Source organism: Salminus brasiliensis, chromosome 16 (genome assembly GCF_030463535.1).
Source record: "Salminus brasiliensis chromosome 16, fSalBra1.hap2, whole genome shotgun sequence".
Taxonomy (NCBI): Eukaryota; Metazoa; Chordata; class Actinopteri; order Characiformes; family Bryconidae; genus Salminus; species Salminus brasiliensis.
This window is the reverse complement of record NC_132893.1, coordinates 20,988,444-21,092,724: the sequence shown is the minus strand read 5'-3', so window position 1 is coordinate 21,092,724 and position 104,281 is coordinate 20,988,444. Positions and strand designations below refer to the sequence as shown.

General features: G+C 41.0%; 2 protein-coding genes across 2 annotated transcripts; one reads left to right on the top strand and one right to left on the bottom strand.

Annotated features, from left to right (window-relative positions):
* Positions 1–5,818: 5,818 nt before the first annotated feature.
* kcnj6 (potassium inwardly rectifying channel subfamily J member 6) lies at positions 5,819–67,930 on the bottom strand. The gene is made up of 3 exons (XM_072658131.1): positions 67,735–67,930; positions 30,916–31,840; positions 5,819–16,187 (listed from the first exon to the last, which is right to left on the bottom strand). The coding sequence occupies exons 2-3, from the start codon at positions 31,814–31,816 to the stop codon at positions 15,844–15,846; spliced, it is 1,245 nt and encodes a 414-aa protein (XP_072514232.1). The 5' UTR covers positions 31,817–31,840; positions 67,735–67,930; the 3' UTR covers positions 5,819–15,843.
* Positions 67,931–101,114: 33,184 nt separating this feature from the next.
* On the top strand, positions 101,115–103,551 carry kcnj15 (potassium inwardly rectifying channel subfamily J member 15). The gene is made up of 2 exons (XM_072658234.1): positions 101,115–101,257; positions 101,930–103,551. Exon 2 carries the CDS (start codon positions 102,005–102,007, stop codon positions 103,019–103,021), a length of 1,017 nt encoding a protein of 338 aa, XP_072514335.1. The 5' UTR covers positions 101,115–101,257; positions 101,930–102,004; the 3' UTR covers positions 103,022–103,551.
* The last annotated feature ends 730 nt before the right edge of the window (positions 103,552–104,281 follow it).

The window sequence follows — 104,281 nt, the reverse complement described above, 5'->3', positions numbered from 1 at the left end:
CTCCTCAGGCAGCCGCAGCAATGGCTGCCCACCACTCCGGGCATGTGTTCTCACAGTCACTGTGTGTGTTTCACTGATGTGTATGTGCGTGTTCACTGCACATACAAGCCAAATTCCATTTGTGTCCAACACTAATGGTGAATATGGTTGTCTTGTCTTGTTCCTGTAATGCTCAGATGCAGTTTTACAACCCTGTTTTTTTCCCTACGACAGAATTAAACACCCTGAACCTGTGAAAAAAAGGAAGTGAACGAAAAAAAAGCTGAGATGATTACAGAACAGCACTGACTGCAGAATACCCCAGAAATGGCACTTAACTCAAGGTCTAAGTCGTTTAAGCCGGATATATGTGAATAAACTGGTTCTGGCCTCAACGGGTTGTCATTGAATATGTGGAGTGCTGTGGGTTGTATAAACTGGAGGAGTAAAAGGTGAGTTTTTGGTAGCTAAATTACATTAAATATCTCATTATTTAATTCCCATAAAGATGAGGTTTTGGTAGGTTTGTACCTTTGAGTGTTTTCAGTTATATTTGTGAGGAGAGCTTCTTATCTATCTTCTTATCTAAGTTATTTATTAGCTAATTCCCTTTACGTCCAGTCTCATGATGTCATATGCATTTTATTAGACCAGACGTCCAAAGAAGAACAGCTCTGAATAATCTTCTGTCCATCATTCTGATAGAAACTGGAGGTTCTCCTGCAGTTCTGTGCAGTTCTCAGTGTTTAGGTGCCTTACTTACCTGCTATTTCTGTGCTTCCACTTGATGTAATTATTCTTATTCTTAGTCTTTATTGTGGCGTTTTGATGTAGGCTTTTCTACCCATCTTTATTTACAAAGAAATGTGTCTACTATGTGTACCTCTGCTGACAAGGCCGTTTATTCATGCCTGGAAAAATAAGGTTCATATTAAAATGGAGCACTAGGTGGCGACCTTGTCCACAGAGTAAAGTCACCCCAGCCCCCATATGACTGACTGTGTGCATGTGCAATATTGAAGAGTTCACATAAATAAATGGAATCATTATAAGATGCAGTAAATTACACGTTTTTTTAGCTTGAACATGTCAGCTGTGTTTGCCTGAAACCGTTTCACTGGTGTTTATTTTACGCAAGTTGAGGTTCTTGTTTGTTTAATTCAAGTGCATCTAACTGCATTGTTGCACAAGGTGAAACACGCTGCTGTGAGAGTGACAGACTGACTGAGAGATAGTGAACTCTTCATGGTAAAATTCACATATGAGCAGATCCCTGTATATCCCTGTGTTCCGGAGGCTGAGCTGGAGCAGGACATTGTTCTTTATTAGGAAAGAATAGCCACTCTATTGTTGGGATAATTTTAGACTTTTTACAGGATCAAAGCTGTGGATGTAGATTTATGCAGGACTGTTTGTGTGTGTGTGTGTGTGTGTGAGTGCACTGTTGTCTGCTTGGTGTCTCTGAATGTGACATGTGACGTCTAAAACATTGTAGAAGAGCCTTCTTCCGTTTTTCTGTCTCTTTCTTTTATCTTTCTTTCTTTCTTTCTTTCTTTCTTCCTTTTTCTTTCTTTATTTCTCTTTTTTTGTCTTTCTTTATTTCTCTTTCTTTCTTTCTCTTTCTTTTATCTTTCTTTCTTTCTTTTTTCTCTTTCTTTTGTCTTTCTATATTTCTTTCTTTTATCTTTCTTTTTTCTTTTTTGTCTTTCTTTATTTCTTTTTCTTTTATCTTTCTTTTTCTTTCTTTTTTCTCTTTCTTTATTTCTCGTTTATCTTTCTTTCTTTCTTTTTCTTTCTTTTTTCTCTTTCTTTATTTCTCTTTCCTTTGTCTTTCTTTATTTCTCTTTCTTTTCTCTTTCTTTCTTTATTTCTCTTTCTTTTATCTTTCTTTCTTTCTTTTTTCTTTTGTCTTTCTTTATTTCTCGTTCTTTTGTCTTTCTTTATTTCTTTCTTTTATCTTTCTTTCTTTATTTCTCTTTCTTTTATCTTTCTTTCTTTATTTATTTTTATCTTTCTTTCTTTCTTTCTTTTTTCTTTTTCTTTCTTTCTTTCTCTTTCTTTTGTCTTTCTGTATATCTCTTTCTTTTCTCTTTCTTTCTTTATTTCTTTCTTTTATCTTTCTTTCTTTCTTTATCTTTTATCTTTCTTTCTTTCTTTCTTTTTTATCTTTCTTTATTTCTCTTTTATCTTTCTTTCTTTCTTTCTTCCTTTTTCTTTCTTTTTATCTTTCTTTATTTCTCTTTCTTTTTTTTATTATTATAAGTAAAAGCTAAAAATACAACAGTATCAATGAAATATAGTAGTTCCAAATGGGTTCACTTTCAAGACATTACCATACAGTCTGCTGTAACTTCATTTATTCTGGGTGCAAAAATGTTCTCTTTTGCACAGATTTAGAGGGATTTTCCACTTTCAGTGTTTTTTTTAAGTACAGGTACTCTGAGGCACCCCATGCTGTTGATATAGTTGCATAATTAAGCAGCTCATTCTAATTGCTGAGTGAGAGGATATTCCGACTCTCTGCCCCAGGCCTAATTATAATCAGCTCTCTGCTGTTAAAGTGTCCGAGCACTAATGAATGGAGGTATCAGCACCATCCTGCAGCTCCCCTCTGCTCAGGTACAGAAACCCCTCGCCTCTGCTGGCGCCTTGTACTGTTACAGCCAGCCAAAGCCGTAATGACTGGTCAGACACCATGAAGCAGTCAGTGAAATAAGTTTGGGTCTAACTTAGAGCAAAAGTCAGAAACTTAAAGTAACGTACTATTAGACCATCATGCTCTTTCCTCAAATCATGTTGAGTTGTTCAGTTTAATCATGTTGAGTTGCTCAGTTCAATTATGTTCAGTTGTTCAATTTAATTGTGTAGAGTTCAGTTCAACTATTGAGTTGTTCAGATCTGTCTTTGTTGAGTTGTTCAGTTCCGTCTTGTTCAGTTGAATCATGTCCAGTTGTTCAGTTTATTAATGTTGAGTTGCTCAGTTGAATCATAATGAGTTGTTCAGTTCAATTTTTTTGACTTATTCAGTTCAGTCATGTTGAGTTGTTCAATTGAATCATATTTAGTTGTTTAGTTCAATCATGTTGAGTTGTTCAATTTAATCTTGCTGAGTTGTTCAGTTCAATTTTTTTGAGTTATTCAGTTCAGTCATGTTGATTTGTTCAATTTAATCTTGTTGAGTTGTTTAATTCAATCATGTTGAGTTGTTCAATTTAATCTTGTTGAGTTGTTTAATTCAATCATGTTGAGTTGTTCAATTTAATCTTGTTGAGTTGTTCAGTTCAATTATTTTGAGTTATTCAGTTCAATCATGTTGAGTTGTTCATGGAGTGTTTTCGCTATTATAACTTTAAGCAAGTGTACTGGGAATTTGGCCTCATTGCAGAGGACATCAATACAGTAGCAATAGAGCAAAAAGACTCTATTGAAAGACTGACGCACTGATATTGCAAATATTTGCGGACATCAGGGAGCCGCTTCCACTATGCGTGAGGCTCCTGCATTTTCCTGAAAAGGCAATGTTGGGCAATGTGAGATATTTTTGTCCATTTTATGTGATGAAGTGTTATTACAAATTTCTAGTACCAAAGAAGCACCAGCAGTTTGTACAGAAGCCCCTGTAGTTACTGAATAATACATCTTAGTGTGTAATTAGCCTTGGAGTGTTAAGGGGTTAACATATGACTTACGTTTTAAATGAGGAGGTATCTTCAGAGATGAACAGCTCCTATTTCAGCAGATCAGGGGGACATGATGTTAGATTAATTCTATTTGGTCTAAGTAAGGCTATTTGCAGACCTAAAACTAGCTAAATGAACTAGCAGACTATCAGAGTCTAGATGTACTGTACCTGATTCTCCTTTGTCAGCTACTCCAGGTGGGTGGATCTCTCAGCCCTGGTGAGGTTGGTGATTGTAATATCACATTTTTTTACAGACTGTACATATTACTTTGTTTTTCAAAGTTTCAAAGTAAAATACAGCTGGAATACTGATGTGCATGTTGTAGATGAAAGCGATTTTCAGACAGACTGTCTAGACAGTGACAGCAGAATCTCTCACACTGCGTGTGGCGCGTGGATGTGGGCACGCTTGAACGTCCTGCCTCCCAAATGCCTGGAATCAGAGATGTGACTTTCTTTGGACTCAACTTCCAGGCCTACATTTCAGGGCCTGAATTGACAACAGTCCTTAAAACAGTTGTAATCCAGGGTTGGATTTGCCAAGCTCTTTCCAGATTTCATCACTATGTAGTAAAAAGTCAAACTGATCCAGAAACTGTGTGATATTTTGAGTCTAAATAAATATCAAGGCTTCCATGAGCTAAGTTGTGTTTTACAGGTTTATTAAACCTTTATTTCATGAAAAAAAAAGATCTTTAAACTTCAGAAACGGTTCTTCACACGCGCAGGTCATTTACATCAGTTTCAGGCAGCTCTGCAGCTGTTCACATAATGCTCACATAATGGCAAGATCACATAATGTCTGATCTCTAGCCTACTTCAATAATCTCTCTCTCCCTTTCAGGAAGGTTGCGGCATAGAGATAATTATATAAGTGGCCTATTTTTATTTGGGAGCGAGATAATGCTATATGTTTGCCTTATTCAGTTAGCTAATCTCTTCCCATGGGGAAATTAAAAAGAATGGTGCACATCTGTTCGTTTAAGATCTAGAGCTTAGTCCTACCAGCTTATTCGAAATTTTGCGTGTTCAGTGTGGGAGGAGACCGTAGGAGGGAGGGAACTCATGGAACTTTGAATGTTTGTTAAAAAGGACCTAAAACGATTTAATGATATACACACTCATCATAGACAGGTGGCATCTACGGTGGCATCAGTCAAGGGGTGGGATATATTAATACTTAGTATTAGGCAGGTGGTGCTAATATTATGGCTGATAGTGTATAATATTAGAATATGTGTGTTTGTAAATATATCAGCTGCACTAATGTTTATCCTCTTCTCAGAGAATGAGAGCCATGGGAATCACATGCTTCTTTCCTGGAAAATTCCAGTGAGAGAAGGCAGGGCCTTGGGAATATAGCTGTTGACATTTCACTGAACAAATTAAGGGCTTTGAAAACTTTAGTGATGACCCCTTTTATGAACCATATTTCAGAGTTTTTTGTGGAAATAAAATATTTAATGAAACCACTCTGGTTTTATCTGGCACGTTTACTTTTAAGAGCGCAGAACAGGGAAAACACTAACTGCAAGCCTCCAAACCTGGCATGCAAAACCAAGGTCATTGGTGTGTGACAGCATGACGATGAAATCTTCTGAATATGGCCTGGAAGAAAAAGCTTGATCTTTTGATCTGCTCTGTTTATCGGGCCCTCTTCCATAGACATGACAACAAAACTGAAGACTCTTCAAAACATGAGTCACCATATTTCCCACATCATGGAAATGCAAAGAAGAGAAACATGAATGAAAATCATAAATTGGAAATGCCAACCAGGACCCATCTCTTCGGAATGGTGAAATATATGCATCAGGTGTGTCTACTTAACCAATCATTAAGTGCTTATTTGCATATTTACTCTGTTTGCTGTATGCAGAGACTGGTCTATACTTAAATTTGTCGGTCCAGAATTTGTCGGCAGCCCAAAGTATAAGATGTTGAGAACGATTTCGCCTGCAAGGACATTATTCTAACCTTACCTCCTCATCCAATGAGAAAACTGAATTAATTAGGACAAATAATTTTCTTTTATATTTGCATTTTGAAATATAATATGTTTTGGCACACCAGGTCTGTATTGCTGTGAATAACAGCTAAGTGCATAGAAGGCCAACTGATCTCCAAAAGGCATGAAGTTAAAGATGAAACACTCAATTTAACAATTTAAGACGGATTAGTGTATTTTTGTTCTGTACAAGTTTAGAGTAGAAAAGAAAGAAAGGAAGGAGCACCAGACAAAAGTTTGTGCACCCCGAAGACATTTCACTCAGCTCCCCGATCACTTTTACCAAGGCCTCGGACCTTAATTAGGTTTTTCTGGGCTGTGGCTTGTTTAGAATTCACACCATTGGTAAAATAAAAGCTGAAGAGGAAAAGAGAATAGCTTTTACAGCAGGGTGAATGCCATGGCCCTCAGAGTCATCTGACCTAAACACCATCATAAATCTGTGGATAGACCTAGCATACAGGACAGCCTGATAATCACTCAGAACTAGGTCATTTGGCAAGGAAAATAGGCAAAATAAAGAACACAAGCAGCAACCATGAACTTGTAGTGTAGTGTAAATGTAGTGTAACTTTAAAAAACACTTATTTCAAAGCTCAGTTTTAGTGTTTTATATATTTGGTCCTTGGCCTCCACAGACGTTGCCTTTTAGCCCTCCAAGGCTAAGTTTTGCTTCCTTTGATTCACATAAATACATTTCAGAACCTGATTAAAAATGTGCTTATTGACCTTTAACTCAAAGTCAAAGAATTAAATGCACATAGCTGCTGAACATCAACAAAGATACACAAGTCTACACATCTAAAGAATATAAAGAAAAGAGAAGCCATCTAGCCTCATTTTAATTTGTACAAACATAACATGCAAAGAATGATGTTCTTTTAATTTAACAAATTGTTCCCGCAGTTTGATCAGTCATTTGAACAGTTGAACAGTTTGTTTTCTCAATTTGGTAAATAGTTCCCTCAATTTATCAAATGATTTTGTGAATTTAATTAATTGTTTCCTCAATTTATTAAATTGTTTCCTCAATATAACATCATTCCATTGATTTGATTAATCATTCCTTCAATTTGATAAATAGTTTCCTTAGTCTAACAAATTGTTCACTTAATTTAATAAATCACTTCCTCAACTGAATAAATTGTTCCCTTGATTTAGCAATTTGTTCCATCAGTTGGAAAAAAATCATTCCCTCAATTTAATAAAACTTTCCCTCAATTTCATAATCTCCTTGATTTTAGCTATCCATTCCCTCAATTTACCAAACTGTTCTCTCAGTTTAATCAATTGTTCCCTCAATTTAATAAATTGTCCCCTCTAGTAAAAAGGTCATTCTTTCAATTTGATAAATAATTCCCTTGATTTAACAATTTGTTCCTTCAATTCACAAAATCTTTCTCTCAATTTAATATATCACTCCCTCAATTTCATAAATCATTCCCCTAGTTTAATAAAACATTCCCTTACTTTCATAATTCTCTCAAATTAACATTAAATTCCCCCAATTGACCAAATTGTTCTCTCAATTTAATCAACTGTTCCCTCAATTTACCAAACTGTTCTCTCAATTTAATCAACTGTTCCCTCAATTTACCAAATTGTTCTCTCAATTTAATCAACTGTTCCCTCAATTTACCAAAGTATCCCCTTAAGGTAATAAATCGTTCCCTCAATTTACAAAATTATTCACTCAATTGAATAAGTCATTTCCTCAATTTGATAAATCATTCCCTTGATTAAACAATCCATTCCCTCAGTTTAATAAATTGTTCTCTTAGTGTAGAGGTGACATTTTAGTTAAACTGAGGGAACAAGTTATTGAATTGAGGGAATGGATTGATAAATTCAGAGACTGTATTATTAATAAATTAAGGAAACAATTTATAACATCAAGGGAATCATTTCCCTACATGTTATTTTTCTTTAGGGGCTCTGTAGATTTGAATGTTTTCATCACCTTTTTTCATAAAGAAAGACAGAATGCTATAATCTTTAACAAACTGAAAGGAATATTTAGATATGGTTTATTTCATGAGTCTCTTGTGACACAGAGCATTTATAAATCAACAACAACAAAATCAGGATGAAATACCTCTTTAAACACTAAATATGAATATCGTACCATATTATGGCTTCTTAGTTAAGAGTTTAAAAATCAGTATCTAAAGGAAAAACGTAGTGAATGAACTAAAGGTAAAAGTATGCTCAATGTTCCTGACGTAGCACTTCTCCCTAACAGAGAAACGGAGGAGCCAGTGTGTGCATGTGTGTGAGAGAGAGAAGATGAGAGGAGAACCTGATGGAGAACCTCAGTGGCTGGGCTCAGTGGATTGGGGGCTGTAGGTGTATATGTGTGTGTGTGTCTATGTAGGGCTGCTCTCTTCCTCTGAATGGCTTGTGTGAAAGGAGAGGAGGGGTTCCTCGGTGCGTGGAGGAGCAGGTTTAAAGGGCACTTCAGCAAATATTAGGTACGCTGCTGGAGCTACAGCGCACAACACCTCTCTACACACTCTAAGAGGAAGGACAGGGAGAAGCTTAACTTACTCACGGCCACAAACTCATTTTTCCAAACTGGTCAACCACACTCCCATTCTCTCTCTCTCTTTTTTTTTTCTCGCCTCTCTACCTCTACCTCTCTACCAACCACACTGCTGTTAAACATTTGGGGACAACTAGCTACCTTTGTTTTGAAATTGTCAGAGTAATGATTTATGTACCGCTTCGTAAAGGTGCCATAAAATGTGGTTTTTAGTCTTTTAAGTAAAGCTAAGGTGACTTTGGTTGGGGCGAAAATGCCTAGACGCAGGTTTTACACCCATATTCACCCTATGCGAGACACAGCACTGGCTCACACAGAAGCAACATAGCATATCTTTGTTTTAGCACTGTACCTGTAAGAATATCATAGCATCAGATAGTGCTACTATCCTGGCAGTGCAGTGTGCAATTAGCTAGTCGAAGAGATGGTAAAGCCGGTCGGCCAGGGTTAGCTTTTAGCCTAGCATGGATACCCCCTCGCTTCCCTGGCTTTCACTTCCTTGCTTTTGCCTCACTCTGGATCAGAGACAGAGACAGTATCTCCAAAAATGAATGAGCAGATGTCCCAATACTTTTGTCCATATAGTGTAGTGATATGCTGAAATCCAGTGTTGAGGGAATTGTGGGAATGAATGTCTTAAAAAACTGGCTAGAAAACAGAAGTAACAGAAGCACCTTAATCTTATGCCACCGTGCCGCCATCTTTCACTATGGCGAGAATGCTGGTGTGTGTGAATTTTGGGGTGTAAATATAACGAGTCGAGACTGTTAAGAATCAGTTTGGAGTTTTGAAACTGGTCAGTTTTTACGTGGTTTGTTACACTGGACTTGCATTTGAAAGAAGACACTTCTATGTATTATTTAAATATGCCAAGATAAATATAATTTTCCATTTTAGGGCACCTTTAACATAAATCTAAATAAGCAGTATGTTTCAATTAAATAACAACTTGACAGTTTTCTGTTGAACATTATGGTTAAAAGCACATAGTGAAGCTCAACAAATGTCAGAGTTGATTAATGCTAAATTCACAAGACAACCAAAGGTGTATAAAACCTTACATTATTGCAAAACAACAGAACAGTATGTTCATTTGTAGTAAAGACAACTCCAAGAGCTAGATGTCCCCAAACGATTGGCAGACAATGAATACGCTTGCAGGATCATTACTGTCAATATATTTTAAAGGGGAATTCCACACATTTTTGATGTCAGTGTAATTAAATGGTTTGGATGTGAACAAAGTCACTGAGAGCGGTTTAGTGTTTAATGCTCTATTCTGGATAAACAATCTAGATTGTGACAGGAACCAGGTGCCTAGTGTTTCGAAAAGTTACCTCATTGAAAGCCAAGAATGTTGGGTAAAAAATAGTTTTTAAAAGTCTTTAAAAGTAACCACTACTGTACCTTCATCAACAGTACAAATAAAACTCTAGTTGTTATAGAGAGGAAATAAAATGGCTGTAGTTGCAAACTAGAACCCCTGGTTCTTGTCACCATCACTGTAAATAAATTTTCTGTGACCCCTTTTGTACCTGGTCAATTAATGCGTCTTGAGTATCAGGATTATATCTGGATAAGGCCAAGCCAAATAGAAATGCGAGTGTAAAAACTTCAGGAGGTGATCTGAGATGCATTTGAGCCACATTTTAGACACAGTTTACACCCGATCACTTCATCCGTCTGGAGCATCAGCATTATATCTGGATAAAACCAAAACCACACCACATAAAAATGCAGGTGAAAATGCACCCAAGACACATTTAAACCAGATGCAAATCCAATCACTCAAATGTGGTTTAAATCTTGTCAGGATACAGTCCAAAAAATTAGTCACATGAAATGCCCAGGTGTATCAGGGTTATAGCGTTGTGAACACATCCGTCTCTACAAGAAACATCCTAGTACAACTGAAACTCATTCCATTACATTTACAGCATTTAGCTGGCGCTCTTATCCAGAGCAACGTACAAGGTTACTCATATTACAGAGGTGGGCCAATGTAGTGTTGCCCAAAGTCACCCAGACCAGGAATCGAACCCCATTCTCATAAAATGTTGGGGTAGTTAACTGGCTTTTAGCGGCGTTATCTGTTGTGCCACACCAACTAACTCCCCCCAAGGTTGTACAACATTGCTGAGTTAATCAGTCTAAATAATTTGTTATCTCATTAGCTCGGACTGCTGAAGCCATTGCCTTCTCGTACGTTTGAAACACTGCATGTACTGCATGTAAAACAGCGGATTTCGAGGTAGCGACCATCTTAAGCAGGAATAGGCTGAACGGATCAAAAAGGGAATTTGCATATTTCGTCCCACACAGCAATCCGATTTCACTCCAACTAACCGGAGAGGCATTTGACCACCAAGTGTCAATGCATGTGGTTAAAATCTTAGGATACAATCCAGACACTCCAGATAGATGTAAACAGGGTCTGTTCGACAATAAACCATTTCACCCCGGCCCACTCAGAATGACTTTGTTTACATCGCAAACCCTGAATTCTACACAGATCAGTAGAAACTTGCTAACAATGCTAGCAGCATTTTGTGATGCTGCCCAATTTTCCTAAAAAGGTCAGTATGCATCTAAAAAGTATTGAAATGCTAAAGATACAACACTTCATCTGTATGTTACAGGTATCGAACTACCTTCTAATACTTGAATTTACCTCTCAGTGGCCTTCGTAATGTTCTGCGGCCTGCTAAATTGATCTATTTTCTTTAAGGTTTATAGCAAAATCAGCCACTGTTTTAGTGGCGGCTGTTCTGTCTGTTCCGTTTGAGCCAGTACATGCAGGTATACTTGTCCAGTAACATGATTCTGAAGAAGACGGTGTAACACTAGTTTCATCCATTACAGATTTATTCATTGTTCTATTAAAAAAAGCGGGAAAAGGGTTCAGATGTGCGGTCTGTAGCTTAAACTTCAACGACTCGGTGAACGAAACAATGCTTCCACTCGATCCTACTCCGATTGCTTTAGAGATCAGGGGTCGGTCTCTTTGGTTTCTTGCGTCCAGTGGGTTCGAGAGGGAAGTGAACGTTCGAAAAAGACCTAAAGTCTGTCTGTCTGTCAGAGATTGAGGTATGATTTCCAAAATATAAAGGAAAGTGTTGCGTTTGCTTAGGAATATACTGCAAATGTCTGGCAATATGTAGTGTTTTTTTTTGTTTCTTTTTCGTACAGCATCTATCGAGGCGCGAGAGAGCCTAGAAGAGGGCCGACTCAAGCTCGGCCCCGCCGTTAGTGAAGGGGAAAACGTTTTCCTCGTATGGCTGCGTCTGCCAGATGACAAAAATGACAATTAAAATAGAAAATATTCCTCAGTCTTCAGGGAGAACATGTGCAAACAGCACACCATGAGTCATCTGGGAGATCCACACTCGCACAGCACCTGAGGCCGAGGGCACATACACTCGCATGCACACACACACACACACGCGTACACACACACACAGCAAACTCTCTCCAGCCTTCTGTTCAAAAGTTAAAGGTGCGAAGTATCAAGAGTCTGCCAAAAGGGGGTAAACTATGGTCGCAAAGTAAACAAGTCTAAAAGGGGCGCTTAAAGGAATAGTTTGGTGACAGATCAGATGTACTTGACTCTTCTGTACTTGATGCTTTTACCCCAAATGTAATCAAGCAACCAAGACATATATGATGACAGGACTTTGCATTGAAGCTTGGAAGCTAATGTAGGCAAGAGGTAATGGAAGCATACAGTACAGCTCTAGTAAAACACTACACAAAGCGCACACCTACCTACTCACATGCCGAATTCTTACGTGATCTTAAATAGACCTGCTTATGTGGTTTCTGACACTGTCAACTGTCGACACACTGCTAAAAAATGGACAAAAGTACAGACAAAATTCAAGCTAAAGATAGCTGCTACGACTGTTATGCTATGAAACGTATTTGAACATTTTCTTATAGACGACAGTGCGTCATACGGCGTCGGAAATCACAGGCAAGCCTGTTAAAGATTACTGACCATTAGATACCTAGACGGTATTTAAATGAGAACAGGTTATCATGCTAATTAGCTTACGCAAGAGGTGTCTACTGGTAGCTGATAACATTACAATTATGGCAATGAACATTTTTTGCGGTTATATACACTGATCAGTCATAACATTAGTACCACCTGCCTAATATTGAGTGGGTCCCTCAATCAGATAAGACCATTCGAGGCATGGACTCCATGAGGCCTTTGAAGCCGTCCTGTGGTATCCAGCACCAAGACGTTAGCAACAGATCCTTTAAGTCCTTTTCAGTTATATATAAGTTATATAGAGGGGCTTCAATGGGCCTTAGTCCTTTTCTTGGACCACTTTTGGCAGGTAATGACCACTGGATAACAGAAATGCTCTGACTCTGTTGTCTAGCCATCACAATTTGGCCCTTGTTAAAGTGACTCAGATCCTTATGCTTTCCAGTGCTTGACAGATGCCACTGTAGATGAAGATAATCAATGCTTTTCACTGCACCAGTCAGTGTGGCTAATGTTATGGCTTTTCGTAATGTTCCCACCTATTGGAAATCGGGAATGTGATTGGTAGACCACACCAGAGGAGACAGTTCAGAAATTAATGAGCTGTTCATGCCAATGATGTCACACTCTGTGCTTTTCAGTAAAAACTGTTTACTGTATTGATGCTAATAGATGCTAATATTTGGTCAAGAACTTCCATTACCTGTTAGTGACATTAGCCTAAAGAACTGAAGAAGCTTCAGACACCAAGCTTGTCTCGGACACTGACAGCATTTGGGTTAAGGTGGAAACTGCACATTTGATTTTTCACCAAACTGTTGCTTTAAGGTTGTGCGGTGTTTTGGAGCAGACATGCACAGTCGGGGCCAAACAGTTCCCCGTCGCTAACCACCCCCACACCCAAGTAGCAACCTCATGCTGAGGAAGGCCCCAGAGCACGGGCTAAAGCTTTTGCATCCATTATAAGATCAGCCGTGCCTCGCCTACAGCTACCTACCATCCTTTTTTTTTTTATGTACATCATACAGAGTAATCAACTAGAGTTCATTTTGTACATGCGTGTGTATATATATGTATATATATATATTTATATACATATATATTCATATATATTTCTGAAAACCCAAAAGGTAAAGAAATTCTCATTCAAAAGGCAGAATATACAGACCTGGTCCAAATCAGTGTAGTATCAAACAACCTCCTGTCAAATATTCACTCATCTCGAAACAAAAGCAATTATTGAAATATATGTACAAAAAATACAAATGCAAATGCCCTAGAATATATCTATATATATTCATATACATATATAGTTTTTTTGTAATCTTTCAATTAAAAATCTGAAAATAATATTATTGTTTTATCTTTAAGAAAACAATTATTCGAAACCATGCAGTTTCCCAAGCCTCCGAGTCCGTCTGATGTCAAGTCTCTTTGGGGCAGGGGAGGGAGAAAGAGGGAGGGAGAGAGAGAAAGAGAGGGGGGTGGGAGGGCCATGTGCTCCGCCCGACTTTTTTTGGGGCTCTTTCCTGAGCTGGTCTCAGACCTGTGTCCGGCTACGCAGAGCAGAGGCAGACAGAGAGAAGTGTGTATGTGTGTGTGTGTCTGTTTATGTGTGTCTGAGATTGTAGGGGTGTGTAGGGGTCTTTAGCTCCTCTCCTGGAGGGCTTTAGTTCCAGCACAGTTTGGCTAATAACAGGTAATCATCCACAGAGCTGCGCAATGTATCATTTGTTGACTGCTGTCGCAATACCAGGCTTTGCGATCCAATCTCTGATATTGCAGAGATTATGTAATATGCAAGTAAGCTTTTAACCAATCACCCAATGTTTTATTGTGTCATCAGTAACTGGCGATCTAGATGGTAAATGTTGGGTGTCTCTATGGATCAGTTTATCTGTGTGTATGTATTTAAGAAATGGGATTAAAATAGAGCAGGCCAATATTTAACCGTACAACGTCTACAACAGGGCCCACATTTCAGTTCCTGACTGTCATGGCTGTATAACCTTATTAGTTTCATACTAAGTAGCAAATTATTTATAGTCACTTGATATTAAGAATGAATTAATATCCTGCAGTTTAAGGCAAAATTCAATAGAAGCTAACTGGACAAAATTGAGCTGCATGCACCATTGTAATACGATTTTGTGTCTCCTCACGTTAATAAAACACTCAGTCCTGGCGGGCAAGGGTTACACCAGTCAGTTTTTTCTGTCCATTTTAGCCCACTTGTCAATGAAATGTGTGCACATTTTTGTTATACATAACAACAGTGGAGCAGACCCTTTCTGCTGCAATAGAATCTTTTTAAAAACAGCCTTATGCAGCAAATTACCTTAAAATAGCAGCTTCAGGACCATGTGGATGCTCCACTGTCTTGTAATAGGTCATGGCCACTCCAGGCTGGATTACTGCTACTGGCTCTCACAAGAACTGCGCAATCCAAATCATATTTTTGTAAAATTCTGTAATATTGTTTTACCATCTCGGCCCACATGATTCTTTCACATCAGATGGCGGTTTCTATATCTCTCAGCTTGCCAACAAATGCATGTGTACCATGAGCGATCAGAGCACCTGCATTTGTGCTGTGCTTTGGTGTCACTTAATCATTTTAAACTTCTAGTTTCTAACCACCTTCAGACAGCAAGTAACTATTTTAATGATCTTTTTAGTTACTTTTATTATGATGATGATTATTATGATTATTATTGTTATTATTCATTTTTATATTCCTTTTATTTGACTTTTTAGCATGTCCACTTGTTTCAATCTGTTTAACTTTTCAATCGATTTAACTTGTAAATGGAAATGAGGTCAAAAGGTTGATTGATTGACTGTATTTACTGCAGTGGAGTAAAATTCAATTACACTCCCCACCTGCAGGGGAATGCAAGAGCAAAAAAAAAATTCTCACACTATTCTGCGTTAAGAGCGGCTCTTTTAGTTGTCATGGTTCTGTATAGAACCATTGCCTAGAACCCTGAGTTCAGAGTTTGTGTGCCCCTTTTTTAGCATTTTCCCTGCTGTTCCAGATTGAAGTCTGGTGATTTTGCTAGTCAGTCAAATCGTTCTGGTGAGCCATGTCTATGGAAGCACTTGCACACAGATTTGAACCTCTAACCCCTACATTCATTCTGGGATGTGGGAGTGGCAGCTTTGTGTTCTGGTTTGCTATGAAAAGTTAGCAGAGAAGAGTGGGCTTAAAAAAGGCTGGAATTTCTAAAGTATGTCAGAGTAAAGACGAACTGAGCGTTCTCTCTACCAGTGAAGATGATCTTAACAGCTTTTTTGTTGCTGTTGAGAAACTGGGCCATGGACAGGAATGCGCTGAAGAGACTGGTGTAATCCTTACACAGACAGGTACCTGATCTGCACACTGTTGTAATGACCTTGTATAACAAGTTCAACCTTTATTAAGGTACTTTGTACAGTTGTATTGTTTCATGTGTAAATCTTTGAACACCTAGAATTCTCACCAAACTGTGCTGGACTCAGACTTGAGTACCCCTGAGAGAAATAGAGAGAGCGAGAGAAGCTGAGTGTGTGTTAAAGGAGAGAGCGAGGGACAGATAGAGTGTTTGAGAGAGACTAAGGAGAGGCCCTCTGCTCGGCCCGTATGCTCCTCGGCTCTACACTTTGGACTCGTTCTCCATGTTGGCGATGTCCCCGTTGCGCTCGGCTTGCTCCTGGCCCTCTCCACTCTTCTCCTTCTCCTGCTCCTCATCACGCGAGTCCAACAGGCCCTGCTGGCTCAGTCTGCTGGCCACGCTCCAGGTGAGTGGCAGACGGGCGCGGGCGCTCATCTCGGCCAGCTCGCGCGCACTGCAGCTCGGCGTGTTGGTCTCGTAGATTTCGTGGAAGCTGTTGTAGTCCACCTCGTAGAAGCCGTCCTCCAGCGTCAGCACAGGCGTGAAGCGGTAGCCCCACTTGATCTCACTGGCCACGTACGAACTGCGCGCCTGGCACGTCATCCCTGAGGAGAAAGCAAGCGCACACAAGAAACGTTTAGAACCTACGTTTAACCCCGGATCTTAACACTGATCCATTTTAATGACCATATCAAGGCATCTCTTAAGCACTAGCTGTAGTCACGTTATACATATATAGTATTTTTATGGTGCCTATCAATGCTTATCAGCCGATCGTGATGCCTCAGTCACCCATTGGACATTGGACAAGAAAGCTTAACTGACTTTGCTGTCTTTTTGGGTGGCATGGTTGACTCACCACTCAACACAATGTTAGCCAGCACAGGTTTTTAATGACTGGCAAAAAGGAGTGATTGCATTTGGGCGTGCTAAAGACCATAGTGTAAAGGAAGTAGCTGAATTTGCAGGTGTGTCGTTGCATATGGCCATATGGGTCTACCAGCAGTGGCAAAGATCACAGTCTACAAAAAATTCTCATCATTCTTTAGCAGAAGTGAGCAAAGGCCACTTGTGTGCCACTCTGCTCCATATGTTCAATGTATGCAGTTCCCTGTGGAGTGTTCTTTCAGAAATGGGTTGTGGACTTCTAGAAACAGTTTTGCCTGGAAGCAAAGCAGTGCATTCACAAACAGTGAAACACGCTGGCAGTCCCTGTCTGTCATTTTCGCGTTTAAGCCACAATTCTGATGAGAATTTCCTGTAGACTGTGATTTTTGCCACTGCTGGTAGACCTGTACGGCTGCACTGTACCACACTGCACGGCATTGTACCACCTCTTCTCAATCTATGAAACCCATTGCACACCCCACAGGTATTCATTGTCTGATCATCTTTATGGATCAACTACCTGAAGTTACTACCACCTTTAACATACAAGATGACTCTTTTTCAAGGGAGCTTATTAAGCTAAGATGGTCTATATATAAAAAAATATTATTATTATGTCATAGACATCCAGCATTATCCAAATATATTCTTTCAGGATTATAAACATGAAGGCACAGTTGATCTGAGGGACGCCTGATATGTTACATTTATGAGATAACTAGATGTCAGTAATGTCAAATTCACTTGAATTAAGTAAAAAAGTAAACATCTCACTTTCGGAAGCTCATTTCTCTACTTCTGGCTTTTAGTGTACTTCTGGCATCTAATTATTGCCACCACAGTAATCAGAATGCAAATGAAAGATCAACCTCTTTCTTTCCATTTCCTCTGAATGCGTAATGCATACTCGACTATAAAACAGGTACAGTGTATGTATGGTTTCCTTACAGTTCTGAGGCAGAATTACTGCTATCAGACAGGCCGGAGCACAGTAGCACCAGCTATAAATACTGAGACAATGTAAAAAGCAGATGCGTATGAACATCGATCTGTTAGTCTCTACATTTACGACAGGGTTATTAACTGAAATTACAGCATTCTGATTGAAATATTACTCTTATCACAGTCCGCCAGGGTGGACGAAGTGATGCCACTGGGAGATGAATATATGTGTGTGTGTAATCGGATTCCTCCTGGTAGACAGGCAGATGAACAGAAGAGCGATGGAAGGATGAGCAGGGTTGGAGCGTGCGTGTTTGCGGACAAACCGAACGGTCATTTATCTCAATGGTAGGCGAGGACAATTATTCAGTGCGAAGGTGCGTTTGTCAGTGCAGGGTTCAGCATAACACTGATCTGCAGTCAGTGGTGATTTACTCTGGAGGTGAGAGAGTCAGCTAACTGTCTTTATTACCGGGTCTCTCAGCGGTTCATACTGAGACTGACTCTGTCTGCTATTTCTTTGCACTAGGTGCTTCACTACAGGCAAATACGCAACACACACACTTATGTAACACTTATGTTTGGCAAAGAACACCCCCTCCCCAACGTCTGCTGTGAATCTCTCTCTCTCTTCCTCCTTCTCTCTCTCTTTCTCCTGCTCACACAAACACACACAGACACAGCAATGTCCACCAACCTCCATTGCATTCACTGCTTTCAGCAAAATTACAGTATCATTACCCTGAACTACCTTCAACACAATTACACTAATCCCAGTGCCAGAGTTAGAAATAGTGGGGGTACTAATTACAAGTACCTGTAGTGTAAAGTGTTTAACTCATGCCTATTTAACATGCACAACCATGTAATTTCAAACCTAGTGTTCTTTTACACCAAATACTACCTTTCTTAAAGGTACTTGTAATGTTACATACTGTTTTTTTTTTTGTAAAATTGTAACATTGTAAATAGATTTTGTGTTTTACTCATATCATATGGCTTGAATAAACAATGTGAAAACCTACAGTAGCCGTACAACTGGATTCCACACTATTGTGGTTAGTCTTTGGCAGGTAATCCTTGGTTCACATGCGTAGCGATCCATACCTGACGCAGTCCACTCTGTGGGTATAAAGGCGGCAATGCTATATCAGTATTGGTCTCTGTGTGCATTGGACCCTTTTTTCCAAATGACAGAACATTGCGACTGGCTAAAATGAACGGCTCTGCTAAAATACACACAAGTAAACACAACAGGAAATACTGAGGTCAGCAAAAATGGCTCTCTAACACAACCAAGTGAAAAACTTCACAGCAAGACAATAACATTACAAAGCGCACATACATTACTGCTTATCTGTATGCTTATCCTCCCTCCACCACCCACCATCACCACACACACATACCCCACCTCCAGCTTCCAACATGGCTAACTTAAAAATAGTTAAATCCTTGAGGATTATAATCCCTAACTACTACACACACCACCAGGGACAGTAAAGTTCTGAGTTGTTTTATTCAACCATTGTTTGTTCACTTTAAATCCAAAGTCCTTTCTAGCTCCCGCTCCGGCTACTGCACGTATGGAAACTTCTTAAACTCAAGCTCGCTGATGCTGGAGTGTTGTTGTTTTTTTCCCCCTTGAATCCTAATGCATATGATTATAAGGACGGTGGGAGCTGATCCTAGATCAGCAGGCCCACTCCGTTAAGCTGGGTAAACGAGGGCCCGGGATTAGCGTTCTGCTTGCGCCGCGCCAACTGAAAGGAACTTGGCAGGTAATGGTGAGAGACGGGTCGTGTGAGGGCCCAATCGACGCACCCCTGTGTTATCAGCGGCCAGCAGACTCTCCGCATGAAGAATCCCCCCGCCGGCTAATGCGGTCAGAGAGAAAAGAGGCAGCAACAACGGCCTGGCGCCATCGAAGCACAGTGCCGCCTTTCTTCCTTAGAGATGAGCAAAGCAGACGCACAAAAGCTTAGTGCGGAAAGCATACATCTGGATAGCAGCACAATGGAAGAGTGTTGTGTATACACACACACACAGGAATGATGGGTACTGGTTGTTCTCATATGAGTTAGATCTTTAATCTGACCCGCGATTTTAACCCAAACATGAACACGGCCAGAACATTTAGCTAGATGGGAAACAAGCAACAGCACCTAGTTATGAATCCAAACTGTACCATCTTAGAAGTTCCAAAACAGTTATTCGGAATGTTCTAGGTAAAAAAAAACTTCAGCTTTAGAGAGTTCTTTCGGACCGTGTTTCTCAACCCTGGTCCTGGAGGCACCCTCTTCTGCATATGTTAGTGGACTCCCTGCTTTAACACACCCCCTGCAACTCTGAAAGGGCTTGTGCAGGGCAGGGTGCCTTCAGGACCAGTGTTAAAAACAGGGCTCTTGGGGACCAGAGGTGGTTTGTCCACAGACTGGTGTACACTGGAAGTGTCACACAGCGTCCAACAGTTTGAAAACATATTTGGTCCTGCCAACTAAAACTACAAGCCCAAACATTTGGTTTAGAATTTGCAGCTAGAAAGGCATTAGTTTAAGAGAAACAGGTAAGACATTTATTTCACCTCAGCTATGTTCTTATTTCACCTTACATCTTCACGTGGAAAACTGTGAGTGCGTGAAGAGTTGAGCTGATATTAACTGTAAGAGGTTCACCATGTGATGCTGAGAGGATCATTCCATTAAATCTTTATGCGTTTTCACATCATCTGTGGCTTGGCTGTGCATTGGTATCACCACATATGACATTCAGTGCCCTTATGGAATCAATGCACCCAGTGTACTGAACCAGGGGTGGCACCACAAACTCCAAAAATGGCAATTCTGTACTGTCATGGATGCTGACCTGGGTTAAAATACTGTGAAAATGGTATTTTATGACCACTTAGGACCATTTCTTGGGCGGTTATGACTTGGCCTTAAACTGGCTATCAGTGATGTACTGTCAACCCAGACATTCTGCCCTTACTGTCACAGTATACACCTATCTGTTTTTAGGTTACCAGAAATTGAACCCCAGAATCAGTATTCATTCATTTATTTATAAGATAATCCCTTTTATTTGTACTGTCTGAAATCCCCATTTTCATACTACCCCAATTGGCAGGAAAAAGCAAATCTGGCAACCCCTTGGGGTTCCAGGGTGAAACGTGCATGATAAAAACAGCTTCAGTGTCAGTGCTGCTTTCAGATCGTCCTAACAGTCTTACAACCTTGACTTTTCTCATGTTTGGCGATTGGGCATTGCCCCTCTTCTTTGGTTTTGGGGCGTTTTCACACTAATTTTTTTTTTCAGGACCTGAGAGTGCATGTTTGGAGAGTTCGGTACATTTGGTAAAATGTGAAAGCTGTTTTCGAGCCCGGGACGGATCCAGACCCTGGTCAAACGGAAGTGGGTAGAGTCTGCTCTGAGTCGTGTGTGGGGTTGCGTGATTGGTTCATTTTGTCATGTGACTGCTTCAACTTATCACCTTGTATTGCTAAACCTTCTCCTACAAGAATGGCTTCTTGATTTGCAGGTGTTTCTGTGTGGTGAAATGCCTGACTTCAGAAAGCACTGTTCTTCGCCATCCAAGTGTGACTGAGTGAGACGAGTGTGAAAACGCCCAGGAAAGGCAAACTTGAAGACTGCTAAAGTGACATAACCATGCCATAAACATGTTACAACAGATTTAATAGAATCCTAGCATTTATTTACATTACATTTACTGTAGAACCTTCTGTACTGTAGAGTTTTTTTTCTGTGGAGGAACCTTTTTCTTCTAAAAATCCTTAAAGCAACTTAAGACGAACTTAAGAAGTATAGATTATGTATAAAGTAAGTATAGTGCATATATAGTGTAAGTACAGAGTATGTATAGTGTATGTATAAAGTATGTATAGTGTCTGTATAAAGTAAGTATATTCTGTGTGTATACTGAATGTATAGTGTATGTATAGAGTATGTATAGTGTATGTATAGAGTATGTATAGTGGATTTATAGAGTATGTATAGAGTAAGTATAGAGTTCTCCTAACTCACTTTTTTTAGTTCTGAATCTTTTTAAAGTTTTTTTAAAAGAAATTTAAGTTTGGTTAATTATACATATTGAGTTAAGGCTCTAACACATTAGTAAATGAGCTGCAGCTGAAACTGATTAAATATTGTGTAGGATGTTTAGTCTGTCCCAGCCTCCCCTATTGCATGATGTCCCAACACTGGAGCGCTGAGCCCTTGCTGGTATTTGATTTTCTGGGATCTCCTTACACTTAATGAGCAGCATTTTGACCGTTGCGCCACTCTAGAGCTGTCAAATTACACAACATAAACACACAGTTCTGAGTAAATGTACCTTTACCTTCTAGGACACCAATATGTACATGGTTTCACAACTCCTGAGTGGCACAACTGTCTAACTGCCTGCTTGTCAAGAGAAAGGAGATCATAAGTTTAAATCTCTTCAACATCACAGCCTTCCATGGTCAGATGTCTGAGAATAGAAAGGCCTTAAATGCTCTGTGATCAGTTACTTTATATGCCTGCTTTTACAATTCTGTTAAAATGAGGGTATACTCCTTAAATAGTGAACATGGACCTAATGCAGATTAATGTGAAAATTAGTTTTGTACATATGCTTCTGATTATGAATAGTGATTAGGAATTCATTTTGAACTCTGTGTGTGTTTGTGTCTGTGTTTGTGCTTGGCAGAGAGAACAGCAGGCAGGTGTCAGGAGGCCTTTGGCTTTGAGGTGAAGGTGATGAGCAGATGAATAATGCGGTGGAGAGCGTCTGCTGTTGCTGCCCGTTCCTCCTCAAGGTTCTTGTCTGGGCTCCCGGCACGTGCAGTTGCTTTAAGATGACACGTATGCACACATTGTGTTCTCTCATCGCCGTGGCAACAGGTCAGCCGTGAAGACGCCACCAGCTGTTCTCGCTTTCCCATTGTGCCGTTTATGTATTTATTTTTTTATGAACTTAGTCCAGGTCGTCATAGATGCCACGTGACATAGTTTGCTGGACATATAAATAAACGAGCAAACCAGTCAGTTGTAGCAGAGTGCAAAACGATCATGGGCAAAGGGCATGCTAACAGGGTACCGGGCAAAGGGTGGTAGCATCTTGGACACTGCTAACTTTGTGTTGTGTCCTAGAACCACTGTAGTGAAGGTGTACTGAGAATGGACTTTATTGATGCCTGGCCATTGATGCCAGATGGGAACGACCACTTCAGTGGATGGTACAGAGCAATCGACGCACCACTGTGGGCCGATAACGAACACCTTCCGTCACCCAATACAGTCCATGCCATATTCATGTCTCACTGGAGTCAAATGTGTTCAGTCCCACGATCTTCAGCAGTCAATCTTATACAGCCCCACCTATATACAGTGTGTGCAGAATTATTAGGCACGTATTTGAGAGGATTCTTTTTATTATTAAACAACAACTATGTTCTCAATCAACCCAAAAGACTCATAAATATCAAAGCTTAATATTTTTGGAAGTTGGAGTGTTTTTTTTTTTAGATTTGGCTATCTTAGGAGGATATCTGTTCATGCAGGTAACTATTACTGTGCAGAATTATTAGGCAACTTAATAAAAACAAATATATACCCATCTCACTTGTTTATTTTCACCAGGTAAACCAATATAAAAAAACAAAACCAAAAACAAATCAGTGATCAATATAGCCACCTTTCTTTACGATGACACTCAAAAGCCTTCCATCCATAGATTCTGTCAGTTGCTTGATATGTTTATGATCAATATTGCGTGCAGCAGACACCACAGCCTCCCAGACACTGTTTAGAGAGGTGTACTGTTTTCCCTCCCTGTAGATCTCACATTTTATGAGGGACCACAGGTTCTCTATGGGGTTCAGATCAGGTGAACAAGGGGGCCATGTCATCATTTTTTCTTCTTTAAGACCCTTACTGGCCAGCTCCACGCTGTGGAGTATTTGGATGCATGTGATGGAGTATTGTCCTGCATGAAAATCATTTTTTCTTGAACGATACAGACTTATTTCTGTACCACTGCTTGAAGAAGGTGTCTTCCAGAAACTGGCAGTAGGTCTGGGAGTTGAGCTTCACTCCATCCTCAACCTGAAAAAGTCCCACAAGTTCATCTTTGATGATATCAGCCCATACCAGTACCCCACCTCCACCTTGCTGGCGTCTGAGTCGGAGTGGAGATCTCTGCCCTTTACTGATCCAGCCTTGGGCCCATCCATTTGGCCCATCAAGAGACACTCGCATTTCATCAGTCCATAAAACCTTAGAAAAATCAGTCTTAAGATATTTCTTGACCCAGTCTTGATGTTTTATCTTATGTTTCTTGTTCAAAGGTGGTCATTTTTCAGCCTTCCTTACCTTGGCCATGTCCTTGAGTATTGCACACCTTCTGCTTTTTGATACTCCAGTAACGTTGCAGCTCTGAAATATGGCAAAACTGGTGGCAAATGGCATCTTGGCAGCTTCACGCTTGATTTTCCTCAATTCATGGGCAGTTATTTTGCGCCTTTTTTCAACACGTTTCTTGCGACCCTGTTAGCTATTTGCCATGAAACGCTTGATTGTTCGGTGATCACGCTTCAAAAGTTTGGCAATTTCAAGACTGCTGCATCCCTCTGCAAGACATCTCACAATTTTTTACTTTTCAGAGTCCGTCAAATCTCTCTTCTGACCCATTTTGCCAAAGGAAAGGAAGTTGCCTAATAATTAAGCACACCTTATATAGGGTGTTGATGTCATTAGACCACACCCCTTCTCATTACAGAGATGCACATCACCTGATTTACTTGATTGGTAGTTGGCTTTAGAGCTTGGAGCCTATAGAGCTTGGAGTAGGACAACATGTATAAAAAGGATGATGTGATCAAAATGCTCATTTGCCTAATAATTCTGCACACAGTGTATATATATATATATATATATATATATATATATATATATATATATTATTTTTTATTTATTTTTTTTTTTCTATTTAAAATTCACATTTATTCAATATTTTAAGTAAAATTGTAGTTTTACATTATTTTCATTTATCCGACTTCCACGCTTAACAGTTGGAACTTCTTTCCAAAATACACCAGGCTTGTTCAGATGCCCCTTTGAAAAATTCAGACGCTGAATTTTGTGGTGATGATGCAGGACAAGTTGTAGTTTGATGACTCTGTTATGTGTTCTGCACAGTAGAATAGAGTACCACCTCCAGACTAAGAGAGCTAAATCCTTGTAAAGGTCTTTTGCAGTTAAATGGGCTGGGGGAGGTTTTAAATAGCCTTTCTAGCTATCCTACAAACAGTTCCCTCGGAAGGTTCTCTTCCAGTATTAACTTGCCCTCCACCATTCTGCTTAACTACCATTTCTTAATTACATTATGAACTGAGAAAACGGCTTTCTGAAAACACTTTGCTGTCTTTTTATAGCCTTCTTCTGTTTTGTGAGCATCAATTATGCAAATTTTCAGAATGGTAGGCAGCTGCTTAGAGGAACCCATGGCTGCTGATTGTTCGAACACGGTTTCAGGAGTATTCATAAAACCTTTGCAACACATGATCTTTCTTAACTGCGAGTTTAAACAAACCATAGCCCTAACAACCTAATTAAGGTCTGAGGTCTTGTTTAAAAGATATCTGAGAGCCTTAAAAAATCTCTTGCAATTCACCAAACCTATACATGGTGCTCCTTTGGTCTTTAAAGCACGGTACAAAAAACAGGGGATGGAAAATGAGCATTGTACAAATACATAAAAGACTTCTGTTTTCAGTCTATTAAACCCACAGGAATGCTGCAGATCTCAGGAACATCCATAAAACACAAGGAAAGTGTAGGATTATGGGCCCCTTAATCTAATGTGGTATTCCACTGGGATAGATCAATGGTCTGAGATATTGTCTCTCTCTCTCGGAAATGTGTCTGTGAACTAGCTGCTGACATGGCGTGATCTCACAGCTCTTTTAGAGCCGTTTCAGCTGCTGTGGGAGATGCCTGTCTGAAGAAGCGTTTTGATTTCTGTCCTCGACCGTCACAAATTACAATCCAGCATCGTCTATGACTGCGTTTGCTCTTTTGAGGCCCAACAGCTGAGTTGGGGTAGAGATGTGTTTCATTCTGCAGTACCTGCGGCGCTACATGGCCCAGCACTCACAGGCTGCTTAATCTTTTATAAGTAAAGACACGCTGCTTTAAGAGCGAACGATACCTACAAGCGTACAGCATGCCTTAAACTCAGCGCCTTCTTTATCCCAGGGAAAGAAAATGAGAGAGAAAGAGAGAGAGAGAGAGGGGAAAACAATCAGTATTTGCATATATCTTATGTTAATTAGTAGTGCATAATAATAATAATAATAATGATGATGATGATGATAATGATCATAATAATAGTATGCCTGGTGCTGGACCCTTTAGATAACAGAGTTGTGTAACATCAGTGGGTTTTCCTGCTGCTCACACTCTCCCTCTCTCTCTCTCTCTCTCTCTCTTTCTCACTCTCCACACTGTCTCTATGGCAACCACTCTCACAAACCACTCAAAATAGAATCACAGTTGCTGGAAAAGCAGAATTTTCTACTGATCGTTCCACCCAAGATGCAAAAATCCACAGTTTTCAGGCTTTATTTAGTTACCCAGTGAAGTGCCTGTGATGATCGCAACGCTGAATCAAAGCTCTGAAGACAAAGAGGCTGATCTTTTGTTCTTGACTGATGAGCGCATTGGTTGAGGGTTATTGTTTTTTTTTTTGTTTTTTTTTATTCAAGCAGCGTTTACACTCTCTCTGCACTAAAAATACATAAGGAAGAAATGTGTTATTTTTCCCACCATCTAAAAAAGAACAGCGTTCGCCCTTGCTGCCCTCTGGCATGCATGTTTCTCACTGCAGTCAATATGGGCAGCATTTTTCACAAAATAGTGAGTGAAACTGTGTGATTGTATGTGCGTGTGGGGAGAGAGAGAGAGAGAGAGAGAGAGAGAGAGAGAGAGAGAGAGAGAGAACAGCGAGTGAGAGTTTGGGAGTAGAATGATTTCTGCCAGAGACAAAAGCGGAGGACTGACTCAGACATGACAGCTGTCCGTGAAATCTAAAAACAGCTGCAAGAACACATTAGAGCAGAAGCTCGGCCTCCAAAATGCAGGAGTGCCAGCGCACACACACACCCAACACTCACGCACCCAGCTGATCGATCTAATCTAGCACAATTGCATTTAGTACTCATTCTCCCTTACATCATTACAGAATGCTAGACTTATTCTCCTTGAACCAACTGCAGCTAAAGGATATATATAGTGTATATTGAGTGTATATTGTTCCTGTCCAATATGTACCTCCGAAATGTTAACTTTACAGAAGAAGTACAAATGTTCATTATTCAACTTTAAATAATAGTTAAAATAGGAGTTTATTCCAAGAAATTTAGAGCATTTCTATTGGCACAGCAGCCATATACTATATGTCCAATTGAAAGTATATATATGCCTTTCTCCATGTGTATATGGGTTAGACTTTTATAATCTCAAACATGCTGGAAAAGCAAACAGGACAGGGGTTTGTCTGAGTGTGTTCCCTGTGGACTAGTGGCTCTGTGTGTACTTGTGTTGAATGTTGTTAAATCCTCTGAGAGTGACTCACTTGCATTATGCTTGCCTCACTGACTTCACACGAACAACCACAGCCTCAAATTCTCCCCCCATCCAAGAGCCACACACACACACACACACACACACACATACCCTACAGTGCATAACCACAAATCTTCCACCCAAACAATCTCTATTAACCAACAACCTCAAACTCCACCAAACAACCTCAGTCTATCACACATCACTCTCAAGTGCTCAACAACCTTAAAAGCTACTACCCAAGCGCATCAAACCCTGCTGCCCAAAAAAGCGAGACCCAATAAAACCCAATGAAATAAGGCCCACTTAAAGACTTTAACCTCCCAACAGCCAACTAAGTGACAACCTCAAATCATACCCCCGAACCTCTAACTCTATCCCTCAACATGCTCAAACTCTGCCGCCCAACAACGTTAAATTCTACTATTGACTACCAACATTGTCACCAAACAACCTTATCACAAGCCACCCAAAAACCTTAAACTGTATCCTAAATTGACCCACCTAACTACTTCAAACTGTCCCACCCAACTGTCTTAAACTCTGCCATCCAGCAAAACACAGGCGCAGAAGCCTTGCTTTTGAAGAGTAAGAATGAACATACCCTCACACATGGCCTTAAACTCAATAACGTCAAAAAACTCTACTAACCAAAAACTTCAAACAGGGCCTCCACAATGTCTACCAGCTAGAAACATCAAAACTGTCCCTTAGAACCTCAAACACCATCACCACCTCAACCTCAAACATGCAAACTCTGCTCCACCCAACTTTAAACATGTAATCCCACAGGTCCAAAAACTCAAAATCTGCTTCTTCCCTCACTACCTCAAACTCTTCTCAACTTCTCCAACCACATGGCCTTAAAACTCTACTACCACTCCAGCCTCAAACTTGAACCGCACAATCTTTTCATCACTCACGGTAAGTTTCTTGCTCTATAGCTCATTTACTTGGCCTCTGCATAAGGCACATTAAAACCACCATTCTCATGGGAGCGTGCGATTTCTCCCTCGGCTGCAGATCATTCTGTATTCTTTCATTTACTCCCGGAGGGAACACTTCGTCTCACCTGCGGTTCACAGCTTGGGCAGCTGTGGCCTCAGATCTGTGGCTAATGAAGGATCATCTGCATTCTGAGCGCCAGCACAGCCTGGTTGGCTAAAGGCCTCATAAAATAGTAATCTGCAACAATTACCCTGGAAATCCGAGGTGGGCAAAAGCGCTCGCTTCCAATTAGCCTGGCCACTGATGCCCAGAGAATAACCTGTGTTAGATATGGAACATGACGCATTCTATGTTGAATGAGATCTATTGTGTCCGTGAGCTGAACTGAGCGCATGGAAGAGAGCTGAAGAGCGTTCTGCAGTTCTGCCTGTAGACGTGGTGAGACTCCTAAGAGGCTCCGAGGAATATGACCACATTATTCCAGTTCTGTGCTCAATTCACCTGGCTCCCAGTTATTTCGCTCTCATTACAAAGTACCATTGCTTTTATATGGTCATGCTTCAAAGCACTTCCTTTCTAGTCTGCTTGCTTACTTTTCCAAATCAAAAGAATCCAAATGACTGATTTTCTTCTTAGTCTTGTTCATCAGTTTCTCACATTCTTTGCTTGCCAATAGCGAAGACTAGTTCACCACCCTTTGCAAAGGTTTGAGGCATAGCGTACAGCAGTAGACCCCCCCCCCACTGTCTACTGTCTATTTTAGTGTTCACACCTGATTTAACTAATCAGCTTGAAACCAAGCCAATTCCTGGGTGAAGTGGGCATGGTAGAGCAGAAACACACTCAAGTGTCCAAGACAGAGGGTACTCCACGACCAGGGCTTCAGGTATTCTCTGCCATCAGCATCATAACATCACAGCACCATAGGCATGATAATTTGCTATTGAGCTGGATCAAGGATATTCTCACAGGGAACAGTTGCGCTATGTATGAGAGCGTTGTCCCCAGGAGTAAACTCATAAACCACTGGTCTACAGAACTGCTCTAAAACTGCATTTTGAGCCATCAGTCAAACATTAACCACACTTAAAATGCCACTGTGTGTATGACTAAATGATCACTATGTTTTTCAGTGACATGGAGGAACCCCAGTCATCTAATGGCAATGGGACAGATGTACATAGCACTTTTTAAACTCAACTTGATCTGCAGGGTAAACCTCTGGACAGCATATATTTTTTAATTGTTGTGGAAATGGATTTAGGAGATTATGAGCTTGATCCCATCCTCTGATGACAGAGTGATACTCGGGAAGTACAGTTTCTGCAGCTGTTAAATATAAATAAGTTGCTTTCACTATTAAAAACCTACACATAGGCCTACACTTCAGTTTCTTGCCCTCATAATTAACATCATTTTCATATGCCCTAAAATAGAATCCTGTGGGACTCCACCAAATTTGCTGAACTATTACCAAATAATTCATAGTTGTTTCTGCATTAATAGCAGGATTAGCAAAAAAATAAAAATAGGGTTCAAAAGGTTAAACAACCTCAAACCCTGCCACCCAAACAACCTCTACTTACCAACAACTGCAATCTCTTCAAACTTCAAAATTTCAAATACTGGTAACCAACAACCCTTACACCCACCAAGCAACCTCAAAAATCAGTCTTAAGTTCTATTACCAGTTCTATCACAAAGTCTACTATACCACAGCCTTAACTTCTTACTACCCAAAAGCCTCCAACTCTGCTACCCAAAACCCAGACTAACACCCAACCCAATAGCCTCAACATCTTCTACAAAGCAACTTTAAACTTACATTTCTGTCATTCTTCTTTAAACCTTTAAACTCTACAATTCCACTACCTCAACCCCTACCCCATTACAACTTCATACCATGCCAAGCAACTTCAAAATCTGCCACCCACAAACCTCAAAATCCATTACTCACAAACACACTCTTTAAACCTCTGGGAACCTTGATTTTTGTCATGAAAACTGATTCAGTAGATCATGAGTTTGATCCAATCTCAGATGCAGCCGTTAAATATACGTTGCTTTAAGGAATAACATTGGATAAATGCTTTTATGTTAAGTGTTCTGTTGTATTTCCTGTGCATACAGGAAAAACGTCACTGGCCTTGTCACCTTTTCCTTGCTATATTTTTCACTTAGGCATTAAACGTGGGTTGTGAGCAGATGCGAAGAGTAAACCTGATTTGATTTACAGCACAGAACCCAATACACCCACTGCTGAAGGCTTTGAGTGAGTGTATGTTTTTATCTCCACTGTAGCGTGTGTGTGGTCTGTAGGCCGTAGATGCAGCCTGATGTCTGTCCTCCACTCAAATGACACTGTTTTTCCTCTCCATCTAATCAGCGGAATCTCTTTCTGCAGAGAGCTTTTTTTTCTAGCTCACCATTTCACCCAGCCAGATGCACTTTATTCTGCTGCTAATGAAAGATCATCTCATTTGCTCTCCCACCATACACCTCTTAGACATGTCTGACCTCATGCAGGCCTTCGAGTGCCCCCACACAAATGGCTGACAGAAGCATGACACACAGTTGGCAATAAAACACAGAAGGAGCACAAACCTAATTTCACAAAGAGACACACATAATTTCTATGTCTTCCTAACACCATGTCAACACATGATAGCTCTCATATTCCTTTTCTAGTCCTGGAGCACCCCTGCCCTGCACATTTTAGTGATTTCTATGCTCTAAAGCACTCACTAAACTCAAGTCAGGCCTTTTGTAATTAGCTAATTAGTTAGCTCAGGTGTTTTAGAGCAAGAGAACCCTCTAAACATGAAGGCCAGGGGGTTATGGGGCCAGAGATCTAGAGCCAAACCTAGTCAGCGAACTGCACTGTATCACTTGCATTCCCTGTTTTGCATGCCCTGAAAATATGTGCATTCCTACCTGTGGCCTCAACCATGCCTTCCAGGATCACCACAATCTCCAGCTCCTCCTTAGACAAGTTGGCTTTGGAGATCTCCCAGAAAGGGCTGTGCTGATTGATCTCGTGGCAGATGATGAGCGGGGACACCAGGAAGAGGCGGTCGTCGCCTGTGTCGTAACCCACGTTCATGTCCGTTTGGTTGAGGGGGATAAACTCCCCCTCCTTGGTCTGTTTGGACTTGATCAGTTTGGCTCGAATGGAGGCCTCCACGATGTGCGAGTTCCTCAGGTCCCCCACACGGAACATTAGGCACAGGCGCCCGTCACGCATGGAGATCACGGCGTTGGTGGAGAACACCAGCGTCTCTGCTCGTTTCTTGGGCTGTGAAATCTTCACAAACATGCAGCCCACCATGAAGGCATTCACGATGGAGCCCAGCACCGACTGCACCAGCAGGAGCACAATGCCCTCGGGACACTTGTCTGTGATCACCCTGTAGCCATAGCCGATGGTGGTCTCTGTCTCTATGGAGAACAAAAATGCAGAGACGAAGCCCTCCAGGTTGTTGACGCACGGCGTCCACTTGTCATCCCCTAAGTGGTCCAGGTCCCCCCGCGCGTACGCGATCAGCCACCACATAAGGCCAAAGAACAGCCACGTGACCGTGTATACCAGTACAAAAATGAAGAGGTTGAACCTCCACTTCAGGTCCACCAGAGTGGTGAAGATGTCCGTAAAGTACCGGTAGGTCTCCCGGACGTTGCCGTGGTGCACGTTGCACTTGCCGTCCTTGCGGACATAGCGCTGGATCTTGCGCTTGGCTCTCTCAGGGTCCTGAAGCTGCTTGGGGAGGTCGTCTCGGGCCTGCTTGGGCAGCCGGGGCTGTCTGACCGTGATGGGGCTCTCCACATCCTGCTCCATTGGGCCTTCGGGAAGGATCTGAGCCTGGAGGCAAGACACATGAGATGAGATAAGCCCATATTGTTGTACAGTTTGAATCACTGGCTTGGTTACTCACTCACAAAGCATCTAATGATACAGCAACAAATACCAGTAGAATCTGATGGAAACGTCATCCTGTATCAGCTCCTATTATGACATTTTTTCTATCAAGTGGTGTTTTCCAGAGCTTTTTCATATGTTGAAAAATGTGGACCACAATCTATACCATATAAGATCAACACTAATATTTCTTATACTATTATTGTGGGTTAAATATCTGTCCATCGTAGGTGTGAGTGTTCCAAACAACTCCTGTCTGAGCTACTGTCACAGCAAGTTCTTCGCTAAACAGCAACTTAATAATCCTGAGCCCCGATTCTGCTCCTCAGGAGGTCGCACACAGGAAGGAATATTAAAAAAACTGTCTTTTTGTTTTGTAATGAAGAAGAACACAGCAAACGCTCTGCAGTGCTGCACACAAAAAGACATTTTCTTGCAGATCTAAGGTGCTGCATGCAGAAAGCAGTGCTTGGCGATGCAGAGATGAGCCCTGCCAAGGTTCAGGTTCGAATACCAGCTGTTAAATGCCACCCGTTGATCAGGATTCTTAAGAAAGCAACTGGCAGAATTTTGTATTTTGTGACTATTTCTGAATGTGCCGGGTGTTTCTCTTTTTTTCCACTGATAAGTCAGTGTGACCTCGTTCTGTCGTTCTGTGATTAGCACGGCTGCAGTAGAATTTTTTTAATGACAAATTGGTCAAAGAAAATTCAGCTTGCCCTGCAAGAGATGACTTGTACTTCAACACCATACAATTCAATTCATGGTGCTTTTTACCATGCAAATTTTCTTCAGTAGAAATTGCCCTTTTTTGAGGAAAACTGTCTTGATAAAGAAGAATGACATTCATCCTCACCAAGGCAGCTTTTCAGAAATTCAGTTCCAAACTTCTAATGAGGAGGCCTATGGCAAAAGTGGCAAGAAAAACTCCCTAAGAGAATGACAGTGACAATGACAGTGACAGAGAGTAACAAAGAGCCAAAAGGGGAACTCATGTTTCTCTGGGCCTGCACAAACTAGTAGAGTTCAAATTAAAAACACACAGAAGATTAATCTCGTAAAAATGCAGATTTTAACCTCAGCATTTAACCCATCCGAGGATGTGAACACACATCCAGAGCAGTGGACGGCCACCTCAGTGCCTGGAGGAAGCAATTTGGGGCACCTGAACTGTGATGGTTCAGGAAGGTGAAAAAAGCCCTGTTCCTTTTCTGTCCCTACTCCTACCCCTGCTTCCTGCCAGTCTAGGGGTTTAAACGGATGACCAAATCCTGCTTCTCTAGGCCATGAACTCCCCTGAGTTACAGTGCCACTGCAGTTATGGATGTGGCACAGTGGCACTTCAATTATACAATGTTAAAAATCTGTCAGAAATCCCCCACAAAACATGTGTTGCACTATCAACGTAAAGGAGCTGGCATGCAAATATAATGTATATTATATGGACAAAAGTATTGAGATGTCTGCTCATTCTTTATTTTGAAGGGAATTAAAAATACTTTATTCTGCCAGGATGTTCAGGATGTTGGATGATCACCATCCTCACCTCATCCCCAACTCTCAAACTCAGTTTGAACACAGTTCTACTGCTCTACAGCTCAATGCTGGATTTTGACGTTGATTTTACGTCAGAAAGACATTGGACTGTAACGTCAGACAGAAGTTGAATTTTGGTTGGAAATCAAAAGCACATATCCGTCAAATACGACATTGGGTTGGCATCAAGCTCCAACTCTAGACAGCTTTTGTTTACTTAGCACCATGACTTACACCCCAGCAACATTTTCACAATGTGTGGAAGTTTACATTCTGAGGTTTAGCAGATGTTGGGTTTTGGTCCCCATACCTTAAAACAAAATGTTGGCATGTGATGTTTGGAAGACATTGGATTTTGGCTACTATACATCACAACGTAATAAAATATCAACATCAGCTGTTGTCATTGTACCATGCCAAATGGGGGTCTGAATTATATGTTGTCCTGACATTGAATTTTGGTCACCCGACATCACAACCTACAATATATGTCCAAATGTTTGTGGACACCCCTTTTAATGAATGCATTCAGCTTCTTTATGTTGCAAGCCATTGCTGACACACATGTGCAAATGCACACACAAACACAGCTAGTCCCTGTAGAAAAGTACCGCCAATAGAATAGGACTCTCTGGAGCAGATAAACATGAATCTATTGGAATCATTCCTAATGCTTATTAGCTTATAGGATTAGAGGGGTATAACTGTGTTCTCTGGAATGATGGTTGGTGCTCCACCCAGTACTTTTGGGATGAGTTGGGGAGTTGGGAACAAGGTGGGGTGGGGATCATTCATTATTATATCATGACCTCACTAACACTTGCTGAATGCAATTACATTCACATCACAGCAATGCTCCATAATCTAGTAGGAAACCTTCCCTGGACAGTAGAGAGAGTTTTTTCATAACCTTTTTCATAACAAAGAATGAGCAGGTGTCCAAATACTTTTGTCTACTTTTGAAAGCTTGTTCCTTGATTTGTTAGAGCAAGAACAAAACTGATTAAAGCAGTGAACACGTGCAAGATTTTCATGCTGATATTTCATTTGGCGGAGCGAGTGCAGCGACATGCATGTCTTCGAAGGTAGAGAAGCTACTTCATAAAGTAAGTAATTAAACTGTAAATGGCTTTCCTGTGATGCCACTGCACAGGTATTTAGCCACAAAGATGCACAATTAAGGCCTCGGTTAGCATTAAAGTGACTATCTTAATCAATACTTTGGGACCCAGAGAATCACATGCAATTAGTGCTTCCCTCATTTAGAACTAATATCTTTTTCATGACTATAATTGAACCGGAGATGGCATGATTAGCCATGGTCGTGCATGACCTGCAATTTCAAGCCCATTCCTGTGTCTGCAACTGAGTATCTAAGGAGGGGACAGAGCCAGAATCAAAGCTTACATCACGGACATTCAGAGTCAATTCAGACTCTCCCTTCGTCCATCCGTCCCCGATCTTCCCCCTGCCCCCTCTCACTCTATTCCACGGAGCTGTCAGAACTCATTGTGCTCCGGCCGAAATGAACGCTGCACTCTTTCTTGCTCCGGCTTACAGCTACGCGGTGGCACACAGAGGCTAGCATTGGCATAAGAACAGCTGAAAATGGACCAATAGTGTAAATGTCATAGAAAGTACCTTTTTAACGAGAGAAAAAGAGAACCGACTCTCCAAACCTCTCCAAGTCACTCCTTTAATGTCTTTGTTGTATTGACTTGTCCTGGCAGGGCTAAAATGCCCACACGTACTAGCTCCTGTCTTCTTCAGAGCAGAGGAGAAGAAGGCAAGAAGGCAATTTTTACAGTCCGGCCAGGACAAGTCAATACTATAGACATTTTAGTTTAAGGAGTGTCTTGCTTTGGAGAGTCCTTTTCTCTGTTTTTCTTCACTGATTTTTTCCCCCTTCACACCAAAGAGATCCCGATTTAAACAGTATTTAAAGCAAAGATTTTTCAACATAGGACGGCATGGTTGTGCCGCAGGCTGGGGCCTGGAGTTGGTGGTTCGACCCTTATTTAGGTTATTGTCTGTGAGGAGTTTGGTGTGTTCTCCCTTTGGAAAACAGCAGGTGTTTGGGGTGTTTTCCTGCTGGTTTCCTCAGATGCTGGCAAAGAACATCCAGGCAAAAAAACAGGCAAACAACATCCATGTAGGTTGAGCACACATCCTCTACGGTCCCAGACATGTCCTCTTTTAGGATCTAAAAATGCATCCAGAGGGGATTTTTAAATGTCCGTGATTTCACATGAGTGTTTGCTTCTGTTTAAATCCTGCCTACTAGCCAACTAGTGCATATGTACCTGCATCTACATGCAACCATTGGTCAAACTGCTTCCCATACAGAGAGAGAGAAAGAGAGAGGGACAGTAGAGCTCAGGACCATAATAAAATGTAACGGGGTGGTATGTGACATGGTGGTAAATTGCTTTTTATTATTTTTCCTTTATAAATAAACAGTATAAAGGAACACCAGAACTTGCCTTTTTTGTTCCTGGCTGTTTTAAAGGCACAAATGATGTAATTTGCTACGTCATTACTAGCACTGTCTATTACTATCAAACAAGTTAGTGTGGCGGGGTGGTAAGTCAATCTGAGGAGTGCACACAAATCATAACATGTTTATTATGAATAAATATATCTTAATAAATAAACAGGGACACACATATAATCCTAAGATCAGTTTGGATAAAATAAAGAACATTTATTCAGTGATTTTCTTTTATAAAAATGTTTTAATCACTTTGGCACATTTTTTTTGAGCTTTGAACTCATCTCATCAAACGTTGTTTGTGCAAATGGCTCCCGTTTGGTAGAACGACTTTTCCCACACCATATCCCAGCATTGGCTGTTTACAGCTGCCCCCCACACCCACTGATGCATTGCATTTCGAGCGTACGAGAAAGTGTCGAGCTTGCAGATTTCTTCACGTGGTAAATGCACAGGGGCTCGAAGAAATGAAAAGCAAGGACGCAAACGTCATCTCTGTTGCACCGGCATATCACTTCAAATGTGCTGTGAGGGAGCGAGGCAGGGAGAGAACGAAAAAGAAGAAGAAAGAAAGAAAGAAATAAAGACACTCTTGTATGACTAATTCCTCTGTCACTAGCTGCCGGCAGCAATGCAGACAACATGCAGGTAATTCAATTAGCAAAGGATTCAGCCTCACACACACACACACACACACACACACACACACACACACACACTCAGACACTCCCACACACATGCACTCAAACGGATGAATGCTGGCAATAAATCATATTCACTGCCCTCCAAAAGACTTGGGCCTTGAAGGTCAAAAGTCAGAATTGATGTTTTGCAGAAAAAGACAAATTTGGAGACCTAAAACTCAAGCCTGAATGTGAAATGAAATGCAAATGTTTCCAGAGTCAGCAAAAATGGCTGAATACTAATTACTAAATGCATTTAATCATACTTCTAAATCTACTACTACTACTACTACTACTACTACTACTACTAAATCGTACTTCTAATTCAGTACTGAGCTGTATATCCACTGTTCTGGATTGGTCTCCCATGATCAGTGGGTGTTAGGGCTATTCTAAGGGCCTGTGACTGACCTAAGATATGTCAGGTATGGTATTAATTAAGGTAAGGTATGTATTAATTAATGTATTAATTAAGTATTTTGGTAGAATTTTTAGAGTTGTGGGGCCCAGTGTAATATATTCTCATGCAGCCCAAAATCTATGGCAGCACCACTTGTTTTTTCTTAGTCATTTATAGTAAACATTATAGCTCACTACATCAGAGTGAGCCCAAATGCTTTGTGAGTGGCATTACTAAGCAAAAGACAGTGGATCAAACTGGAGCCGACTACATTTACTCTGAACTGGAGCCTCTGAACACTTCAAATTTCTTACATTTCGTAGTTCGTTAATGCAAACCTTATGCTTCTAAGCAACATATCGGCCAAATATTTTGCCACAACAACTAATGTTATCTTCTCTAGTGTTATCTTCTCTTGTTGTGTATTGTCTTGAATCTGCTGGTCTAGAACTGCAGCTGGCTCTCAGCTCTGCAGAGGGATGATCTTGGTTATTGGTGCTACTTATATGCTCCCTAAATAGCACAATGCTAATGGGAGAGTAGGTATCCATTTCGGTCTGAACCGCAGACAAATCCCAACATTCTAACGTTTGCTGTTGTTCCTAGAAAGTTCAGAACAAGAACTCGAGTGAACGGCCAGAGAACGTTCTAGATTCTTCCAACAATCAGACACGGGAATGACACACCAACCAAACGTTCCTGTGTGTTCACATTTGTCCAGTCGGTGTTAAACCCTTAAAAATTTTGTTCTCCAGGGGTTCCTCAGTAATGACAACAGAACCATGACTCAAATAACTACCGGAATGCTTAAATAATTCTGCTTTAAATAAAGAACCCTTTTTCAGTACTATACAGAACTCCTGCTAAGAGAGAGGCTTATGGTCTGTCATTTACAGTAGAGTGTTCTACTCATCCACATTGTAAGAGAATGTTCTAACAGTTACACTGTTCTAGAACTTTCTTCACATCTGTTTACACTCTACCAGAATGTGTTGTCTGTCCACTCTGTTCTAGAATGCTCTATTGTTCTAGAATCTTTTAATATGTTTACTCTGTTCTAGAACTATCTCTATATTCCGTTTTCTAAATGGTTCTCCATTATTCACAGTCCTACAATGTTCTAACACAACTGCCCTGTACTAACATTTCATCTACATCCATTAACACTAGAATGTTCACTCTGTTCTAGAACGCTCTACAGTGTTCTCCCTCCCACTGTGTTTAAGAACGTCTTCCCCCTTCAAGTTGTCATAGACTGTGTTCCGGATTGCGTTCTCTCTTTTGTTCTAGAACTATTCTAGAACGTTATTCTCAATCATCCAGTTTAGGAGCATTCAAACAGTTCTGTCACGTTCTCCTTCATACTGTTTCATCTGGTTTGTCAGTTCTCTTTCTACATGTTCTAGAGCAACTGCTGACATTTGTTGCTGCAATGCTGGAACGTTGGTGTTTGTTGGGCCCATGAGTCAAGCTCCTCTGGGTAACAAACAGTAAAAGTAGCTGATCTCAGATCAGCAGACTGACTGTGAGAAAGTTAGACATGTGCCTCCATCTCCTCTGTGTGTGTGTGTGTGTGTGTGTGAATCACTCAGTGCAATCATTTCATTATTACTCTTTTCTAATATAAGAATCCAATAAATGGAGCAGCATAGATGGTTGTACGGAGATTAGCACCAATCCAGGAGTGTATTTCTGTGACAAGCTGGGGTGGCAGTGTGACCTTTAAATGTGTCTGTACGGATGAGACATTACGACGAGGAGTTGGTGGTGGGGTTTGTTGATGCTGGTGGGGTGAGTTTTCTACAGTTCAAAAGTCTTGAAAAGTCCCTGAATTTGGGCTATTTTATCAGCTTCCATTGTTATTAATATTTCAAGGCTACCATGGACTTGCTTGGTGCAGCCAGTTACAAAGTTCAGGACAACTTCCATGATCATTGCCTGTGTTGGATACACTGAGAAGGTTCCTAAGTAGCTACTGACCTGAATGTTTCACAAGAAAAAAAAACATTCATTTGCGTAGAACCATATGAGCAATATTTCTTTAGACTTAAAAAATGGTTCTTTGTAGAAACATCCATCGAAATGTTCTGTAGGTCAGTGCTTCTCACGACAATCTTCAGGGGCACTCCAGACAGTCCTGATTTTTTTAATTAAACAAACTCGTAACACATGATGCAAAAAGAATGAGAGATGATTTATTTCATTTTTTATTTCACAATTTGGTTAAAAAGTGTGAGACCATGGACTTAAACTACTTTTTATTGGGTGACAAAGGCTAATGCTAACACAGTTAAACACTAACTGTTAGCAATGATCTGTTTTTATCTTAACAATATCATGATGCATTGCTGCCGTTGAAGCATAGGCTTCATTTACAGGTACCTTCATCTTTACACTACCTGCTAAGGCTCGTAGGTACAGGACAGCATAAACTGCAAGACACCAGAGAAGCTGCCTGCCATGGTTAAAAAGCATACAAAACACTTTCAAACGAATATCTTCACTTGTTTTAATGTTTCCTACATATTAAAAATAATATCATATTGCAACAAACGTCTGTCACCAGTGATAGCTTCAACTTCTAAAGATGAATAAATGCCTTACAAAGTATTATTAAGGAGAAAACACTTTTCTTACATGCGTACATTTGGTATTATATTATATTATATAGACCTTTAGCACAGTAACTGCGCCGTCAAGTCTATGAATAATAGCATTAACTAACTTCTGCCAGCCCTGTTTACAGAGCGCTTGGAGGATTTCAACCTCAGAAATCTTCATTGGGTCATCCAGCGGAATAAGACCGTGTCAATATGACCAGAGTATCGCTGGTTCGAATCCTGGTCATACTACTAGCCCTCAGCAGCACAATTGGTCTTGCTCTGTCCAGGGTGGGTAGATGGCACTTTCTCCCCACATCACTCCATTGCAATGCTGGCTGGCACAGGCGTCTGCTGGCCGGAAAAAGAGGCAAAGGCTGGCTGAGCATATGTTGGAGGAGGCGTGTGTTGGTCCTCACCCTTCCAGCATCGGGAGCATTGCATGTGATGGGGGAGAATATGCATAGGTTGAGTAATTGCTGATCCAACCCCCCCCCCCCCACCCCCCCCCAAAAAAAACAACAACAACAATCTTCCTTGGATTCCAGCACGGCCAGCATGAGGGCAGTTAACATGTCTGGCCAAAGTGCATTGCTCAAAAATTGCTAAAGCTGCACGTCTGCTGTAGCACGCTGTTTACCTCCGCACGGAGAACTGTGTGGAAAGCAAAGGTGTTCAGACGGGAGAGCATATCAGAGTTGGATCTGCTAGCAATCCGCTTGTGAGGAGTTTAGCAAAGCAGAGAAAGAGCATCAGATCTCTGAATGGACAGACTGAAGACCAACACTCACTGACCTTCATCCTGGAGGAGAAACAATCTGGCACGTTTAACTCCTCCCACTCCGTCCATGGTGTATTTAGGAAAGGGCAATAGTCTCAGCCATTTTTACAACATGACCAGCAATAATAAATGCGGAAGTGTGATCATGGTCTGTTTTATTATTATGTTACCTAAATTCATTTAAGCACATATAAGTTTTATTTTGCACATATAAGTGTCATTTTTGTGCTTCAGTTTTGGTAAGCTCTGCTCCAATCACTCAAGGTCCATTTATGACTCCAATCATAAGTATTAGGGGTGTGTTTATTCTTGTCAGCTTTGGTTCGATTAAAATGTAGCCTGCTGTGATTGCTCTGTTAGTGTGGTTCAGTAGAGTAAGTGTAAACACTGCCTTTCGAACTGTGATGTGCATCAAACAAGGGGGGCCGAGACCCATCTGTTCTGACGGCCTCGGCCTGCTTCTAAACAAACTCTGGAGCAGTTTGTCTGTAGTATGAACACAATACAAACCAAAGGCATCTAAACAAACCAAATGTGTGTGAGTTGTGTGCAGGCACAGGTTCACTCCTGCCCGCAAAACATGTAAATGACCTCACAACACATTTCCTCCCAGTAAGGGTCAGGCCAATCTCAGAGTCAGCAAGTGTCTCCGCACTGTGTATGAAGGAGCTGTACAAGGACAGGAGATCACAGACACACAAACACACACACACACACACACACACTCACACAAACAGATGCACACCACATAGCAGTGACAGCCACTAAAAACAATGTCCCTCTAAAGGTCGCGCCATTTCACATAGTGATCAAATTGTATTAGAGTGCCACTGTTTCCTGCTGAGAGACCTTATGATCTCTCTTTTGTCATCCATCTCCGTGCTACAGGCCCACACACAGACCACAGCATACACACACACGCACACACACACACAAACATGCGCACACACACACAGTTAATCATCCACTGATCACTGTTTCCTTCACAACTGCAATTTCCAGCGCAAGGACGCAGTCAGCACTCTCCGAGAGTGCTACCAATTCCCACTCCTTCAAATCCACGGCCAGCTTACTGAACACTTTTTCCGCAAACTTGCATCCCCTGTAAAAAGTGTCAGAATGAGTAAGCACATTCTGCATATCATCACCACTGCAACAAAAGCTCATCCAAACGGAAACGTTATAGGAGAGCCCAGATAGAGTTTTTTTTTTTTTTTGGGGGGGGGGCAATTTTCTCCCTAATTTAGCCATGTGCAATTTCCAACCGCAAGGTAGATCTCCTGCTATCACATATTGTCACCAATGCTGGGAGGGCGAAGGCTAAGTAACTAGAGGTTTCAGACACTAGGGCCTGTTTACAGCTGGCATTAACATGCGCTTCGTATCTGGATAGTATCTGGATCTACTTTGTCCGGATTCTGTTTACACTTGTCATTACAATGCGTCCCCAGTGTCACCAGAACGAGGCGGAACAATAGATGGCTCCCACATTCCCGTAACGGAACAAACTCTGTAATACTGCTCTCATCTAACACTGAATATGCACTAACAAAGGCACACACACACAGTGAAAGAGAGAGAGAGATAGCGAGGGAGATCCACAGTAATTATTACTCATATAGACGTATCTTTCCACAGACATATTTCCACTTACCTGACGGAACACACAGTTTACACTTACACTTAATTAAATGTGGACGAGATCCGTCTCTGACCAATCCGAATGTAATCCGATCACCAAAAACGCATGTTAATGGCAGGTGTAAAAAGACCCTTGAAGTACAACTTCTTACTATGTCACTGAACAGCTCCTCACTTACTGCCATTTCTGTTATGTAAGTTAATAGACGCCCATACCGGCTTTGGTGAAGAGCCTTTGCGGTAGGCAGCAGTGGTGGTCTTCCTACCCACACAGAGGAGAGTAAGGTCAATTAAACTCACAATCTCCTGCTGATAAGACCAACAGCATTCATCACAAAATGTTCCTGCAATGAAAAGGTACAAAATATGTGTACAGAAGTATTCAGACACTCCTTCAAATGAGTGAGTTCAGCTCCTTTACGGTGCACCCATTACTGACACATGCACAGCTTGTCTAGTTGCCATAGACAAGCACTGACAATATAACAGGAACAGCGATGCATGAGTATAAAGTGACCATGCCCAATGCATGGTCCGGTAGACAGAGGAGTGTAAAGTCCCCCAGCACTGGGCTGTAGAGGACTGGCTTAACACGAAACTCTAGAAACTGGAGCTCCAGCCTGTACCTGTGGGATAAGTTTGAGTTACCCTTGATTTTAAAAGCAATTTTGGAAGAACAGGTGTCTGCAAACATTTGGTCGTTTAATGAAGGCATCAAGATGTTGCGAAATCTAGGTATCACTTAGATACCTAGGTGCATCAGTGCTACAGCATCTTACCAAATGCCTCGATTTTAAAAAGGTCTTCCCTTTCCCTCTCGTGGGAGCCCTGGATGCCATCTTAAGGACTGCATTAGCTCAAGTGAAGTTTATTAGCGAGTAGCGAAGGAGGATCTTGGGAGGCTGAGGGATCAAGTGAACATAAGTGTCGACTTCAGCAGAAGAACTTCCCCAGAAAGGTTTAAAATCAAAGCTTACAGCCAGATAAAGGCTTGGGCACTGTGGCGGGTCCTTAACCTAACCTTAGGTTGGGGGGTAAAGTTAAGATTAGGTTAGGTGTAGATTAAGGTGTAGGTTATGGTTAGGTTTAGTTGTAGATTAAGATGTAGGTTATGGTCATTTTAAGATTAGGTTCATGAGCAGATTACGATTAGGTTGAGATTAAGTTTAGTTGTAGAATAAGGAGTAGGTTAAGATTAGATTAGGATTAGGTTTAGTTGTAGACTGAGATGTAGGTAAGGATTAGGTTTTGTTGGACATTGAGATGTAGGTTAAAATTAGATTAGGATTAGGTTTAGTTGTAGATTGAGATGTAGGTTAAGATTAGGTTGGGATTAGGTTTAGTTGTAGATTGAGATGTAGGTTAAGAATAGGTTTAGTTGTAGATTGAGATGTAGGTTATGATTAGGTTTAGTTGTAGATTGAGATGTAGGTTATGATTAGGTTTAGTTGGACATTGTGATGTAGGTAAGGATTAGGTTTAGTTGGACACCCAGATGTAGGTAAGGATTAGGTTTAGTTGTAGATTGAGATGTAGGTAAGGATTAGGTTTATTTGCAGATTGAGGTGTAGGTTAAGATTAAGTTAGGATTAGGTTTAGTTGTAGATTGAGATGTAGGTTAAGATTAAGTTAGGATTAGGTTTAGTTGTAGATTGAGATGTAGGTTAAGATGAAGTTAGGATTAGGTTTAGTTGTAGATTGAGATGTAGGTAAGGATTAGGTTAGGTTGTACATTAAGATGTAGGTAAGAATTAGGTTTATTTGCAGATTGAGATGTAGGTTAGGATTAGGTTTAGTTTAGGTTTGTAATAATAATGCACACAAATTGTTTCCCCACTGTGGGACTAATAAAGGACTCTAAGAGCATTCGCCTGTACTCTTTTCTTCACCTCTAGCGGTCATGTTTCCTCTAAATGTAGCAATAGGTCATTTTTACAAGACGATAACAAGCGGCCTATATGGACGTTTTCACTTGGAGATCAAGCTGACATCAACACAAATGGAAAACGTCTGGAAGTGAAGACTCAATCTTATTAACACAGAATATTAACTGAATACAAGTGTAATTTATTGAAACTCATTATGAAATGAGACATCCTCATGTAATTATGTTTGATCAGAATAACAATAAGTAATACCTTTTGATGTTTGAAAGTTGGTGGTGAGAAGTGATGTTCCTGTATTTGTAACGTTTTAAAAAAAATTCCAGTTGTGGGATCATTCCTTCTCCCCCTCCCTCTTGCTATTGTATCCATATTGTGTTGTCCTGTTAGTTCTGATGTTTCATTGGTTTTTTTTATGCCTTTCCTTTACTATTTTCATTTAAACACACAGTATACATCCATCTGCCTTAAGTGCCTCTTTCTTACGACTGCATGCGTAGAGCATCTTAAGATGTTCTAAACAGCACATTTTCTTTGAATATCAAATGCTATAACAAACAAATCCCTAGGCCAAAAAGAAAGAAGAAAAAAAATGGACAGCAGCAGTGTCATATTTAATAACCCAATAAGCGGATGAGCGAGCTGCCTAATAGAACAGCTTGAAAATGGCTAGGTGTGCTCACTTCACTTGGACGAAGAGAAATGCAATTTCTCGAGCAAGACAGCTGCTAAACGAGAACAAATCTCATTGAAAGCAATATGGCAATTGTCTTGTCTACAGCTAAGTAGATTTCCATATGGTAGCTGCTCGCTCTGTTTCAGCAGAAATGCAGCAAGGATCACAGCAGTCATCCTTTACACTTCTGTGGCAATGCACCAACCCGGACTGCTGCAGTCCAGAGTCTGTGTCCATTCTAGCAATTCTAATCCTGTCTCTGAGACCTAGCTTCCTCCCCCCCGTGATGTAGATGCCCTGAAATGCCCCATATGGCATTTTTACTTGTCTATTTCTCACTTGTGGCTCATTGGCTGTATTTGGGTTTGTAGATTCAGTCTTACTGCACAAAAATTCAAATGATGTCGTTTTTTTACATAAAAAAAACAGAAAAAAAAAACGTCTCAGAAGTACAGACCTGAAGCTGTCAATTAATAATGTACATAAAACTAGGAGTCATTTTGTAACTATGTAATTACATATTAATAGCCAGGTGTAGCAAAATTGCAATAATAATAATAGCACCTAATGGCAGAGACTCATTCCAGAGAACTCAGCTCCACAGCTTCACCTCTCACTGATGGGGGCAATATACCCCTCTAGCCCATGCCTGGCATTAAGCATGGTATCTATAAGTTCATGTTTATCTGATCCAGAGATTCCTATTCTATTGGCAGGAACTAGGCAAGCTGTGTGTGTGTGTGTGTGCATTTGCACGTCTGTGTCAGCGATGGGTGCAACTTAATACCTGAATGCACTAATTAAATGGTGTCCACAAACACTGGATGTGCTTTGGCCAGGTTCTCTCCAAGCGTGATCGGATCTCTTAAGACCAATGTTGATCCAAGGTGTAAACAGCCTGGAATCGAATCGGTTCATTTATTGATCAGCTGATCAGGATCTGGCCCACAAACAAATCAGAGCTCATGAACAAACACCCATCCACACACTTGTACATGTATGTACTCGCACACAGGCATGGACTGGCTCCTTAGTGGTCAGTGCATATGGCTGCAGTGTGTCAGGTTGTGTGTTCAGCATCTGGAAGTCTTCATACAGCTGCTCTCTGATCCCTCCTGACAGCATGTTTACTGGAGAGGCAAAAAAGGAGGCTTTTAAAGGGATGTTATCTGTCAGGTCGGATGTCACATCACGTCGCATGGCTTGCCATGAGGGAAAACACACCGGCCCCGTCTGTCCAATCACTGTCTCTCAAAGTGAAATGAAAGTGGAAAGCACTCTTCAAGATCAGTTGTCAGAGACAGTCAATGCAGCTAATCTAATTAATACCTGAATGGAATGAGTAGTTCATTGAAACCTCGCTGTGTAAAGGTGAGTGCGGCGCCACCTGCAGAATATTAAATATAGAACTGACAGTGCCAGGAAAAAAAAATAGTGTATGAAGTGTAGTGCATAATATATGTCCAGTCCCTGCCCACTTTATGTAAGTAAGTCCACCTACCTGACTGGATCTTTCTCAAAACTGCAGTGACACAGTACCGCCACGGTCACTTGGATGAGTGTATCAGGTTTGTACAGACATCAGTGTCACTGCTTCATTGAGAGTGGTCCACCACCCAAAAATATCCAGCTAGGAGCAGCTAAGGGCTAAAACTACACTAGCACCAGTGTCACAAATATACATATATATAGAAATGAAAAAAACAAACACATTAGAAAAAGGTAAAGAAATGATGATTATTGTAACACATAGGTTTTGCTTCTTGGTTCATGTTTCTGGAAGCTGTTAATAGAGTGAAAACACTACTAACACGCACATTTCAAGAAATAAAGTGATTAATCTTTGTGTTCAGCTTGTTTTGGCAATGTTCACTACTTCATTAAGTCAGTATGGATCAGCTGACATGCTTATTGAACTTTGAAAGGGCACCCTGGACAAAATTACTACCTTAAAGCATCATGTAATATTACGTCCTGTAATATTACGCTACCGGCACACTCAACATAGTTCTTCCATTTTCAGTGACAGTATTGTCTCTCAGCTTGTCCAGAAATGCATAAAACATGTCCTTTAGTGGTGGCTCAAAGCACATCCTGACTGCAGGGGGAGCCAGAGAGCAAGCAAAACTGCTTCAACCATTGCTATATCTGTAGTAAATATGACTGTTCACCTCCTGTAGGGCTAAACAAAGTCTAAAGAGTGAGAGTTTATAGTTTTTAGGAAAAGAGACTAGAAAATTTCTGATGGTGCAGTATCAGGTTCAAGTGTTTGGACAGTGACTTTGAACTTTTGTAATTTTGCCTCTGTACACCACCTCATTAGATTTGAAGTTAAGTCATTAACTAGACTTTAATTCACTTCAACTCAATTTGGGTTGAATAAAAATATTGCATTGACCATTCAGAATTACAGCCATTTTTAACATAGTCCACAGTCCTGATTGCCTTCTTGTAAGTAAGAAGCTGCTCAATTGGGTCCAGATTAGCTGACTGACTCAGCCATTTAAATGATTCTTGAATTGCTTTTACTGTATCCATCATTATCTATTCACGCTGTGAAGCACCATCCTATTAGGTTTGGAGCATTTAACCATTTATACTGGCAACTATACATGCCTATACCATTATAGTGCCTCCGCCATGTTTGACAGTTTGCTCAAACCTTCTTTTTCTTCACTCAAATTAATCTTGCTTTCTTTTGTCCATATGCTCTCCTTATATATTATATATATTAAATATCCTTCACTAGAATGTTCTTGACTTGACTTGATGAAACTTCTTATGCATCAATTATCCAATTACGTTTTTCAACCTTTTGTTAAACCCCTTTAAAGCCTATTATCTGCATTTCAAACATCTCAATTGGTTCATTTACATTCAATTGAGATGGTGTACAGAAGCCACATTTGTACTTACGGACCTAACTGTATCTTAAAGGTGGGATAAACTTTTGAAAAGCTGGCATTATATTTGATGGCAAGCTTCTTAAAATGTTACTTTTTCCCATCAGCTGGCTAATGCAACAATTACTGCTAGAATATCATGTCTGTATTTATTAGCCTCATTAGCCAGTAGTCAGGATTTCTTTATCACTGTAGAGAGGTAATTCCCAATGATTTGAAGATCAAGTATTTAAATAATGCAAGCATGGGATTACATAGTTGGGGGCAAGCATTGAGTGGTCTACCAATGAGTAAAAACACAAAAAATCATGAACTTATGAGTTTGGTCTAAGCAGTCAGGCTCAGGGATGCTATGCTGCACTACAGTGTTAAAAGTGTCCCTGAAGAACGTAGAGTTTAGGTTTAGAAGAAAAAGGTTCCCTGAAGGTTCCTCAAAACACCTTAAGTTTCCTCCACAGTTCACAGTCTTTTTTTTACTAAAGAACCTCCAAAGGTTCCTCAAAGATCTTATACTTTTAACAGTGTACAGAATGTTAGATAGGCTGGAATGCCCCTTCAAGCTCAAATCTGCACTAGAGGACACATTCAATGAGCATTCTCCATTGCAAATCCCTCTTTGTGTACGACTAGGCTTAATCTGCGCTTGGAAACAAAACCCATGATTAATTAGAGAAATCTCCTCTCAGCAGGCTAAAAGCAACTCAGCTGCCATTAAACTGGTGGAATGAGTTCATTATGAGAGACTAAATTAGCTGAAGAAACTTCAACAAAGACATCTATCTAATTCCATGTACTTATATACTACTTATATGCAATTACTGTACAATTGCTGCTGTGCTATTAAAGACAAGCTGCTAAACTGTGGTTGAAAATTGACTAAAAGGTGATGTATTTCATATGCATTCATATGAACAGCTCTTCATTTATTTAATTACCAGTCAAAACCTGTATATTAAGTACATTTTAAGAATATTGAATATATTTTATTTTATTTTATGATATTTAATCAAAACCTTTTGCATAAGAATGGTTGGAAGAAAATTTCATTTAACATATAACTAAAGGATACTACTAAAGAACCTAACCATGCAAGACCTTGTTGACCACCATAACTGCCCACCCCCCATCTACAATGCTTTAAAGTTTTCCTCTTTGAGAGAAAGGACAAAATCAAGCTCCTCTTGCTCCGGATCTGGTGTTTCTGTCCATTCATGCCTTGTAAGGAGACTGCGCAACACTGTGTGTCTAAAAAGACATGAAGCTGCTGGTGTCCTCAGAACAATGGACTGACTACCCCAGAGTCCAGACCTCAACATCTGACATGGATGCTCCCACTTCTAAGATTGAACTTTGAAGGTGTTTCAAAATCTCTGAGTATTCTTTCACATCACATACATCATACCACTGCATGCTATATACCATGGATGATATTCTATGTATGCTTTCTCTCTCTCATCGCTCTCTCTCTCTCTCTCTCTCTCTCTCTCTTTCTCTCTGTCTTTTTAAACTTCAGAGCAGTGCTGCCATACAGTAAAGCCAATGCACAGCTCTGTATCGACCAAAGCAAAGGCTCCAGGGACCTTCACACAGCTACTATCAGCCTAGGAGACACACACACATACACACACATGCACGCAGGTGAGCCCACAGATGTGCGCGAGTGAGATTACACAGTGACTGTGCTGATTACCCCACCTGTGTGTACAGAGAGAGAGAAAGAGAGAGAGAGAGAGAGAGAGAGAGAGAGAGAGAGAGAGAGAGAGATGCAGGCATACAGCATGGCAGCTTGTACTTTATCAATGTATCTGAATCACACTAGTCAAACACACTATTACTAACATTCGTCTGCTAGTATAAATACATTATGATGATGAAAGCCACCGCCACAGCTTCTGGCCTTTGATAGAGAACGTTCCAGAAGCCCTTAAAGACACCTGCTTCAGGCTGCGACATTTTATTAGCTACAGGGGATGTCCACACTAACAGAAACACCACATTGCCACACTAAACACATTTGCAAAAGAAAGAAAAAGTATATATAAAATATATATTGATATACATCAAATACAATTGCACTGTGTAACTGGATCTTCATTTAATAATATTGTTTTTTCTTCAGATGACCAGCTTCTTCAGAAAGCAGATCTGCAAATCAACCAGCCAGTTGACTTGCCCAGTTAGGGTAAATCCAGGTATGAACTAACAAGAATTACAGAACAATCCCTATAAAACAACAGAACTAGTAGAATAGAATATATGTTCATCCCTTTATTTACAGCCTCATATACGTGTTACAGTAAAGTACCTATGTAGATCTAGCTCAGCTATATGCATAGTGTTCTTCAATGACGCTCAGCTATGATGGCTGTGCCAGAAACAATTAGTACTACTACATAATACAACGTTAGGGTCCAATTCTGCTTACCCTAACTGGGCAACACTAAAGCACGATCTTACACGATTTTTGGGGAGATATATTTTTGGGGAGTCATGTTTCTGCCATTCAACAAAATATATAATCATTAAAAAATATGTAAAACATGAAGCACAGAGAGTTATTCTTTTTTTTAACATTCCATGTAGCTCAAAGTAAATGTCTGAAGAGCTGTGTCACGCCAATAAACTTTTTTTTTCGATTTCAGACAAATATTTAAAAATCATTTTTGTAGTGGCATGATAGTGTGCGTTGTCCTAATACAAGTGTATGCCCGGCACTATGGTGTTTCTGGTGGGTAGTTCATGCATTTCAATGCAACTGCTAGGTTGGGAATAGTACATTTTTCTTCCGATAACGCATTCAGGAAGCAGATATGTAAGTCAACCAGCCTGTTCACTTGCCCAGTTAGGGTAAATCCAAGCCTCAACTAACTAAAACATTTAGAAAACACTAGACACTGAAACTGACTACTGATGATGGGCTGGAGGACATTCCTTCCAATGAAATGACACGTGTTTCCCTCTGCTCCATCCATCAATAGAAAAAAACACCATAGGACCATCCCTGACCAGATATTACTTGAGCAGGGAAACGTGCACAGCACAGTGGCACTGACATGGTAGAGATTACCATTACACAAACGCACCCTCTCTTGCTCTCTCACTCTCTTATTCTTTCTCTCTCTCCTCTGCTCTTTTAAAATAGAGGTTTAATGCTGAGTCACGTCCTAGCTGTATGACTGTGAGGCAAACCATGCATATCCCACAGAGCATAGCTGAGCTGTGAAAAAGTGCACATTGCACTGTAATGCTGTTCTGTAACACTGCACTGTAAAACTGTGCACCAGCTTGGCTGCGTAACACTGCACCATAATGGTGCTATGTAACAGTGCTATGTAACACTCTGCTCTGTAACACACTGCACTGTAACACTGCTCTGTAACACACTGCACTGTAATAGTGTTCAATTACATTGCCCTTAAAAAATGCTGCTCTGTAACATGTCTTGGTAACACTGGACTGTAATAGTGCTCTGTAACACTGCAGGGTAATATTGCTATTCAACAGTGCACTGTAACACTGCTCTGAATAGTGCTCTGTAACATTGCACTGTAATAGTACTCTATTACAATGCTCTGAAATGCTGCTCTGTAACACAACTCTCAGTAACACTGGACTTTAATAGTGCCCTGTATCAAACTGCACTGTTACAATACAAATCTTTTTGCCATTCAGTGGACGTGGACGCAGTAACTGGCGCCACCTGTGATGTTACATGCATACCCTCTGTAGTGCCCGGTAACACTTGCTATTGTAACAATTGTTACAGTACTCTGACACATTGCTCTATGGTGAGCTTTGCTATATTGCGATAACCTTCTTCTCTTCTGAATGAATTAACTAGGTTGTTCAATCGCTCTAAGTAACATTGCTCTGTAAAAGCCCTCTGCAACACTGCTCTGCATCTGCCCTCTGTTCCACTGCAACACTGCTCTGAGCGGCCTAGAACACCTCTCTATAATCTGTAACAAAGTTCTCTCACTCAGTGGAGCTATATCTCTGTAGCCGGCTGCAGTCTCAGGGTATTATCTCTCTTGCGGGGAAGACAAAGGCACCACGCAGCAGACGGAGGGTTGACAGATACAAAAGTCCTCTTCCTGCTTAAGCGGGAAAAGGTGAGAGAGGCTTTAACGGGCTCTGTAATAGCACTCTGGGGGGAAGAAAGACGTAAGGAGATGAGAATATGCAAAACGGGTTCCATATACACCGTGTTGCGTGTGCTTCTGACAAGGCCTGGACCATATGACAGCTAATCTTATAAATCAAGTCCATCTGTACATCAAATCTCCCTTCTCCCAGATCCTTCATCCTTCTCCCCCTTTCTTTTCGTGGCTGAAATGACTTTTCCGCCTATAGCCGGACGATGTGCTGAACGGATGAACACATGAACAAGGCCCAAACACATGCTGCGCTCAAGGCCTCTGTCTAACATTTCGTTTCAAAGCGCTGCAGTGTTTATTCAGAAGGGGACAATATGCTTTGTCTGGGCTGCTCAGTCACTGGGCTGTCCAAATGGACGGCATAATTGTGAGAAAAAAAAAAAAAAGATGTACTAATATTCATGAAGGCACTGAAAAGGCACAGCCAGATGCAGTGAGCAGAGTGAATGAGCACATTACCATAGCTGTTGTCTATGCAGAGACAGACGCACACACACATACACACTAGCACATTGGACACAAGCTGTAATTGCACTACACAGGCAGTCGCCCCAACCACACACACACAAACATGCACCCGACTGAACACAGTGCAAACGGGCTTCTTTCCTGCGGCTCGTGCCTCGACCCTCAATCCTGGTCTCCACTGTTTTACTGCCCTTCTATATAACCAGGCAAGCCCCTATTAAAGGTATCTACATCTGAAGAGTAGTAAAGGCTGAGAGTGAAGATTCTAAATCTGAAGCGACACTCTTACTTCATATAAAAAAGAACCAGAGGTTTAAAGGTAGAGGTAAGCTGACAGCTTTATGGAGGAAATTAAGGCAAAGCCTCGACCCTGTGGTGCCCAGAGAAGTCCAGCTGGTCACAGTCATGAGTGAGCTGTCTGCTATCCTCTTGACTTCTATCTATACTAACTTCTATTACTTCTATCATCATAGTAGGCAGAATGGCTCTTAAAAAGTACCAGGTAGAAGTTCTGTCCTAAATTGTGTTTTTTATCCACCTCATTTTTCAGTACAACAGTTTCAGTGCGACTGTGGATCCACTGATATAGATTGCAACCACAGGAATGACAAAGATACAGTAAGTAGTATAATATATATGCATACATGCGTAAAGAATTGCACAATAATAGGAGGAAGGAGGGGAATCTTACTTGAACAACAATGTTGGAAAGATCACAACACAGAAAGATCAGTGATGTGATGTGGGGCACTATAAAACTACCCACCATTTTTCAAAGGAGAGGACCTGCATTTATGGTTGAATGCTGGGCGATATGGTAAAAATACTATATCACGATATTTAAAGAAAATTTTACAATAACAAAATACATCAGTAGCAACAGACTCTTAAAAACTTTTTTTACTCTTTATCTAATTTAACCAGTCTAATCCAGAGGAGAAATGACTCAGAAATAAGGCTCAGATGAAGCGGAATCGTCAGGTGCTTTTTGAGGCTCTTGGGTTAGCTATTAGGCTAACCTGACAGCCTCACAAAAACCTGACATGTCAGCTTCCCTGGAGCTTCATAACGCAATATGAACATTCTGAATTCTTTGCTAGTCAATCGACTATTAACCATCCTTAAAATTTAGTGTCGAGCTGACCTTTCAGCTGAGCTCCCCAGTGTAATAAATCAGTCTCAATCTGGAGTTAAACACGGAGTATTCTGATTGCCTTGTTTTGAGTGACAGACCCTTAGCCCAAGCTCAGGCCTTTGGTTCTGGCTAGAGCCTGGTCATGTTTGTGATTGGCTAGAAGGCAATGACAGACTTGAAACATCCTGCTGCCTCCCCCACGTGGAGGGCCAATGCCAGTTTTGGTGCCGCTGTGAATCAGAAATCGCGGCAGCCCGCAGGACAGCAATAATTACACTCCCTCCCAGAGATAATGTGTAATTCTCACGTACAGTCGCCCATGGCCATATGTGTGAGAACAGTCAGCAGAGGGAGAGTGAGAAAGAAAGAAAGAGATAGAGAGAGAGAACTCTACGGTCATCTTATTATAGACTCCAGCCGTGAAGTCTGTAAATTTCCTGGACTGATACAGTATTGGATTGGACCAATATGTGATAATGTTGCATAAGACCATTCTAACACAATGCAGCGTGACTTCCAGTATTGTGACACTGCATGTACCTCTTAGGTCCAGGTTCTTTTGATAACATTTAATTGCTTTATGTTGAACTAGTTACAAGACATAAGACTATATAAATGCTATTCTAAAAATTGTGTCAACAGTTTACTGAAGGGCACAGTTGAGGCTACGATATCCTACATAAGCTTTTCATGACTTAAATCAACATAAACATTTATTAAGGCCTATTCCAAGAAGCATCAGTTTGCATAAAGGCTGCTTTAGTCAGTTTGGATGTGTTGACAACTGCCTTTATAAGTGTCAATGTAGATTCATGTCAGTTGTCATAAGAAGTAGTGACGGCAAGCTCAAAACCCGGATTCAAAACTGAATCGATTCATTTCAAAGGCTGCGTTTAAACACACTGCTTCGAAGTCTGTAAATAAATAAATAAATAAATAAATAAAGGGGAAAAAAAAACATGACTGTCCTGAAAACTTTCATAACGTCATAACTGAATTTTTTGAAAGCTTCCCTGCGTTTTAGTAAAAGCTTAAGGAAGTCCAAGGTGCTGATCAGAGTTTTGACCCAAAATGCTTCTAGATGAAAGTCAAAAATATCTTCTCTCTGATCCTAGGACTGTGATTGTTTCATAAGATATGAAAAATCATTGCCACACCCTGACAAACTTAATGAAAGTGATGCAAATAGATGTAACTATTTTCGATTGAAAAAGTTTTATTGTTGAAAAGTCTTTATTGTTGTTGGTGTATATTGGCGTATGATGAAATGGGAGGATCTGGAAAAATACCTGCTGTTGTTGAGGTTGTTGTTTTGACAACTTATTGGTCAACATCTGTCACAGTGGTGCGATAATTCAAACGGGATCAAATCTTTTTACTAATCATTTTTGTATTTATTTACTTCGATCTCTCAAAAGCCCCATTTATGCCATCACTAATAAATGTGATAATAATAATGTCCTGTAACTTTATGAACACTATCCTTCAGTGCTACCATAAACTGTTTATTATATTATTTATTCAAAAAGTGGGCGCACATCTATAAACGTAATAAAGATACAAGAGTAGCATCACTGTTAAGCAAAAAGCTTGTATCTCTAATATAACAACTTCACAGGAGGAAAATACCTTCTTAATTGTCAGTGGAAGTCAAAGTAAAAATCATTTATTCCATATTGGAGCATGTCTATTGGTCAGTTTATTGTGCACGTTTGGCACAGATTCACATTACGTCAAACAGTAAAAAATTGAAAAAATGGAGATACAAGGGTTTTTGTGTGTGTGTGATAGCAACAATGTATTATGTCAACACAGTAACACAGCTCTGAGGATCTATGCATATGCATTCAGCAATAAAAGCGTTAGTGAGGTCAAGATGTTGGTTGACCACCACCCTACCTCACCTCATCCCCATCTCCACAACACAGTTCCACTGCTCTACAGCTCAATGCTGGGGGACTTTATACCCCTCTAGCTCGCGGCAGGCATTACTCATGGTCAGCATGGTCATCTCTATCACCAATGGGTGCAATTTAAAGTAGCTGAATGCTGGACATGTAGTGCATGTGCAACCACATGAGATATTTTAATAATTTCAATTCAATAAACCATTTGTACATTTTATGATAAACTGACCAATAAAAACAGTCCAATAATTAATCTCATCACACTGGCATACATTAAAGTCAATGTTAGGTCCTTCTCCTATAAAGGTACCACATCGGCAACGATATGGGGACTGCATCCTGAATATAGCACTTCTTAGGTTCTTCGTTGCCAAGTTCAGCTGGGCTTCACTGGAGCTTTTTTTCCGTCCTCAATTTAAAAAAAACAAAACAAACAAAGCTTTAATGAGTTGCTTTTTATATAAACACCTCAGAGTCATGCTGTTGATGATATTCTACTTTAAGGGGATATGACAGGTTTAATATCGTCCTAGACCTAACTATCACTAAATGAGAAAGAAAAGCCCTGTGTATATGGAGTGGATAAAGAGATATAAAAGACAGTGAAGCCTCACTGCTCTCTCCACACCTCGAGTGGATCAGTATTCATTTGGCAGCGCATATCGATTTGGTTCAAATGTAGCTGGAGAGAAAGCTCACATGCAGCCGCTCTGTTTCAGGCCTCCTCCGCGGACCACATCTCCATAACTATGGCTGCATTCTCCCCCCATCCTTCCTGCACAGATCTATCCACTGCACAACAAGAACAAGAGCTCTAATCTCAAAACGATACAGCTTTCAGTGGGAGCAGAAGGCGAGAGCTGCATTATGGGATAGGGTTCTTGGTATTTGAAGTCTCTCTTGTAACAGGCCCTGGTGTATTTATTTTGCTGTCTTTACTGCATGAAGATGGCAATTTAGACTGATGGTCTGTATATAGTGTTTGTTTATATATTTTTTTTACATTTCCATAGAATTACAAAGGACACCTCCTTTCCAACTTACAAACATTGATATACATATATTGCTGCTGCCTGAACTTTATATATTTTTATTTATTTATATATTTTTTTCCAGCTATTTGACAATGGCAACAGTCCTTTGTATTATGTCAATTTCATAACGGATAGTTTCAAATGACAGTCAGTTATTATTCAAAATGACCTGTAAATTGTTCACACTGAACTTCCAAACCCTAGACTGTCTTCATACTAAACGTCCAATCTCCACACTAAACTTCTGAAACCACAACCATCTCCATACTGAGTTTCCAAATCCACAACCATCTCCATATTCAATTTCCAAACATACATCTCCAGACTTACAATCATTTTAACACTAACCTTTCGAACCCACAACCATCTCCCTATGCAACTTTTAAACACACAACCATCTCCACACTGAACTTTTAAACACACAACCATCTCCACACTGAACTTTCAAACCTACAATCATCTCCCTACTCAATGTTTAACGCCACAACCATCTTCACACTGAACCTCCAATACCACAAACATCTCCATACTTCACTTTCAAACCTACAACCATCTCCATACTGAACTTTCAAACCCACAACGATCTCCATGCTGAACCTTTACATCCACAAACATCACCATACCTAACTTTCAAACCCACAAACATCCCCATACCTGACTTCCAAACCATCAATCTCCATACTGAACTTTGAAACCCACAACCATATCCACGCTTAACTTTCAAACCCACAACAATCTCCATGCTGAACCTTTAAACTCACAAACAACACCATTCCAAACTTCCAAACCCACAAACATCATCATTCCTAACTTCCAAACCTACAACCACCTCCATGCTCAACTCTCAAACCTACAACCATCTCAATAATCTTTACATTTAACTTTCAAACCAACATCCATCTCTATACTCAGCTTCAAACCTATAATCATCACCATGCTGAACTTCCAAAATCCAAACCATTTCCACACCAAACTTCCAAACTCCATCCCCATACTGAGCTTTCAAACCAACAACCATGTCCATACTCAGCCTCAAGCCCACAACAACCATCATTACATTCAACATATACCTTTTAATTACATTCAGCATCCAAACCTACAACCATGTACACACTGCACCTTCTTAACCCATAACCAACACACTGCAATATCAGAACCCATTACTGCACTCAACTCCCAAACCAACATCCTTTAAAATAAAAGTTCTTAAAGTATGGATCTACCAATGTAATTGGTTCAGAACAAACCTTGCAAATGTTCTTAACACACATCTTAATTCTTCTTTACAGAAAAAAGTGTTTCTTCAAAGGCATCACTCCAAGGAATCTTTTTTTTTTGACACCTTTATTTTGTAACTGCACAATGAGCCCTATTGTGGCGCTGCCAAGCCCACAACAATCCCCATATATTTTATCTCCAATACCCATGCTATTCGTTTCCTCACACCTCCAAAACCCATTGCCATTCCCTTCTTCACACCTTTTTTATCCACTGTCATTACCAGACTACAACTCCCCAACCACAAACCTGTACCTAATCCCTGCACATCTTCTCATGCTCCACTCTCCAGTCACCTTCATTTCCTAGTGTCAAATTTCACATTTTTATCAGCACTACTGTGTGTATGCGTGGGTGTCTGAGTTATCTCAAATGTTAACGTCTATGTTTAATCAGCATCTCTGATGAACAGCACTGGACAGCTCTTCCCTCCTCTGCCTAGAATAGTCTTTAATTCAGGCCTTCACAGGAAGAGGCTGTGATTAATAGCACGGTTCAATCAAAAAGAAGTCATATCTATATTAAATAATCAAGTGCCTCAGTCAAGACCTTTTGTTCTCTGATCTAGGAGCTTAGTGTGTCCCTGCACGTTCGAAATCAATAAACACATGCACATACACACTCATGCAGCTGATGTCACATGAGTAGGGGGGGTGTTACAGCCAGTTAGCTGACTGTCGTGTTCTTATTCTGAGTGTCTTGATCCTCTGATCTTAAGACTAAAGGTGCTGTAAAGGTGCTTTTGGACAAGAACCACTTCCCTGCTTAAAGACAGAATGTGAAGAACATTTTCAAAAATCTTGACATAATGTAAAGCCTCTACACCACTACCACTAGGAGTCTAGAGGGGGAAAAAAGGAACTGTAAAGGTACATTTTGGTTCCCCAGGGTACAGGGATTCATTAACACCACCTGCCTAATATTGTGTAAGTTCCTCCTGTGCCACCAACACAGCTCGGATCTGTCAAGGTATGGCCTCCACAAGACCTCTAAAGGTGTCCTGTGATATGTGATGACAAGATGGTAGCCTTGAGCCTTGAGTATCCCAGGAACAACCCACAAGACTGGTCTGATGTTTTGGAGATGCTCTGACCCAGTCGTCTAGCCAATTACAATTTGGTTGTTGCCAGAGTGTCTCAGATTTGTACATTTTCTCTTATCTCCCTTCTTCCAAGTCATCCACTTCAAGAACTGACTGACTGACTGTCTCACCCCAATTGAACCAGATCATCAGTCTTATTCACTTCACCCGTTAGTGGTATCAATGTTATGGCTGATCGATGTACATGTACCCTCAAAGGTACAACACCCTAGTCCGCAAAGTCCAATTGGGTCCCTTAAAGATACAACACATCCATTTCCCCAGGGGGAAGGGGTATTTATACTGTTTTATAAACAGGACAATAAAAAAAAACAGTATAGACGAGAGCATGGAGGTATCCCTACCTAAAGGTACTAAAGACGTTCCCCTTAAGGGGTGTTCTACCACAGTGACAACCAATGTACCACCCCAGTGACAGTCTGGTACTTTTTTTCTGGGAGTGTAGGAGTCTTTAATTTTTTTAAGAGTGTACTACCAGGAAATGACCAGGGTCATATTCCACATTACTCACAACCCACCTATATCAGCTGCTCCCATCTACATTATAATCTCCACTATTTATTCAAGTAGGCATACTGACACCGACAGCTGTGCACACAACACAACAGTTAAGCTATGACAACGCAAAACAAAAGAAATCCCATTTACATTTGCATTTCGTCGCTTGGCAGATGCTCTAATTCAGATCTGCTTACAGGAAAAGTGCAAACAATGGAAGTCCAAAATAAAACATCACTAAGAATTTTTGAGTCTCAACTTCTCCTGACAATTTATTGCACACATAAATAAGGATAGAGAAGCGTTTCAACACTACAATCAACCAAGAGCCTAGCCCTGTTTACATACACTAAATGTCCAATTATTTGTGGACACCCTTTCTAATGAAATGCATTCAGCTACTTTAAGTACAGACAGTTGTGTCAGATTCGACACACACCTAGGCGACAGCGATCGAGGCAAAGGAGAATCCATGAAACGCTAGCCTTTTCGCATCTCTCCATTGTCTTAGTTCCCTCAAAAACACATCAGAAACTGTAAGGCTAAAAGCTAACTTGGCTGCAATCTTTTCAGCTAGCTAACAGCACATCGCACTGAGAGGACCCACTGAGCGGACAGCAACACTACCCAGGAAGACTAATATGTGGCTCCTGTGAGCTGTCGTGGGGTCATAGGCTTGTTACATCGTATCTGAGCATTTGTCCCCAACCACATGCTAATGAGGTATACCTCCAGAATGAAGGAATCACTGCCGAAGTTCCCTAAATACTCATATATCCAGACGAAAGACATCTTAATGAACTAAATGCTTTAGCCACCTCAATTCAATCAGTTATCCTAAGGCTGGAAAGGCTGTAAACAAGAGACCTGAGTGAGGAGAAGGGTCCTACTTATCAACATGGAAGCCACAAACCCTGCATTGTGATTGTGAAAGGCTCCTTTCAAGCAATTGTTTCTTTGGGTCAAAGTCCAGCAGCTGAAATCACAAGGTTCTTAAAAAAGAGGGGAGGGGTATTTTTTTCTTCTGCTGCTGTCCGAGATGTCTGATTTAAGGTGCTGAACTTTGGCCTGTCAGAGCATGTACGCTCACACCACTCACAGTGCATTTAGCAAGGCACTCTAATAGCAGCACACACACACACACACACACACACACACACTCGCACACACATGGAGGAGGGCTTAAATTGGCTATCTAATAGGAGGACACACATACACACTTAGAGGAGAGCTTAAAGAAGCAGTCAATTAGAAACACAGCCACACATGACACACACACACATACACATGGTCAGATCTCAGAGGAGGGCTTAAAGTATCTAATAGGACTGCTCGCCAGAATGTGTGTTAGCCTGTGTGTGTGTGTGTGTGTGTATGGCCTGTGTGTAGCTCTGTAAATGCTGTACACTACTTCTAATCCCTCTGTAAACATACAGGCTCCTCCTTCAGCACACAGCATGCTGACGGCACATATACACACACTTGCACATGACTACACCTGCCACGTGTCCAACAGGTAGCACATAATCCCCTCCCCGGCTGGGAGAAAACAGGAAAGCTGGTGGAACAGTTTCAGTACAGTATCTCTTCAGGTTAAGGAAACCACGGTCAGCGGTAACCAGGCATATGAGTGCAGCCTATTAGGCCCTATAAGATTCATCAGACCAGGCTATGTTTCTCCAGTCTTAAACAGGCCATTGTCTGTCAATCTCTCTCACTAACACGTCACTTCTATCCACAGAACTGCCACTCGCTGAATGAGTGGCAGAGACTGTTGTCCTGAAAATCCCATCAGATCTGCAGCTATTAAAAAAAAAAACTCAAACCAGCCCTTCTGGCACCAACATTCATGAGATTCAAAATTAGATCACAATTTCCCCTATTATGGCGGTTGATGAGAACATTACCTAAAGCCGCTAGCCAATATCTGCATGATTTTATGCAGTGCCCTGCTGGAACGTGCTTGGATGATCAGATAATTGTATAGAGAACTAGGTGTACAGGTGTCCCTAATAACGTGCTAGTTGACTGTACATCATTATTGAGTCACTACATTTCTATTTTTATTGAATTTGGTGGTATTTATTTCTCATACAGAATCTAGTAAGGTAGTTCGCAACCACGTTTTGATCCACTCTAGCGATGACAGTACAGATATTCTTCTATTCTGTTCACTACTAATGTAATACCCCAGTCTGAGAGAGAGAGAGAGAGAGAGAGAAGCGTTTAATCAACTCCAGCGGCTCCGTGAGGATCTTTGCTCTTTTAAAATCACCCCTTTCCCCTGCTTTCATCCATCAGGCTGTGAAAAACAGCCAGGAGAAAGCAGAGTTATTCAGGCTCGCCCGGCCGCAGCTGCCTGACTCAGCATAAAGAAATTGGAAAAGCTAAGAAAAAACCCAGTGTTGCTGAAACGTACAGGCCAAGAGCTCCACAAATCAGCGCACGAGAGGAGCTCCAATTGACCGCCACGTGGGAGCTCTGACGCTGAGGCTTCCTCTCATTGGCCTTCTTAGGGAGCTGGGAACCGATGGGGTTGGCAGGGTTATATTTTGATAGGCCGATCTGAGGTGGATTTTTTTTTTTTACTTGGATGATTTTTGTAGCCGCCTATGAAGGGTTGCATTCTGACTGGTCAGCTGAACTGGCTCTGATTTATGGTCAGCCACAAGGTCCAAAATTTGACTACGAAAAAATAAATGCTTTAAATAAATAATATGCTGAAAAAATGTGAAATGTGGTACAAGCAATAACAGTTTTTTTTTACAACTGGTTTTAAAACAGTGCTTTTTATGGCTTATACAGAGTATACATTTTTACAATTTATACAGTTTAAGGTGGGAAAAAAGACTCGCTTATGGAAATTTGATGGCTTAATGGATGTGTTAACGCATCTAAAATCACAGCAAACTCTCTATTTTTTGTTCTCTTGCTGTGAGGAGTGCCGTGCTCTCCGTTTACCACTCAAACAAGAAAACTTTGCATTTCTGTACTAAACTGGCCTGGTCTGAGCCTCTCAGTCAGGGACTGAGTGGAATGAGTTCCAATGTATTCCCTTTAGAAACCTGCATGTGGAGTTTAATACCATATTAGAAAATGCTGCTTTTTATGTGGCATAAAATACACCATTGGACAGCATTTCGAAAAAAGCAGTGTTCTTTTAACAGTATCTTTAACACTGTTGTCAAATATTACAACATGCATTACGACCTAAAAGGGCCGCAGAACGCTGCAATTTTCTGCATAATAGGAATAACATTTCCTGGGGGCGAACTTTGAACCTTTTGGCCTGCCATATTGATTGAGCGCCTTGGGAGAGCTGTATTCTAATTCAGGTTGCTTTGGAGTGGCTCTGCCAGCAGTAGTTTGTATGGGGTGCTTATAATGGCAGTGTATCTTTTTATTTCTTTGAATGTAAACTTTTTTTGTGTTCAGAGTGGGTCAGCCTTCTCTTCCTCCCTCTCTCTCTCAGTAGGTCACTGTGAGCTGTGGCTGTGTTGTTAAATATTAAATCATCCTCAGCCTCTTTGTGGTATTCTGCCGGAGAGCAGGACGTGCTGCCCCGCACAGTTCAGCAGCATGGAGAGCTGGAATCTGTTTTTTTTATGGCCAGTGTGTGTGTATGTATGTGTGTGTGTTTGAGCAGTGTGTGTGCTACTCTGAGACACCACGCACACACACATAGCACAGTCTGTTTTCCATGTCAACACAAAGCTGTCATTACTATCTTGCTAGCCAGCTTCAGCGTAGATGATTCTGCATTTTCTGGGTCTCTGCAGTTATCCAGCATTAGTCGGCACACACACATTAGCTGGCATACTGAACCGAGAGACGACCAGCATAAAAATAAAGAGCTAGCTACTTATTTAGGCCCTCAGTGGTTTCTCACCATGTTTTGCTCACCCTGGAAACACGTAGCTAGCTAGCACTAGCTAGCTCATCAGCTAAGGGTCTGTTTCGCACTCGAAAACGCCTCCTTTCATAAGAAAGCTAAAGTCCGTCACGAAAGACGTGTGAAACGGAGAGAAAAAAGGCCACCGGCCCCGAGCACAACCACGTCTCGGTCACCTCCAGTGAACTCTGGCTGGTTTTTATACTCCATCATGTCTCCGGAAAATTCTCTCCTCTGGGGCGCACGATAGCCAGGCAGCCCGCGTCGCCATGGCAACGCACACAGCTCCGTCCGCCAAGCGCTCACCAAGGCACACACACACACACACACACACACACACACACACACACACACACACACACACAGTGCAGTGCAGTGTGAATTAGCTACCCAGAGATAACCTGACTAAAAATTGAAGTAAAAACCGCAGTAGGAGAGCCTGTTTTAGCCCGTGGGGAACAGCCTAGCAGGTCGTTTCCGGATGTGGACCCTCCAAAAATCTAGCTAGTTAGTTTTAATTTAGTGTTTAATGAGAGAACAAAAAAACTCCCGCTTTACTTACCAAAAGTCATTACTGCTGGTGAGAAGTGTACTCTCTCTGTTGTTTGTAAAAAAAAAAAAAAAAAAAACTAAACTAAGCAAACGGCTTTTTCAAGCACCGCGCATGCGCGTTTCGACCATGCGAATTAATCCGTCAGTCAACGGGACCCCAATCTTCTATACATAGCCATAATATTAAAACGACCTGCCTAATACTGTGTAAATCCACCCTTCATATAATCTAAACAGTAAGGTAATAAGGTAATAACTAAGGTAATAATTTTTCCAGCAGTTTGTGCTACAGTAGCTGTACTGCGGGATCAGAACCTCTCTACAGGCAACGATAAGCCTTGGGTGTCCATGACCCTGTTGCAGATCGGTTCTCCTTCCTCAATGCACTTTTGGTAGTGACTAGCTACTGCGTACTGGGAACACCACACAAAATCTACCCTTTCGAAGATGCTCTAGAGATGCTCTGGCGATGCTCTGACGATGCTCTGGAGATGCTCTGACGATGCTCATCTAGCCATCAGAATTTAGCTCCTGTCAAAGTCACTCAGATCTTTACGCTTGCCCATTTTTCCTGTTTCCAACACTTTGACATCAAGAACTGATGTCTAATGTGTACACAATATGAACAAAAATATGTTATCATTTTATCATTCTGTCTCTACTGTACAGGGAAGGCTTTCTACCAGATTTTGGAGCATTGCTGTAATTATTTGGTTGCATTAAGCGACAAGTGCATTAGCAAAGTCAGGATGTTGGATGATCACCACCTCACCTAATCCCAAACTTCCCAGCTCATACCAAAAGTATTGGATTGAGCACCATCATTCCACAGTTCCTCTGTGTCACAGCTCAATGCTTGGGGGGCTTTATACCCCACAATTGGCATTAGGCATGGTGCCAATGGGTTAATGTTGATCTGCTCCAGAGAGTCCTATTCTATTGGCAATGCTTTTCTACAGGGAGCAGACAAGCTGTGTGTGTGTGCATTTGCACATCTGTGTCAGCAACGAGTGCAATGTAAAGTAGCTCAATGCATTATTAGAAGGGGTATCCACAAACATTTGGACATACAGTGTATATTAGTGTAACAAGATAAAACATGTTTTTCATTTCACATCCCCTCGGTCAATGGTATGGCAGATTGGTTTACAGTGCCCTGGAAGGAAAACTATGGGATGGCGTCTACACACAAATATATATACCCAATAGAAAGACATGTGAGATGTCAGACAGTAGTCAGTCAGTGAGGCAAAAGCATCCCTTTCCACGGCTTTCTATATATATCCCAATACATCCAGTCCCTCACCATTTGTCCAATACTGAGCCTGGGTTTGGGGTTCAGTGTCAGTCAGGCTTGACCCTCAGTCAATTAGTACAGTGCATTGCATAGGTCATGAATGAAGGGTTTCTGCACCCAAAAGCTGCATAACAGGGAGTCAATTAGGTATCAGGATTAGCCATAAAAGCCGGGCTATTGACTACTGAATAGTAAACACACACAGTACTCAAAATACCAACCACTATGTAGTTCTGCAAGCCTTACTAGATCAGTCCTCCAGGCCTGGGGGTTTGCCACCCTGCACATTTTTAAATTTTCCAAGATCCCTAAGCCATCTGATAGGATACCCCTACTTGAAGCCCAATGAACTTAAGAAGGAAAGTGTGCAAACACCCCAAAATGTTCTCAAAACACAAGGGAAAGGTAACGAACAAAAAAGAATGTCATGTCCCAGTGAAATCATGTTGATATTAGGAGCAGTGGTCTGCTGACCTTTGTGAGCCATCTGCTCCAGGACTGGAGTTCAGATCATCACCATAGTTCATCCTAGACCTCAGAGCTCAGAGCAAAAGACCCAGTGCTCTGAAAGCCCGGCTATACAGTGGGTGAAAAACACGGCTTCTGCATACCTTACAAACAAGGTCTGTAGAAGAAAAGATCAGCCCTGTCAGTCTGTCTTGTATAGGCCAGTAATATACGATCTCTCATGATTTATTTCAGGTCTAGCCTCACCAGCAGGAGATGTAAGCACTGTGGTTCATATTTCGGGTTCATTTAATTATAAGGAGGTTATGCCCACGGGAAGCCTTTACCAAAATTAAGACCTGCCTGCAAATCCCTTTAGATTTGACAGGAAATCCGGTAATAGAACAGGCTGTGCTGTGTCTAATATCTGGGGGAAAGTCAGGGAACACGGAGGAACTTAAATAAGTGACACAAATACATCAAACTGGCGGTTACAGCAGCTAATGATGGCCCTGTGACAGCAAGCAACACTGTGCCTGTTCAGCCGGCCATTGAACTTTTCTTTTAAAAGGCCACACTCAATCAGATAAGCCACAGAACAGCTGTTAAAGGGGAATCCCAGCATATTTCAAAATTGCTTTATTACATTTTTAGTAGGTAAACAAAGCCAGTCAGAGTGGTTTGATGTAAAATGTCCTAGAGAAGCTCACAGTGGTGGCGATAGGAACCAGAGGTCAAAAGAATTGAATACTTCTATGGTCTAAATCACTGTTAAATATAATGGTTATAAATACACTGCCTACAGTTTAGTGATTTTGAATATAAGCCTACATAAAGGGCATCATTAGCATTATTATTCAATAGTCCCTGATAGTTTTAATACATCCACAGTGTTTATTATCATCACCATATACAAACTCAAGACCTGTGCTTCTACAGTAGTAAACAAAATGTCTATATTTTGGCACAGATATGCCACATATTACCACCACGATGGAACAGAAAATCAGAGACCATAAGTATAATCTGTTCAACAGACCATCTCACAACAAACCTCTCTTAATAATTTATTGTCTGAATAATTTACTGAATTATACAGAAAGTGTAAAAAATCAGGGGGGTTCCGCTTTACCCTTAAAGCACGGAGTTATGGTGTGTTGGGGCGCTCTCCGTGGTGCTGAAGAGGTCCAGCCCGCCGTAACTCTAAAGGCTTCAGGTTTCTCATTGTGTTTACGATGACAGCGCTGGATATTTAAGTGCTGTCAACATCCATTAAGACTGTTATAAAAAAAATACTGACACATACGATGATTTATTTGATGAAGAGGCTTCAGAAAGGCTGCAAAGACGCCCTCGGCGCTTTCAGAGAAGTTAGAGTCAGAGTAGAGTTAGGAGAAGTTAGAGTGAGGAACTGGCTGTGCTGTTCTGATTCTCCTACATTACGCGATTCGTGCGCAGAACTGCTGCTTTAAATCATCGCCAGATCCACAGAGGAGGAGGAGGAGGAGGAGGAGGAGGAGGAGGAGGAGGCGCTGAGCTAAGATGTTCACGTCTGAACTGAATTAAAGAACCTGAGCGCTTTTGGAGACTGCAATTACACCCCCCCCCCCACCCCCCCAGTCCACCCTCATCGGTAACCCCACTGAAGCTCTGGGATGGTTTCTAGCCCCTCCCGCGTGTGACCCTGCACAGTCCTCGAGCGTTGTCCCGACACCGAGGGTCTCGCTCTCTCTCTCGTTCTCTCTCACTCGCTCCCCTTCCACGGTTTTCAATGGGCGATTGCCCGGTCGCCATGGAGACGGAAGGAGCTCATCACAGCCAGAGCAGTGAAGCTGAAGCCTAAACCGGCCAAAACGCCTCGATTCGAAGCTCAGCCGAGGCGTCCTGACCAGAAGAGAGAGCCAGAGGCGAGCACACCGAGTTTGTGCCATTTGGTGAATGTAAGGGCTGGGGGGGGGGGGCTACTGCAGGACCACTGAAACGCACCAGTACGCAGGAGTAAAAGCCGATTTCTATCCATAATAAGCTGCAACAGAATTAATGTGGAGATCCTAACTCTCCCAGAGCTTCACTGCAGTCTCTGTTCTACACAAAGAGGTGCTGATCGGTATCTGGACTGCAGGTTAACGCGCGATAAAGGCAACGAGAGACCACCTAACTATGCCCATATACGGCGCGTTCTCCGCGCGCCCCTCTGCTCTTCCATGCCAAACTCCAGAATTTTCCACTGTTGCTCGCTTCCTTAGACAATGACGACTTCCCAGCTGCTCAGACCAGGCGCCTCGCTGCTTCTTTTTTTCTGCTGCTCGAGTCGACTCGCAGTTTCGGTGAGCCGTGTCAGCCTTATGTAACACACACCCCCACTAACAGCCCCTTCCAGTCCCCCCGTACTGAGAATCCTCGAACGCGCGCGGAGAGAGCCTCGAAATACGTGGACGGAGAGACGCGCGTGCAGGCGGCGTGTGTTGAACGTTACCTGGTTAGTAAAGGCGGCGCTCACGCATGCTTCAGGCCGTCCCGCGCGCTCCCCTCAGGCTCTGCGTTGGTCCTCCCGCATCTCAACATCATCTCAACCGCGCAGCAGCAGCAGCAGCACAGGCCTGCGCTCCCTCAGCCCGTCATCATCATCTCTACTGCTGCTGGAGAGAGAGGAGCGGAGAGAGGGGGGGAGGTGTGTGTGTGTTGGGGGGGGGGGGGTGTATGGGAGAGGAGGAGTATGAGAGGGAGGGAGAGAGACATACACATACAGAAGGAAGGACAGAGAGAGAGAGAGAGAGAGAGAGAGAGAGAGAAAGAGAGAGAGAGAGAGTAAGACAGAGAGAGAAAGAGAGAGAGTAGGCAGGGAGAGAGATATGCACATCCAGAAGACTGAAGAGAGAGAGGGGGAGGAGTATGAGAGGGAGGGAAGGAGAGAGACAGAGAGGCATAGGCATACAGAAAAAGGAGAGAGAGCAAGAGAGAGAGAGAGAGAGAGAGATGGAGGGAGAGAGACATGTACATACAAAATAAAGAACAGATGGAGGAGAGAGACAGACATAAAAATAAGAGAGAGAGAGAGAGAGAGATTGTGAAAGATTGTGAAAAGAAATGTATGAAAGTGATGAATTCAGTACAAAAACACTATATGGCCAAATGTTTGTAGACACCTCTTCTAATAAATACATTCAGCTACTTTAAGTAGCACATAATGCTGACACAAATGTGCAAAAGCAGGCACACACCTTGTCTGGTCCCTGTAAAGAAGTATTGCCAATAGAATAGAACATGAACCTATTGGCACCATGCCTAATGCCAGATGTGGCCAAAAGTGGTGTTAGGTCTCCCCGCAATGAGCTGTGGAGCAGTGGAACTGTTTTTCTTTGGAATGATGGATGGTGTTCCATCCAATACTTTTGGGATAAGTTGGGGATGAGGTGGGGTGGTTATCATCCAACATCCTGACCTCACTAAATCTTTTGTCGCCAAATACAATCAAATCCTCACAGCACTGCTAAAGAATCTAGTAGAAAGCTTCCCTGGACAGTAGAGAAACTTACGCCAACAAGCAGGATAAACTCTTTTTTTAAATAACCTTGATTTTAGAAGAAACAATGAATTAGCAGGTGTCCCAATACTTTTGTCAATACATTATTATAGTATATACTTGTGTCCATATAGTGAGTAATGTTTGTCTGTCTGTCTGCGTGTCTGTCTGTGTGTATATGAGGGGCTGTGCTGATGATCTGTCAGACAGAGCGGTACTGATAGGCTAAAAATGGAAGGGGTGTGTGTGTGTGAGGGTGTGTGTACCTGGCCCAACAGCTCATACTAACAGGGGTGTCAGAAACAAGCTGTGTATGCACACACACACACACACACACACACACACACACACACACACACACACACAGACACTCACACACTCTAGAGTAACTTGGCTGAATGTCACGTAGTCCCAAAATAACTAGGGTGCTTTTATGAGATCTGACTGGAAATGAAGATTACGCAACTGGATGTTGTAAAACTTACATTTCATGAATTTCATAAATTTCTCATCTGCTCTGAATGCTCCAGCCTGTCCTCGTCTCCTCATCCTCATCTCACCAACAGGCGTTTACACAGGACAGCGAGGATGAGGAGGAGGAGGAGAGCCGAGTGCGCAAGCACTGCACACACTCTTCGATTAGGAGCGTGACTGACACTTTAGGAGAGAGAGAGAGAGCACAAGGAAAAGGAAAGAGGGGGTCTACTGACGGTGAGAAGAAAAGAGAAGGACAGAGAGTGAAAGAGAGAGAGAGAGAGAGAGAGAGAGAGAGAGAGAAAAGTGAAGAGAGAAAGGTACAGGGAGAGGGACAAGGTGTGGGGGGGGTGGGAGAGATAGGGAGGGGCAGGACAAGCGAGATATTTCGATGGAGGCAAGATTAAGAGGGACAAATTGGAGAGAGTGAGAGCTAGAGAGAGAAAGAGAGAGAAGGACAGAGGGGTAGGGTAGCTGTGAGAGGGAGTGAGAGAGAGAGTGAGAAAGAGAGTAAAGAAAGAAAGAGAAGGACAGTGAAAGAGAGATGGCGAGGGATTAAAAAGAGAGAGAGAAAGAGAGAGAGAGAGAGAGAGAGAGAGAGAGAGAGAGAGAGGGTGAAGGACAGAGAGGGTAGTGTGTGTGTGTGTGTGTGTGTGTGTGTGTGTGTGTGAAGGGTAAAGCTCCAGTGGGCTCCCCTTTGGGAATCTCTCACTATTGCAACAGATGAACATCTGTCACTCAGCCTTGGTTATAAAAAGCCTAACATTTGTGTGTGTGTGTGTGTTTGTGTGAGGTATTGATTGGCCAGATTGCTTATTTGCAATGAAATGAAGTGGACAAACGATGGTGTTCTCTCTCCGGTGGCTGACCCAGACGTGGCCATATCAGTGTGTGTGTGTGTGTGTGTGTGTGTGTGTAATTTATAATGTATCAGATGTTTCAGTTTGGGCTGGTGGTCAGTGGTCCCCCGCTGGTGGTCACTCGTCCCCCGTTGTCTGTTTCAGCACCACACGCACGCACACACACACAGGCCAGTGCTGTCTACTTCAGCATCACTCACACACACTCAGGCTAGCACTGTCTGCTTCACACAACACTCACACTCCCAATGACTGTGACATCAAGTATGAGAGGCTTTAGTTGTCTGCCCTTCTGCTGATGTTTCAGTGCTGTGCATGTGTGTGTGGATCGGACACGAGGGAGAGTGTGTAAGTGGAGACAGAAAGAGGGAGAGAGAGAGAGAATGAGAAAGAGAGAGAGACATGGAGATGGTGAGAGAGAGGAGGGTGTGTGCTGTACACACTGACTCCAGCTGCGTGGACTCAGCCTTCAAGGGATAGAAAAATCCTGCATGCAAAGTAGCTTAGTTTAACACACACACACACATGCAAAGTAGCTGAATTAATGCACATGCATAAGCAGAGTAAGAGGGAGAGACAGAGAGAAGAGATAGAACGAGAGAGAGAAAGGGAAGAGAGAGAGAGAAAAGAGGGAGAGAGGGGAGAGAATAAGGAATAGAAGAGGGGGAGGGAGAGAAGAGACAGAATGGGGGAGAGAGAAGAAATAGAATGACAGACAGAGAGAGAAATGGGAGTGATAGAGAGAAGAGAGAATGAGAGTAAGAGAATAGAGAAGGAAAGAGAGAGGTAGAAACAGAGAAGAGATAGAACAACAGAGAGAGAGAGAGAAAATGGAGTGATAGAGAGAATGGTGAATGAGAGAGAAGAGAGCAGGAGAGAAAGAGAGGAGACAGAACCACAGAGAGAGAGAGAGAGAGAGAGAGAGAGAGAGAGAGAGAGAGAGAGAGAGAAAAGGGAGTAATCGAGAGAATGAGATAGAGACAGATAGAGAGCTAGTGAGAGAGTGTAAGAGAAAAAGAGAGAGAGATAGATCAGAAGGAGACAGTGTCTGACCTCTGCTGTGCCACTCTCTAGGAGGTGTGTTGGTGCGTTTGATCAGAGTATCAGGGGGAGGCTAGATCACAAGCCCACACACAAACACACACACACACTGCAGCTGAACCACTTGTCTGAGCTGTTCATTTGTGGTGAAACATCACTGTAAGCTATTAATAGATTTGTTGTTTTGCACTACAATCAAGTAACAACAAACAAACAAATAAACACAAATAAACAAACAGAATCAACTTTTTTACCATGTACAGTTAGAGATCATTGCTCATGCACCATACATAGCATTTATTAGCCATCCTCCAGCTCCTCATCCGTGATCAGTTTCTGACCACAGAGCCGCTCTTAACTGGAAATGTGTGTATGATGGACTACCCTTAGCCTATTAGTGGCATTGATGTCTAAAACTAATACGCTCGTCTAAGTGACCAGTCCAGTCACCTTGTCAGTGTTACAGCAGATCCACCCATACAGTATCTACCCACAGATGTTTGATGATGTTAACTATTATTTCTTAATTACATTAGAAACGGAGAATCAGACAGCTGAAAATCTTCCTACAGTTTTCTTCTGCTTTGTGGACATAAATTATGTTCATTTTCAGATTGCCCAGACAGCTGCTTGGAGGAGCCCATGGTTGCTGGTTTTTGGGGCATTTGAATTAGGCATGACCTGGCCATTCCCAACGAGGACTGTGATAAAGCAATAATCTAACAAGCTGATTAAGGTCTGAGACCTGGGTAAAAGCCATCAAGAGCTATTTTCGGCGTACCCAAACTTTTGTATGATCACTTCCTTTTTCCAATTCTAAAATTGTACAAAATGGCCAATGAGTGGAAGTACAGGGTGTTTCTAATAAAGTGTCCAGTGAGTGGAAGCACAGGGTGTTTCTAATAAAGTGTCATATAAGTGGAAGCACAGGGTGTTTCTAATAAAGTGGCCAGTGTTGGGACGTGCATGGTGTTTCTAATAAAGTGGCCAGTGAGTGGACGTACAGGGTGTTTCTAATAAAGTGACCAGTCTTGGGATGTACAGGGTGTTTCTAATAAAGTGTGACATAAGTGGAAGCACAGGGTGTTTCTAATAAAGTGGCCAGTGTTGGGACGTGCAGGGTGTTTTTAATAAAGTGGCCAGTGTTGGGACATACAGGGTGTTTCTAATAAAGTGGCCAGTGAATGTGAAATGCAGTTGAGTCTTGTGTCTTCAGAAGCTGAGAAGTTGGAGCATATATAATGTGAAATCTTGAAGGATATAGAAGGCAGTCATGTATTATTAATTCATTATGCAAAACTGAGAAATCAGTGTTTCTGATGTTAAACATGTAGCTAAGCAGACTGTGATCTGTACTGCCATCATAAGCTGAAGGGTGTATGATCTGTTTAATGGTGGATTTTAAATGAAAAAGAATCAATTACAGCAGAAATGTTCTTTATATGTTGACTGAAAGTCTGATAATGAAACCAGCATGAAGCATATTGTGTGCCAGCGCTTCCAACCACCTACAAATCTAGATTTCTAGATGTTTCAGCGGGTTGGCGGGTCAGTTAAAGTGTGTTATTGACCCAATATTAAACTCCTTTTTCCTGACAGAATAATAATGATAGAAATTTGACTGTTGTGGCTGAAGCTACTAGTTGGTTTGACTTTAATAAACGTGCTCAGATCAGTGCTGATGTCACTGAGTTTAATAAACATGCATTTGTATTTTTGTTCATTACCATAAATGTAATTACTGTATTGATTCCATTCTCCAAAAGTATCTAATGATCAGGACTTCATGTTAGGAAGTGATTGATAGGTTAATTATTGATGAATCAATAATTCTATTTCCATCATATTTATGCACAGCTGGCTGCATCTCTCTGCCGAGATCAGGACTCATATAGTGGCGTGAGTGATATCAGCAGGCGCGTGCTGTGTTCTCCACTGGGCTGAAGAAGATCTAAAAATCAATTCCCGTTTTTCACACAAACGGTCCCTGTACTCGTTTTCATCCCTCCACCATGGAGCGCTGGGCAAGAACAGACCTGATCTCAGCACACACACACACACACACACACACACACACACACACACACACACATCATTTTATAATCAAGGACCACACTTCAGCTCAGTGCCATATATAGAAGACAAGTCCTAAATAACCTACCTATTTTTATATGGATCTGTTAGTGACATATTGAATGGTTATAATAATGATAAAACACAATGAACGATTATCTCATAATAAAGCTTTAATAAAGCCGGGTTTACATTATTACATTATTTTAATAATATTTCATTATGATATTTGTTTTTAAACAAACAGAAAAATAGACCCCTGATACTATATAAGCCCACTTGTGTTCCCTATGAGCCCACTCGTTGTTTGCTTTTTTTCTAAAGAATGATTTATTTTAATAATTGATAAGCATATTAACAATAGACAGGCCTTTTATGAATGATAAATAATTAACGGATAAACTGTGAACTGTTAATAATAAAAATTTCAACATTGTGTTAGTCTATTCATTCATTTCATCCCTGTCATACATGTCCATATTTGCTGCTTTGTTTTTACATAATTGGAATTTGGCAGTATTTCTTTTTTATAATAATTTGAATCTGTATCCAAATGTAATCAAATAATTACATTGGCAAATAGAAATCCAGTGAGAGTTAAAAAGGTTCTTGCCAGTTTGGTGTTACAAGGTTATGATTATGACCATATATGTGAAGTTATGAGGAGGAACATGCCTAAAGCCCCCCCAATCTAACGTCCCCTAAATTCCATCTCCACCTTATTTACGGGTCTACGACAAGTCACAACAAGCCACAACAAGCCACAAAGTCTACAACTACCACCCCGTCACCTCCCGTTTTACCCTGTCAGCTATCATTCCTGGCTCCACAGGAGGCCAGTAGTCAAAATGAGCTGTTTGTCCGTCAAGTTATTGATCTGTGGGTTAGAAGAACAATGTTAGAAGAAGGCTTGCTTGCTAAACTCTGTGTGAAATCCATAGACTATATGGAGCTATCAGCAGCTACTTTAATGATGGACTGATTAGATAAACTAAGTGTTGCACAGTAACTGGAGATGCAGCCTTCCTTGTGGTAAGCTTGGGAAAGGGTGTAACTGTAATGTAGCATTTCTGCTTATGTGTATTTATTGTAATGCAGGGTGCTCTTCTGATCTGTATAATCTCTTGCTGTTCAAAGCAACAATTTTACATCACTGCCAAAAAAATAGCCTGGCCATCTCAGTGTGGTAAAGATGACCAGCTTAGCTCTTGACCAGCATAGGGAATATTTTTTTGTTTTGTTTGAGTTTGATGGTTTAGCTGGTCTTCAAGCATGATCAACCTGACCAAACTGGTTGACCAGCATGATCAAGTTGGTCAACCAGCATAATAAAAAAAACAGAACCAGCAAGCAAGTAATGCAACTACTGTGCTGGTCAAGAGTTGTTTAACCAGCATAGGATATGTTATCGTCTGGATTACCAGCTTTTTTTTAAAACCCCTTGACCATCAAAGACCAGCTTAGACCATCCGAAATTAGCTGGTCTTGAGCTGTTTTTTTTTTCAGCAGGGATCTCAGCTGGACATCAGCAGTTTACACCAGTATCCTAACCTAAGCACTGTCTCAGTGAGCTTCAATATAACTATACAAACTGGCCCAAATACACAAACATCCTCACAAATATGACACATATTTGACATATTTGCCAATAAGTTTAACATTTAATTGAAAACCATTCCCTCTGCCCAGCAGGACATGTAGCTTAAATAATTACATTGTTTAATGAATTAATTAGTTTATTAATGCATTAATGAATTTTTTGTGTTACAGATATGGTAGTGATATTGGATCTAGGTGGCCGTGATCACAATGGTTTCTGAAAGTAATTATTATATTATATATATAAGCTATGTGATTGTGGTCATCTTATGACTGTATTTCTTATAAATATTCATGCTTTGTGTTGTGCTGATGGGGCATGAAATTAGGGATGTTTGTGAATATATTTTAATGACATTACATATGTGTGTGTGTGTGTGTGTGTGTGTGTGTGTGTGTGTGTGCAGGCATGTGCCTGATGCCCTTGTTCCAAATCTCTGGCTGGGATAACAGCTGCTCTCTAACATGGAGAGGAAGTTGGTAGCATATCTAGATTCCAGCATGCTCCTTTCTTCCTGTTTCACTGCAGGCAATGGCAAAGCCAGTGTGTGCAGCCCTGTTGTTCAGAAAAAGTGTGGAACAAATGTGTATGTGTGTATGTCTGTTTTTATTTTTTACATTTTCTGGAGAAAATGTCTTGACTCTTCAGGAAAACCAGGAAAAACCAGGTTAATTAAAAAAATAGTTATATTATTTATATTTAACTTGTAAGTTTGAGTTACTTTTGGAGCTGTGGCCTGCACGTTTGTCCTTATTTTATTTGATGAAGTGCGGACCACGCTCACTGTGGACTAGGACAAGAAAGGGGAACTTGAGAAACTTGGGCTGGAGTTCTTGACTGATTCAGCTGATGAAACGTGAAGCCAGACCCACCCTTGTCAAGCAAAGGTTATCGTCACGAGAAGGTTAGTGGAGAGGAGTGGTTTTATAAGATGTTTAATAATGGAGAGAAAGGGTTTGGGGTGATCCTTCTCCCAAAATTTATTTATTTCATATATGTATATAACTCCATATAGAGCAGATAGCTAGATCAATGTTTTGAACATTATACGATGAACGAAACAGTAGAAATGATCAAAATGTACTTGACAAAAAAATCTGGTTACATAAACAGACATTAAATTTAATATGTTTCCCCCCCTTCTGTAAAGCCGCTATTCTGGAAGCTGAACTAAGGTAAACTAAAGCTATTGTTTGGACTGGGATTATCCATGAGCAAACTGTGGGGTCTAAAAGTGTTGGGCTAAACTGAGGTAAGGCTTCTATTTTGCATTAATTTCTAGTTTATTACTATATTATTATTATTATTATTATTATTATTATCTGTTTTCCATTACATTCATAAGATCATATTCAGAATTATACTATTAGCAGAAGAATGAGTAAAATGTTAAATTTTATTAAAAATATTGACATGCATTTCAGAATGTTTGCTTTAAAGCAACATTATATAGCATTACCTTCAAACAACAGCCTCAAAATGCTCCACTGACTATAACAGGGAGAATAATGTCTTTACTGTTGCTTTGGTAAAGCCGACAGGACAACACCCATTTGTCCAGAAATTCATAAGTAAAGTGTGAAAGCGTGGTGGCTCAAAGCGTGAATTACACTTCAACGACAATTCTTACATAATGCTGCTTTAATGACCACTTGCCCTTAAGCCACATAGACTTCACAAGTCCTCCGATATGTGAGCAGATAAGAGCAGATAAGATCATTTGTTTAAAGGCCTTAATATGATCAGCGTCACAACTTTGAACATTCACTTTTTAACTCGAACTAAATACTAAAATCTTTTGTTTAAAGGGAAATAAAACCCCAGATTTTCAGTGTGGTCTCAGACTCATGCCCTGTTATATTAACCGTATTGGAACCTCCTGACATTGGATGAAAGACAGTACTCAGCCTCAAGGACACAGTCTTAGAGTCTACCCTGGCAATAGCTGGTTCCAGGATGTTTGCTAATGGCATCTGCCAATGGATTTCTCATCTGCTCGCTGAAAAGATACCTCCTTAGAGTGCAACTGAGCAGCACAGAATCGACCACACCTCGCGCTACCTCGTCAGGCTGATGGGTTTATTTCTGGTGTGTCTTCTCCTCTCGCAACGATCCGGCAGGAAATGCACAACCAATCCGAGCTGAGGGTAGTGGATGTGTGTAGCGGGGCTCAGTGAGATGGCCCCTGTTTGACACAGGTCAGCTGAAAGGCCAGGGGCCCATTAAGCACATATCAAGCCCACACTGCTGACACAGCACAGCCTACACATGCCTACTACAGACTGTGGAGTTCACACAGATGATTGACACATGGGAAACGTGCACGGTTTGAAAAACAATTGCCTGCACTAATCGTTTTTTATTTATTTATTTATTTATATTTATTTGACTCAACAGACCTATTTGACTCTTGTTATGTGACACAAATGTAACGTACCTATTGAGAATAGGTTAGAGATAAGAAGGGTCCATAGCTATCCATAGCTATCCATAGCCAGAGTAATAGCTGGAGTCCAAAGATACCTCTGAGCAGAGATACTGCCTGAGCGGTGATGATTAAGACATGCATTGGACTTAGTTCAGAAAGTGCTGCTAGATTTATCATGATGTTAAGAGCACATTTTGATGCATTTCCATTACCATTGTACTGTATAAGGCAGTGTTTTATTAGTCTGGATAAATTTTCATTACCATTGTACTGTATAAGGCAGTGTTTTATTAGTCTGGATTAACCCTTAACACAGAAAGGCTAATTACATACTAAGGTTGTAGTATTACTCAGTAACTACAGGGACTTCTGTACAAACTGTTGGGACTATTCTTTGGTAACAGAATACTTTCGGCCTGCCAGTGGGCCATATGCTGTTTAAGGGGTTAAGCATCAACGCAAAACACTGCAAAAGCAGTTGAGATGAACTTGACCTGCTTGGGAGTTCATTAATACAAAATTTCATAAATTCAGTACTTAACATTATAAAGAATTTGACCAAGAGAAGACCGAGAGCCACACCCTGATTTAATGAGTAGGACTTCATTATAGTGCCATTACCAGCATTACCACCAAGTTGTATGAATCTGGTTTAATATCAGATACACCAGCAGTACTAAATGAACAAAAGTATTCAGACACATGTTCATTTATTGTTTATTCTGAAATCAAGGATGTAAAAAACAGTTGATCCTTTTTGTTGGACAAAACTGTCCAGGAAAGGCTTTCTACTATATTGCGGAGCACTGCTGTGAGGATTTGATTGCATTCAGTGAGAAGAGCATTAGTGAGGTAATGATGTTGGACAATCACCAGCCCATCTCAACCCAAAAGTATTGGATGGAGCATCATTATTCCAGAGAACACAGTTCCACTGCTCCACAGCACAACACTGGGGGCTTTATACTCCTCTAGCCCTCGGCTGGTATTAGGTATGACACCAATAGCTTCATGTTTATCTGCTACAGAGTCTTATTTTATAGTCAGAATGCACTCTTTAGATTGGGATGTCCAAACATTTGTCCAAATAGTGTATATTAGATAGTCATAGGCCTTTAATAAGGCAAGGTTAGTGTCATCTAACTTGGTCACAGTCCATAAGTAATGCCATCATAAAACTTTTAATAATAGTCTGCCATTCCCGTCAAACAAAGCCTCTAAACATACTCATGAACCCAAAATCAATGGACTCAGTTATCAGTGAAGTTGTATGCACATTTGTGAGCACATAACCATGAAGGTGAGACTCAAAATCAATGGACATTTACTGGCGCTGGCATACAATTCCACTCATTCAGTTGGTCACACATTATTTCTAGAGTCTGCTATTGATTTTTTGCAAATGCTGTATCCAGTTAAATGTAGATCATTGTGTAAAACATTAGAATTAGAGTTGTCATTAGGATTAGGTTAAATTTTGGCTAAGTTAAGTTAAGGTTAGAATTTTACTGTGAGGTTTAGATTAACAGTAAAATAGGACCACTGAATGGAATATATGGAATATGTCGAGTGTTACTTGAAGATTAATTAAGCATTTACAGTGGCAATCTCAAAGTGTTATCATTCAGTTTAATCTGGACAGGACTATGGACCAGACAGACGGATCAGCACGAGGCTGTGCTCTACAGTGACCACATTAATGCTTTGGAGATGAGAAGCTCATTAAGATTTTGAAGAAGTCTCCACTCCTGAAACAGCCAGCATTTCCACCAAGACATCTCCATTTGTGGCTTTAGTTGCCATTTGTGCTTTGGTTTGCCTCAAATATCAACATGTGCATTATTTATGGATTTGAATAAATACCACACACATTACTGACCAGCTCGGAAGGATAGTTTTTGGGAGAAAAAGTGCTGTGCATGAATGGCTTGAAGCGAAATGATGAAATTCTTTTTCTCCTCTGAATTTCTGCTGACTGTCTTTCTCCTAAAAAGTTTTTCTCATGATGTGTTATGTACAGAAGTTGAACAACAGTTCTCAGGCTGTCTGAGTGGGGCTATGCTCTCCGCTGCTTTCTTCAAGCATATGTGTCTTCTCAAGGTTCTAGCTGCAGGTTTGCCACATTATAAAGGTGGACTTATTAACTTCTATTACCTTCAAGCTTCTCTGTTTTGACTTCCATTCAAAGGATTTGAACTAATGTCACCCCGGAAAAAACCCTGTATGCCTACAAATAGTGAACACACATTCATTTCTTCCATTAAAGATGAATAATGAGCAGACATAAGAAAGCTGTTCCGATGGTTGAATTGAACAGAGGGGCGTGCAAAGGTTTTTCTTTTTTTCTTTGTAAAATTTTAGAATGGAAAAGGAAAAGAGCAATGTGCAAAAGTTTGAGCACACCTAGAAAGGCAAATCAAAAGTCTGTTTGACTGCAAAAGAACATGAAGATTTAGTGCTTCGTTTTAGACTCAGGGATGGTGGTGCACTGTTCTACTGTGCAGCAACACCTGCTCAGAAATGAAGACAAATGTCATCAGAAGAAAATCATCTTTTCCTTCTTCATCATCACAAAATTCTACTTTTTCATAAAACGTTTTGACTGCAAAAAGAAAATTCATATATTTGAATTCACAAGGAGCTCCCTGTACACATTTTACAATTGACAAGGAGCTTCTGTCCACTGGTGGTGCTGTTTTTCCAAATATACACAACCCAGCCTGCCATGTATTCCAAGAAGAATTGCTAAAACAGCAGCACATTAGAACGCTGCTTTTCTCTGTTATGGAGCTTCTTAAAAAAATATTAATGGATGAAAACTCCTGCAGAAACGGCAAGAATTTCACATTCTACTATGGCTGAGTTTAGGGTTAGGGTTAAATTTGGGGTATGGAAAGGTATAGGTTAGGGTTTGGGTTAAGGGAGGTAACAGTGAGGTTACCTTAAGGTCATGGTTAAGGTAAGGGCTTGGTTATGTTTAGCTTAATTTTAGGTATGAATTAGGTGTGGTAGGTTAAGTTTTTTTATAAGTTTAGGTTAGAATTAGTTTTAGGTGTAGTAGGTTAAGTTTTGGTGAAGGTGTAGGTTCAGGAAATACAGTCACAGGTTAGGGGAAGGGTTAGATTAGTTTTAGGTTATGGTTAAGGTTAGATTAGAATCAGGGTTAGATGTAGTAAGTTAAGTTTAGGTTTAGGAAATATGATTACAGAGGTAAGGGTAAGTGTTAAGTTATGTTTAGCTTATGTTTAGGCAAGAATTAGGTGTAGTAGGTTAGGTTAAGGTTTAGGTTGAGGTTTAGGCTCAGGACATAAAATTACACAGCTTGCTTTGTAACATTCTCTGTTCAAATCGTTTGATTTCTGCATGTCTGGATCGCTTCAGTAATTTGTGCATATGCACAACAGTGGAGCTATATTTAGTACGCAAATTCCTCTTGAGACCAGTCTGCTTCCAGCCTTAGGGGCCTAGAGTTGTGGGTTCAATCCCCACTCTGGTCACAGTCTGTGAGGAGTGTGGTGTGTGCCATGTTCTTGCTGGTTTCCTTTGGGTGCTCTGATCTCCCCCCACCACCCAGAAATACACATAGTAAGTGAACAGGCTGTGCTAAATTTCCCCTGGGTATGATGTGTGAATAAATGCTTGTGTGTGGTACCCTGCGATGGACTGGCACCCTGTCCAGGGGCTATTTCTGCCTTGCTCCCAATGATGCCAGGTGGGCTCTGAAGGCACCATGACCCTGACCAGGAAGAAAATCAAAAGAGAATAACTTCTACAGCAGGGTGAGGATTCTGGCAGTCATTCGATCATAAAGTCCTAATTAATTTGTAAATAATTAATTTGTTTGACCAAGTTCTGAAATTAGATGTTGATGGTGAAATAAATACAGCTGGAGACATGTTTCTACCACTGTATCTGCAGATCTGAATATTGGAAAAAGTCAGTTTCCATTCTGCTGTTGGAAGGGCAACTATGGGGCCTGGAAATAGGCTGTGTTTGGCACAACCCCTTATTCCTGTGTCTTTGATATTTTTTGTCACGTGATTAAGCTAATGATAGCTGTTGAAAATTAATTGGTGGCATTGCCAGCATGAAAAATGATACTCTAAAATAAAAAAAAAAGTTCCGTATTTGTGTTGTGGTGTGGTGACATTCTCGCTTGTCCAACCTTCCAGCATTTGCTAATCGAGAGCACGTTTGTGGGTGGAGCCTGGATGGATCAAGTACGCAGCTTTGTTCTCTTTGCCACAGATGCCTCATCGATCTGCTTGGTTTGAATCAGAATTGAGGGAGCTTGCATCACTTTCCTGCTGTTTTTTTGTGTTGTTCTTGGCCTAACACTGAAGCAACATTTTGTAGACGGGTAACAACTAAGACAGAAACAGAAAACTGAAAAAGCTGTTTACACCAAAAAACCCAACTGTTTATCAAGGCAGAACACTAGAGACTGCATTACCTCTCCTCCCTTTCCAAGTAGAGGCATTTGATTTAATAGGAGATATTATAACTTATCTGTTACTAGTTTAAATGTGATGTTTTATAGCATTTAAAAGGCTACATGAATTACAATGAATTATTAAAAGTAAAGATTAGTAGCTCAGCATGCACTACTGCACTCCACTTAGGGACTAAAAACTGGTGCTCATAATGACTGATTCACTGGTACATATACCACCACAGTGCACCCCAAGAAATTCATAACATTTGTACCTGTAAGCCCCTGTCCGATATTACACACAACTCAAATACACACAACTCAGCCTGTCATGACCTTGTAAAAGAATTGAGAAAACAGTGGCACCACAGCATGCGGCTTATCTCCATTATGGAGCTAGTACAAAATGGACAGAAACCCCTGCAGAAATGGTAAGAAAATACCATTTTGCTGTGGTTATGTTTACGGTTAGGTTGAGGGTTAGGTTAACCCCTTAACCGCCCAAGGCTTTTTACACACTTAGGTGAATTACTCAGTAACTAAAGGGGCTTCTGTACAAACTGGTGGGGTGGGGCTGTTCTTTCATTATAGAAGTTTTCAATAGCACTTTTGGCTCAAAGTTGAGGGGTTAAGTTTATACATCCATATACAGGACTATAAACAAGCAGTATAAATCCAAAAATATATACGATTCATACGATATATATACGATTTCCTTTTGACACCAGGCTGCCAAGGTACTAAGGAATTATTTTAAGGTAAGTTTTAAGATCATTACAAATTCCATACAAATGTATTGATATAGCTATTTTTTTACAATGGATAGAAACTGGTGGAACGTCCATGACAAAAGAACACTTCACACAACTCAACCACAAGAAAAGGTTATAGAAGAGTATAAGTCAGTGAATGAACTGAACTGAACTGAGCTCATGCCCTATAGTCCAGTTAAATCCATTATTAAGAAATGGAAAGAATATGGAGTGACCATGGAAAACAAAGACTAATATACCCAATACACCAAATCAAAATATCCAAGGGGTCAATACTTTTTATAGGCATTCTAAATTTAACTTTTACAAAAAAGCATCAGACTTTACATTAAAGGTATCATACTTTATTGTTATCCAATTCTAAGTAATTTGTTTAGTAAGCTTTATTCAAAGCTCATTTCGGTTAATTTCAAGTCCATGCATTTTTAATTGTTCACAATGTAAAAGCATGTGGTGTTCATCAACAATCAACAATACATCAACAATATCCTCTGTCCCCTCTCCCCTCTACCTCTCACCCCTCCACCCCAGTTCACAAAACTCCCCTGTTAATATCTCCCCTGTTAATATGCATGAGTCAGACAGCATGAATTAAAAAAAAGGCCATAAATGACGTTTTCATGTTCTGGTTTCTGCAGCTATTTTGAGGGAGGCCTCTATATCGTTGCTTACTGAAAGGAGGCCAGTCTCTTGGGAAAGCTGCCTGCGGTCAGTTCAGCCAGCCTGGCCGTCTTGCTTTGCTCGCCAGGTTTCTGGGGCTGTCCTGGAGCCAGGCAAGCAAAGCAATCTCAGTCAGCAATAGAGATGGTTATTTTAGGCAAGCATTCACTTTACTTTACAATGCCTACACTGACAGGAAAAGTAGCAGTGGTGTAGTCCATCACCAAACAAGCATTAGAGTCGAGATAGCAACTTGTGACACAGACATTGTAATTGCAGGGAGAGATTAAAAAAAGGTTCCAAAAGTAAAAGAGAGGGCGAGAGGGCTGACCTACCCTAAAATGAATGAATCGATCTGGTGAAAGTGAGAAGAGCTGTGTTTACTAAATTACACACTAAGCTTTAACATTTAAGCTGGATTCATTTTATCTGGGAAGGTATTATAATTTAGGTAATTGCAGACTTTTGCTCAACTTAAATAATTATGTAATTACATATTTAGTTAAATAGTCCTGTATTGTATTGAAAGCTATAATTAGACACTGAACCTATTTGTTTGTTTCAATTCAAAAATGGACAAAAATGTTGTTGTTTTTTGTTTTCTTTTAATGATTTTCCAGAAAATAATTTAATATTTGCTATTCTACATACAGAATACATTTAGAATCCACTTTAGAAGTTACAATCATTCCATAAAAGTTTGATCTTAAAAATATTCAAAATTGAATTCAATTGCATAGTAGCAGTTCAAAAATAATAGTTTAACATTTCGAATGTGTTTTAACTCCATATCTACTCAACTAAAAAACATCTGCTTGTTTTTACTAATTGATGAGGGCTGATTTTGAATAATATTTGATACATCAGGATTCTCACAGCAGGATTAAAAAATAATAATCCTTTTGGCCTTCTCTACTTGAAAAAAAAATAGAAATCTGTATGTATTTTTGTGGTGTATGGATATTGTGTATGGATATTGTGGTGTATGGCACCATGGAGAAGTACATATGTATCTGTTTTTATTTTTCTTATTTGTGTAACTAATTATTATGTATTTAATTTATTCAATATGTATGTTATTGTTTATAGATGATGTAATGATTATTTAGAATAATTATTTAATGCTCACACTGACGTTGCATCATATTTAATATGCAATGTTCAGTGTGAGCATTAAATATGATGCCCTTGTCTTCTGTGATTGAGCATGCTGAATGATAAAAGAAAAAAAGGTTCTGTTCAGTAAGGAAGAAGAGTTCTTTGACTTGTGGAACCCCTTTTGGGTGCTATATGAAACCATCTTTATTGTTTAATTAAATTTCCCCAATTTTTTTAACCCAACCACTAACCTATGACTTAAAAAGCTCCCAACACTAGAAGAGTGAGGGCAAGCACATGCCTCCTTCAACACACATGAAGTCAGTCGCCTCATTTCAGACTGCTGCCAATGCTGCATCACCAGGCAGCCAACATGCTCAGAGGAACGCACTGGACCCCCAGCTCTGATACATCAGCTAACAGACACCTGTGCTTGCCAGCATTGCAATGGAAATGATAAGGGGAGAGACCGCTGTCTCCCCACCCAGAGAGAGCATAGTCAGTTGTGCTCTGTTGGGCTCTGGCTAATGCTGATGGTAAAGCAGCATGGCCCTGGGTTCGAACTTGCAATCCTCAAGAACTTAAAGATGAAGATGGTTTCATATAGCACCCAAAAAAGATTCTTTAAAGAACCATATAAAAGAGATTTTTCTGGAATATGAAGAACTTTTTAACAGGTAACATTTAAGCATCCAAATGGTTCTTGTAAGTTGTGAGTTTTCATGGTTCTACATAGAACCAGTGCCTTTACCAATAAAGGTTTTTTTTTTTTTAAATACGGAATTTTAGTCTTTGCTATTTGTGAGAATTTGAGGAAATCACACAGACACTTTATTAAATCCTTTACCAATTTTTAATTTAAGCACCTCTTCAAGTAAAACTGGCCCAGCTCAAATCATGCCTGAGACTGTGTGACTGGACTGCGTGACTCACTCATCAGAAGTACAGAATCAAAGACGCTGGAGGTCCAGAGGAGACAAAGCCTCTCTGACTACATAACTCTAATCTGGCTCCAACCTTGAGGACGCTACTCTGAGGTCAGAGACTGTAGACCCAATGCCACTGCGACCCAAATGAGTCAGTTACTAAACTTAGCCAGAACTTGACACAGCAGAGAACGGCTCATTCACAGAGATGAGTAGAGTAGCCTAAACACATACGACATAAGTCAAGCTTTGACACAATGACTCAAGTAAAACTGCATTTCCAAACACAAGCTAACTTAAGTAGAAATACAAAAGCAGGGATGTGAGAAATGAGGGTGCTGAGGTTGCTGCAGGTACCAGCCAGGCCCATCTGCACCTCCTCTACCATCCACATGCACTCGCATCCACTACACATAATCCTATGGGGATAGAGGAGCGTGCTAAAGGGGGCTCCTGAAAGGATGCTCGTCTATTATTTGCTCTGCCCATATATTTATCCATCCTCAACTACAGATGAAAACCCTATTTGCCCAGTATTTATCTACTGATGAACTGTATCACATAGATTTCTCATATTTGTCTCACAGTATTTGTGTTGCCGCTGTCATGGCCAAAAATCTTGGCACTCCTACCCTTTTATTAGAAAATATTATTTAATCGGTAAAGAAATCACACGCTTAACCAGCCTAAAGGGAGACTTTCTAGATCAGCTCATGCCTTCAGCTTATGATGATTTAGGAGAAGACTGTAAGAGAGTGGAGTATTTTGGGCTGGAGTTCGGGTGGCTTTTGCTTTGTGGTAGGAAGCCAAGTCCCATCTCTGATGTGTTGAGCTAGGAATGATAGATTACAGGGTTAAAGAGGTGACAATTGGTGAATAGACACGTGGACAAGGTAGAGATGGTATTGATAGGATGCAAGATTAGGGAGGAGTGGCAGGCATTCAGGCATGTTCCTCACCCAAAATTCAGTTATTTCATAACTCCACAAATTTGGCTTAGTTTTGCGTCTGTATATCACATTGAGAATGGAGTTGTTGGCAAAATAGAAGTGGTCCAAAATTCCAGTACAGAGGTTTCCAGAAGTTTTTAGAAGCCCATTCATGTTTAAAGGAAGCGATGGATTTCATATGCCAATATTTTTGTCTATGACTGTACATAACTGTAACATAGTTCATTGTCTTGCCTTTGTCCTTGTATCTGTATGTTAACAAAAACAATAGTTTTTGGGTGCTATATAGAACCATCTCCTAGAGGTTCATTGTAGGTAAGAACCCTTCTACCAAGCTAATAACCATTTAAGCATTTAAGGTTCTTTGAGGTTCTATTATGTAAGACCTGCTTTTTCTCAAGAACCTATTTTTTAAAGGGCATCCAATGCTAATATTACAACTACATCTGCCATAACAGTGAGAACTCCCACATGCACACAATGTAAGTTCATCTGAATGTCATTTGAAATAATTTATTAACGTTCTGAATTTACATATAAAAAATTCTGCCAACTTTTTAACATAATTGGAACCTGGGAGATGTTCTTCACATTGTGTTCAAATTTCATCACATTTGGACAAATCGAAATGCTTCGAAATGACTTGAAACTTTCCATTGACATCCATTAAAAGTTAAGTAGGTTTTTTTGCTCTCCTGTAAAATTTTGAGGACTGAAACGATATTTTGAGTTGTGTGACTTCTCATTATACTGAATGGGACAATATTTTTGCCAGCATTCAAGCTGGTCCAAACAAAAAGCTTTTTCCAACTTTGCAACAGCAGTTTAGGCAGGATGTATTTGTGGGCAGAGCACGGATAGGGCAGTAAATCTGAATGTCACTGTATTTTTATCTAAACTCAAAGGATTCTGTTTGGAAACAGAAAGGATTATATCAAATCTGACAGGATTCAGGTTTAATCTAACCTGGATAACACTCCAGAGAAGCCATTTAGAGAAAGCACAGCCGACGCTGTGAATGTTCTGACCATGTACTTGGCTTTGCCAGCCCTGTTGGAGATACCAAGGGGTTCATTAGTAATGCTATAAGGATTAGCTTGCTGGGGCATCTACCCACCTCACCTTACCTCACCTCGCCTCACTTCTCCTCATCAAATGCAAGGCTTTATGGCAGTGCAGGCATGTGTGTGGCAAGTAGCCTAAATCCACAAGCTGGAGGATTCGGAATTGTTGTTCGGAATTGTGATCGTGACTGGGGTTTTGCTGGCGCTGGCTATGGCAATGCCTTTAATCGATCATTCAATTAAACCACTGAAGTTTATATACGTTGATGTACACACAGCCAGTGCAACGACCAAAACCTGAGGGTGCTTTAACTAACCGCTCTACCTCATTCCTCTGACAAGTACAATTATATTTGTATGGGCTTTTATAGACCACTTACATAAACAGAAAAATGGAACTATACATCATTTGTATGTGTAAAGATTGCTTTATATTGTTACTGTCATATCAATACTTAGCTCTAGTTTTATTATATGTATCAATTACACCATTTAAAAGCACTGGCTGCTCTAAAGATTGCTCTAAAGATGGAATCTTTTTTTTAGAAATGTATTTTTATTGCATTTCACTTTAAAAAGGATTAAGGGTGTCAACATATACATTGTAAAGTGTATCCGCAGACCAAAGACACATAGAAACCACCGACTGCATAGAAATGAATATTGTAGTAAAATTGTGAGTTCTTCAGTGGAGCTGTAAGATCAATTATGCAAGCTAAGATCTAAAAAACTGATATCCAGTGACATCTGTTTTATTATATTAAGTGTAACTGTGGGATTTTCCTAGTGTAAGATTTTTTGTAGCTGTAAAAGCTGCTATTAGCAGCCTGTGACAGGGGGGACATTTTATTGCTATAGGGAAGAAGGTAATTAGTTAAATCCCAGCCAATTGAGGAATCAGACATCACATCATATTGTACCACAGCTAAAGATGACAAGAGGATGGCTTTTACAGCAGCATAATAGTATTAAAAACACTCCAAAAGGAGCAAGCTGAAGGTTTTGCCACCGCCCCCCAACCTGTCAAAAGTCTGTTGATGGTCCTCAAAAGAGAGTGCATGCAAGGCAGCCCAAGAATCTCCTAGAAGTATAAAATGTTTGCTAGGAAGACTGGGTAAAATTCCCCAAACAGGAATTGAAAGCATTTACCAGCTGCAATACTTGATAAAGTGGGCATTACTTAGTGCTGGCCAATTGTTTGCTTTGGGCCCTTTTCATTTCCTGTTAGTTTGAAACTGTGACATATGGAAAAATATAAATATTTATACTAAAAATAATAATTGTTTAATTCTCATACCTTTAAATCTTTATGCCATTAAAATAAGTCTTGGGAGCACTATCCCTGTCACTGTTGAAAATCATCTGAAGTGATCCTGAAATGAAAGCAGACCATCACCGTTGCACACTGTGAAGGTTTTATGATGATTGATTAATAGAAATAGTTCGAAATGGCTTACATCTAAGAGTTTTCCCTCTCTTTCACCATGTAATTGATCGAGTATGGGCCTAGAGAGGGAACTGCATAACAGCTCACACGATTATCAGTTGTGAAACTTTGGTATCCTTCTTTCTCTACCACTTACAGAGATGTGTTACGTGTGTGCTTTGCCAGCGGTCAGCCTCCAGGTGTGCAAACTGCAGTGGGCTGCCCGGCTCAGCTCTCCGCACAGCAGCGTTGCATCACAGTGAAGCCCTGTAGCATCAGATCCTGCTGGAGAAGAGAACCCTGGGGAGAAAATAACTTGGCAGTACAGCCTCGAGCATGTTTTTATTACTGGGTGATTTACTGTACTGTGCCTCAATGAGATTCATCAAGGAGGATGAAACCAGTGCAGTTTAGAAATGATTAACCCAGGTGTAGGTGGGTGATATGTGGTGAAACACTGGTGCAATAGGTTGTAATACAGAGTGTCTGTATACATGACAAAAGAGCATCTTTAGGTCAGCACTGTAAAAGCTGGTCCACTCAGCCTAATCTAGTAAGCCGAATACGGCCAGGAAGATAGTATCTTCAGTTTCCAGGCAATTGTACCACACACACACACACACACACACCTTTCCTTTGCTTAGCGCATAGTCACAAGCACACACAAACAAGGTGCACAGTGGGATGCGAATAATATAGTTACCGACAAATAATTGCTTTAAATAATGATAAGTATGAGTCAGATTTGGCCGACATCGGATATCGGCATCACCCCAAAAATCCAATTTCTATAATAAACACATACACATACATTTTGACTCCACAAAGATCTAAAGACATGCCCACACAGAAACACACACACATGTCAGGTCCCAACATAAGCTTAATACATGATCACAGATGTACTCACACACCTGCACATATGCATACACAAAGTCCCCACAAAGATCTAAATACATGATGATGCTTAAACACACACCTACACACATTAATACACTCATTAGGTCCCCATAAAGATCTTAATACATGAAACCAGGGAAGCATACATACCATACAAAAAATAGATGAATAAATACTCTCTCTCTCTCTCACACACACACACACACACATACAAACATACAGATCTCCTATTACAGTGCCTGGAAACCTACTCCTGGTTTCCATCTTCTCCTTGTTCAATCCCTCCTCTCCTGGTGTGTGTGTGTGTGTGTGTGTGTATAATTCTCATATTACACCAGCTAAAATGCTGTCTTGCCATTGCAGGCAGGTGTGTGTAGGGCACAGGTGGGACATGTTGAGCAGTGAGGTGTGTAAAGCACTAAACGCAGCTCCCCTGACTGACCGGGCTCTCTGAGGAGCACAGGGTCACTTACTGCTGCCAGACAGAATCAGCAGAAATATCAGCAGCACACACACACACAAGGTCCTGCTGGACAAAACACACAGGAACAGGTTGCTCACTTTGGAAAATCAACAGTGTGTGTGGGGGAGAGAAAGAGAGAGAGATGGGGGGTGGGGGGGTGGGAGGGGGGATGGGAGAGAGAGGAGAGATAAAGAAAGAAAGTAAGAAAAGGGAGAGAGGGAAAATACAAAGTTAGAAAGAAGACAGGGAGAGAGAGAGAGAGGGAGAGAGAGAGAGGGAGAGAGAAAGGGAGAGAGAGAGAGAGAAAGAACCAGTCTGAATTACAATGAAACTCAGGTTTGATTGGTCATGAGCTATACAACTGTAATACACACTCAGAGCAGGGTATGAGTTGTCATGGTGATACTGTTTTCCAGGTTGTAATGGCGAGAGATCTCTTATGTGCTGTAAAGCTGGAATTACACAGCGAGAAAGGGTTGGGTTGTCATGGTGAGAGCACTGAATGGGTTGTCATGGCAAGCTTACTGTACTGCATGGGTTGTCGTAGTGCTGTTGTTCCCTGGACTGTCACAGGAAAAGAACTGTCTGGGTTGTCATAGTGGTTCAGATAACGCTAGTGTTCTCAGGATTGCTGTTTTAAGAGTACAGTATGGGCTGCCATAGTGCCAATGTCCTCAAGGCTGTAGTGGTGAGTTCTGGATGAAGTATCATGTTTTTTTTCTGGATTATGATTGTGAAAGACTTTGCTGGCACTTTACTGAAGGGTGACATTTATAAGGCTACATAACACTCTTTTATAACAGCTGATATAAGCCGAAATCAACATTTTAAAAGGCATATTGCAACAGATGTCAGCAGCCTGTAGGACACCTTCACTTGGAATAGCCTTGGAATAAGCCCTAAGGTTTATGTCAGTTGTCATGAAAGGCTTATGTAGGTGTCATGTAGCCTTATGAATGCTGCCCTTCAATAAAGTGTTACAAAGCATAGTCATGTCATTGTAAGAGTACAGTATGAGCTTCTACAGTGCAATTTTTGATCCACTTGGTTCCACTGAAACTAGATCACAGCATTTTGTCTAGAACTGATTTTACTGTCTATTAACATTTGTGTTTAGGCATTTTTGCACTCCTGTCAATCGGCTGTGGTAAGACACAGGTGTGGTTTCACCAAATGGTTGGTGTAGATGCAAGTGCACACAGACCAATCATGGTGGAGAAAAGGCAGGACTCAAATCAATGAGAAATCCAGACAATGGGTCTCAGACCTCGTCCTGAAGTGGTTTGAGTGATGAGATTTGTATCTGAGGTGCATTTATACTTGCATTTATTGACGACTTGGCCTTATCCAGGTATAATCCTGAAACTTAAGACGCATGAAGTAACCAGGTGTAAAAGGGGTTCCAGTTTGTGTTCAGTCCAATGTTTACGCTGCACTGAAGTGCCAAATAACCAGACAGTGTCGTTTTTAACCCTTTCATTTTGCTTGAGAGTATCTGACTAGCTTTTGGTGCTTCACATTAATAAAACTGCATGTCCATGTTTTAGTGTGAGCACTGTATGCGTTGTCGTGGGGTTGTGTACTGCGTGTTGCCATGGCAACGAGAGCACTGTATGAGGTATCATGGTGCCGTTGGTTCTCTCTGGGTTCCCTGTATGCCATGACATGTCATGCGTTTTCTGTTTTGTAACAGTGAAAGAACTGTAAGTGCTGTAGAGCAGGAGCGAAACAAAAGGGAGAACGAATGGCGTTGTCATGATGAGGGTGCTGTAAGGGTTGTCATAGTGCCATTGTTCTTAGGGTTGTCATGGTGAGAGCACTATATGGGCTCTCTCTAAAGAATGGAGTGTGAAGTACAGATGGTATTCCACACTGTTTTCCAGCCATGCCACAGAGCAACCCTCATCATCCTCACCCTCCTCCCAGTGTGTGTGCACGATAAAGCCAAATGAAAAGCAGGTCACTAACGCCCACACATACAGTCCACATACTATAGCCACGCGAAACAAGTAGCTGTGCATACTCGAGAGACAAACAGGCCACAAAATACAGATGCCTTCATGAATATGAATATGAGGGAACATGAGGGCTGTTTAAACGGATTGTAAGCCCCAGAATTGCTCTGAACCAGCTTCATAAAACAGCTTCAGTGTGAAGAGAGAGTGCAGAGAAGTGTGTTTTATCGCACTACAGGTGCAGAGACAGCTAGGGAGAACAAACAGAAGAATAACAACAGGCCGAAATGTGTGTCACTCTTTATTATTCTCCTCTCTTTGGCTCAAAGTGAACAGTCTGGTCATTCAGAGGCATCCTGGCAAAAGCTATGGCTTGTGGTTCCCAGAGTGTTCCCAATGTGTTCTCTAAATTTAGATTTTGATTCTTCTCTTCCTCTTTCTCTCTCTCTCTCCCTCTCTCTCTTTTTGAGTGACACAAAAATGCACACAAACCAGTAGGCCCTCAGACACTTAAGATGGTAATGATGGTGATGAGGATGACGAAGACAATCTGTGTATGTGGGCCACTCAGTGCGCTCCCTAAAGAAACTCATTAAACTGCTTGTGTCACCACAGACCAAAAAATAACTAGCCCCAGAGACACCTAATGGCCTCCATAGAAGATTTTGTATCACCCCCTGCCTTCTGGGAAAGACTAGAAGATGCTTTGCATTAACCAGTCTGGCCAAGGCAGGCATGAACAAAACGAGACCATCAAAAGGGGACGGGGTCAAACTGGACCATCAAAGGAGGTTGAGGGGCATGTAAAAATATAGTTGTATTATTTTACATCATTTTTTTAAGATGTTTTTAATGAATGTTGGAACTGCCAATTAACCCATCTGTTCATAGCTTCCCCTAGCATTAGCAATGCTCCTGACACATGTGTAGTCAGCCACTGCCTCTTTTTTGCTGTAATTATACCCTAGATTTAGTCCTGACCCTGGGTGTTAGCATTGATCAGCTAAATATTCTACCTCAAAGCTCAGTAATATCAGATCATTATCTAATCTCCTTTGAACTACATCTTAGGCAAAATGTTAATTCGTCCCCCCAACACTGTCTAAAGCGCACAATAACCCCAATGACAGCTGTACAGTTTACTAAAAACCTCCCACCCCATCGACCTTAGCTTACACTCCATCAGACCAAACGAAGCTAGTTAAATTAACAAACGATCTAGAAAAAACCCTTCGATTAACCTTAGACAAAGTAGCACCGTTTAAAAATAAAATGATGAGGCAAAAAAGGCTCGCACCGTTAGATAAAAATTAGATAAAAATTGGTTGGCCAATATTGGCCAATATTGCATAGTAGCGCTTTTGATCACTGAGCCACTCTTATCAACTTCTTCAACATCAGTTCTTATCAACTTCCAGATTTCAGTTTTAATTGGTAATGTAAAGATAACTGGTAACCAATGTATTTTTATAGATATACCGACATTAATAATAGTAACAAAACTAAATTAGATAAAAATTGGTTGAGCAGTAAGCAAACTATGCTGAGAACTCAGAATTATGTCTTACCTATTATGTAGTCTTAACATTCTGTATACTCCCCTTGTCCTAAGAGTAAAAAAAGACCTAAAGCCCATCTATGTACCCTGGCATTCATAGAAGTATAATCAAAGGTGATGTTCTCCTTTCTTGGTAACATTTTAAGAAATACAAATAAAAGATTTATTAAACTGTGTTCTTTGTATAATAAAGCCAGAGTTTATTATTTATTTACAACTTTTATTTATTAGTACATAATTGGCTCTGTTGTGTGATTACACAATAAAAACTTTGTTACCACCCTGTTATGCAAGTTATTATAACCTGACTGTTCATGATTTTAGTGTGGAACAGCACTTTGATTTGTGTGGGTTCAAGATAGTGGCATGTTTATTGCTTTATGTGAGTTAATTGTAGTTATAGAATCACTAACACGTCTAGTGTTCCATATTCTAAAGTCTCCTCAATGCCCCATTACTACACCCCTCATCTCCTCAACATCCCATTTCGCCACAACTCCTCAACAATGCATTACTCAAAACATGGCATAATCAGGTAAGCACCATGTGTAACCCAGGAACAGTGTGCAAAAAAACACACGTTACAACTAGAAACGTTCTGAAACAGTAATAAACACTGAAAGTGCTTTTCCAAAATGGAGATAATTATTGTACATGTGTGGTATGAAGTTGACACAAAGCTATGTAAAGTAAAGCTTAGGCCACTTCCAATTTGCCAATTACATCTAAAACATGATGACAAAACTCTAGAGGGTGCCATTTAGTGAGCTTTCCACAAATGGGAGTATGTGAAGCTAAACAGCTAAAAAGTGAATTTAATACTAAATCCAGATTTTACATACTTTTTATGTTAGACTTGGGCTGGGTTTAGTTTGTTGTTCCCCTTTTAGATCTCACTGGGTATGTATGTCATGTACCCCATTTCATCTTCTTTATCAATCCTGCTAGCATGTAGAGGTCCAACTATATTTATTAAAGGTGAAAAATTCTAGGGTTGCTTCGCCTCATTTGGGACCTGGTTTTCATCCAGTTACTGGTGGAATGCTGTATTGACTGTTCTGAGCAAAGTAGATTCGTTCTAGTTTCATGTATAAATTTAATCTGGCTGTAACTGGAAGCTCCCAGACAGTATCTTTTTATTTATCTACATCCAGCAGGTTTTGAGCTGTAAGACAGTAGCATGACTACTAATATATTAACTTAATTAGCTGAAATTTCAAGTCCTGCAACTGCATCGTTAAAGTATTCTATAAAGTATTTTATGTCGTTCTGTGTTGGGAAGACAGCTGTCTGTGTAACAGCTCACCTTTTACAGACTACAATGTAGCACAAAGGTTATTTAGAAACCCATTCATTTAGAAACAGCCTAAATGAACATCTGACCAACACGGAATATGTTATTTAGTGGCAGTTGTCCTACAAACCAGAAATGAAATCATTCAACATATTATGGCTGACTGATGCAGCCAGAGTATCATTTTTAACACTTAAAATGTTCAATTAAAATTAGCATTTTATTGTACTTCGGTACAAACTCACTGCATCACTGCATCTCATCACTCAGCATCTGTTTTGCACTGCTTGTGAAGGATTATGGATTGAAGGTCTGGAAGGATTCACCAGCTAGGGCTTCGCTTGCTCAAAAATGAGGGATGCATTTCTTAGCCGCATTTAAAGGATGCAGTTACAACGGGACAGCCTTCACTTACGTAACAGTCAAGTAATGCAGCCTTCCTGAGCTGAGACCTGGCTATTCTCTGTCGAAACCAGAAAAAGCATAGCGACCAGTCTAAACTTTGCACAAGGCCACCAGGATGTTCCACAAAGCTTATGGAAAAATGTGCATCAACACATTTTACTAGAGAAGTCCATGATCTTAAGCTGAAGGAACATCAGATGATGCTTCAAGACGATGAGCCAAAACACACCAGTAACCCACTGCATATCATCATTCGGTGTCTGTTTAGCACTGTTTGTGAAAGACTGTGGATGACTGGTCTAAAAGGTCTAAAAGGAGACACTAGCTACATCCTTTGATTGCTTAAAAATGAAGGATGCAGTTCTCAGCCGCATTTGGAGGATGCCGTTACAAGGGGACATCTTTCAGTGATGTAACAGCCAGAAAATGCAGTCTTCCTCAGCTGAGACATGGCTGTTCTCTGCCAAAACCACTATAGATACCATGATGATCAATAAGCGCTTGAAACCCACAATAAAGAGACATGCACAGTGCCTAATATCACCAAGGTGCTAAGAACATAAGTCCTCTCAGTTTCTCAGTCTGGCTACCCAGGAGGCCTGCTATGTCTGAACTGCATGAACGGCCAGGCAAAACTGAAATAACTATGCCAAGTTAATTATTGTTATTCTATAGATTTTTTGGGCCAGGTTTGGGCCAATATTTATGTTGACTATGTTAGCTGCATTATGTGTGTCTAAGGAGGTGCTGCAGAAGCTAGAATGACCATAGTAATAATATTATTTTGACACAGTAAAATTAATAAAAAATGACTACTATGAGACTATTATTAACTAATTTAATAACATACAAACAGTTATACTGTTCACGTTTTTTCAGCACATCAAGTAAGCATCTACAGTGCAGGCTAGAAAAAGAAAGTGATCCTCTGTGTTAATGGTTTCTACAAAAGCTAATTGACCAATAAGATTTAATTATTAAGACAAGGTTGGTTGGAACTGTGAGTTTTACAAGTGCTGTGCTCATTTGCTCATTATCTGTTCTTCTCAAGAAAGACTGGTTAGTATAAACCATGCCTCGATGCATGAAGCTGGGAAGACGACAAAAGCACTGCTAAAGAACTGGGTGTACATCGGTCCACGGTTGAACAAATTGTCCACAAATTCAGGACCGTTGTTACTCCCGCTAGGAGTGGGTGTCCTGTTAAAAACACTCCAAGAGCACAATGGACAATCCTGAAAGAGGTGAAAAAGATCCTAAGGGTATCAACAAAAGACCTACAGAAGACTGCAAAGATCTCTGTTCATGTGTCCACTTTAGAACCATGAATTCAAAAGTGTAGCAAAACATTTTACAGGAGAAGTCAATTACCTTAAGCTGAAGAGACATTGGGTGATGCATCATGACAATGACCCAAAGCACACAGTTACATCAAATAAAGTATGGTTTGAAAAGGATGAAGATCCAGTTCTTACCTTAACCCTATCAAGATGCTATGGCAAGGAAATACTGACAGACTGAAACACAGTTGCAAGGAGGAAAGGTCCAAAATTCCTTCTCAACATAGTGCAAAACACATCTGCAGCTACAGGAAACGTTTGGTGGAGGTGATTGCTGCTAAAGGGAGATCAACAGTATAAGTTATTAAATATAAGGGTTCAGATCACTATCAGATATCAGATCAGATATCAATATCAGATCACACTGTATTAGTAATTACAGCAGAAATCCACGTCATTCCAAAGGGATATCCTACTCTTGCCAGCTACTGTATACAGTGTATATTGCCATTAGTCCCCATAAAGGAAGGCCAGCATCTTCCTGTAACATAATAAGAATAGAGTGAGTTAACTAGTGAATCTGATCTAGTCCTTGTCCTGAGGGAGAGAGAAACAGAGAGGAAGACACATGGAGACTAAGAGAGAGTGAGAGTGAGAGAGCGAGAGCCTTGTGGAAAACTACAAGTAGAAAACTACAAATTGGCTGGGTCCACATGACACCTAAACCACTAGTGATGCCTCTTCCTTAGAGATGCACACTCATTCTCACATCCACATCCACACACACACTTACACACTCACCCCACACGCAGCTCATGTCTGCACATGGAGGAGCAGCGGGAGAGTATTTGGAGTGTAATGGAAAAATGTCACTGAGGAGAGGAGCTCAGGAGAAACCAGCAAAACCTAATCCCCACCATACACCATCTGCCAATCATACACCAGCACCCCCCCCCCCCCCACACACACACACACACACACATACTCTACACATACCCCTCATAGGCACATGCTTCACATGCACCTGTGAACAGACTAACACACACACACTCTCACACATCAGCTCCTCACATACCACACAGTTCCGGCACACACACCCACCCACTCCTCATACACACTTCGGGCTATACGACTCATAGCTTTCCTCAGTCACCTGCTACTGCCTGAGGGATGTGATAAGGATTTGGTGCCCTCTGCTGGGCCACTGGACCAGAGGCATACAGTATGAAGTCAGAGTGCTGATCCGGGATCCAATTATTAGCCGTGATCCCCAAAAAAACATGTGCTTTTCACAGCAGGACGATACTGCATTAGGTTAGGTATAGGAAAGATTAGGCAAAGTTATGGTTACTATAGTTGTTCATTATCTCACTTTATCTTTTTAATTGGGCAGCATTGGACGACATGTGCTGCTGAGAGGAGATGCAATCTTAGGTCAGCTGAGGTTGTGTCTCCTTGCTTGAACTGTGGCATTAATGTGTTGTGAACATCCCTAGTGATAGCAGTGCACCAGTGACCGGCCTCGCCCAGTATCAGTACCACGGTGTTAGCACGCCGTCTGATAACCTCACCTCACATCCCTACTGCAGTGTTAGCGTCGATACCGCAGCTTTAGCTTTGGTACTGCGGCACTAGCATTGCTACTGGAGTGTTAGCATTGCTGCCATGCCGGCTGCTAGCATCACTAACAAGGTGTTAGTCACAAGCCATGTTTATGGGGTCCTGGGCCCTTCACAACTAAAAGCTAGTAAATGTGTGGGCTACATCTTAATGCTCTGAGGGTCCTGGCACAAAAAATATGGTTCATAAAATGATCTATGAAACATAATAAATGCCATTTAATGCCACATCACCTTTTCAAAATAAAGAGCATAGATTTTGGTCCCAAACTCCCCATTGTTGAAATGCCATTGACAATTCTATGCAGCCCATGGCGATCATGTAAAACTAGGCTTGCTTGTTGTTTTCTATATTGACATCCCATCTTTCTAATTACCCATGGACTCCTGGTCTTCTCAGAGGTTAGAGAAAGTCAAGGCAGGTACTGTGGGTCTACAGTGATGCCGCCTTAAGGGTAAATTCAAAGGCAGAGCTGCAGTGAGCAGATCAAATAACCCAATCACCTTCCACCCTATCCGCCTTTATTTAATAAACAGAGTCTGCTACGACTGCAGACTTTAAGTGAAATGGCAGCATCTGCTGTCACAGTCTGCTGTGGTATCTCACACATACACACACACACACATAAACACAAACACGCAATGAACTGATTGATTCTCTCATCTGCTATGGGATCAAAAAAGTGTGTGTGTCTGGCAAGAGAAGAGAGAGGTTTCGCTGTGTAATACAGTACGCTATAGATTCTCATATAGACACACACAACATCATCTGAGGGCAATTCCAATACCAGACTGATGGGGCAGCTGATTTATCAGCAAGCTAATAACCGCTTTCACTTTTCTTTCATGAATCTGACAGGGCTTTAGCTTTATTACCACACAAGGCCAGTCAGCGAGATGGATTTATCGCTGTGGTTGAGTTGCCAGACTTTTACTGTAATTTCATGAACACGCTCAGCCACAGATTAAGGCTTTTAATAAGCATAAAACATTTTTAGTGGTCAAACAGCCCTCTGTGTTACGACTGTTTAGAGTCAGGAAGCACATTGGAAACGTGAAACGATCTCAGAATGTTGGGATGCAATGAATCACAAAGCTGCAGCATCCTAAAAGCATTGTTTCAGTTGCAGGTAGATAAACCTGGTAGGTATGTTCTGTGTTGCTAAGATTCTGTTTCAAACAATGACTCTCCATCCACCAACAGATATTGAATAGGCAGTCAGATTCGTTCGTGCGAGATGTTTGAGGTTTATTGAAGAGAACAGATGTTCACCTGAGAGTCATTAGCATAGCAGTGGTAAGAAAAAAAACACCATCGATTTCATCTACAGGGAGAACTGAAGTGGGCCCAGTACAGATCCCTGGAGACTCCAGTAGTGAGAGAAAACCTTTGCAGCCTATCTAGGATCAATGGATTGATCCTGGAGATAAGGTGAAAATGACGAGAGAGCAGAACTGCCACTTCATGTCCAAAAGGGCTGAAAAAAAAACAACAAAGTGGTCAACAGAGTCAAAGGTAGCCAGGACCAGGTCCCAGGGTGTGTGAAGGGCTTCTAGAACTGACAGGAGGGTGGTTTGTGTGGACTGCCCTGGTCTGTATTGGGATTGTATCAGACTTGGTTGGTGTGCAGAAGGTCATTCCTGTCACGATGAGAAGATAGTGGAGAAGTATAGAATTTGTTTTAGGTTTGTGGAGCATGAGTGATCATAAGTCAGATTAGTATGGTGTTATTTTTCTCTATGTAACTGGAATACATGAACAATGGCACAACAGTGTGAAGACTTTGAGGTATTTGGGTGAATTGTGCATATATTAGTGACAGAGGTGTGCAGATGTGTGTGTGTGTTTGTGTGTGGATGGATAATGGAAATATGTAGACCTCTGAGAAACTTGCTCATTATTCATTAACCTTCAGCTACAAATCTTTAACTTTCTTTACTCATCGAGCAAGACGTGTCAAGTGACAGTCTTGTGACACATAACCGGAGTTTTACTGGATTTACAAAGGAGAATAAATAATAATAAAGAGGAACGTCAGGATAGTAGATCATCCACAGACATTAAAATGAGCTGCCATGTCTCCATTGTTCCACAGTCAACTTGTATGGCCACAGGTTTCCACGTAATAACAAACTAGCCTGCTCACCTCCGCAACAGGGGCAAGGCAGTGTGAGGCTAATAACAAAGTCTAATAACCATCCGACCTCCACATGGAGCAGAAGGTCACTGCTCCCTACAGCTCCACATGAGGATTTTTTAGACCCGAGCAGGCCTGAGCAAGCCAGTTTGAACAAATATTAACCAAAGCTGTAGCTTTCTTTCTTAACTCAAGCTTTTTAAACCTTGGTAAAACAATTAATACAGGGCTTATTTTTGGTTGGTTATGCAAATTAAGCCAATACATCTTTCCTGCTATAGGCTGGCAAGCATTTCAAGGCTTCAGATAGAGTAGAACTGTGGATTCAAAGCGGTTTCGTGTTGAACGGTTGGTTCATAATTGCATTGGCGCTGCTGAAAGTAGCTATTTATACAGAGAGGGCCGCAGAGAGAGCAGACGAGGTGTGATCTCTGATAGAGCAGTTTAATTAGAAACAGGATCAGGGAGCTGGACACTGGCTGACACTGATTTAAAGGTGTCAAGTTCAACCTAGTTACCTCTTTAACCTTCACATGCTGGCTGGTGGTTTATTAAAGGCCGTCTGTGTTCCAGAGTTACGGTCTGGAATCAACATGATTCTTTTCAGGGAAGGACAGTGTAGGAGAGCCTGAAGGCTCCAAAAAACCTTCTTGTGAGTATGTGTTTGTATGTGTGTGTCCTGTGGGCTCTATATCAGTGTGTTTGGAGTGAAAACAGTCTGAAATGGGGCAGCAGCAGCATGCAGGCAAAGGGAACTCTTTTCACATTCTCCACACCAGCCAGCCAGAGTGGAAAGAATGAATGAGGGAGGAGTTCAGAAGAAAACCTGCCTCACAGGTGGCCGCTTTTCAATGCAGTAGCCCCCCTTTCTTTTTTCTTATTAACCAGTCTCAATATCAATTGTGCCTGAGTTCAGAGAACATAAGCAAGGACAATAGAGAAACCAAGGGCATTTTGGAATCCGTCAAGGGAGGAGAAAGCCTTTCGGTTTCACGTTACGAATAAGTGACAGTGCGGACACAATCAGACCCACACCTGAGAAAGGAAGGGAGCTGGAAAGTAAGTGCATATTCTTATCATTTGTTGAGCACTGCAAGTGTCTTGTGTTACTGACTTTTTTTTAAATGATCGTCTCAGGCTTGGTAATTGCTAATTTTGCACAGTGGTTGATTAACAGCAAAATATTTCACTTAAGGATTTTTCAGAGCTCCAATTAGTTGTGCAATTTTGGTGAAGTCGATCCCAAGTTTTAGAGATTAGATAATATCCAGCGGGTTAAATCTAAACTCTCTAAATTTAATGCATTAAAAAGCCTATGGCCCACCAATGGTCCGGAAAGTTTATTATGAACTTTTATTACCGAAGAATAGCCCCACCAGAAGAATAGTCCCTGTAGTTACTGAATAATACACATTAGTGTGTGTAACCGGTTAGTGTAAGCTGTAACCGGTTCATTTCTAGTGAAAGGAAGCGTTCAAGTCCAAAGACACAGGCATACGAAAGCTAAATTTTCACCGCATGCAGTACCATCACCTCTTTGCTCATTCAGATGTATAGTTGGTTTCCTCAGGTCAGTCAATTTTGGAATAACAATGAAGAGAAAATGGAAGCATAAAACACACAAAACTATGTGGTTTTTTTGAGATGTGAAATCTGAGCCTGTGATCTTTTATGCTGTGCCCATTTGTCATTGTAAAATTGATTGTACAAACAGTGCTTTTCCCACTGCAGTAATTCACGACCTTCTACAAAGCAAAAGCCTAAGCTGAACCTTCCCTGAACCTCACCTGAAACCTGCCGTCTAGGATGAGCGGAGCTGCCCGACGGCGCCTGGTGTCTAAGGATGGGCGCAGCAACGTGCGGATTGACAACGTGGAGGGCATGGTAAAGCTGTACCTGCACGACATCTGGACTACGGTGGTGGACATAAAGTGGCGCTACAAGCTCACTCTCTTCGTCTCCACCTTCTTGGGCACATGGTTTGTTTTTGGTGTCCTCTTCTACCTTATTGCCATGAGCAACGGGGACTTGGGGCAGGCACCTGAGTCCAACCACACTCCTTGCGTGATGAATGTAGGGACTCTGACCGGGGCGTACCTTTTCTCCCTGGAGTCTCAAACCACCATCGGTTATGGCTTCCGACACATCTCTGAGGAATGCCCATTGGCCATCTTTACTCTGGTGGTGCAGCTGGTTTTCACAGGCCTTGCTGAGATCTTTGTGACCGCTGCCTTCTTGGCCAAGCTGGCCCGGCCTAAGAAGCGGGCAGAGACTGTCAAGTTTAGCCAATCTGCGGTGGTCTGCAGGCACCAGGGCAAGCCATGCTTGATGGTGCGGGTGGCCAACATGAGGAAAAGCCTTCTGATCCAGTGCCAGGTATCTGGAAAGCTCCTGTCTCCTTATGTGACCCAAGAAGGAGAGAAAATCCTGCTTCACCAAGAGCCAGTAGACTTCTGTCTAGACTCCAGCCAGGAGTGTCCCTTTCTTCTTCTGCCCCTTACTTTCTACCATGTTCTGGATGAAAACAGCCCTCTGGCCAGCCTCACGGCGGACAACCTTAAGTCCAGAGATTTTGAGCTGGTGGTAACCCTTAATGCAACCATGGAATCTACCGCCTCCACCTGCCAGAGTCGCACCTCCTACATTCCTCAGGAATTTCGCTGGGGTTATGAGTTTAAGCCCCTGCTGTTCAGCACACCTGGGGGCAGGTACATCACTGACTTTGACTACTTTGATGAGGTTCAAGAGAGCAATGACCCCTCATTGTTGCAGAAGCTGGTGACAGTAAAGCTGCAGATGGAGGAAGAGTACAGGAAAGAGTGAAAGGAAGGAAGAGGCATCGGTAGCATGGACACATGCCACTGTACTGTGCCAAAAGGGAGAGTAGAGATAGACTAAGTAGGAAGGTAACTACAGAATCATGGAGAATGATTAAACAAAGCTACCCCTCAACTTCTCTGTTTAGAATACTGTTTCTTAATGCCTGCCTGATCGAACACACCTGATCCAGCTCATAAAGGGCTTGGTAGTCAGATGAGAGCTGAATTGTGTGCTGAGATAGGAAACAGTTAAAACTGTGCAGGGCAGTGTCTCTCCAGGAACAGGGTTCAGATGATTCAGGAGAACAGAAGTGGACGCATTTAAATGAATAGTACACCAATCTAGAACGACTGGTATAGTATTCATTCAAAAGTACATGTAATGTAAAATTGCTCAAATGTTGTAGGGCCATCAGCTGTCATGTAATATGTCCAAAATAACAAATGTGCCACAAAGGATGAACCACTTTTGTGTCTGTAGAGCAGTGGTTCTCAAACTGGTCCTCAGGGATCCAAAGACAGTCCACATTTTTTGGTCTACCGGTGAGTCGGGTGAGAGCGACTCTCTGGACCATCTGGAGGTCCTTGAGGGACGATTTGAGAAGCACTGCTCTAAAAAAAACATGTTTTAGAACATTATCTATAAGAATGGAGAACGGTTTAACATTTTAACGAATCTTCACATAATGTAAAGCTTCCTAGCTTAGAGCTTTGGTCATTCTCCAAGAACACCGGATCCAACTAGCAAATTTACAAGCCCTTCCTGAGCTGAAGAGGATGTGTTAACGCAAGGCAACTCTAAAATGTGCAAGCCGGGGGTACTCTCACTATGATTTAGGGGGGGTCCTAAAACACTGTGAAGGTTCTGTACATTTCAAACAAGGTCCTTCACACTCATACATCAGATTTATGAAAAGAACCATCTAAGTGAATCTTTTTTAAAGAACCATTTTTGGCACCTTTGTCTTTAAGAGTGGGAACAGGAGAATAGTATACACTGTTAATGCTTGATTTTGGATGCAGCAATGGCACTATGGGCGGCTGATCTTTGATGAGGGTCATAGAATAATAATAATGGGCAACTGGCACATGAAGGCACTATCCACACTATGGCTATAGTGTACAGCAATTTGTACAAACAGAAGAATTGCAATGTTCATTTTTACCATCTAATACATTTTAATGGATTATTTCTCTATTCATACTGTAATAAAGTAGAATTTGAGAAGCACAGATATATGGATGTGGGTTTCATCATTTAAGC

Excerpts from the sequence above, each read along its gene's own strand:
- kcnj15 (XM_072658234.1), top strand. The coding sequence starts at position 102,005 with ATGAGCGGAGCTGCCCGACGGCGCCTGGTGTCTAAGGATGGGCGCAGC.
- kcnj6 (XM_072658131.1), bottom strand. The coding sequence starts at position 31,816 with ATGGAGCAGGATGTGGAGAGCCCCATCACGGTCAGACAGCCCCGGCTG. Across the intron at positions 16,188-30,915 it reads AGGCATGGTTGAGGCCACAG|GGATGACGTGCCAGGCGCGC; the intron begins GTAGGAATGCAC and ends CTTTCTCCTCAG.